The sequence below is a fragment of the Amphiura filiformis genome, chromosome 19 (genome assembly GCF_039555335.1).
Source record: "Amphiura filiformis chromosome 19, Afil_fr2py, whole genome shotgun sequence".
In the NCBI taxonomy this organism is placed as follows: Eukaryota; Metazoa; Echinodermata; class Ophiuroidea; order Amphilepidida; family Amphiuridae; genus Amphiura; species Amphiura filiformis.
Genome location: NC_092646.1, coordinates 5,735,798 through 5,871,331, shown reverse-complemented (window position 1 = coordinate 5,871,331; position 135,534 = coordinate 5,735,798). Strand labels below are relative to the sequence as shown.

Here is a 135,534-nt window from a genome sequence, read left to right as displayed (position 1 = left end):
ATTATTCAGTGCCATTTCACATTGCATTTTAATGAAGATTAAGTGTCACATTAGGTGAGACAATTTATTGTACAAATATAACCCATGAATAGATGGTCATGTGAAAGACCCCTAGATGACATTTGATTTTCAACTTACAATGAGAGGCCAATGTATTTACAAAACCAGGAAGAAATTTAATTATTGGCTATATTATCTATTCATGTTGGTTTCAGTAACAAATCTATTTAATGCCCAATCAGATTTTGACATTTCATCGATTTAATTTATTGTGTTTTTTTCCCTAAAATTTTTCATCAAATTGATTAAAAAAATGTAGACCCAAGATTTTACCAAAATCGGATCGGGCAATAAGGGTAAAACAATATTTTTTGTTTGCCTGATTGGTGGCATTGGCGCAAGTGAATAGGAGAAGTTGAACCACAGATCTGTAGTTGAATATACACTATTTAACAAAATTTTCTGTGTATTTTTTCCCTCTTTCTTTACAGTTGGGTAATCCAGTTTCATCATAATACCAGTCCATTAATGGAAGATCTCTCATTGCAGCACTACACAGTATAAGCAAAACTTTCTGGGAAGGAAAAAGAATTCATTCCATTGTAAGCACTGATATTAAATATATTTTTAAGATTGACAAAGCTATAAAATTTACCTCTTAAGAAGTCAATACAACATTAGGTCCTCAGTACTTGATTCTGAGTATCCCCGTCACATTTTCAGGAAAAATTGATTAAAAATATTAATAATGCTTGTTAATGCGGGCATTATTTTCAAAGATTGGTGGGCGATGGGAAACTCATAATTAAGTTTAAATTACCTTTTAAGTTTTGCCAGGTTTGTGGGAACAGGTCACAAATGGGCAGTTCCGTAGTTGTGGACGTACATTCAGAAGACTTTGAGGACCCAGAACAGTATCTCTGATAGAAGAATCATATTGGTTTGTTCTGGGACTGATTATTAGTACTAATTTTGCCCCAAGTTTTTGAAGCAAGTAGAAAAGTAGAAAATATACCAAAAAGTAAAAATGTACCAAATTTTTTAAATAATTTTTAATAAAATTAGTCTTATATTCAAGAACTGTGCAGGTCTGGCATTGCGTACATACATTTCACAGACTTTGAGGACCCAGATCTTCTAACCTATGGAGGCATATGGATTTTGAACAATTGTTTTAGAAGTATCTCTGATAAAAATATAAAACCTGCAAATTTAATTCCAATCCCAGTCTCAGTTGGCATGACAGGTCACAAAAACACATCTGTTGCTGACATATTCACAGAAAGTGAACTTTTCGAGTTGCGTTTCAGTTCCCGTACAATTGCTCTGTAGTGTTCAGAACTTTGATGGAAACAGATACAGTTTTGTTTGCAAGAGGGACAAAGCTAAAGAAAACAAGCAAATAAAAAATAAAAATGAGTTTCAAATTTTGACCATTTGTGTGACATAATTACGGAACTGCCTAAATGTGAATTCTGAGGCAACTTACCATACAGCCCTATATGGACTATGTAAAATATTCATACCTGCTAATCATGGGAAGTAAATGTGGTCATGTTAGGTAGGACTGCAGAGGTGTCAATTTACCTCGGATACTAGAGTTCTTTTTGCCGTAGCTCTGCAACCGATTAAATAGTAATTGACAGATATGAGACCCAGTCAATCCCAATGAGCATTTGGCTTTATTGTAACATCAATACACCTTGCATACATAAGGTCTTTTTGCCGTACCTGCAGTACACAATTAAAAAGTGCTTGTTGTCTACTAAGCCAATATGCACCATTCATACCTGCTAATCATGAGAAGTAAATGTGGTCATGTTAGGTAGGACTGCAGCGGTGTCAATCTACCTCGGATACTAGAGTTCTTTTTGCCGTAGCTCTGCAACCGATTAAATAGTAATTGACAGATATGAGACCCAGTCAATCCCAATGAGCATTTGGCTTTATTGTAACATCAATACACCTTGCATACATAAGGTCTTTTTGCCGTACCTGCAGTACACAATTAAAAAGTGCTTGTTGTCTACTAAGCCAATATGCACCATTCATACCTGCTAATCATGAGAAGTAAATGTGGTCATGTTAGGTAGGACTGCAGCGGTGTCAATTTACCTCGGATACTAGAGTTCTTTTTGCCGTAGCTCTGCAACCGATTAAATAGTAATTGACAGATATGAGACCCAGTCAATCCCAATGAGCATTTGGCTTTACTGTAACATCAATACACCTTGCATACATAAGGTCTTTTTGTCGTACCTGCAGTATCATATCTGCTAATCATGTGAAGTAAATGTTAGCTAGGACTTCAGCGGTGTCAATCTACCTTGAAAACTAAAGTCTTTTTTTTTTGCCGATTATCCTTCCTTGTCTTCTGGTATTGTCCCTTATGCTCTCAAACATGTCTCTGTCATCCCACTGCTGAAAAACCAGGTTTTGACACTGACATCTTTTTGAAGTAGTGTAAAATCTTCCTTTCTTGGAAAGGTATTTGAAAAAGTTGCTGTCACCAGAAACAACTTTATGTTCAAAAGCAGTCCACATTCCTCTCTGATGGTGCCATAGTAAGGACTGCTGCTGGTGGAGAACGACATTATAATTGCTCATGTCATACACAGATACAGATAGGTGTTGTTGCTGCTTGATTTCAGTCCAGCATTTGACACTGTAAACCATAAGCTACAATGAACTACATCAATATTGGAGGTCACTTGCCAGTCTTGTATCAAGGAGTGCATCAAGATCTGCTTGAAGGATGTTCAGATCTTCCGGTGTTGATTTAACAGCAGATACATCATCTGCAAAACGTCTGGTCTCTGTACCCTCAAAATTTTCTTTTTCTTTCGGCGGCATTCTCATAAGTCATGTATTAGTTTTAGGTTAATAACTTTGCATCAGTTATTTGGAGGGCATTGTGAGAAATCTAAACATTTTGCCTTTGGAACTGAGAGATATTCCGAGGTCCAAAGCAAAATGTTTAGATTTTTCACAATGCCCGACATATAACTGATGCAAAGTTATCTACTGAATTCATAACCGTCATTTTTAACTCATCACTCAAACCAAATCTCAAAATTTTATTATCTGAAATTTGTTGAAATATACAATTTTTATCTTCAAAAAGTTGGAAAAGATTAAAACGGTCTTACCAATTATTACAGCAACTAGGCGGTTACCCGTATCTCGCGGTTTTCGGCTATCATGGTTATTGGCTTTTGCAGATCGCAAAATCAGGGTGTGTCCTTTTGCTGGGATCACTTTCCTCACAGCTGAGCTCAATTGCAGCATTTTACAATTTGACCTTGCATTCGCCCTCAATTTGAAATTTGACCTGACCTTTGACCATGGATGACCTAACAAACGCAAACCTGAGCTTCTTTGGCGAAAGTTACACGCACTCACAAAGTTTGAGCTCCATTATATGAGCAATTTGAAATTTTTATGTTTTGTGACCTATGACTTCTTAACCGTAGGTCTGACAAAAAGGTCACCGTGAAAACTTTTGTTTGTTAGTCCAAGGTCCACTCACCCACCAAGTTTGAGCTCCATAGAGGCAATTTGAAATTTCTACCTTTTTTGACCTATGACCTCTTAACCGTAGCTCTGATGAAAAGGTCACCGTGGAAACTTTTGTTTGTTAGTCCAAGTTCCACCCACCCACCAAGTTTGAGCTCCATATGGGCAATTTGAAATTTCTACCTTTTTTGACCTATGACCTCTTAATCGTAGGTCTGATGAAAAGGTCACCGTGGAAACTTTTGTTTGTTAGTCCAAGGTCAACACACCCACGAAGTTTGAGCTCCATAGGGGCAATTTGAAATTTCTACCTTTTTTTTTTTTTTTTTTCTTAACCGTAGGTCTGACAAAAAAGGTCACCGTGGAAACTTTTGTTTGTTAGTCCAAGATCCACCCACCTACCAAGTTTGAGCTCCATAGGGGCAATTTGAAATTTTTACCTTTCTTGACCTATGACCTCTTAACCGTAGGTCTGACGAAAAGGTCACCGTGGAAACTTTTATTTGTTAGTCCAAGGTCAACACACCCACCAAGTTTGAGCTGCATAGGAGCAATTTAAAATTAGACTTCAATTGGACTTGACCCGGTCATTGACCTTTGACCTTAAAAATATAAACTGGTTCTTTCTCATACAAGCTGCACCCACCCACCAAGTTTGAGGAACGTGCGACCCCTAGTCTCTGAGAAAAGCTTCGGACAAACACAGACAGACAGACAGAGATCCGGTGAATTATAGTAAGATTATAGTAAGATTATAGTAAGATGCACAATCATGCCATGTGCAAATATGGTAGTTGTGTGCACATGAAGTGTTCAGACGCAAAGCACACACAGAGGTTCACCTCAGTGAACAATAGCCTATGAGGAGAGACACAGGTCAAGAACTTAAGGCACCTAAGCCCAATATTGACCCCTGTAGAACTGATGCATTGATGGAGGAAGTACTTGATGACTGGCCAGATAAGACAAATTTGATGGAACGATGTGTCAGGTAGCTCCTAATCCATGTGAGCAGCTAGCTTGATATTCCTTTTGCCATGAGTATTGAGCCATTGTGCCAGACCTTGTAAAATGCTCCTTTGATGTCCAGGGCAATCAGACACACTTTGTTGCCTCTGTCCAGGGAGTTGGACCATTGATTAGGCATAAATTCAAGTAGCTGAAGGAAACTTTTTTTGAGATCCAACCTTAAAGCTTCAAAAGCGTGTCATTGCTAACAATTGAAGTAGCTAGTGAATACCCAGCCATATGCCCTTTAATTAACTCCATTGAAAAATAATAATTATTACTGGGTACATAACAAGTCACAAATAATACTTGTTGCAAATTTGTTATATTTGTATTTTTCCTGAAAAAAGACTTATATTCTTTAAAAAAGCATTCATTTTCATTATCCTCATAATATTAGAGCCCGGATGTCGCCCTAGACTATTTTGAGGTTTTGGCATACTTGCAAAGGCCATACCATAAGCTTTAAAAACACTTCAACCAGCTTCATAGCATATCTAGAAGTAAAGTTATGGTCGTTCAAAGGTGTCACGGTTTCAAAACGCGAAACCGAGAAAACACAGTTTAAAGTCAGGGGTTTCAAAATTTGCCAATTTTTAAATGATTTATAACTTTTGACCATAGCAACCATTACCTTCCATACATGCTATTACCACCAAACTTTCCGGCAATACCAAACATGGCGGCACTCGAACGAGATAATTTTTTGTAGCAGTGGACAAATTTCACGATTATTTCGACGCTCTAAAAAACTTTTTACTCAATTTTAGGAATATTTTTAGAACGACAAACTTCATAAAATGAGCGTTTTTTACTTGTTTCTACTCTATATTTTGCAATGAAACTTGGACTAGTGTAAGAAAACATATTAATCATGTCAAATCTTTAAAAATCTCATTTTTCATTGGAATGACCTTTCAAGCCAATTTTCACTGTAGCGCAAAATCAAGTTTAGCGACATCCGGGCTCAGTTGTGGCGAAGGGTCACATATGAAACCATATGTTGTCCAAGCAAACCTTTCCTTGTAAGTGCAGCATAGTGGTTCTGAAATGGACATTTAGTGAGATAAAAAATTAAATGACTTTGTAAGCTAATTGATATAATATGACGCATCTCTTTCATAGCACAACATTAAAAATGGTTTACATGTGACTTACTTTGAGATATTTTCTATTTTTTCTTTTTGTACTACGCAAAGTTTTGTTAAAAAATTTGACTGTATAATGGATTCGTGTTCTTATAAAAAGGTCAAAAAAATTGTCTAGTGTTTCTTGGCAGAGTTTTTTGGAAGCATCATATGTTGCCGTCTCCTTAACAATTCTTCTGATGATTCTTGCTCCAAGTCCCTCATTATGATACGATTGGTTGAATTGCATTACAAAAACATCTTCGCATTTGTTCATGAATTCGATCATCCTGTTGGTGGGAATCTTCAGGTACCCAAAATCGCGGTTCTCCACTTCGCATGCTTTGAAGTAGGTGAACAGCAATCTTGGGTCACTGAGATCTGGGTGTGAATTAATCATGCAGGAAAAGCAAGCCTTACAGTGATGCTTAGCCAGAAGTTTGTATGCCAACCACCCACAAACATATACCATTAAATTCTCCTCAGGCAGGGAACGTTGATTTGGCAAGGACGCAGACATGCTCTCTGTATTTTCAACAGTACTCTCGTGGTGTTGCTGTTCCCTTGTCCGTGTTTTGTGATTCTTAGTAATTATCATATATTCTGCGAGAATTTGATCTAAATCATCAATGCAATTACGCCCCTTTGGTTTAAGTATGGTGTCTATAGTGGCTGCTTTTAAACAATACCTAAATTGATCGCATTGGGGTGTGTCATTACAGCCACCCTTCTGCCTAACCACAGCAAATAAATTCTCGATTGGATCTTGATTAAGTCTTGATGTTAGGAGGTATGAAAAACCGAATCGGGTACCAAGCTCCTCCCAGAGAAGAATGGTTGACGCCATTGTTAATATCCATCCTTTTACACATTGTATTTTGTTGGAATCAATTTTCCACGATTTCAGCCATTCCATTTGTTCTCTCCAATATTGGACATGATTACTTCTGTTTGTGCACGCATTCATCCATTTCTTGTCTAGTGGGGCATGTTTTTTTCTTGAGTTGAAAGAATTGAAAAGCTGGTCCATTTGGTCACAGAACTCAGCAGTGTATGTAGCTTCTGCAGGAAGCTCCCCATTGCAACTTGAGCTTGAATTCCAGCAGCCACAGAGTGGCTTAATACTTGCGCTGCTCGTTTTACGCTCATTTTTGTGAAAGCTGGCAAATAAATGTGCTTGTCCGTTAATTTGTAGCATCCCCTGTACCCGGTGTTACCCCTAGATTTCTCCTGTTCATAAAAATTTTCTATGTGTTTCCATTTTATTGTCTTTGATCCAATTTGGATATCATGATTCTTTAAATTATTTCTGATATTTTTTAGCAGATGTGGTGGGTCGTACATAAAATATACATTTTCATGCTCGTCTTCACTTATTGGTAGTCTATAAAATGGCTGCTCTGTTGTTATATTGAGTTGTTGAAATACGCCTCTGTTATTTGTGCCTTGATCACAAAGGCAGACTTTGACTACTAATCCTATTTCATGCAATTTCCACAAACATTCTTTAACCAGTGTTGTTAAGGTATCACTTGGTGTGGAGTCTCTGCAAAGAAAGTAACATAAAGGTTGTTTCCAGTTTGTGAAGAGGCCCCGCACCATGAAAACAAGACCCGAATTAGCAATTCTTTTTGTTGACCCCAAGGAACCAAAGTCCTCCAAACCCTCTATCTTATCTTGCTTACGATTATAACTCAATCCTTCTTTCAAACTTACCTCGTCAAGTAATAGTGAGCAAACCTTATCCTTCTCGGACATTTTGGATACACGTTTTTCTAATGCGTTTAAGATGTCTTGGCTGAAACCTGGATTAAACTCAACCTCCTCTAGCCACCTACTAATCGACCGCTTGCTTGGAAGAATAAAAACTTTCTCTAAAAATCTGTACGCTTTGGGGGATTGATAATAAAGAGATATGGAAAAAACTCTATCTTCTGTTGAATATCTACGACCTTTCTTACGTTTCTTTGCTTGGCTAATTTGTAATTGAAAGAACGTAAGATTAGCTCCTTTCAGATGGGCCTTACATTGTTTTACTAACTCTTCTGGCGTTAATTTTTCAGCTATCCTTTCGACAGCTTTCGCCAAACTTCTGACTTTCTCCTTGTACTTGTTTTCTCTGGATCGGAAACGGCGTTGTTGTTGCGTTAACTTCTTTTTCAGCTTCCTATTTGTCATCTTTAGACTCTTCACCTGTTCCTTGAGCTGTTGTTTGGAAGGTGACTTCTTAGTTGATCTATATCCTGTGAAACACATAATAATGCTATTTAGGTTAATAAAGTAGCTTGCCACTAATATCAGATTTAAGGTTTTAAGTTTAGGTTTTGGTTAGGTTATGAAGATCATAAAAATAGGCAAGCAGTTACTATATAAACACAGCCAACAAAGAAAGTCTCCAGTAGTTCCATCCCCATTTAATCAGAGTCTGATGAGTTTATGACAAAATAATTTATATAATAGTTTTCTATACACTTTCTTTCAAGCGTTGATACCAAATTTGATATAAAAGTTTAATCATCATGAGCATAGGAGCCGTTGTTTGGAAATTCGTGCAATTTTAAAAATGACAAATTACGAATTGACCACGCAAAATCCAATGCATGGTATCAGCTTATTATGTGGCCTGAAGCAACCCGTACAGGAATCATTGCACACTTGCCTGCGCACAATTGAAAGAGCGGGTATTTGATTTGCATTTTGACATGCATGGGTAAACCTTTAACCTGCCGGTCTATTCAGGCGGCGTAATTCTTGGCACTCACGCTAGCTCTGCTACGTGATACAATTCCCTATGTCATTTTTAAAATTGCGCGAATTTCCAAACAACGGTTTCTATGCTCACGATGATTAAACTTTTTATATCAAATTTGGTATCAACCTTTGAAGGAAAGTGTATAGAAAACTATTATATAAATTATTTTTCCATAAACTCATCAGACTCTGATTAAATGGGGATGGAACTACTGGAGACTTTCTTTTTTGGCTGTGTTTATATTAGATACAGAAGGCCCTGAATAATTTTTCAAAGTGTTTTTAAAACACGGATTTAAGATTCGTTTTCAAACGTTCTGTTCTCCTGATTGACCTTGAAACCCAAAGTCAAACAGGCCTATGCCTACTGTGATCTACCATCTGGGCACAGGCCTGTCAAAAATGTCGATATTTGAAATCGACATAGCGAGCACCTGTTTATGAAAGACTGAAAGTATGGACGGATCCAGGACTGCCCCCCCGTTGTGCTTTTAAAAAATGTAAATGTAAAAAATGGGCACAGGGGGGTGTCTGAGGAGGGATGAGTCCCCCTCAGAATTAATAAACTTTTGCAAAATGAAGACCTAATTGAAGCGATGTGTTGGACCATTTTGTCACTTTTAGTGTGTAAAATTTTAGTTTGAAAAAGCCGAAAATTTGTGAAATGACGGGGCATGAAGCCTTTCATGGACAAGTTTTCCCTATTGTTGTAGGCCTATAAATTGTTTTGAACATAAATTGGCAGAATGGAAAATGGCTATTTGTTTATGCTTTACGCAGTGGGTGTCTGAGGGGGGATATCCCCCCCCCCCAGAAGTTTGACAATTTTGCAAAATGAAGACTTAATTGGTTACCCAGGAGTCATTGGAAGGTTGTTTTGGGGTCATCCAGGTGTAGTCAAATTCAGTCTCCTCTTTTAGGCTTGAAGCTTTGTATCAACTTGTGAGTGCCACATCACTCCCTTTGGTGGAGGTATCACGGTCGACGCTTATGCGTCGAAAACCCTGAAATCCGAGAACCGCGGTCCATCTATTTTTTTTTGCGATTCATACCCCAGGGTGCTGCAGCCACCAAAGCACCCCCCCTGATTTTGAGGCCAAGTCTTGACCGTTATCAACCAAATAAACACGTTCCCGTATATTCCCCAATCTCCCGTATGAATTTGGCGACATTTAGATCGAAACTGACGGAGCTTTTACGTAAAACCACATGCACGCAAAATTCGCCTATTTATAGTAAGATTAGTCATTCCCCCATGAGTTTTAACCTTTATTCATAACCTCCACGTATCACGTCATACACATGTGTGTCCTAGGGCCTAAATGGCATTTAATACCACGCCGAATAGCTATTTATACCTAAATACTGTACTAAATAGGCCTACTATAACCCTGTTACCCTGTACAAAATGTGTACCCCGTATTTCCTTTTTAGCTTGTTCGCTCTTTTCTTTCTTTCTTTCTTTCTTTCTTTCTTTCTTTCTTTTCTTTCTTTCTTTCTTTCTTTCTTTCTTTCTTTCTTTTTCTTTCTTTCTTTCTTTCTTTCTTTCTTTCTTTCTTTCTTTCTTTCTTTCTATCTATTTTTTCTTTCTTTCTTTCTTTCTTTCTTTCTTTCTTTCTTTTCTTTCTTTCTTTCTTTCTTATTTTTGCTTCCTTCCTTCCTCCTGTTAAGTACCCTTACGATATTTCATAGGCCTAATCCCATCCCCTATACCATAAACCGTACACACATCTTTTTCCCATACCAGGGGTATCTATTCTAACAGAAAATTGAAATTATTCCCTCACCCTACCGCACTGTGTCACATCCGTCCCCAGATTCTTCCCCAACTGAGATACCCCAAAATGGACCCAAAAGGGAAAATTTTATGCTGGTTGTTATCTACATATACCTTTCCTTATTTTCCCTGTTCCCTCCCTTCCCTGACTGAATGAAGGTGTGTTGTCAGACCCAGAAACTTCTTTAAACAAAGTTAGGCTAAGTTGTGAGTAGACTATGCCATAGTCAAATTTTATTAAAAATATGTTATTATTAATCATGATGAACCCATTTCGTTGAACTCAAAATTATACTGATGTTTATTAAAAGTATTAAAGTATTCAATAGTAAAATGGTCATAAAGAGTTAAAAATATCAGACGATTAGTGACATTAAAAGTAATTGAATGCAACATTATCGTGCATAATTATAACTGCTCACTTTAATACTGAACAATTCTGATTTTGGAATCTACCAGTTTATTGATAGCGAACCCCGAAAATTCGACTATGAACTTTGAATTGTAAGCAGAACTTTACCCCCTGGACTTTGCTCTCTAAAAACACACTGTCAAGCATACTTGTTTATCAGTCCATTAACCACAAGTACACGCTAGATGTTTGATGAGAGATTAACTTTCACACAACACAAAAGCGCCAAAATACCACAGACAGTTGTTTACGGTGTAGTTAATGGTAATGGCGCGACCAATCACAAGGCAGATCCATTTAAAGATGCATTACATCATGGCCAATTTTAGTTAGGCCAGAAATTGGCCTAACTCTCCATAGAGTCCCGTGTTAAAAATCTTAACCGCAAGGCAATGTCAGTAGTCCACTTGGGAAGCTAACAAACAGAGGGAGTAGGGTGACTGATCAGATGTGAAAATCTCTGTCTTCCCTAGATGTTACAGTCTGGACACTGAACCATTGCATCTAAGGACTAATGGTTCAAAGGGAAGACAGGCTGGCAAACACCTCTAGGCTCTTTATTATTTTCAGAGCTAGTTGTGATTTATTATTTTCAGGGGTGTGAGAGTTCAGTTTTTTATGCCTCCACCGGAGGCATTATGTTTCCTGGTTGTCCAGTACACTAGTCTTGCTCTGTACGAAAGTCAGAGATGTCACATTTCCGGATTTATCCGGATTTTTCTCAAATCTCAGAAAGTTTCCGGATCTTAAAAATGAAAATTCCTTAGAACCCTGACTGGATGACTCAGCTAGATTATGGTACTCATTTAACATGCATGTGGTCAAATTGTTATGTTAATTGAGACCACCTTTTCATGCCCAAAATTGATGAATTAGTCCATTATCGGACCTGCACGCTATACTGATTGTGTCGGGTTTTGCGTTCAAAAACTCATCTCTTTTTCCTCAATGACTATTACCCAAGTAAGAAGAATGTAATGTGTATTAATGAACGATGACGTTTGAGATTATGCTGGACTGATCGTATACATGTAGGCCTATAATGTATACTCTAATATCAAGTCTAGTCATGTTTAAGTTTAAATGGAAGCAAACTTGGGTCAACAGGTTTGATATGAACCTTTTAAGTTTTAGCTGTATCCTTTGGCTGTCGGGGTAGACTTGGGGTGGGGGAGGTTGGTGGGGGGGAGGTTGGTGGGGGGGTGAGTGTGTGTAAACCTATGTATTTCCCTTGGGATAGGCCTACTATTTTAGTCCCAATTTAAATTTCCTGTTCTTTCCTTCTTGCTTTCCCTCCCTTTCTTTCTTGCTTTCCCTCCCTTTCTTTCTTGCTTTCCCTCCCTTTCTTTCTTGCTTTCCCTCCCTTTCTTTCTTGCTTTCCCTCCCTTTCTTTCTTGCTTTCCCTCCCTTTCTTTCTTGCTTTCCCTCCCTTTCTTTCTTGCTTTCCCTCCCTTTCTTCCTTGCTTTCCCTCCCTTTCTTTCTTGCTTTCCCTCCCTTTCTTTCTTGCTTTCCCTCCCTTTCTTTCTTGCTTTCCCTCCCTTTCTTTCTTGCTTTCCCTCCCTTTCTTTCTTGCTTTCCTCCCTTTCTTTCTTGCTTTCCCTACCGAGATCTACACTCTTTCCCTCCCTTTCTTTCTTGCTTTCCCTCCCTTTCTTTCTTGCTTTCCTCCATTTCTTTCTTGCTTTCCTCCCTTTCTTTCTTGCTTTCCCTTTCTTGGTTGCTTTCGCCTTTCTTTCTTGGCGCATGTATGTGGGTTTCTTTCTTTCGTTCGTTCTTTCTTTTATGTGTTTCTGTTTCATCAAGTAGGTCTATAGCAACATTGGGTTTCAAGAAGGTTGAGTTACATAGGGCCTGGGCGTATATTCCGATGGTGGGGTGGGGGATACCCCCCCCCCATATTTTGATAAGGTCAATGCCATGGTCCGTATAATCACCCCAAGTTGACACATGTATAATAGATGTGGGTTTCTAACAAAATTAACCTCATTTTTGGCCAAACTAAAAAGTGCCAATTTTTGCGGCATTCGTGCGAATTTGTTCCACTTTTGCACAATATAATTCACCAGTAGGCCTAAATAGCTTGCCATAAATTATTCTGTCGCCAAGATGCTGGCTTCACTGTAGGCCTATTGCAAAAAATTGATTTAAACGGACCTATCCCCCTTGCCATGTCAAGAGAAATCGACGCCATTGTTAATGTTGCCAAAAGATGCCGGACGCCTACTTCAAGAAATGTTTTCATCCCTCCCCCAATGTCAAAAAGAAATCTACGCCACGGATATTTAGCGGTTGCGGTTTTATACCATGCTAATCTGCTAATAATGCCCCACACTCCCCATCGAATTTCATCACAACATGACAAACGAATAAACTCAAACTACTTTCCAATATATGCCTAGGCCTACCTTGAATTTAAAACATGAAGTTTCCGAAAGTCATAAACGAATGCAGTTGATTTATTATTATAGCGGTTACCATGCCGCATAATGCCCACTCTCCATCGAAAGTCACCACGAACGGATATAAGTCTAATATCACTTTCAAAATATTAGATCACTTAGACCATTTTTCGAAAATCATCTGTGTAGTTACAGTAGGCCTACCATTGCAAACGGTGATACAATTTTACAAAGTATACGAAATTGCGCCCTCGTATTGAACATGCGCGGATAGTATACGCGTAGCTTGTCCGTAGCAATGAAGCAACGAACCGTAGGCCTACAATAGCGGGGCCACCATTGGTTGATCTACCGAATAAATCCAAATAATTCTTTGTATTTATTAATTTATCTATCTATCTATGCATTTACCATTCATCTGGAAATGCTAGAACTTATTTATTTATCTGTTTATTAATTTATTTTTCATCTATAATCTCTGAGATGATACCGATGAATAGCTTGTCCGTAGCAACGAAGCAACGCAGCAACGAACCGTAGGCCTGCAATAGCGGGGCCACCATTGGTTGATCTACCGAATAAATCCAAATAATTATTTGTATTTATTAATTTATCTATCTATCTATCTATGCATTTACCATTCATCTGGAAATGCTAGAACTTATTTATTTATCTATTTATTAATTTATAATTTATCTATAATCTCCGAGATGATACCGATGAATCGATCAGTTCCTCTTCAAGTATCGATTATCGGCAAGTTCCTCTTTAATAGTATAGATGTTATGTACTTGCTTACTCCCCCTCCCCTTCCCTCCCCTCCCCCTCCTTCCCCTCCCCTGGGAACAATGTTGGAGCAGACATTGAGCGCAACCACTTTTTACTGTTTTTCATTTTTCAACGTTGTAAAAAGAGAGCAGGGGTGCGTGAAATAAACGAACTGTCCCAACCTTTTTGTGCAGGATTTCAGTCAACAAAGTAAATATTATTAGCCCTTTTGTATAAAACATGTTTTCTAAGGGGCTGTCTATAATTTTCGTCATTTTCACTTGCGTACAAAGCGTACATAACTGTTTAACCCCCTCAAGTTACTAGTACGTATACATAAAATGGCGAATGATTTCCATGAGTGAGTGCTACTAATAGAAAAATTTATATATTGGGTTGGGGTTCGGTTTAGGTTGGGTTAGGTTTAGGGCTGGGGTTAGGGTTAGTGCTCCAGGAGGATAGTTGGTTGGGCTCCAGGAGAGCAGCTGGTTGACAATCTCATATTTCCCATTTGCCTGATAAAAACATTGCCAGTCCTCATCTCATAGGCCTATTTCATATTTTTTGATTGCCGGTACTTAAACAAAATCGCCATTTTTCTTATGTACACAATCACACACCCAGGAAATATATGTGAAGTACATTGTAGTTCCATGACTAGAACCTTGTCAAATTATACTCTCTTGTAGTAAATTGTACGCAGAAAGTAATAAAGAGAAGTTGAACATACACTCGCTTTAAATATAAAGACACAACATGTCTCTATTGTCATATATTTCTTTATTATTACTGGATTGCAGGCCTTAATAGTAATATTCATGCTCTGTGGATCACGACTATACTTTGATCAATGTGACAAATTATCAGAAGCATCACAAATTATTCATTCAAGTCCCATACATCAAATTGTCTATGTAACGAGCACAATATATAACAGACAGGTCAACTACGACAATTATAGTGTGGGTCTTCTTTTCGGCATAGTGATAAAAGCCTAACAATTATCGCCTTATATTTATGATAGTTGGTGAGCATGTTTTAAACTCTGGTCTTGTTTTTTGTGAAATATTTGCTTGTGCAGGTACTTTCATTAGGCCAAGAAAAAATATTGTTTGCTTGCCCTCAAATGAATTTTAACAATTGGGTCGGTCGGTCGGGATTTCTTTTTTTTTCTTTTTTTTTTTTTAAATTACTAGCAAACTCAACTGTTTGTATTAATTAAGGCTCAAAATATGCAAAATCAGACACTTTTGGTGTCAAAATGAATCAACTAACATTACAAAACAACTAAAAATGTTGAAGAAATACATTTTTTTACATCGTCAGAATGCAAAAATTTGAAAAGCAAAAAAAAAAATTTTTCAGGAATTTCCAAAAATAGGGTCGGTATTCTTTTGTACAGTAAATAGAAAAAAAAACCACTTTTTTTCTGATTTCCAAAATTAGGGTCGGTTGGTTGAGGGCAAGCAAACATCTTTTTTTTCCCTTAGGAGAGATTTCTTTATCCAGTTCTTTGATAAGTGATAGATCAAACTTTGTCGTTTTGCATCTTACCCCAGCACTAGCCTCGGTTCAGTATGTATGTGAACTGATTTTGTTTGTTTATAAATAAGCAAAGTGAAGAAACACAGTTCAAGGAACTACTCACTAGGAAGTTCTTTTGTCAAGATTTATTTCAGATTTGGACATTTTAACAAGAAATAGTCTAGAAAATGTCCAAATCTGGAATAAATCTGAACAAATGAATTTCCTAGTCTGTGGTATTATTGGTATTATGCACTGCAGTGTCACAGTTATTTGCATAAGAATGGAATAGTTATGCATGTTATCATGTTATATTGTCTGGAAAACGCAAACTTGAAGCGGCGTATTAGCAACTTGCAGTGGCGTAGTTGGCAATTTACAGTGTGGCATTGGCATCGCTGGCAGTTTCACAGTGGTATTACTGACACACTTGCAGAGTCGCAATGGTATCACTGGCATTTTGCAGTGACGCAGGGGCGTTACTGGTAACTTGAAGAGTCGCAGTTGTGTTACTGGGAATTTACAGAGTCGCAGTGGGGTTTCTGGCATTTTACAGTGGACATTACTGGTATGTAGCAGAGTCGCAGTGGCGTTAATAGCAATTTGCAGATCAAGTTGCAGTGACATTACTTGCAGTGTCGCTGTGGCGTTACTGGTAACTTTCAAAGCTGCAGTGACATTACAGTGTCGCAAGGGCGTTACTGGTAACTTGCAGAATTGCATTGATCTGGAAATTTGCAGAATCGCAGTGGTGTTACTGTGAATTTGCAGAATTGCACTGATATTACTGGTATTTAAATAGTTGCAGTAGCATTACTGGCATTTTGCAGTGGCGTTATTGGTTACTTGCAGAGTCGCAGTGGTGTTACTGGCATTTTGCAGTGTCACAGTTTGCATTACCAGTAACTTGCATAGTTGCAGTGGTATTATTGGCATTATGCAGTGGTGTTATAGCTTGCAGATTCGCAGTGACGTTATTGACAAATTGAAGTAGTTGCAGTGGCATTACTGCCAACTTGCGGTGATGTAAATGGCAACTTGCAGTTGTTGAATGGAATTACTGGTGTTATGAAGTGTCGCAGTGGCGGTATTGGCAACTTGCAGAGTCGCATTGGAGTTACTTGCAATTTTTAGAGTCGCAGTGGCGTTAATGGGAATTTGCACTTTAGTGTCTCTTGAAATCATCTTTTGAACATTGCTTGTAACTACGCCTATTGCCATTTCAATATGGACAGTGAGAATGCTGTTACAGAGGATTCCTGCAATCTGCACCATCATCATCTGCACTATGATACAGAAGTAACAAAAAAGAGAAGTAAATATTTTGTAACACATGAAGAAAAAATTGAAATTAATTCTAACATTGTTTGTGATAATTTGAAATTACTAGGTCTTCAGTCTTAGATTCAATACTTCCCAAGATAAGTCCTTTTCAAAGGACTGAGCTTTTGGAACACTATCGAGTGCCATCTTCAGAGCGAAGATCTGAAAAGCCATCTCTTAAGTTCCGAAAGATCAGCCCTCGGAACATTTAGAGAAACATAAAATCCTAACCATTGTATGGGATATTATACAGAATTGCATGCATTCACAATTTTGTCAGCCACAAATGAGCCCTGCATCCCGGCATGATCCTGGTCTCTAAAATATACTAGAAGTACATTTTATGTCATTTTTTTGACAATAAATGTGTTAAAAAATAAAAGTAACAAAAGTCATGTAGCTTTGGATTTTCATGCCATGATTGTTTTTTATTTTGTTTTTGAAAAATGATGGGCAGTGCTTAATTGGCGACATGAAGGTCAATTTTTGAAGTTAGACAAGGATAATTCCCAGGCATAATGGCAGGACTCATGGATTGGTATTCAGAATCAGGCACTACTAGCTACTAATGAAATGATGGCTTACCTGGTAATTGGTCTTCGCAGCCATGAATATCACATACCGAAGGTGGTTGTGGAGGTTGTAGATGGTTGTCTGAAACAAATGCATGTTTAAATTATTATTTAAATTATTTGGATTCTTGTATTGGCCTTTAGTGAAAGGGTTGGATTTGGATGCACCCAACCATAAATGTTATTGTGAGGAATCTATAAATATTTTTTGATATTAGTTACATGCATAATATGTGTAGATTGTTCTGATCAGGAATATCAATATACATGTTTTTTAAATTTATCTATATAAATAAAAGGAAGTCGCTCAATCTTGTCCAATCTTGTCCAGAAGCAGGCTCCGAGATGCTTTCACTTTCAGCTCTGATTTATTCGTACATTGATCGGGTACATATTGCCATTAAACCATCTGACGTTCATTTTTGCAAAACTATTCAATCACTATGGAAATACCCAAAGAAATGGTCGGTTGCTAGGCCGTTGAGGTCAATAACCTTATGGATCAGGACATGACAGCAACCGCGTCAAATGCAAGCAGTGTCCAACACGCACGGTAAGTGGCGAGTCACGCACCTGCGCGCATACATGGCACCATGGTTTCACCCGCATTGCGGCGCATGGTATGGACGCACTTAATGTTGGCTTACCGCGCGTAGGGCTACGTATTATGTGTACATGACTGACTGCTTCTCTGAGACAGTGGCGGATCCAGGTATTTGGGAAGGGGGGGCACACTCAAAGTTTTTGCTGCCACCTTTTTGAATGGCCACGAAGCACCATAATGTTGTGTCGCGCGCTGTGCAGCCGGCTGTGTCCCCTCAGAATTGGAAACTTGGTCCAAGCAATATGATAAAATAACTGACAGGAAATTTCTTTAATTAGCATTCACAGCATTTCCTCCTGTAACTTACTTCTGTTTTCAGCTAGTAACCTCATGGCCGCACCATATGATGGTGGTGATCGGGCTGGGGGCTGTAGACATGATAGAGGTGCTTCTTGATGTTGAATATTGTCATCTGCTGGAAAATAGAAAGTAGATTTTATCATGAAATTACTGTGTTAAAAAAAAGCACGAGGTTCAGAAAAAGGTCTATGGATCAGATTTGTGTGAAAATTACAAGTTTTTTTATTTTTTGTTTTTATTGTGGACATGCAACACAATGAAGGGAAATTATCTGTCATATTTTTGGCCCCACTTGGCCCCCACATATATGTGGGTCTTATGTTATCATCCAGATGAAAAGGCACATCATTAGATATGCTAGATGGTTTACCTGGTAATTGGTCCTCACATCCATGAACCAACATAGGTGAAGTACTATCTTGGGTGATTGTAGAAGGGGCCTCTTGATACTCTGGCATGGATTCTGCAGGAAAATAGGAAGTTCAATTTTAACAATTGTACCATGAAATTACATAATCACCTGATTATATAGACTCAACAACACTGGGGTGCGATTTTTGGCATAGTTTGCAAAAGCTAGAAAGCGAGGTAACAACAGTAGAAATATGCATGCTTCCAAGAGAGTATGCCGGCTGTGTCCCCTCAGAATTGGAAACTTGGTCCAAGCAATATGATAAAATAACTGACAGGAAATTTCTTTAATTAGCATTCACAGCATTTCCTCCTGTAACTTACTTCTGTTTTCAGCTAGTAACCTCATGGCCGCACCATATGATGGTGGTGATCGGGCTGGGGGCTGTAGACATGGTAGAGGTGCTTCTTGATGTTGAATATTGTCATCTGCTGGAAAATAGAAAGTAGATTTTATCATGAAATTACTGTGTTAAAAAAAAGCACGAGGTTCAGAAAAAGGTCTATGGATCAGATTTGTGTGAAAATTACAAGTTTTTTATTTTTGTTTTTATTGTGGACATGCAACACAATGAAGGGAAATTATCTGTCATATTTTTGGCCCCACTTGGCCCCCACATATATGTGGGTCTTATGTTATCATCCAGATGAATAGGCACATCATTAGATATGCTAGATGGTTTACCTGGTAATTGGTCCTCACATCCATGAACCAACTTAGGTGAAGTACTATCTTGGGTGATTGTAGAAGGGGCCTCTTGATACTCTGGCATGGATTCTGCAGGAAAATAGGAAGTTCCAATTTTAACACTTGTACCATGAAATTACATAATCACCTATTTTTGTATTACTATTATACAACAGATAACATGATGAACTTACTTGTCATATTGATGAGATGCAAGAGAGGATTTGCTTGTGGTTTTGCACTGAGAGATGGAGATGGTGGCTGCAGGTAACATCCATTTGTCAAATCGTCTGAAGCTACAGGTACAATAAATTTGAAAGTATAACTTGATATAAAATAACAAATTAGCTTAATAAATAGCCCAAATAGTTTTCAATTGGGATATTTCTCTACTATTTTTCTTCATTTCATTCATGTTTTTAAAACAGTGTTGAAAGGAAAAAAAATTCTGGAATTTCCAAAATTAGGGTCGGTATTAATATGCATGGTGATATGTACAGTAAAACAAAACAAAAATCCAGATTAGGGTTGTTCAGTGAAGGACAAGCAAACAATCTTTTTTTTTTGGCCTTATTGTGGACATGCAGCACAAGGAGATTATCTGTCAATTTTTATAAGTTGACCAAGAATCAGCCCCCCTCCCAAAAAAATTGTTTGTTTGTCCATAGATCACTTTCAGAAGTTGGGTTGGTTGATTGGTCGAGAAAAGTTTGTTGAGTTGGCATGTGTGAGATTTTAAAAGTTGACTGATGATCAATTCCAGGCAATAGAGGGTAGGATTTGGTTCTATGAATGAAAAGGCACATAATTAGATATGCTAGATGGTTTACCTGGTAATTGGTCCTCACATCCATGAACCAACATAGGTGAAGTACTATCTTGGGTGATTGTAGAAGGGGCCTCTTGATACTCTGGCATGGATTCTGCAGAAAAATAGGAAGTTCAATTTTAACACTTGTACCATGAAATTACATAATCACCTATTTTTGTATTACTATTATACAACAGATAACATGATGAACTTACTTGTCATATTGATGAGATGCAAGAGAGGATTTGCTTGTGGTTTTGCACTGAGAGATGGAGATGGTGGCTGCAGGTAACATCCATTTGTCAAATCGTCTGAAGCTACAGGTATACAATAAATTTGAAAGTATAACTTGATATAAAATAACAAATTAGCTTAATAAATAGCCCAAATAGTTTTGAATTGGGATATTTCTCTACTATTTTTCTTCACATTCATGTTTTTAAAACAGTGTTGAAAGGGAAAAAATTCTGGAATTTCCAAAATTAGGGTCGTTCATTGGAGGACAAGCAAACAATCTTTTTCTTTTTGGCCTTAGTGTGGACATGCAGCACAATGAAAGGAAATTATCTGTCAATTTTTATAAGTTAACAAAGGATCAGCCCCCCCCCCCCCAAAAAAAATTGTTTGTTTGTCCATACATCACTTTCAGATGCTGGGTCGGTCTAGAAAAGTTTGTTGAGTTGGCATGGACTCTGTGTGAGTTTTTTGAAGTTGACTGATGATCAATTCCAGGCAATAGGGGGTGGATTTGGTTCTATGAATGAAAAGGCACATAATTAGATATGCTAGATGGTTTACCTGGTAATTGGTCCTCACATCCATGAACCAACATAGGTGAAGTACTATCTTGGGTGATTGTAGAAGGGGCCTCTTGATACTCTGGCATGGATTCTGCAGGAAAATAGGAAGTTCAATTTTAACACTTGTACCATGAAATTACATAATCACCTGATTATATAGACTCAACAACACTGGGGTGCGATTTTTGGCATAGTTTGCAAAAGCTAGAAAGCGAGGTAACAACAGTAGAAATATGCATGCTTCCAAGAGAGTATGTACAAGAAGCCCCACAGATGAATTACAGAAACTGTTTTAGTCGTGTAGGTTAGTTACAGATAAGCAACTTTAGTTGAGTTACGGATAATCCAGCAAGTCTCATAGGCAAGTTTCAGATAGGCTAACAAACAATTTAGGTATATTCGTCTCAGAATTAATTGGTTTCAAAAAACAAACAAAAACAATTACGGAACCTTGTGGATGATAGGGCTATGTATATTGAATAGATTTACATTGCTATTAAGTATCCAGCTTATTCTAATCATATTTTAACCACCATTTGTTTGTATTTCTTGACAGATTACACAATGACCATACCTGTCGTGTTAATGAGATGCAAGAGAGGGTTGGCTTCTTCACTGCAAGATGATGATGATGGCTGCATGTGTGTCAACTCATTGGAAGCTGAATGTATCCATCAAATTGGAAAGATAACAAATATATTACTTTAATCTGTTCTATTAACCACACCAGGGTGCAAATTTCTGACCAGTTAAGAAAAATTGTGTTTTGCAACAGTGAGTTCAAAATGAGTAACCCATGCAGAGATTTAAATGAATACTTGCTATCACAATGAAGGGCTGATGAACAAAAAAGTCACTTGGTACCCCCTGGAATCAAACAGTGGTAGTCCAACAGGAGATTTAGGGTGCAGGCTGATAGCATAATTATTAATAGGCTGCAAATACTGAAACAATTGATCTTTGTGGATGTCAGTTCAAATTAAAGCACTAGTTTATTTTTGAGTTTTTGTTATCATACTTACTATCTAAGAGTATTCATACTGTTTAGAAGGTAATTGCCCTCACAGAGCTTCAAATTTATTAAATCTTCTTTGGGACCAACATAAAAATCGAAATCGCCTACGTTATTATAGGACTTAACTTTTAACTTTGAAGAACTCTGCAAGGGTTAACTCGCTTTCGGCAAACTCACTAATTCACACTAATTTCAACACAAGTGAGAAATCATCCTTGAGAGGGGAGAGTTAACAAGGTTAGTTTTTTAAAGTGAAAGGCAAAGGGGCTATCTTATATTGTCTATCAAGAATTTTGCAGCAGCATGTTATGAAATTGTTCAAAGGCCTGCATTACTAAATTAAATCTGGTTTCCTGCAAAATATGGGGATTTAAGATATGTAAACACTGAATGATGGTTGAAAACATTCATTGGAATCAGCTTTTTATGAGACTGTAATTGGAATCATGGGCTAAGTATATAGAGCACGTAGTGCGATGGACTTGAAACTCCATTCGTCATGAAAGTGTTTTTTTAGAAAGTGAAAGATGCCTGATGCCTAAACCATCTTATTAGAAGGATAAGACATTTTATTTTATAAACCAGAACCTGTACTCACTGAGTGGTAGAAATTCAGATGGAACTGCTGATGGCTTAAGCCGCTTGCCTCCTTTTGTAAAATACCCATCTCTAAAGTGGATGCTGCATACATGTGTATATTGAGGAATTGAATGAAGCTCGTCATTCCTTCCAATGGCATTTAGCCAATTAGACCGTCTGAAAAAGAATTTCATTATATTATTTTGGCATACTTTCTATGTATCTCAAGTCGGTCAGTCTGTCCAATGTCTGATGGCGATAGCTTAGCTTTATTATTTGTTATGTCCGGTGCCATGCTAATATTAGTTTTATTTTTAGTTGGAACAGCTTATGTCTAGTTTATCACTTGCAGAAAGAAAATCAAAAGAAGAAAGAAACAACAAAAAGAAAGAAGAAACACAGGCCTCTTTTATCAATATATCAAGATTAGTGTAGAACAAACTGTAAATCTGAGCCGAGTTATATCTTGTACTCCTTGTACACTCTTAAATAGTGAGAACCAATCAGAGCAAACATAAGTAAAATACTAGCCGTGCATAAATATTGTACTATTGCACAGGCATGTAGTACGCGAAGTGCTTTCAAATGCATTCAGGCCTACCACCCAGCCTTGTCGAATGGAACATTTCAGTCCATATTTCACCTCATGAAAATATTCTTACCATTTAACTCATAAACATTCAATATTTGTATATTATATAACTCATACAAGTTTAGAGAGTTTGGATTTTAGTTTGACAAAACCAAGTGAATATTTAGTACTCGCTACAATATTTCATCCTACTCATCGGAGGACTTCATCAGGTATGACTGATCTGATCCACTTTCCCGGGAAACAAGTTTGAGCGGTCTCCGGAGTTGCTTGACTCCTTTTTAGCTTGTTCGCTCTTTCTTTCTTTCTTTATTATTATTTTTGGCTGATTTTGTCTGTTCTATTTTTGATGTTCTGCATTCTGAGCGAGTGTACTTTTTCTCATTCGCCTTTTTCACTTCTGCTTGATGTTCAGCAAGTCTGGTACCGAACATCTGTGAGGTTTCACCGACTTAGGAAAGGTCACGATTTTTTGATTCCGATTTTATATAATTGCCGGTTTTACCTTTTTCACGTTTGTCTTTTTGGTGGACTAAGATTTGTCTGCGAGTGCAGTGGTGTTTCATTGCTATGTCAACTTTATGTTTTTTGAATAGTCTTTGAATGCACTCCGAAAGGCCCGCTGACATAAGGAATGACCACCATGCCTTTGCTCTTTTCTCGGCGGTCTTGCTTTTCTTTGATCTCACTTTTTCAGCATCTTTGATTTTGTTTTGCATTTGATTTTTTACTTTGTCCATAGCCCAATCTGGGTAGCCACAATTTTTTTAAGGCTGCACGCACTAGCTCTTCTTCTTGTGTTCTGTCTTCCGTTTCTGTTACGACGGAATTCATGCGATCAAATAGTGTTCTGATCACACCCATTTTTTGGTGGAGAAGGTGTTCTGATTTGAAATTGAGATACTGGTCAGTATGCATAGGTTTACGGTACACTAAAAGCTTGATTGATCCGTCTGATTATTTCACAATGAGGGTATCTAGAAATGGGATTTGACCATTTTTTTCTTCAAATTTTATGCTTTAAGTTTTGTCGATTGTGTTCAAATGGTCTGTTAGGTTTTGCACTTGACCCTCTTTTACGATCTCTAGCACGTCGTCGACATAACCACGTTATAGACTGGGAAGAATCAAAGATCCTTGGGCGGGAGCATGACAGAAGATCTAGAGAAGTTCGGGAAGCAATGGAGACAGGGCACCAGGTTCCTAAACGGGGAGGGGTGCGTGCCTCTTGGGTCACATCTGCGAACCACTCTAACTTGTTTCCCAGGAAAGTGGATCAGATGACCATATCAGTCATACCTGATGAAGTCCTCCGATGAGTAGGATGAAATATTGTAGCGAGCACCAAATATTCACTTGGTTTTGTCAAACTAAAATTTCTTGTCATTTGATTGCCTAAATACTATTAGTTATTTCTGCTATTTTTAGCGACCAGCTACAAAAGGTGAGGGGTGGTAGGCCTGAAGCCAGTACCTCGGGGAAAAATAGTTTCCCCTGTTTCACTTCAAACCATGCAGTATTTGTATCTGCAATGTCTGGTTTGTATGTTACACAACAAAGACTTAAAAGGTCAATAGGAATCAATCAATCATATATCGTTAGAAACTTCACACCGCAGATAGTGCAAACTATTATTTTCATGAATCCTTTGAACCTAATGAACAATATGTCTCAATTTTTCACTGAGTTGAAACTGACCGGGTTGTTTGGTATTATTCGGGGAATTCCATGATTGTGGTTGAAAAAATCTTACCCGATAAGGCTTTATTTCCAACTACTTAAGTACATTCACTCATTTGATACCATTAATGGGAGGCGTGGGGTGCATGGTGATTTTTTTGCAGGGTGCGGGGCAGGTTATTCTAAAAAGGTGTGTTACTTTTGTGGGGTTAGTTACCTGTGGTATGCGGGTGAGTTACTTGTGGAATGCGCAGTATGTTACTTGCGGGGTGCACAGTAAGTTACATGAGGGGTGCTGAGTCACAAGTTACTCACCCCACAATTATTTGCAGAGTGTGGGGTGAGTTACTTGCAAGGTGCAGGGCGAGTTACTTGCAAGGTGCAGGGCGAGTTGCAGTGGCATAGCCAAAGAGGGCAGCTGCTCCCCTGTGAGGAGTCTTGGCCACCCTGATATTTAAGATTGTATGCCTTTTTAGGTTGTTGGAAGTAAAATACCTTATGGCATCATGAGTTATGTGTGCGGCGGGGTGTCAGTGTGCAGGGTTGTAGCTAGGATAGTTTTAGTGGTGGGTGGCCTTTAATGAAAATCTTGTATATTTGGCAATTTTTTGCCCAAATGGACCAAATTCTTGACTAATGCAATAAAATTGTGCAATTTAGGCCTCTGAGTGGAGGGCTCCAGTACTAAAATTGCAACTGAATGGTGGGCTCCAAAACTGAGTGGTGGGCTCTGCCGCCCACCACCGCCCACTGTAGCTACATCCCTGTCAGTGTGTCTGTCCATCTGAGTTAAAATCCTATTGCAACACTAAAACTTGGGTCATAGCTGCACTATGGGAACCATCATGGTGGTGTTCAAGTTCATATACTGAGGTCAAAGGTCATTTGAGGTTAATAGTTGGAGCCCCAAGCCTAAAAAATTGAGGTAGGTTACCTTGAAAGACCTTTTTGTAAGACCAGTGGATATTGATAGTCTGGAACCTCGAGATTATGAATTTAGAGGTTTTTTTTTTTTGCCAGGATTGCAAAAAATAGATATTGCATGATAAATGTTTATATTGCAATAGGCAAATAACAAAAATTATGAATTTTAATTTTTTATCACCAAAAATTTGATGATGTCACCATTATTGCGCAATATCTATTTTTTGCAATCCTGGCAAAAAAAGACCTGAATTCATAATCCTGAGGTTTCAGGCTATCAATATCAATTGGTTCTTTCAAGGTAACCTAATCCAGTTTTAGAGCCTTTTTTAAGGAATGGGGCTCTGAATACAAGCAACTTGTATTCAAAAGTTGTACATGAATATTTAATTTGCGTGGTGTTAACTACTCGTATCTGGGACCGACAACGCTATTGTTTTAAATTTGTCTCCCATTGAAAGTTGCCTTGACCGAATCTTAGTATGCCCGCTGAGAAAGTGGGTTGCAGGATATATGGATTATGTTTAAGCAAGTACAATTTTTTCAGTGCAGGTGCTTTATTTTGCAGAATGCTTTCTACAGCCAGTTTTCTAAATGTATTTGCAAATGAGCAGTGCTCAACTTTCTTAGCCCAGGAGGCAACTCAACTACAGGCATTAAAAAGTATCTATAGTAATACTACCCAACGCTTCAGATGAAGCGAGATGGACAATAATGGTTGTGCACATGCAAATTGCTTTTGTTAGGCAGGCCTGATTAATCAGATTTTTCTACTAAAAAAAAAAAAAAAAAAATTTAAATTTAAATTTACATTTCCGGAAGTGGATGATGATATTTCAGCATAAAAAGAGCAAGAAAATTTTTGTTAGTGGGGAAATTAAGGAAGTGTTAATTAAACTTTTTAGGGGTTGCATGCATTAAAAATAAAAAACAATTGCGAAGTGTTATGTGTAATCCGATTATCACTATGTCAACTGGATCACGCTTTTTGGTTTTGCACCACGATCGAAATGATCGCAACACAGGCTATGGCGTGTACTACCAATACCAAAAGGTGTGTGATCCAGTTACCAGGGAGTTACGTTTCAACCACTCCGCTGGCAAATTCTTTCTTGTATCGTTGAACTTGGGAGTCTTATATTTTGGTGATATGGGCCTAAGAAGGCTGAAGAAAGCACCTTGCAAAAAATGCACCTTGCAAAAAATGCACCTGCACTGAAAATTAGTTCTTTCTTACTGGTTGAATACTGAACTGTTATGTTACAATTACAGACATTTCAGAATGTTGTGTTGAATTTTCTAGTTTGTCTGTACATGAAATTGTTGTGACCTTGACAAGTGAAATGATTTCTAATGGTTACATTTTGTGCCTCTGAATGTTTTGATTTCAAGAGAGCCCAAAATAAAAGGGGGGAGGTTGGTCGGAAAGCTTTTTTTTTTAATTAGGGGAAAAGCTGTAATAAATTAGGCCCCCCAAAAAAGAGTTTGTCTCAAAGCTCACGAGCGGTTTGAAAACAAATGCGAAATGCGATTTTTTTTTTATATATAATTCACGACTTGGTATTTAAGGAAAAAAAATCTGATTTTCGCCGAGTTTTTCCGGAAGATACTAAAAAAAAAAAAAAAAAATTGGAAATAGAAAAATTTTCTGCATTTCTTTTTCTTCAAATTGCACGATTTTACAAACGTGCGTGCAAGCTTTGGCCTTATGTGTGATTTTTTGGCATTGAAAAGCAACAAATAGAAATTAAAATTACAGTATTCATTCCAAAAAGCGCCCAGGGTGCTTAACAAAGTCATTTTGGGTGGGCTCTAAATTATAGACAAATTTATGTATGTTCTAGTAGTTTTTCTGATGTAGAAAATGTATTGCAAGTTTACACAGGATGTATAGTCCTCCAGCTACTTCCCTGTATCAATGTCTATCTGTCACTTCAACATTAATTTAACAAATTGAAAATACCCTGGGTGGGCGCTTATTGGGGCATGGGCGCTTATTGGAATGAATACGGTACCATTATTTTTTTTATAACTGAAAAAAAGTGATTGTGTGCGGCTATGCGAAAAATCCAATTTCACGTTCCAATGCATGCGGGTCTCTGAGAGAAACCTTTTCTTTCGGCTAATAGTAATTTGGAATATATGTATACAGGAATTCTATCATTGTATAAGTAATTAAAGGAGTATTTAGTGATCCTATTTTGATGACATCTTTAAATAGATCTACACTAAAAAAAGCTTATAAAAAGAAAAGTGTTTCATACATACACGCTATATGACAGCAATGATTGGTCGAGAGCCGGGCATAAACAGTGTTTATGCCCGGTGTCCCGGATGTGAGATCGCCTGGTAGGGAAAATGAAGGAAAATCATGTTTATTAATAATGTTACTTGTAAGTTGTAATTTTTTGTTATTATTTTCATGAAATAAGAATCACAAAATATCCTGGTATGTATTAACAGGGTTCATTCATGTATTTTCATGACTGAACGGTTGCTTATGCCATGGCCCCTCGGACATAAAGAACCGTTTAGTCGTGAAAATAATATATGAATGAACCCCTAAATCAGGAAATGCTCTTTAAAGGAGTAAAGGTTAAGGGTTTTAATATTTTGATGTAAAATTTGTCATATCTTATGAATTTGAATGTTACAGGACATGAAAATAAATAAGTTGAATATAAAAATGTGATGTGTTGTGCTTTTTGTTTTCATAATGTCTTACATTAATTGTTAAAACTAAAAGCTCTCCCTTAATATCCATGCCTCACTCAGGTCTTGTATAAAATATCCAGGAGTGTTACAAATCGCACTCATCAAGACATTTGGAATGCTAAAAGTCACACTCCAACACATAAACACAATTTTACGAGTGCATTCAATCGCACTGCTTGTGGTCATTTAAGGAGTGCAAAGGGGTGCGATTGCACTTCACTCAAAAGACAAGACCTTTATCACTGTATAAATTGATGATCAATACACCCTATTGACCATACTATTCGTAACTTGTGAACGATTGGTTTATACTCGAGACCTAATGTCAGGAAGCTACAAAGCATAGTTTATTGAAATTACTTTACGAAGCTTTATAACTGACGTCATATTTTAAATCCATTTTGCTGAAATGATTTATGATCATCCCCTTTGTTCGGATTTGTTATCGGGATTTACCCCGGGGACTTACTACAGGAACCCCAGATGTAACTCGGATATAAAGCTGCAAACCCCGGACAGGAACTCTTCGTAAAGTTGCTAGTAAAAGGTTATTTCCAACTTGCAAATGATTATGAAGTGTTAAGATTTCATTGAAGGACCCTTCATGTATTATAGGCTACAGTCACTCAGGCTTAGCCTGCATGTTACAGATTCATATGTGTGTAATCCCCGAAAGAAGTTATGATGAATTCCTGGGACAAGTCCACGATTCTTGCTCACTTTGAAATAATTTCTTGTAAAATTGTAGAATAAACATGTTTGGGTTATTTATTTTGATACCAGCTGTGCATTGGCAAGCAATGCAGTCGGTGCGACCGGCGAATACCCGACCGGCCACCGGGCGAGCAGCACAGCAAGCATCTTAGTTTTAGTAAAAATACCTTTCCTTCTCCGCTGGTAGCCTGAAAAACCCCAGAGTAGGATTCTCATGGCTGTTAAATTTGCAAGGCTGAACGAAACATCTCCGAAGCCCCGGAAGCTTCTTGTTTCTCGGGTTGTTATTATTTTGGTCATCCATGTTGTCGTCTGCTACGAAAACAAATCATTAGACTTGATTCAAGGCTGCATAATTTGGTAAATGTGTGGCTATGTATAAATGCACAACTTTGTTGTTAAGATTAAGACTTGTCTCAGTCTAATTCCGTTTGCTGGATTTTAAACTCATGAATATTAATAAGTGTGGACTTGATGGATAGATCACGCCAGAATAGCGGGTGGTTAGACTTGGATCAAAAATGCGTGCCGTAGTGATATAAAATTGCCTTTACTATCCTTATATTATCCAAACAATTCAACAAAGTAGTCTAATTTGCGTCTAAATTTTGACATACACGCATGGGATTAAGCTGGAATGGTATTCCTTTCTTTAATTTTGGTCAATGGCGAGATTTGATTGCTTTACAATCGTTATCTAAAGCGCAGATCTGGAACTAAGACTAATTTGCGCACTGAAATGCACAAGAACTGTCAATCATGACGAAAGCTGTCAATGCAATACAGGGCAAGTTCCTTTGGCCGTACGCAAATGAAATACGTGCACAAGTACGTAAGTTTTAGGCTGCGCACTGGATTGCATAGCAACCGGCATAGCAACGTCAATCAATGTCAATCAAACTGCCGGCGAAGTGACTTCACTTTTTATACAGGGATTGAATATTCCCACACATATAGGCTTTCTGACGCTGGTTTATTAACCGCTTTATGGATTCAGTCAGCCAGGGTTTGTCATCCTCCCTGTGTTTGACACATTTCTCAGGAAAATGAGTATGGAATTTTTCCAACAAGAGTTCTTCCAAAACAGATGCTTTCTCATCAGCGCTTTCAACAGCGTAAATCGCTTCCCATTTTTCAAGAGTTATCCACTGCCCAAAGCTGCGAATTGAAGAGTCAGTTAAAGGACGCACATACGAACGATCAGCTTTAGGTTTGCGAACTTGTTTGTTTGGGTGTAAAGCAATACAACAATAATCGCTCTTACCAATGGCAGGAAGTTTAACTGGGTCTTGATAAAACGAATGGATATCAGTGACAATTTTATCAAGGGTGGCATCTTTCCTTGTTGGGAAGGTAACAAGCTGGCTCATGTTGGCATGACATTCCACAAGAGATGTATCAAATTCATTAAAATCACCCAAAATAATGATTTTCTGTATCATCTGGTTGGAGAGGGAATCATTTTTAATGGTTGTCATTTCAATCCGCAAACAATGCTAGACAGGCGGTATAGGACATGTGATGTACAAGGCTGATAAAACTACAAGACTGACAGCCCATTCAAAATTAATGGTTAGCAGTTACAAATTGAAAAACAACATATTTAAATTTGGGCCTTTGTCATGCCCCAAGGGTTTTAGAATTACATATTAAGAATTATTTGTGAAGCTTTCATGTTAATCCAATGTTGACGTCAAAATGGCGATATCACACCTGACCCCAATTATGTAAGAAAGTAAGCAAACAAACAACTATAAAACTTACCTGAGAGCAGAATATGTGCCAAGGTTTAGAAATTGATAGTCTGGATCGTAAAATAAATAAACCGATGACACACAATGGGGCAGAAGGTCAATCACACCGACGGCAATGAGTTTACCATCTAACCAGTATTGCTGATGAAAGGAGCCATAACCACACTCGGGAGCATCTTCTGTATCATCTGGTTGGAGAGGGGAATCAACCAGGAACCTTGTGAACTGTAGAGACAAAGAAATGTTGCATGGTTGAAAATCAATCAAATCTTTAATGAAATCGTAATTGATAATGGAATACTTAGTACTTGTGGCTACATGTTATGATCACTAATTATTATTCTCCCATGAGATTGGCCAAGAACCTCAATTAGAATTAAAATCCAAGACCTTTTGAGACTCTTTTTATGTCAAGACATACCAAGGCATTAACAGCTTCATCATAATGGTAAAGCTGACAAATTTGCACCTTGGTACTATCTATAGGCAAAATAACTAATTCTGGATCATGAGAGGATGTACCTTCTGCGTCAGCATACTTTTCAAACAATAACAAGATCACGCGACCTACATGACCAAACATTGACCTTGCCTAGCAACGACCTTGTGATTGGTCAATTCTCAAAAGCTGTCTTTGCACCATAAGCACCGGTCTTTGCGGAGTACGCTCGACGCAAATACCTGTTTGTACCCAAGTAGGCTCTCATGATCGAGCATTAGATATTTTGCCTATAGGTGCAAACTTGTCAGCTAACATAGTTGTTAACACCTTTTTTCAAACTGGCCCTTTTCACAATTCCTGTGATGTTAGGCAGGAGTACATTTCATGTACGGGCTGTAGATAGAATGAAGGACCGTTTATGACTAACAAGATTAGATAATCTACAAATTACATAGATCTTATGTTGCATTTTGATGTGGTACTCAAAATCACTAGAAACTAATGGACACAAATCATTCTGATACAGGTTGTATATAGCTCTATGTTGTGTACACATTCTACCGTTGCGACAATACAGAGCAAACTTGGTCACAGCAACAACACATCTGAAGAAGGACAAAAACCCTTGCAAGCTAATGATCATTGGAATAGAAATCCCAGAGAACTGACTAGGGACTATTCCGTTTAAAATCCACACACCTTTTGTGCAAGATCTCCATTTCAGCCGGAACAATTTGCTACTTTTGTGTGAAATTCCAGTTAAAACTTGTTGAAATTTATAAAAACAAGTATAATTTTGCACAATTTGGCCAAAAATTAATCAATTCCAAAAACTTCCACATCTATTCCACTTTTTAGGGATGAAAATTGATCTGAACTAAGGCCCCCCAAAAAAAGTTTGTTTGTCCATAGAGGATACAGATATTGCACTTGAAACTGACAATTTGAAAACTGGTAAATAAGTCAAAACACACAGCACTATACTGGTTTAACTCTTGAGATGGTTCTGCATGTTATACTGTTCATTTTATTTACATTTTCTTTCTTTAAATTTATACTAACCACTGTTTTACTAGCACATTCAACGCAAATTAAAAAAAAAAAAAAAGACACGGTCGGGACCAGGTCGGACGTGGACAAACAAACAATTATTTTTTTTGGCCTAATTGTTTGTGGTTGCAATTCCAAAGTCTTGCTCAGTGGAGTGTGAATTTCAAATGTAATAGCCCAATCATAGTGTATAACCAAAATTGCAGCAGAAAACTCAAAATAGTCCCAAACAAAATGTTTGGTAGACTCATAACCGGTGCGATCTTACCTTTCCGATGTTGATTAAGATACTTCTTGCATCGATCCGAGATGCGGAAAAAACCAATAGTCATTTTGTCCCACATAAATGAATAAATAACAAAAACCCCGATCCCCGGTGGACTCACCCAAAGGTGACGTCACACCATATGATCGCCCTTATCCGACTTGGGATCCCCTACTCGGACCAAACTTGTAGGGGTGGCGGGGTCGGGATAATCAACATCGGAAGGTAAGATCGCACCGGTTATGAGTCTACCAAACATTTTTGTTTGGGACTAGACTCAGTACACGGTCGATCTTACCGTTCGATGTTGATTAAGATACTTCTTGCATCAACATCTGAAAGATCGATCTAGCAAGTAACCGGCGGATGGAGGTACAAGATTGGTCAGCATCTGATCAGGGATCGGGGGCGGGTAACGATGGTTTTCGCGAGGTCAGAAAATATTTTCCCCAACGGTCGGGAAACAAAAAGACCACGCGATCACAGACATAAACCTCCTTACTTAATATGTTTGGTGGTTAAGAATAGCGACACTGGTTCTTACCATGCTGAGTATTCTGTATAGTCTGAAAACCTGGTACCCGTACACCACCGTATTATGATCGCCGAACAATGTCGGTAAACCTCCGCCCGTCTCTGATTACTAACGTAAGCGGAAGTATCGTAGAGAAGGCGAAGGTGGTTTCGGGACACCGCCTACTAGATCTCCTCAAGGGACAACCGAACGGTATACCCAAGATGATGAGATAGCTTCGTGTCGAGTGGGTCGTGGGGCGCTTGAAACCTTCGCGATCCCCGGACCCCACCAACACCTGGACCAACCGAAAGGCTCTGTAAGGGTGATGAATGCGGTCGTGAGTCCCTCGCAAGGCTTGTGTTCGGAAGAAATAGTGCTGCAGCGCCTTATCGGACACCCCAGCCTATCTTTGGCTTCAGCCGAACCTTGCCCAACCCTGGGGATTGGAGAGGGACGAATGTCGGTATGCACAGCGCCCGTTCGTAGTCACGAGAACAGAGCGCCGAAACAGTGTCGCTCCAGTGTTTGTGAACACGGAAGCTAACCTCGAGACCGTGTGCAACTCAGCACCGCCGTCCCGAAGCCAACGCCAAACCGAAAGCCATCTTGAGAGTTACGTATTTAAGCGTGCGCTTTTGGCGGAAGGTCAAAAGGGTGACCCTTAAGGTAATCTAAGACTGTGTTGGGATCCCTTAGGAGGATCACTTTCCTTTTTAGTAGACACTTTCGTTGAACATACCGTCGGGCGTAGACTAATAAGGTAACCATCGGCTATGATAGGCGACCCGTCTCGAAACCTCGGTGAATGGAGAGGACAGCTGACTTATAGCTGGCCCCAGTGGCCCTTCTGAAGTCTTGCTTGGAACTTTTCTGTCAGAAACTCCGGAACTAGCAGCACAGAGGCTCTAAGCGGAGAGCTATTTGTCTCATTGCACCAAGCGTAGTATGGAGCCAGACTCTGGCTATACGTGCGGAGGGTAGACTTCCGTCTAGCCCCGGCGATGAGAAAAACAGCTTCTGATGAAAAGTATCCCTCCGCTGCGTGTTCCCTGGTAAGGGCCATGCAGCTAACTGCAGGTGCTCTAGTGCTAGACTGGTACCTCCGCTCCGGGCATCCGGAGTAGATCTGGTACCTCGCGGAGTCCCAGCGGCCTTGCCGCTAGCAGAATGACAATGCAGTCTTCCCACCCGACCTTGGCCACCACCCTCATGAGTAGTGAGATCGGAGGGACTGCATAAGCTGTCATCCCTCCCAGTCTATGGACAGAGCGTCCACGGTGAATGCTTGGGGTCCGCGACCCTTGAGCAGTACACCGGCAGTGGATGATTGCGATGAGATGCGAACAGATCTTTCGAGGTGTGGTACATCCCCTTGAAGATCGACTGAGCGACCAGCGGAGCAAGCGACCATTCTGCTGGTCCCGACACCCTTCCTCGTGACAGATTGTGCGCGAGGATGCTGGTGACGCCCGCGATGTGTATCGCTCTCATCGTAATCTGCCTGAACTTGCACCACCCTATCAGGTGTCGTGCATGCAGGCTCAATCGTGGTGGCCCGGAGTCCCCTTGTCTGTTGGGGTAGGCTACCACGGTTGTGCTATCCGTCAGGACAACGGTATGTGATTCCACGATCACCTCCTCGTAAGCGAGGGAGGTTGATGTGAAACTCTGTCTCTATGGCCCCCATAGGCCCGAGACGGAGTCTCCGTGGATGTGGACCCCCAGCCCCGTTTTGGCGCTATGGTTGTCACTACGTGACATACCGGGGGTGCAGGAAACCTGACACCCTGGGTCAAATTGGGCTGATGGGTCCACCACCAGAGCTCCTCTCGCGCGATCTCCGACAACGGAACCGCGAGGGATAGTGGTGACGACTGGGCCTGCAAGCAGGCTAGAAGGTGTAGTTGGGTAAGCCTAACGTAGAAACGGCAGTACAGTACGAGGTCTACCATACTGGCCATTAGGCCTACCACCTTCATCCATGCCACAGCGGGTTTTGCCCGAGACTCGGCCAAGAGTCAGGCACACCGCACCATGTTGCGTCACCCGCTCGGGTGAGAGCACCGAACCCCTCCGTGAGGGTGATCCGGGCCCCTACAAATAGTGGTGTCTGCGTCGGGACCACGCTGGACTTTTTGAGCTGATCAAAAATCCAGGGTCCCGCACCCTCGGACTATCAACCCCATGAGACCCGTAGTCTTCAGTGGAGTGCGTCCGTATATGAGCCAAACGTCCAGGTAGCAACTGATGTTGACACCCCTGTGCTTCAGGTACGCTGCCACCGCTCTGACCAAGAGTGTTAAACACCCTGGGAGAGATGGACAGGCGGATGGCGGTATCAAAACTGGTAATTTTGATCCTGTACCTAGAAGCGCAGATGCCTCCGATCTTGAGAGGCGATTGGCATATGCAGATAGGTGTCCGAGAGATCTAGCGATGCTGTTCCCATGCCCCTGATGGGGCAGGCTAGCACCGGCGAGAGTCCCCATTCTGAACCTTTTGGGCCTGAAGAACGTGTTCAACAGCCTGCGGTTCCGGATGGGGCTCCCGGCGCCGGTCTTCCTTGGAGCCAATGGCTCCAAGATCACCCGTAGAACGGGGGGTAGACCGGGACAATCGCCCGCTTCGTGAGAAGCTGTGTGATCCCTGTCAGTAGTGCCCGACGCTGGGGGCCGTCTGACGGTACTACTGTGGACCTCTGAAATGTGCAGACGAATGTGGGGAGACTGGGTTGCCAGTCTGTAACCCCCCACTCACCACTGACCATACCCAGGCGCTCAGAGAGATGGTTTCCCACCTCTGGGTGAAAGCCATAAAGCGGTCGTCCACTGGGAGATCCCCTGTGGAAAACCGCTGAGCCCCCAGGAATGCTCTGCCTAGCTTCCCTTGGAAGAGCGCTTGCTCTTCTTCGGGGCTTGCCAGCTGATCCTGTGCTACCCTTGCGCCTCCCAGAAATGGGTGCTGCAGAGGTAGTGGGCTCGGGTACTGTTGGTGGTGCACGGCCTGCTGAAGTCGGAGCTCCTACCCATGGTAAGGGCAGTTTCCGACCTCTTCAGAGTGCTCCGTTGGTAGCTTATTTGCACGGTCCTCCACCGTGGCGCAGAAGCATCCAAAGAGAAAAAGGACCCTGCCTTTCCATCGCGTTGAGCGATTGGAGTGGCAGGCCCCTCCCCGGCGCTGAGTGGACACCCTATGGGCTAGGCCCATGGAGCTCTCGTTGAGGCTAGCTGTTAGCACCGCTAATAGGCTCACCTCGCGGAAGAGCTCAGATGTTGTCTGAGCGTGATACGCTTGACGACATCTGGGTCCCTCTCGGATCCCCTCAGGTAGGTCCCGTGGTCCTCCCGCGTTCCACGCACAGGAAGCGTGCAAGCACGCGGCGTCAGAGCTCTACTGAGCTCGACAGCCCTACGATATCTACCCGTGAGGTTTGCCGGGAATGAGAGTGCAGGCGTCCCCAGTGAGGAAGCAGCAGCTGAGCATCCTACTGAAAGGATCCCCTGGTCCTCCTCCATGGACTCCCCCTTAGGGGGTGTCCGGAGGAAGATCAGTGCTGTTGCTCCCCTCGGCGGGGCAGCGGGGAAGGAGACTGTAGTGATGTCACTACCGGACTCAGCTTCCGACTCCTTTCCTCGCCCACAGTATCCGTGATCATGCTCCGATGATGACGGTAACCGAGGACGGGCATCTGAAAGCGGGTAAGAAGGCATAACCACTGTGTGGCTCGCCGACTACCTGCCAGCAGAAGAGGGAGTACTCCCGCAAGACCCTGAGGTATCCGCCATGGCACCACTGGGTCCGCATGCTCTCGCAGCCGTCGTCCTAGCGCTAGCAGCACGGGGCCTACCCTGATCAAGATCTGGGTTAGCTCCATGCCGGCTGGCCTGGTCAACAGCTGATGTTGGTACTGCGTGGCCATCGCTAGGCGACACTTGCCACGGTGCTAGGCCGTGGAAGAAACACCCTGCGGCGGGTACCACGGGCATACCCAGCCGGCAGCTGACCCTGAAAGGATCCGCCACCAGGGTAACCCCATGGTACTGCAGTACCAGCACCGCCTCCCCTTGTTGCCACAGAGACTGTGGCGACTAAAGCGGTGCTGCGGTACCGGTGCGGTATCAGCGTCGGTCCCCGTGAGGGTTCCCAACTGTGGACCGCTGTACCCTCGCCACACTGCGTTCCCTGTTTGGGGGATCAAGCTGTGTGCTGGCGTGGTACCGGCGCGGTACTAGCGTAGGTGCCCGTGAGGGCTCCCGGCTGTGTACCACTGTACCCATGCCTCACTGCGTTCCCCGCAAGGATCAAGCCCGATGTGTATGGGTACCCCGCTATACCGGCTGTCCCTTGGCTAGAGGGAGCGTGCCTAGTACCACGGGTAGCTGAGCGTGCATACCCCGATCAATCACCTCGCCACCTGAATAGGCAGCGTCAATCAATGGAGCTATGCCCTGTTGATTTGACAGTGATCGATCAAGAGAGGGTAAGTGACCCAGTGACGGTAATGGATCACCCACGCTCCGCTGGCTCTCGAGGACATAAGTGGGTTGTTGATCAGCTAGGCTGTTCAAGCTACTTACTGTACCCTCTAGAGCTTCGCCCAAGGTCGCTGTGTGTGGCGGACCACTCACGGCAGCTATGGGCGGGTGCATAGCGGCTACCACTGAAGTCAAGCCGTGCTTCGTCTTTGTAGCTGCCACGAATGCACCTGGGTCGCTGTCCCGTGAGAGACTGCGAGCCCAACCCCTGAATAATCGCCAGCCAGTCCCTGTGGACAGCCAGCAGCTATTCTAGGGCCCAGGGTATCACTCGGCGGTCCCGCCATGGAACGCTGCCGTGTGACAACCCCAGTTGGTTCTGCTAAGACTACACCCACAGCGTTAGCCGCGGTATCGTCTCTGCTGAACCCATGCATGCTATAGGGTTCAACCCAGGCAAGCCCGGGTACCCTTGCATGCTGCCCGTCGCTGGCGACTACTGTGGCTGTTTGAGCCTGTAGATATGCCTGCAACAGCCGGGTGTCCTCCTGCTAAAAACCCGTGAGGATTTTCGCTAGAGGACTGGTATCCTCCTGCTACAAACCCGCTAGGGTTTTCGCTGGTGGTTACCGCGCTGCTGCATGCTACTTTGCTCCGGCGTATAGTCAGTGCTTTCGCTGGCTGCTGAGCCTTTGGACGCGCTTAGCAGTCCCGAAGGAACCGCCTGCTTGTCCGGGGACCGGAGCCCCTTAAGCAGACCTGCCATGACCCATAGGGGCTGTCACAGCAGAATCTACCGTGTCGACTGGTATCCTCCTGCTGCAAAACCCGCTAGGGTTTTTTCGCTGGTGGTTACCGCTCTGCTGCCTGCTACTTTGCTCCGGCGTATAGTCAGTGCTTTAGCTGGCTGCTGAGCCTTTGGACGCGCTTAGCAGTCCCGAAGGAACCGCCTGCTTGTCCGGGGACCGGAGCCCCTTAAGCAGACCTGCCATGACCCATAGGGGCTGTCACAGCAGAATCCACCGTGTCGACCTTACCAGTGCCCTTGGTAGATTTCTTCTTCGTCTTATGGCGATGACGGAGCCTATCCAAATCGTCAAGCTGGAACTCGGAGAGTCCTAAGCAAAAGAAAGACATCTAGAAGATCGTGAGCACTCCCTGTGGGTGAAACAGAGCGGGTGTGGGTCCCGCTCCGTCACCAGGGAAGGGCAAGCCCGACAGGGCCGAGGCGAAGCGAGGAGAAAGGGAGGGGGGGCACTACCCCCCAACACGCGACTCAAGCCCAGTAAGCAAACCTGAGCACGGAGGCTGGTCGCTAACGTTAGTGGTAAAGTAAGGACTGGCTAACTTTATTACTAAAATGTCTGACGGGTCCCTACCAATCCCCACCGTATGAATATCTGATTAACTCGTCTTTATTGGACGGTAATGAAGACATAACGATAGAGTAATCACCCTAACATAGCAACAATAACCTACCGTACATGAAATACAATGTGTATGTACAAACATCTATTGTAACTTACAGGCTGCAATGGTTGTTTACGTGGGAAACAAAATGCATGGCGTCAACGAGCGGCCATTTTGAATTGCTCGTGTGTCCCGTATACAAACGGATGCACGATATGTAGCTAAGTTTTGCATCGTTTTTTGTCACTTTTTCGTCAGAAAATGCCGTCAAAACTATCCTCAGCCGAACAATACCGGTTTGGTTTTACCTAAGGTGTGAAACTACAACCGTATATCTCTCGCCTTGGTCGAGAAATTGATACACAGTGCTATGAACAATCGATAGGCACGTCTGTGTCAGTCGGAGACCAAGGAGGATAAGGCGATCATATGGTGTGGCGTCACCTTTTGGGTGAGTCCACCGGGGATCGGGGGTTTTTGTTATTTATTCATTTATGTGGGACAAAATGACTATTGGTTTTTCCGCATCTCGGGATCGATGCAAGAAGTATCTTAATCAACATCGGAAGCGGTAAGATCGACCGGTGTACTGAGTCTCTCACGTTTGTTGCAATGGAAAAATGCATGCAAAATGTGGGACTACCCTTATGTGACCCGTTCTGACAAAACCAGGAACAAATCGCATTTTTTGACATTTCACGATTTGAATAAAAATGTAAGCACTCAGACAATAAACTTTAACATGATACCAAAATTGTATAAATAGCACCAATACTTTTCAAGATATGGATAATTTTGTAAACGATACCTTGATATTTTTGCCAAATTGCTATTCAGAGTAATGGCCCAATTAGTTTCCTGCCTTACATAGGATTGAATAGGGATTATCATCGTTCAACTTATTTATTGATAAAATAAACCTCTATTTAATAAATACTTTCAACGATTTGAAAGTCCACTTAGTCCCACAGTCAAATATCATGAAACTAAGAATTCCAAAATTTCATTTCTTTATGGGAATGTCATCTATAAAGGCCTATAACTAAAAAACATGCCTGGCGACTTGTTCCGGGTTTTATTGGAGCTGGTCACAAATGTGGGACTATATACCTGCCAATATTAGAAACTTACACTGAGTGTATCACATTCCTCAGGTGGATCTTTATGAATGGCCATTTGGTATTTGGCAAACAGTGCCTGTGACTCCTTGAATGTTCTCTCAAATTCCTCACTCCTTGGATAACTTCTTACTAATCTAACCTACACTCACAATGTACACACATACACACCCACATAATCACATGCGTTTGAAGAAAAAAAAGAAAGAAAGGAAACCACACTTGTTAATTTCAATCAAACCAGACAGTGCTTAAAGATTCAGTTTTCCTGTCACGAGAATAGGTATAAGTAGCCAGCCATCTGCAACTGCTGTATTAAATGTGTTCCACAGGGTTCGATGCTGGGTCCAATTTGGGGATTGTATATTTGTCCCTGGATTGTAGCAAGTGTAACCTTGTTGGGATCATGGTGTTGATAATTTATTTCTACTGTTTAGATTATGTATATTTTTGCATGTGAGATTGTGAATGTACAATGGAGTTCATCCGAGACTGCTTGGCAAATCACATTGTGTACTTGTTTAATCATAGAACATTTGGTGTGCAGTTTGATCAATTTGGATGTTTTCTTCCTAATAATTTGGATAGTGACTGAAGCTGCCTTCTGATCAAATACTAATTTAATACTACTGTTTGCAATCATCATACTTGTCTCTCCCTATTCATAGATACTTGGTCATAAAATCAGACTTTCTATAAGCAGTGCAGTTTGACAACTAATATTGTGATATGGATACCACCACCACATGCTTCATGTGTGAACCTAAAGGGTTAACACCGAATGCACCATCAACATTATTTTTAGGAGCATTTTGCCATTTGAAGATTACTACAGTTTGACAATTTGAGCCTTGAACACATCTTATAAAATGCTACATGTGGCAAATGCAGGGTCACACCAATGCAAAACTGTGAACTTTTGTAATGATTAGATCCATTTCTTTCAGCACCAATTTTTTAATGAAGACTGCCCCTTGCTTAGATATTGGCTCTGAAATATTGTAGGACAAGAAAGAGATCAAAGTAAACTACCCGTTGTCTAGAGAGGATTCTGAAAAGACTTCTACAACGTACATGGCCTGAAATAAATGGTGGCGCTGAAAAGAGCCATTGATGGCTACATGTAACTTAAGAATAGAAGCGTCTAGAAAGTTGTTACAAAAAAGCTTCCTGCTGAAAATGTTATCATCAATAGCTCAGAATGGCAAAGTGTAAATGAGTTGTCAATGAATCCAATAACGCCCCTTGTGATTGAAATGATACAACAAGTTTTCCTTTCTTTTCTTTTTCCTCACACACAGTAAGTTTCACACAACTTACCTTGACTGTACACAGTTCAATTTCCATATAAACTTTTGACCCAAATACCACTTTTTTTGCAACTTCACGATTGCAAATACCCTATCATTTACCCAACATAGTATCTAAAAAGGGCATGGTGGTTGATGTAGACCCGTTTGCAAAAGGTTTTGGGTTATACCAGATAGATTATCCCATCCCTCAACCCCACAAAAACACACATTCTGACATAAATTACTTCCACACCTGTTTTTAACAAAGAAATTGATTTTCATTCACATTTTTGTCAAATTAAGCTATAAATACCAACCACAAAACTTGGCCCTGAATTGGCCTTGTGGGAAATCTTACACGGTAGAGGGGGTAGGGTAAAAAAATCTGTAATTAACATCAGTAAATCTAAAACAGACCAAGCTTTTAAACTTTTGAAATCTTTTAAATGACCAGAAGGCAGTTCCATCAACTAACATCCCACCCCTATTTGTTTTGCTGAATAGATTTGTGAAATGCTTAAAATGCTACATGAATGTTACACACATTCCAACACTAAATTCTAAACAACGACATTCATTAATGGAATCATAGATCTGCATTATTGTTGTTTCCAAAGTGAGAAAAATATGTGTAACAATCATGACCCATTTAAGACAAATTTAATTTGACAATTGCTTGTCTTTTTTTAAAAGCAAGTTTTTTAAAAAAAAAACTGCAATATACACATATGCTCCAAGCAGTCATAATGATCTATCCAGTTCCCTTACACCCCCCTGTAATCAGTGTGTACCTGTCTTTCAGTGGGTTTAGTAGGTGGGTCTTTGTGTATAGTAATTTGGTATTTCTTGTAGAGTGCATATTCGGCTGCAAAGGTGTCTTGGAATTCTGGGCTCCGTGGGCTGGATCTGACAAGACGAATCTGGTCAAAGGAAAAATGGAATTGTGTAACACAGATGTTAAATGTGCATTCATAGATTTTGTGAGGTTGGTCAATGGCAATGTTTACAATGTTCTTATCTTGACTTTATGATGTGGTATGTTCATACTTTTCCCATAAACAATTAAATGATATTTGCAACAACATATTTGACAAAACAGCCCATTTTATGAAATTTATCGGATCCAATAATTTCATCAGTTCTTACACACTACAGTATTCAAACATGTAGGTGTGTTGGTCTCTAATGGGTTTTGGGCTATTTCATGTAAACATTGTCTTGAATTGGATTGGAGTCATTCCAGTTGAAATCCATACACATGACCTTAATCTTACTGTTCTTACATACAGGAATTGTGAATTTCAAATGGGGTTACTTGAATAGGTGACTCCATTTGAAATCTTCACTCCTGTGTGGAAGATTAAGATTATAATTTCCATAGGTGTGATGGATTTCAACTGGAATAGCCCAATGGATCCATAAATAATATCAAATAGAATCCCCCAGCAATAAATAAAATAAATATCCAGGAAACGATTCCATTGCATGTGCTCTATATCACTGAATCTGTCTGTGGGGAAAAAAGGGTACGAATTTATATTTTCAGTGTGTTATGTAATATTTTCTAAAATCTACAATCAATTTAATCTGTTTGATGATCATCATGGTACTAAAATATAAAAATGTGACAACACAATTCAATTCTTTATTTACTAATTCACAGACACATCATGTTTATTTGAGAATGTGTGTGCATTACTCAAATGTATGAAGTTTTAAACTATGCACGACTCCTCTAGAAAACCAATCATTCAATGCAATGTTGCTACTAAGCAGTCGGTCTTAACATAACAGCAGCAACATACACCCAAATAAGATATCTTACCCTTCCCAGAATCCTTTACAACATGATGCATCACCTCATTACATCAAATCGTGCTCCTATTACTTTGCTTTCATGTTGAGAATAGACTGGCTAAACATGGGTCGATAGTCAAGATATAAACATGTTTTGAAGATCTGGATGTGCTCTGCTCATGGAGGTACATTTGTCACTATCGATCCATGTTGCGCTGGATAGCAAATCAGTACTGCATTGTGGGAAGTGTAAGATATCTTCTTTGACATACACCTGTCTGAGAACTAAATAGAGGAACAGTAGCCTGGCTTCTTTGTCACTATACAAAGCGGGCGATGAAGAAGCTTTAAACTGTTTGCAGTCAAAACTACAACCAGAAAAAGTCCTTAGAAATAGAATCTATATAGATGAATCCAATTTCACATGTCCTATGTACACTTCAATGGCAGCAACAGTTGGGTCCCATCCCACCTGCAATGTGAAATGATACATCCTTGGCGGGGGTTGTAAACCACATTTCATCACCCAAGTTACAGGTAGACAACAGAATGATGATAGTTTACAACACAACACAATAAGATTGATTTTTTATGCGGCATTGATCCACTTAATTGGGTAGTTTGGTGCGGAGGGGACTCAGTAATGGCCAAAAGAATTCTGACTGTCATCACTTGGCTAATTGGATTTGTCTATAGGCATTTACTATAGACTGCTCTGGGCCAGCTCTAACTGCATTGCCAAGATTTGCCTTTCTAGAAGTACACAATCTCACCTCTAGTTTATGTTTAGGCTCTTGTCCTGGTAGTGAATCTACTATGAGTTCTTCTATACACTTAGGTGCACTGGTTTCCCTTTTAGTTGCTTTTGAAGTCTCTGTGGCATTGGTGGTCTCTTGTCGTTGGGCAAGCCTCTGTTGTTTCCTTTCTAATCGTAGCTGTTTGGCTTTCTTGCAAGCTGGCTTGCTTGGATCTGAGCCTAGACCTAAAAATAATAATAATATTTAGAATGGTGTAGTGTTAGAAATGTGCTTCAAAATGTTTGGTTGCTGCAGTATTTGAATTGTAAGCAAAAATACAACCAACGTTTTGAGCAAAAACTGCCCTTCCTCTGGAAAAAACAAACACATAATAGCAAATTATTTAAGTTAGGTAGCAAGCACCAAAAATATGTTACAGCAAATAATTTAACCTACATGAAACTAGTTTAAAGTCTGAGATTACCAATTTGCACTCGACAATTTCGGCACCCAGGAATTTTGAATATCGCGTGTTGAGAGACCGATGTTTTTATTTGTTTTTAGAGTCACTATGAGTTTGTTTTAAATAAAACCATGTGATTTGTGCTTGATAATTATTTTTCTTACATAATAAGGCATAATGTTGTGATTGCCAGAGACTTACTTTAAGTCTATGTTCACTGGAAGGGCATGCAAACTGGCACTACAGCTGTGTTATATTGACTTTTCAAAACAACAATGTTAATTACAATTCGCCAGCGAAGTGTTACATGTAATCTGATTATCAGTATGCCAACTGGATCACACTTTTGAGTTCTGCACCACGATCAGAATGATGGCAACACAAAGTCTATGGCATGTACTACAAATGTCAAATGGTGTGTGAACCAGTTGCCAAGGAGTTATGTAACCACTTCGCTGGCGAATATACATCCACATGAGGTGTCACTGGAGATGGAATAGATAATAACCAATCACAGGCTGTGGGGGTTTATCATAAAGACTCAAACTAGTATTTTTATCTCTGGCTCCGATTCTAACAAACCAAGTCCTTTTTCATACCTGGTTTGGGCTGCTTCTTTTCAACATGGAATAGATAATAACCAATCACAGGCTGTGGGGGGGGTTATCATAAAGACTCAAACTAGTATTTTTATCTCTGGCTCGATTCTAACAAACCAAGTCCTTTTTCATACCTGGTTTGGGCTGCTTCTTTTCAACATGGAATAGATAATAACCAATCACAGGCTGTGGGGGGGGGGGTTATCATAAAGACTCAAACTAGTATTTTTTATCTCTGGCTCGATTCTAGCAAACCAAGTCCTTTTTCATACCTGGTTTGGGCTGCTTCTTTTCAACATGGAATAGATAATAACCAATCACAGGCTGTGGGGGGGGGGGGGTTATCATAAAGACTCAAACTAGTATTTTTATCTCTGGCTCCGATTCTAACAAACCAAGTCCTTTTTCATACCTGGTTTGGGCTGCTTCTTTCACCATGGAATAGATAATAACCAATCACAGGCTGGGGGGGTTATCATAAAGACTCAAACTAGTATTTTTATCTCTGGCTCGATTCTAACAAACCAAGTCCTTTTTCATACCTGGTTTGGGCTGCTTCTTTTCAACATGGAATAGATAATAACCAATCACAGGCTGGGGGGGTTATCATAAAAACTCAAACTAGTATTTTTATCTCTGGCTCCGATTCTAGCAAGCCAAGTCCTTTTTCATACCTGGTTTGGGCTGCTTCTTTTCAACATGGAATAGATAATAACCAATCACAGGCTGTGGGGGGGGTTATCATAAAGACTCAAACTAGTATTTTATCTCTGGCTCGATTCTAACAAACCAAGTCCTTTTTCATACCTGGTTTGGGCTGCTTCTTTTCAACATGGAATAGATAATAACCAATCACAGGCTGTGGGGGGGTTATCATAAAGACTCAAACTAGTATTTTTATCTCTGGCTCGATTCTAACAAACCAAGTCCTTTTTCATACCTGGTTTGGGCTGCTTCTTTTCAACATGGAATAGATAATAACCAATCACAGGCTGTGGGGGGGGTTATCATAAAGACTCAAACTAGTATTTTTATCTCTGGCTCCGATTCTAGCCAGCCAAGTCCTTTTCATACCTGGTTTGGGCTGCTTCTTTTCAACATGGAATAGATAATAACCAATCACAGGCTGTGGGGGGGGGGGTTATCATAAAGACTCAAACTAGTATTTTTATCTCTGGCTCCGATTCTAGCAAGCCAAGTCCTTTTTCATACCTGGTTTGGGCTGCTTCTTTTCCACATGAACCTTGTCTGGTTGTTGTGTCTTGCTACTTCCCTCTCCCTTTGTCTCTCCTGATTGTGATGTCTCTGTTCTCTTCTCTTTTGTCTTGTCATTGATAATAGCAGAGGCATCTATGGCACTGGAATCTAACCCTTTGACATCACGGTCAGCAAGTTGCCTTTCTGAATTCTGAATAGATTGAAGACATACAACATTTATTAACGTTAATAGAGAAATAGACCATTTACCAACAGGCAAAATCCATGTGCTTTGCATTCTGAGAATTCTTTTATATTCAAGAGGGTCAATCGTCCAATCGTGCGTGTCTACCAAATCAGGTCTGCTCTGTGTGCCTTTGCGCTACACAAGAGGGGGTGTGTGTCTTTGAGTTTATGTGAGAGACCGTAATAATATGTGGTATGTGCACAGCAGTTTTGTATGTCGCACTCTTTGGAGTGATTGGCCCTCATCAATAGATGATGCTGGAACTTTGGCAGTTGGGGAATGGTCTATAGTTAATAAAGGTATTGTTTTTAGCCGCTGGAGTGCATCTATCGTCTCATATAACACGGGCGACATCACTATTTTAAGTAAAACAAAGCAAAGCCGAGTTGTTTTACGCCGAAAATAATGATGCAGCGTGTTATATGAGATGATAGATGCACTGCATACGCAACTAAAAAACAATACTTTTATTCCCATTCTTAAACACTTCAATTCAAATAAATATATTAATCATAAATATACCAAATTGTAATCAAATTAAATCCTACATTTTACAAGGAATTACCTAGGGCTTAGAATAGATCAGTCCGGTTGTTGTTATGCACCTCCGATTGGTTCAAATAGTGCGTAAGAGTATCGCGTCGACACACCGCAGCTAAAGTGTGTGATATTGTGTCATATCAAGCGGGTAAGAACCAATAAGATTGCAAAAACATTCTTAAGTGTTTAAGAATTTATGGTTGACTATCAGCATTGTCAAAAAACAAGTCGATTATTAAAATGTAAACATGCATAAAAAACTTTAAATGCCCAACTTTACATTCTTTTGGAGACTTTACACTTGTGTAACTTAAACCATCAAAACAAATGCCTGTGTCACTGTTATGGGGACACATAGCCCAGGAGTACAGTGGCTAAACAACAATTTATGAGAAATACCAGAAAATATCACAATTGAAGGTTACACCTATCATGGTCAATAGGCATCATCAGAATGATGTTTGTTTATCCTGCCTTAGAGTTGGATGCACATCCCGCCTATAGAGGTGTATTTAAGGAGAGGATCATATACATGTAACTTAGGAAGTGGATCCCCCTTTTAACAGTGGGAATTTTTGGCCCTTCTCTCCATATCTGTCTCCAACATGCTGACCCCATCAAACATCAATTGTATTGCACAAGTATAGGGCTAATCCATTTTAAGTCCACCCTCCCCCTGTGCAAGATTTGGGAAATATCTTCAACAGGGGAGTATGAATTTCAAATGGAATAAGTACATTAACCAACTCTAATTAAAACCCTCCCTCTCTGGAAGATTCAGATTGAATAATTTTCAGAGGATGTATGAAATTCAAATGGAGCTGCCTTATGTGCTCATTCCATTTGAAATTCATTACTCCCCCTATGGAAGATATTTCTAAATCTTTCACAAGGGTAGTGTGGATTTTAAATGGAACAGTTCATATTACGTATCGGTACCGTACCTGTGATGGTGAAGCAACCTCATCTGATATATCTTTGTCATCACTGCACTGTTTCCCCTCAGCTCCACCTCCTGCTCTGGGTTTTTCATCGTACATAAGATACCTAGTGAATCTCTTGAGGATCTTCTTCTGTGATTTGGTAGCTTTAAACCTGAGAGCTTCACATCTGATGGTATAACTAGGGCAACACATCCTGTTCATGGTTGGTTTGTAGACATACTTGCCACTCCTGCATAGGGGGGAAAGGTATAGAGTCAGCAGCATATCGAGCTAGGGGGGAAGGAGGGGGTGAGTAAACTTGAGAGCTTCACATCTGATGGTATAATTAGGGCAACACATCCTATTCATGGTTGGTTTGTATACATACTTGCTACTCCTGCATAAGGGAAAGGTATATACAGTCAGTAGCATCGACCTAGGGGAAGAGGGAGGAGGTGTGCAAACTTGAGAGCTCCACATCTGATGGTGTCACTTGGCAACATATCTTGTTCATGACTTGTTTGTATACATACTTGCCACTCCTGCATAATAAGTGAAATTCTACACTACAGTTAGCATATATCGACCTAGGAGAAGGGAAGGGGGAGGAGCAGTCGCTTCACATATATGCAATAAAAATTTTGTTTTGCTTTTGCCCCATCTTTTGTTTGTTTGTTTTATTTCTTCTTTAACCTGGGACACTCAATCAGTTGAAAACACAATTAATCATCTGTTCTTCCTTGAGGCCCAGGGAAAAGGATGAATGGGCACTTCTGTATTTGGACTTTAAGCACATTCACTTATCCAGAATGACTTGCTTTTGTCATGTGTAAGTAATTCAAATAGATATTATTATTATCCAGTTGTTATAGTGCTGTGGTTAAGAAATAGAATGACAAAAGGTCATGTTTTGGTAAAAACAGGAGGTATATATACTTTATGATGGGGTAATATTTTGAATAAGCACCACAGCAACACAATTTAATGACAGGGTTGCCCAGGCCTTAGTGCTGAGTGGGGGGGGGGGGGGGCTAGGCAATAGGCATATACATACCTCCTCCATCCTCTATCAATGAGGTCTTGATAATCCTCACATGTCATTGAGTGTGCCCACATGCCTGCAAATGAGAACAGAAAACACTTTGTAAGTGCCATTGCTGCATTGAGTGTATGGGATAATGGACATCGATTGTAACAGGTAAATGAGTATACATTACTGTTGGTGACTTTTTAACTTTGGTACCAAGTAACAAGCGTTGTTTCAGAGGTTGTTTGTGGTCATCTGTGAGTAAGAACTCGCACTCGCATTAATAAAAAACCGTTATTACAAAGGCTACCGATGTTCATTTTCAGTGGCTGGAACTTGCTATGGACGTTAACACACCATGTTGATATCGGGATAACACTTTTCACCTACCCTTTCACTTCACTGGCAACTATGTCATCCTTGTAGGCAATGAATACCGGTACGCCTCCACCATACATATCATGGTCTTTACGCTGAACCTTAAATGTATCAGGGAACACCTCAGAGCTATTGATTGTACTAGGGAGATGATATTCTGTACCCAACACTATGTCAGGTTGTTCCATGTCAATTAAGGAAGCCAATTCATGCTGTTTCTTCTTTCCCTTCAACCCATCACAATTCACTGTCATGATTTTGAGTTTATGTCTTATTTGTTTACGGGTAGTCTTATTTTCACTTCTGTCACTATACACTACGTGCTGTAGATGCAGGGATGCAAACCTTGCAACTCAAGAAACTGTACTCACAGACCCCAAAAACTGTATTTTGCCATACAAAACTGTATTTTAGGGAGTGAAGTGACCGTAGCATCGCGTCATGCAGCGTCATGGGCGATTAAGGCCCCTGGTGGGTCCAGGGGCAATGGCACGGTGGGGGTCGAGGGGGCGAAGCCCCTGGGCCCCAAAGCTAGAGTGTTTCTACACTGTAAAAACCATTTTAAGCCCCATACAGAAGATAAATTTGATAGTTAAAATGCAATTTTCAAAGAGGCTCCATTTTGGAGTTATAGCACTTTTTAATGTACACTATCCTAACCATGTACAAGGCTTTTTTGAAACTGCTGCACTGGCTTTATTACATGATTTGCATGGCTGGCCTTCATATATGATGCACTATTACAAACTCATAATTCATTGATTCAAGTGGACCATTCAACCAGAAGTCAAACACCCACCTCCCCCCACCCCCACCCGGGGCAACTGGTGATTACTATTTTTCACAGCAAAGACAAGGTTATGTACCTATCAACAAGAAATTAAAATGTAAAATTCAAAGAGGCTCCATTTTCGAGTTAAAAGCACTTTTTAATGTCCACTTTCCTATACTTAACCATGTACAAGGCATTTTTGAAATTGCTGCACTGGCTTTATTTACATGATTTGCATGGCTGGCCTTCATATATGATGCACTATAACAAACTCATAATTCATTGATTCACGTGGACCATTCCACCAGAAGTCAAACAGTTAGGAAACCATCTTGTAGGCCTTTTCTTTTGCACCAATAAATAGTTGACTAAATACTTTCAGAAGACATTGCATATGTAATAATATTAATGTGCATGAACCATCTGAAAGTCAAGAACAAATTATTTGGAAACCATGTTGTAGGCCTATTTAAACATGTTTTTAAACAATATTTTTTAATGTGCATGCATCATCCGAAAGTCGGCAGAAAAACGCTGTAGGAATCCAACAACAAATCTCTCAACAAAGGCGGGCGGTTCAAACTCTCAGGAGTCTACGAGTCATTGATTCAAGTGGACCATTCCACCAGAACTCAAACACCCACCTCCCCCACCCCCACTCCAGGGGGGGGGAGGGTCACCTGTGTGGCCTACCTCACATCATAGATACATGCTTGAAACGCTGAAGCATATTTGAAAAAATATTAATGTGTGCCTTTTTTAATGTGCATGCATCATCCGAAAATCGGCAGTTAGGAAACCATCTTGTAGGCCTTTTCTTTTGCACCAATAAATAGTTGACTAAATACTTTCAGAAGACATTGCATATGTATGTAATAACATTAATGTGCATGAACCATCTGAAAGTCAAGAACAAATTATTTGGAAACCATATTGTAGGCCTATTTAAACATGTTTTTAAACAATATTTTTTAATGTGCATGCATCATCCGAAAGTCGGCAGAAAAACGCTGTAGGAATCCAACAACAAAGCTCTCAACAAAGACGGGCCGGTTCAAACTCTCAGGAGTCTACGAGTCTGTTATCAGGTCAAAGGTCAAAAAGATCACAACCTGATACAGTCACTCACTCGCTGATGAAAGATGGAGTACCATCTGAAAATTGCGAGGTAGGAATTAATTCCTTGTGTTTGGATCAAAAGTTTAAATCAAAATCATGATTTATACCAACACAGATGTAGGTATGCTAGGTGAATTCAAATTTGCCATCAAACTGCATCATTTTATATATCAAATTAAAGCCCTTGAGTAAACAAAGCCAAAACTGAAAACCTTTTTTTTATTGCACTTTCCGTAGCAAAGTTACATCTTGTCAAAAATTGACTTTCATCAAAAAGATTCAGCTAGCAAAATTCCCCAAAATGGCATCTAGGGGTGTTTCTAGATCTTAGTCTCATTATGATAGCAGCTTTTTTTGGAACTGAGCCTCAAAATCCCTCTAAAATTGTCTTATCACCATAAAAAATCATATATTTGGGTCAAGTGAAGTATAGAAAACTTGTTAAATGTAGGTTTCCTTCTTCGGCCAGTTGTTTTAAATTTCTATGTAAATATACATTGACATTGTCGGTTAATTTGGCTGACTAGCAAATGTGTGAACTAAGGTTTGCCTGGCATACCTAACATATGAACTTTCATGGTTCACGTAAATCCCTGTTGTTTGCATATATTGTAAACTCTTTGTAAAGTTTCCTCTCAAAGGCTCCAGAAGAGCTACATCCCAGGCAAACCTTAGTTAACACATTTGCTAGTCAGCGAAATTCGCTGAAACCAGGGCCCAAACACAATGCATATTTACATAGAAATTAGAATTTTTTTCAAGAATAGGTCGGTGAAGGAAATCTACATAAATATGATTTCTATACTTCACTTGACCCAAATATATGATTTTTATGGTGATAATCAAGTCGCACATGGAATTTTAGAGGATTTTGATAGCAGTTCCATTAAAAAAAAGCTGCTATCGCCATGAGACTAAGATCTAGAAACACCCCTGAAATGCCGTTTTGTGGAATTTTGCTAGCTGAATCTTTTTGATGTAAGTCAATCTTTGACAAGATTTAACTTTGTTACGCGGATTACGGAAAGTGCTATGACAAAAATGTTTTCAGTTTTGGCTTTCTTTGCTCAAGGGCTTTAATTTGATATGTAAAATGATGCAGTTTGATGGCAAATTTGAATTCACCTAGCATACCTACATATTGAAAAATGTTGAGCCTCTGCAAATCAATGCAGGTAATTTTTATCAACCTTTTAATCTTTCGTGCAAGCGCCCTATCATTATTTTACTGGCAAGCGAGTGTAGCCAAGGTATGTCTGGTTCCATACAGCAATACGCAGTATTGCTGTCTGGTTAGCAGGTACTGAATAATTCAGCGTGAATTGAGGCGTCGGAGCCGGTCAAACAGAGGACCAGCCTACATTGCGTATCCTACTATCACTCAAACAAGCAAATCTCTTCACAAATTCACTCACCTTATGATTCCTATCATCAGTTGAAACAAACATTTTAGTTTTCAAAAACAACTTTGTCATTCCTCAAAACTACAAGTAACTTCATTAATAAAAAATTGAAATCCTACTATATATTTACTCAAGGTATCAGTTCCAATAATCGAAACTCCCGGCTCCGACCGGGAGTTCCAACAGGTGCTGTGTATGTGTTTGTATGTGTTTAATGTGCATTCACATACACACTTAGCCGTCGGTTCGAAGAAATCATTGCTCCAAAAATGATTGCAAATTACACATTTGTAATCATTTTTCACCACAAAATATGATATGAAAACACAGGTGAGCAATGTATGAATATATGGAGAGGTGAAACAGGTTATTAATTATTGTCAATATTAATATTTTGCGACATTTATAATGAAAATAATTATTACACTCCAGCCACCCTATGGCACCTTCTACAACTTGAAAACAAGTCCTCAAGCGTTAAATTTGTAGTTACTACAACTGTCAGGGTATCGGCCATAGCCGGTTTGCCTTTTTTTTATACCATTTTCATTTCTAAGTCTGATTCTGATACTGATACTGCCCAACACTCCTTTCGTTGCTCAGCAACTGGTAGAGTAATGCGGACAGGATTGTGAGTGCGCATAAAAAATTTGTTATTCTCTTAGGTGCTTATGTCTTGAAAGATGTTGGTTTCTCTGTAGAGATGATGTCGTATGGCAAATTGTTCCAATCAACCACTGTGCGTGGGAAGAACGAATATTTATAACAATCTTTCCTGGTCTGAATTCTCTGAAATGTAATTTGTCTGTATGCCCTTCAAGCATTCCGGTGTTGAAGGTTTCTGGGCACTCTCTGCTGGTCTAATCTACAATATATCACATTCCATTTGAAATCACTTTTACTTTCACTTTGCGCGGGCGCCGGTCCATAGGACGATATGTATACAAATGTATATCTAGGAGGAAGTGAACAGGATAGAGAACAGAGTTGTCAAATTAGGGTCAGTCGAAAAATCTCGTTCCAGCGATACCCGTATCTTGTCATCACGTCAAAACAAGACCAGTCTAATCTTCAGAACCTTAGCATTTGATTACACTTACCACGAGAGAAATTCGTGTCCTTAGAGCCACAATAACCGCATTTGTAGCCGTCATGGTCAGCGAGATATTCCACTATACTGTAAGCAGACATCTTGGTTTGTTAGTTGATTGATTAGTATTTCCTCCAGTAAGTAATGATGGTTTCATACTACCCTGTCGCTTGTCGCTGAGCGGCGTGGCGCACGCGCATTGCAGACAAACGGACACAATCAAGGCTTGTCATTGGTTGAAACGCCCTGCCGCTTGCCGCTGCGGCAAGCGGCAGGAAATTATGCGGGGGCTTAAGTATACGGTGTACCATCTAGACCACTGAGTCTGTGCGTCTAGGAGTTTACTACAGTAACACCCCTGCCCAATGTTGTGCCTATTTTTGCATTTTTCTCAAAAATTATAGCCCATTGGAGACAAGTAAGATATGTATATTATGGGCAAGGACTAGAACTACTGCACTGAAAATTCAGCAACTCGAGTCAAGGCAAGTATTAGTAAGTGAAATAATTTTGTTGCACTGCCACTGCTATCATTATTTTATAACCAATGATATTAACAGACAAACATGACAGATGTGGAAGTTTTAGAAATTAACTGAAACATCCGTTACTGAAACACATGTTACCAGTATTTGTACGGCCATGATTAAATTTAAGAAAATCACATCTGCATGCAGTGTCCGAAATAAGGAAAATATGGAGGTTGTCCCGAGGACAACTAAAGCATGAATTCTGAAAATTCAAAATTAAAAATATTTTGGTTGTCCCCCAAATATAAATGTCATGTTTTTGAGTACAAAGAATCCAAATAGTGGTTGTCCAGGGGATATAAAGTACATAGCTCAATATGGTTGTCCCCAGTGATTTTTGGACAAGAGGACAAGAGGATAAGCACTTATTTCGAACACTGTCTGCATGTTATTTTTAGCAACTTACAACATTTTTAGTTTTTTGAGTTCTATGAGTATGTAAACGATTTGTAACATAAGACTACAGTGACACAATACAGTAGTTTTGACCCTAAGGGCGTGTTCACATAATACACAATGTGGGTTCGTACCTAGGTAGTGATTAGTGAAGTGGTGTCAATCCACATCGAATCCACATTGAGTTCGCGTTCACACTACCAAGCTAATCTGCATCGAAAGTCGGTTATGACGTAAGTGGAGCGAATCCACATACGGTCGCATGTCATGAATTGGTCATCTTTTGTGTAACATGATGTAAAATGAGTAAAATATCACCAATTTTAATTCAATTCAACACAACTTTTAATGAATACATTTTAGACCATTATAAGTATATATTTCTGGAAAGCTTATATTACAAGGATGCCAAATCAACAAAGTATAACGTCATAATACAGGGTGGGTAAGAAATATACAGGGTGGGACAACAACAAAATTAACATTTTTCTTGTCATGGCGAACCCCAAATTTTCCTTTTCTGAAAGCTATGTAGCTCAAAATAAATATGGATTCAGAAAGACATTGCATGGGTCCTTCAAACAAATTAGGAAGAAAAAGTTTGGTATCCCTTGCGTTAAACATACAGGGTGGTCAAAAATTGTAAAATAATTTGTCGATTTTTATGACATTTATCAATCAAAACTTTTTTCTTCCATTTCTGGCACTAAAACTAATAGCATAATTGAATTCCTCATCAAATTTCCATAAAAATAGGTGTACTTTTGAATAAGCAGGGTGACTCGGGCAAGAGATAGTCCATTTAGAAATGTCGGAGCATAATATGCACATTTTGCACAGTAACATATAGGGAAAACTGTCTTAATTAGCATTTAATTAGGTAATTAATTAGTTACATCTTTTGTTACAGTTGATCTACTATGAAGTAGATCTACAATCCAGGATGATATATGTGCAATTTGAGGTCCATGCTAGTTGTACTTTTTAAGATACAAAGGTTTGAAGTTTGTCATATTTTCAGAATTTTGTGTACAATCCTATGGGGCTCCCCCGACCCGGCTCCCCGACCCGGCTGCTCCATTGACACATCTTTACATATTGAGGTATAAATCTCAAAGTTGTTGTTCAATTGACTTGGGAGTTTTTGTATTTGAAAAAGAACATAATTATCTACAAAATGACACCAAACTTTCTACAATAGGTATTATACTTTTAGAATAGACCTGACTTGAAGTGTGACAAAAGTGTTTTCATGGTACGGCTGCTCCATTTTTGGGTGACCTATTTGTGACATGCGACCATACCTGGATGTTTACGACCCGGAAGTAAAGCGCCGCGACCACGCAGGATACTAGCAGGGATCGATACAAAGGATGGGCATCTTAGTATTACGTAACAAACCGGAAGATGTAGTTTAAGTCTAGACAATGAGCGGATTAAGCGGCCATTTTGTCTTGACATGATTTTATTCACGTGTCCTTATACTTTAGTACACAAATATGTATAAAGTTAACATGTTTACAATATTAAAATTATATTTTGAATAATCAATTATATTCTGTAGTAAATCGATCAAATGACGGTGATTGTTTAGGATGTATATGCTTGATAAAATTAAACTGTCTCCAGCTCTCCTCCGCTGTCAGTGTGATTCCAGACATTCCATGTACCATGTTGAGAAGGTGGAGGAGACTAAAGCTGTATTAACGAACACACATGCGTTAAAAATGATGTAGTTTAAGTTGAACAATAGAGTGACGTAGTTTCCGGCATTGTTCCTATGCACTTTCACCCTCCTGATACTAGGCTGGGATAGGTCAATGTCAGTTAAGTACAAGGATAATTTTAATAATTCTGAAATTGAACATTTAGCTACAGTAATCGACAATTTTGATTGTGATAGAGTTGACGTGGATAATTTGACTAACGCAATTTGTCAAACGTATATCAAACCTGCCATTGATGCGGGGCTTGCTACAAATCTGAAGAGGACTAAAAGTCACATTGGACATGATGGATCAGCAGGAGGGTGAAAGTGCATATAGGAACGATGCCGGAAACTACGTCACGCTATTGTTCGACCTTGGCTACATATTTTGTAACGCATGCGTGTTTGTCAATACAGCTTTTAGTCTCCTCCACCTTCGCAACACGGTACGTCGTGGAGTGTCTGGAATCACACTGACGGCGGAGGAGAATACTAGCTGGTCAGACAGTTTAATTTTATCAAGCATTTAATACCTGAACAATCACCGTCGTTTGATCGATTTACTACAGAATATATTGCATATTCAAAATATAATTTTAATTATTGTAAACCTGTTAACTTATATATTTGTGTACAAAAGTATAAGGACATGTGAATAAAATCATGTCGAAGACAAAATGGCCGCTAATCCGCCTATTGTCTAGACCTAGGATACATATTTCAACAGAGGGCAGCAGTCTAGGATGCCTATCCCTTTGTCTATTATTCCTGATACTAGTCCCAGAGAAGTGACTAGCGGTAACATTGTGGTGGCTAAAACGCCGAATATACAGAACCATAAGCCATTTATTTGGGATTGCCCGTAACACGGCCTGTCTGATCATAAAACAAGTAATTTATGTAAGCTTATGTTGACCATGCTGTGGACTGAAATATTTTTTAGCATGTAAATGTCATGAAGTCAATTCCCAGTGAATACAGTTCGTTTTGTTCCATTGACGTTCACCATTTAGGCCCGTACGACCACGGCCACTTCCGGTATATCACTCATTCTACAAAATCCGGTGCCAATAGCCTTTTTTCCGTTCTTTGGTCCACAAACACTTTGTCGAGCATTTAGGGCATCAAATATGTTGTTTTTCTGGTAGAACTCAACGAGATCTACACGGACATATATAGTTTTCCATACTTTAAATGCTTTCTTCAGCCTGATTAACCCTTGCAAAGGCTCAAAAATCACTAAAAATGCGTTTCCACTGCTCAAGTGTCACATCTAACCCTGAATATTTTCTTTGAGTAAATGCGATTTCTTTACATATTTGTTTTTTTTTTTAAATTAGATAACGCACCATCATATTGTTTATCAACATTATTTTTCAGTGACTAAAACATCTTTGTGTAATTCTAAAATGAATTGCACTTTCCACCAAAACGCTGTGATCTACGTTACCCCTTTTTAACACATGTTATTGGAAAGAAGTAAAACAGAGAGAGGTATCAATGTAATTTGCGGTTTTTGAAAGAAAACACTCATAGGTTTTTAAAAATCACAGTACAAATCGTGATGCTGTAGCATATTTTTGGCATAGAAATGTTGTAAACATTGAAATTTCGACCGACCATGTTAAGATTGGTGAGCTACGTTACCAGGATTCTATAGTATGCACGTACTTGTATTAGATCCTAATAATATGTGAAAGCTTCCAGTGGTCGAACCCCATATATATTAGAATTAACCGATATAACGTTCTAACGTTCGCAAATCACATTAAAACCATTAAAAACCAGTGAACTACGTTACTGTGAGCTACGTTACACACTCATTTATGCATCTTCAAAACTTCTATGAAATGGTGAAATCTGTTTTACATTTCACTCAAGTGATCTTTAGATTGCTTTTTATGACCTTGGATTGAGTAAAACCAGCCCATTTTGTAGTCAGTAACGTAGCTCACATTACATTGACTGTTAGGGCGTGATCACATCAGGCACTTTTGATGTAGGGACGTGGAGTCGACCCTACATCGAAACCACTTCCCAGTGTAGTGTGAACACAAAGTAAGTGGATTCGACCCTACATCAACAATGTGGATCGAAACTACCTGGTTGAGGTAGTTTCGACCCTAGGAGGTGGGTTAAATTTCGTAATGTGAACACGATAATGTGGAGTCGATCCACATATACCGAAGTGGCTGTGGTCGTGAAATGGCGAAATGGTGAGCGTCAAAGACGTCACCAATCAATCGATATTGGGGTCCAGCATTCGAGTCATCCGCACCCAAAGCGCAATTACCGCGCCGGTAGCGCGATCAACTTTGCGCCACGTCCTGCGCGAATTGCCAGCTCGCAGTACGCGTGTAGTTCTTCACGGTGTAAAAAGTAAACAAAATTGTGAAACAAAATAAAGATTGAATTTTAAATAGCATCGCTGTTTTTCCGTATATATCTTTTGTATTTTATGGCATCAAAACAAACTGGAACAAAGGTACCGGTAACTAGTATACAGTTCCCGTTTAAACAATTATTTTATGGAAGCTAAAGTGAAATATGACAAAACAGAGGAGAAAATACGCTGTATTTGGTATTTTTACACCGTGAACACGTGAGAAACGCACATGCTGTTTGTCTACATCTCAGACTCCAATATCGATAGGTGACATCATCAGAAAAAGGTCTATAAATCGCTTCTGAGGTGATGGCTTTACGAAATTTGGTATCTATGCTGCGTGGTACTACATGTGAGTCGTTCTACATGTAACATCCGGGTATGTGGATTCGCTCCACTTACGTCATAACCCACTTTCGATGTAGATTAGCTTGCTAGTGTGAACGCGAACTCAATGTGGATTCGATGTGGATCGACACCACTTCACTACCTAGGTACGAACCCACATTGTGTAATGTGAACACGCCCTTAGTATTAAAAAGCATCATGACTTCCTGAAAGAAAAATATGCAAGTGGTGTTGGCAATTTTTTACATCTGAAAGTAGTGATACATAAATTTACTCTTAATAAACAAAAAAGCAGGTATTTTTGAACAACTTTTATTTTTTCAATTTTTATAGTGGATTGGCACCGGATTTTGTAGAATTAGCGTTATGTGTAGTCGATCTGGATCGACTCCACATTATCGCGTTCACATTCTGAAATTTAACCCACCTCCTAGGGGCTGAAACTACCTCAACCAGGTAGTTTCGATCCACATTGTTGATGTAGGGTCGAATCCACTTACTTTGTGTTCACACTACACAGGGAAGTGGTTTCATGTAGGGTCGACTCACGTCCCTATATCAAAAGTGCCTGATGTGATCATGCCCTAAAAGGCTTCAGGAAAATGGTACGCGAAACTCATATGCATATTTGTGTAGCATAAATGTTCACCAAATTTGGGAGCGAATGCTTATGAATGGTTCAAAATTGCTACACATTCCAAAATTGTGTAGCAAATAATAAAAATTGTGTAACATTTTGCTACTGCTACGCACTTATTATTGCAACACTGTTAATATATGCAAATTTATCTAGACCATAGGCTATACAAGACTTGCAAATTGGGATTCCAGAAATTTGGCATGTGCAAGGGGGGGGGGGGCAAAGATTTTCTTGGCAGGCTGAGGGGGGGCAGTTCAGATATTTTAATTATTCCACAGCCCATATCCTGAAGTGCTTTATTAGGCATGTTCATAAAATATGGAAATTTAATAAATTCACCTAAAATTGCTTTCATTAAAAAGAGAATCATTTAACTTAAAAAATGAGGGGTCAATCATGTCTGCAGGCCCACTACAATTGGCAATGTTATGAGGAAAAGTATGCTCACCTGAATGTCCCACATTTTGTAGTTTTTATTATGTCGGGCATATCTAGGCATTAACTGCTGAAATGTAGGAGGTAACGCTGATGAAACGTCGGCCAGGCACAAGTGACCTGGTGAACGGAGGGGGTCACTGTAGATAGCTGGTCGTTTTTTATGCCTCCACCGGAGGTATTATGTTTCCTGGTTGTCCGTCCATCTGTCCGTCCGTCCGTCCGTCCGAGCTTGCGGGTGCAATATCTCGGAACTGATAAGATGTAAAGTGATGCAATTTGGTGGAGGGATGGTCATTGGCGGTCTTCAAATTCCAGTAGGTTTGGTTAGTGGGTCAAGGTCACCCAAGGTCATCTAGGGGTCATCTGAGGTCAAATTAGCAAAAACCGTCAGTATGGGCATGAATCTTGGGGGTACTGTAAACATTTTAGAACCAAATTTTTTGAGGGTCATTTTGGGGTCATCCGGGGTCACCCAGCCTGGGTCATCTGAGGTCAAATAACTTAAAACTGCCGTATGGGCATGAACCTTGGAGGGTACTGTAAACATTTAGAGCCAAATTTTTGGACGGTCTTTTGGGGGTCATCCGGGGTCACCCAGGGGTCATCTGAGGTCAAATAACTTAAAACTGTCATATGGGCATGAAACTTGGTGGGTACAGTCAACATTTAGAGTCAAATTTTTGGACGGTCTTTTTTGGGTCATCAGGGGTCACCCAGGGGTCATCTGAGGTCAAATTAGCAAAAACCGTTGTATGGGCATCAACCTTGGGGGGTACTGTAAACATTTTAGAACCAAATTTTTTGAGGGTCATTTTGGGGTCATCCGGAGTCACCCAGCCTGGGTCATCTGAGGTCAAATAACTTAAAACTGTCGTATGGGCATGAAACTGGGTGGATACAGTCAACATTTAGAGTCAAATTTTGGACGGTCATTTTGGGGTCATCCAGGGGTCATCATCTGAGGTCAAATAACTTAAAACTGTCGTATGGGCATGAAACTTGGTGGGTACAGTCAACATATAAAGTTAAATTTTTTGGAAGGTCATTTTTGGCCTTACATTCCACTCGGATAGTATCAAAATACTTCCTTGCTTCTGGTACCCAAATCAAACCATTTTGATGAAGACAAAATGGGTCAAGGATCTTTCATTTGTTACACTTTTTCTAAAAACCTACACTGTCATCTAGAAATGGCCAGTTCCTAGTGAAATTGCACCAGTTAAAATGATACGCGTCAAGGTGGAGGCATTGCGGCCGACGCTTTGCGTCGAGAACCGCGCAAGTCGAGAACCGCTCTAGTTTTTACAGGACAGGCAAGTGTAGCCGATAATCCTGTGTTACCCTGTTACCCATTAATATATATTATTTGTTCCAAATTCGGTGACCCTTCATTGGAATTGGAACTGTCGATGGGTTGTAAGAGGGGATCTAGGCTTTAATTTGCTTGATACAAAATTTTTAACATGAAAATCGTTGGATATGGCCAGGTCAAATTATAATACAGTGGAAACTTGTTATAATACAAGCTCTGATAATACAAAAAACCTGAGAAGACAAGCTTGATTTTCAGGTCCCTGACAATGAACCCCTATGTAATATGTGATGGATAAGGCAAAATCCTCATAAGACAAATTAAATTTTGTGGCCCCACAAATTTTGTATTCAAGAGTTTCCACTGTATTTCTAAACATTAACCCTAACACCCAAAATTCTTACAAAATCTTACGATGAAAAAATCTGCATGCATGAATCCCAGGGTCTCGATGACGCAATCACCCTAAGTGTTATATGCGCACGGAATTGCTGGCTGGGCAGCAATAACCCGTGTAGCTATAGGTCCGTGATTGTGTGCTTGGCATGCGAGGGGTCAAAGGTTCGAATCCCTGGGGTGCCAAGTCAAAAATTCTTCTTCTCCTTGACTTTTTCGGATCTTCTTTGACTTCCGATCCCAAAAAGCAGGGTCCAGTGTTAGGGTTAACTAAGATGTATTTTTCCAGATTAGAGCCTACCCTAACCCTAACACCCAAAAATCTTACAAAATCTTACGATGAAAAAATCTGTGCATGCATGAATCCCAGGGTCTGCGATGATGCAATCACCCTAAGTGTTATATCGCATGGAATTGCTGGCGGGCAGCAATAACCCGTGTAGCTACCGGTCCATGATCGTGTGCTTGGCATGCGAGGGGTCAAAGGTTCGAATCCCGGGGGTGCCAAGTCAAAAATTCTTCTTCTCCTTGACTTTTTCGGATCTTCTTTGACTTCCGATCCCAAAAAGCAGGGTCCAGTGTTAGGAATTTGGAATTCTATCCACTATAAGGAAGATATAAAACACCAGGTGGTCTGAATATAATTAACATTAAATTTAATCAATGTTGTAACCTTTCAGGTATTTTAATCCACTGCAGTTGGAAACTAGTGAGAAGAACCAGGACAAAAGCCAGTGAGGATTGTGGTCTTGTATTGCATGCGGGCTGCTTCACTCAGGGACATCTTTACTAGTCTACAATTGACTTCCATGGTATGTTTCCGGTGCACACAGTAACTTAATCTAAATCGTTGAATGTTGTTGGGTTCTTCTGAAGATGGCAACAAAACTTTTCCAACCATTTTCTTGTGCATTTTGCAATCTCAAACATTATTCTTTGGACAAACTCAAAACCCACATTAACAGACATCTGATTAAATATGTGCGGGCTCGGCTGTCAAAAAATGGAGAGCTAAAAAGACATTTAAATAGTCACAGGCAGCTAGGGTACCAATGCAATTACTTCTTGAACATTGAAGAGAAAACCTATCAGTGCCAGTACTGTCAGAAATGTTTTGCTCTTAAAATTGGCCTAGTGAAGCACACCAGAATTCACACCGAGAAATATCAATGTGAATATTGTCAGAAGTGTTTCGCTGGAAGGAGTAGCCTCACACAACACATCAGAACTCATACCAAAGAGAAACCCTACCAGTGTGAGTATTGCCAGAAATGTTTTACACAGAATAGTGTATTGACAAGACACATCAAAACGCATACCAAAGAGAAACCCTACAAGTGTGAGTATTGCCAGATACACTTTACACAGAATAGCACCCTTACAAGACACATCAGAACTCATACCAAAGAGAAACCCTATCAGTGTGAGTATTGCCAGAAATGTTTTACACGGAATAGTATTCTGGCAAAACACATCAGGACTCACACTAAAGAAAAACTCTACCAGTGTGAGTATTGCCAAAAATGTTTTACACAGAATAGTAATCTGACGGCTCATACCAAAATGAAACACTATCAGTGTGAGTATTGCCAGAAATGTTTTCCACATAATTGTCTTCTGACAGTACACATCAGAACTCATACCAAAGAGAAACCCTATCAATGTGAGCATTGCCAGAAATGCTTTCCACAGAAAAGCACACTAACACGACACATCAGAACTCATACCAAAGAGAAACCGTATGAGTGTGAGTATTGCCAAAAATGTTTTACACAGAATAGTACTCTGAGATGTCACATTAGAACTCATACGAAAGAGAAACCCTATCAGTGTGAGTATTGCCAAAAATATTTTGCTCATAATATTGATATGACAAGACACATCAGAACTCATACCAAAGAGAAACCTTATCAGTGCAAGTATTGCCAGAAATGTTTTCCACAGAATAATCATCTGACAGTACACATGAGAACTCATACCAAAGAGAACCCCTACCAGTGTGAGTATTGCCAGAAATGTTTTTCACAGAATAGTAACCTGACAAGACACCTCAGAACTCATACCAAAGACAAACCTTAGGCTGGACAAAATAATATGTGTTTTGGGTCACCCAACTGACCCCCTGCTCATCCATGCCAACCCTAAATATATTTGGAGTGCTGGAACAAAAATATTTATCTAGTGTTCAGTCTCCAACCGAATGAAATAGATCTGACTTAAAACCTTGAGCGTCTGTGACATAAAAAAACTTTGCCATAATTATGAGGGGGGAAGCAATTTTGGCATGTCGGGGGGGGGGGGCAAGTAATTTTGGCTTGCATCATATTATTATGACCATTAACAAAAAGGCTTTACCATCCAAGACCTAATTAGCACCCCATCAGGTGTGTTGGAGGGGAGCATGAACTAACAGTGTTTGCACTATTATAACACATGCAAGAGGAATGTGTTTAAAGGGGTATCATTCCTCCCCATGTCACATGATTTTTTCTCGCGAGGGTGGAAAATGCACATAAGTTTCATTTTCAGTATATAAGAGGGATGTCATTTTCTTTTGAAGGGGGTCATGTATATGTTGTTGACCGGTGTCAATTGTTTATGACCCCCATATAGCGAGCTAAATTTTTATGACCCCTTCCGCCTGCACAGACTCAAGACAAGTAAGTATTCTTTTTGCTGAGGATGCCAAAATTGCACGGAGTGTATTAAAATTTGGATTGTAAATGTGGACTGAATGCACATTTTAACTGTAAGTTCTATAACCACCCTAATTTTGGTGTATAAAATTTTGGTCTGAAAATTCTTTGACACTCCCCCGTATATTCATGACCCCATTCAGAAGAAAAAAACGACAGCCCCGAACTCAAGAACTGAAAGACCTATGGAAATGGAAATGCAACATGAACGCTTAGTTTCGTAAACAGGAAGTCCTGTCTGGCCAGTTCTCCACAGAAGAACTGACAATACTTTGATGACAGACAGAACAGAATTTACATGGATAAATTTTAACCTTCACTTACTCCCCAAGGAACTTGAACCAAAGGTGGGGCTTTCACTTTAACCTCATTTGCCACTGCAAATTGAATTTATTTCTAAACATTAAACACATGTATTTCTATCCACTCCATCGAAAAGATATCATTATGTGGTTTGAATGTAATTACTTTAGAATACAATTAACATTGATGAATGTAACTTTTCAGGTTTTTTGATCCACTGCACGGAAGCCAGTGAGGATTGTGGTCATATATTGCGTGCTGCTTCACTCAAGGACATCTTTACTAGAATTAACGGAATTGACTTCCATGGGTTTCAGGTACACAGTAACTTGATCAACATCTTTGAATATTGATGGTTTCCTCTCAGGATGGCAATTACACTTTTCAAACCATTTTCTTGTGCATTTTGCAAACTCAAGCATTATTCTTTGGACAAATTCAAAACCCATGTTAACAGACATCTGATTAAATATGTACGGGCTCGTTTGTCAAAAATGGAGATCTGGAAAGACATTTGAATAACTACAGGCAGCTAGGGTACCAATGTAACCACTTCTTGAACATTAAAAAGAAAACCTATCAGTGTCAGTACTGTCAGAAATGTTTTGCTCTAAACATTAGCCTAGTGAACCATGCCAGAAATGACACTAAGAAATATCAATGTGAATATCGTCAGCAGTGTTTCGCTGGAAGTAGTAGCCTCACACGCCACACCAGAACTCATACCAAAGAGAAGCCCTATCAGTGCGAGTATTGCCAGAAATGTTTTACACAGAATAGTAATCTGACAACACACATCAGAACTCATACCAAAGAGAAACCCTATCACTGCAAGTACTGTCAGAAATATTTTGCCCAAAAAACCAGCCGAGAAAACCACATCAGGATTCACACTGAGAAGTCATATCAATGTGAATATTGTCAGAAGTGTTTCGCTGGAAGCAGTAGCCTCACACACCACATCAGAACTCATACCAAAGAGAAGCCCTATCAGTGTGAGTATTGCCAGAAATGTTTTACACAGAATAGTAATCTGACAACACACATCAGAACTCATACCAAAGAGAAACCCTATCAGTGCAAGTATTGCCAGAAATGTTTTACACAGAATAGTGTATTGACAAGACACATCAGAACTCATACCAAAGAGAAACCGTATCAGTGTGAGTATTGCCAGAAATGTTTTACACATAAAGGTAATCTGAGAATGCACATCAGAACTCATACCAAAGAGAAATCCTATCAGTGTGAGTATTGCCAGATGTGTTTTATACAGAATAGTCATCTGACAGCACACATCAGAACTCATACCAAAGAGAAACCCTATCGGTGCAAGTATTGCCAGAAATGTTTTGCAGAGAGTAGTGCTCTGATAAGACACATCAGAACTCATACCAAAGAAAAGCCATATCAGTGCGACTATTGCCAAAAATGTTTTGCACATAAAGGTAATCTGAGAATGCACATCAGAACTCATACCAAAGAGAAACCCTATCAGTGTGAGTATTGCCAGATGTGTTTTGCACATAATAGTGATCTGACAAGACACATCAGAACTCATACCAAAGAGAAACCCTATCGGTGCAAGTATTGCCAGAAATGTTTTGCAGAGAGTAGTGTTCTGATAAGACACATCAGAACTCATACCAAAGAAAAACCATATCAGTGCGACTATTGCCAAAAATGTTTTTCAGTGAATAGTAATCTGACATTGCACATCAGAACTCACACCAAAAAGAACCCATACCAGTGCGAGTATTGCCAGAAATGTTTTACACGGAATGATAATCTGACAAAACATATAAGAACTCACACCAAAGAGAAACCCTACCAGTGTAAGCATTGCCAGAAATGTTTTACACAGAAAAGTAGTCTAACAAGACACATCAGAACTCATACCAAAGAGAAACCTTAACAGTGCAAGTATTGCAAGATATGTTTTACACGGAATGGTAATCTGACAAAGCATGAGAACGCACACCAAAGAGAAACCGTACCAGTGAAAGCATTGCCAGAAATGTTTTACACAGAACAATCTGGCAAGACACAAGATATCTCATACCAAAGAGAATCCTTAGTTTGGACAAAATTGATGTTTTTGCGGTCACCCACCCAACCCCCTTCTCATCCCTGCCAACCTAAATATATTTTGAGTTTTGGAAAAAAATTGTATTTCAGTTTACTTTTTCAACAGACTTGACTCAAAACATTAAACCTCTGTAACATGTTAAAACTTGCTGCAGGAGAATTGTTCTAGTTCCAACATTTGATTGTTTACCTGTAAACATTTTGTTTACGTAAGGCTGGTCTTAATCCTGCAATTATGGAAACCTCTGGGCCTCATAACTGCTAAATTTGTTGGTCTAAAAGTATATAAAAGTATACATATAAAATGACAAAGACTTGAATCATCTGTGAAGTCAAATTTGGACCAAAAGTGCTTGTTTTTGGAGAAAATCCCCAAAAACAATTTCTTTTTGCCGAAAAATTTCTTGAGAAAAAAAAATTGTATCAATTTTAAAGATTAGATATAAATATCTAGGACCCGTTGTTTATTTATTTTTTAAAAATTTTGATCAACGTCACCAAAAATATTAAAAATGTGGGCCAAAGTCACGCTTTTTTAGAATATTTTTGCAAATTGAAAATTTTCAACCATTTTTGGTGCAAATTGCTCAAAGTTGGTCAAAAAATAAATAATAAAAAATGGGGCCCTGGATATTTTTATCTAGTTTTTTAAAATTAATTAAAAAACTTGGGCCAAAAACCTGGTTTTTACGTTCCTTTTTGCCCAAATTTGACATCACAGATGAATTCATCAAGTCTGCACCATTCTAAATATGTATTCTGTTACATGTATATACTTCTGACCAATAATTTAGCAGTTTTGAGGCCCAAAACATGCCATAATTCCAGGGTTAGGACCACCCTTAATCTTCCTTTATAATTATTTTGAATAAAAACTTGGAAATTATCCATTATACGTTCCGGTATTGTGATTGCTACACCAGAGCATAATACATGTAGCACCTAAGTTAATTCATAGTATCACTCCCAAATTACATCTGGCCCGGAGTTCAGAGGTCACAGATGACACAGATGCTGCCCAGTACAAAGGTATCTTAAAGGAGTATTTCGTGATCCTAGCATCCTCTTTTTATTACATTTTTCAGTACATATCCACGAAAAAAGCATATTCCCAAAATTTCAGTTGATTCCGATTTTGTGTTTGCGAGTTATGCATGATTATGTGTATTACACTGCTCCATAGGCAATACCTTGTAATTCGTTCTGGTGCACCAGAACGAAATTCAAATTTCAGCGATATCTTTGCTAAGCGAATCAATCTGCAAGAAATATTTTGTACATAAACATTATGTAGCCAGAGTATTCCAGTGATGATAAAAATCTCAACTTTTTTTGAGAAAAGTGGGGGGTTGAGGCTGTTGATCACGAAATGCCCCTTTAATTGTAAGGTATTTTTAATGTAATAATATTTTCATAAACATGCTAATTCATTACAATCCCTGGGAAGAGTAAATTGAATAGTGTCTGATTTTAATTGATAATTACTACCATTAAAAGACAACATAAAGAGAAATGTTTTGCTTGTGGTAATTTGAAAAGAACTGCCCAACTTACAATGTATCTCAAATCTGAAGAGAAGGGGTACATGGTGCAATATTTGTGTGCACCCTTGGTGCTGAATTGAAGGGGGGGTGGGCCGGCACAGCCAAGGTGGGGAGGAGGAGCAATGTTTGGCTGACATTTTGATACCACCACCCCAGGGGCAGACATAATTATTACAAAGCCCCTAAATACCATGACCTTCATAGTAGCACCCTGCTCTAATTGGTGCCCCCTGTAGACTACAGGAGACTATATACAGGTGTGTGAAAGACGTAGACCAGATTCTAATCTGTTTCCAGATATTTTTCTTTTTAAACTTCCAGATTTTTTTCTACACTTGTTGTGTACAAAGGTATGTATGGTTTAAATAATTCCAGGGAGGAGGAGCAATGTTTGGATGACATTTTGATACCACCACCCCAGGGGCAGACATAATTATTACAAAGCCCCTAAGTACCATGACCTTAATAGTAGCACACTGCTCTAATTGGTGCCCCCTGTAGACTATACAGGAGACTATATACAGGTGTGTGAAAGACGTAGACCAGATTCTAATCTGTTTACAGATATTTTTCTTTTTACACTTCCAGATTTTTTTCTACACTTGTTGTGTACAAAGGTATTGTATGGTTTAAATAATTCCAGGGGGGAGGAGCAATGTTTAGCTGACATTTTGATACCACCACCCCTGGGGCAGACATAATTATTACAAAGCCCCTAAGTACCATGACCTTAATAGTAGCACTCTGCTCTAATTGGTGCCCCCTGTAGACTATACAGGAGACTATATACAGGTGTGTGAAAGACGTAGACCAGATTCTAATCTGTTTACAGATATTTTTTTTTCGCCAGCCCATTCGGGCTGGTACCTGTTCAGGTTTGGGGTCAGTTTACTCAAGAGATTATATTTTAGTGGTATTGGAATGATTTTTTTTTTTACTTTTTTGTGGTTAAATTTTTTTTTTTAAATATTTTAATTCGATTTGTTAAGAAAAGTAAGTATGTTTTGCCGTTTCAACGAGCGAAAACGCAGTGAGTATTACCAAAGTTATGTTTGAACTAATTAATTATGACTTTAAAAGTTTAAAGGCCTAAATGTAACAATAATAGTTAATATATATAGCATCATATGGTCAGCAGAAGAAAATCTGACATCACCTATGATGTCATATCAGTGTCCTTGACCGGGGTTCCTTACTCCTTGACCACTGAACAGCGTGATATCATGTTGATAACAGATCTATAGAATCAAAATCTTCATCATATCCCGGATCATATCACAGATTCTCAACAATCTGTGATCATATGGACCATATTGATGTGAAAGTAGTTATCTATCATATCCTGTGTCGTTTTATGGATAAAAATGACTCAAAATGTTATTGATGAAATGGTTGCTATCATAAACATCAGTTTTGTCTTTTCAACGGAAAAATCCGATGCAAAATAAAGTTTTTAGGGCCTAGCTATAATATGGGCATAATTTATGCATATAGTATTGAACAATGTACCCCATTTGACATGCACTTATAGATAAATAAATTGTCTTACTTTATTAATTTAATAACTTCTTTATTATAAATAAAATGACACATAACTATTTGATTCATAAAATTACATTCAACAAAATGATTGAAGAGAAAACACACAAGGCACTAGGCAGACTGTTATAGAATGGAGTATGTAAGATGCCATGTCCATAGCTTCATGCAGGAGTTTCCGACTAGCAATCAACATGATCAGCACATTCAGAAAAACACAGTTTAAGAGTGAAGATTGTAGTGAGTAACCAGTCCTTTATAAATGTGCTGGCCACTATCTATTATAATATAGTAGGCTTAAACTATACATTGCGAATTAATTAAGTTATTTTAAAATAAAATGTACATGTAAGTTAACTCAAACCGGCAGTGTATATATAAAAGCAGTGAAATCGGACATTCCTAAGCGAAGATATTGAGTTAAGTAAGTTCTGGTATTACAAAATTGGAAATTGAGATATCGTGGGTAAAAAGCTGAAAAGACAAAAAACCCAACGACAACAACAACAACAACAACAACAAAACAAACAGACCAGAACAATTTGGAGTACATGTAATGAATTAAAAGAGTTGACATGAGATTAGGAATTAATGTTTTCTGCTGTTTCAGTGTGCATGTTCTCATCGTTGATGGTTTGGTGGACTGTCATGTAGATGTAAGCGTGATCCTAAAAATGCCTTTCACATTGACCAAAACTAATTACAAGACCTCTTCTACATTGAGGCTGGCTTTCCCTTTTAAAGGGAATTTTATTACACTTCCAGATTTTTTCTACACTTGTTGTGTACAAAGGTATTGTATGGTTTAAATAATTCCAGGGGAGGAGCAATGTTTAGCTGACATTTTGATACCACCACCCCTGGGGCAGACATAATTATTACAAAGCCCCTAAGTACCATGACCTTAATAGTAGCACTCTGCTCTAATTGGTGCCCCCTGTAGACTATACAGGAGACTATACAGAAATTCCAGATTTTTTAGCTGTACCAGATCCTCAGTTCACTAAAAACAGATATTTTTTTTTTCAAAGACAGACCCTCAGTTAGGCCTGACTATAGTAACCTTGCTCTTAAACTGACCCCTTCTATTGTACTTGTGGGGGACTACTTGTACATGAATGATCAAGGAAGAGTATCAATAATATTGTCCGTTATATATTTTCACCATGTTTACAGCCGGGTTACAGCCCGATGACCCCTTTTTAAAAGTCATACATGATGACCCCCCTTTTTTCTACAATAGCATCAAAATGCCACAAAAATGCCAAAAATAATGGGGTCTTTTAATGCGCACATGGTGTATGTCAATATATGGGAGTGCCCCCCCCCCCGGAATCTCGCACATAAATAACCTGCGTTAAGGGATCTAGAATGAGCGTTTATTGAGTTTCGACAGTATTTTTTGTGGAACATGAGAGCACCTCAGACCTATCGAATTGCATTCTGAATACGAAGCATGTCTTTCTAATATCAAATAATTTTCATTTTTTGAAAATCACAATATACAAATTTTATGACAAATTATAAAATTTGATATTTTCATATATAACAGTCCTCAAGTAAATTATATAAATCTAATGATATATTCTTAAAGTGTATGTAGCTGGGAGGAAAAGCCGACGGTCAATTGAAAATTTTGACCTTTCATATTGAAGATATGGATTTTTTCCCAAAAGACCTTTTTATGTGTGTGTTTTTGGAAACAAAATCCATATATTCAATACGAAAGGTCAAAATTTTCAATTGATCGTCGGCTTTTCATCCCAGCTACATATACTTTAAGTATAAATCATCAGATTTATAAAGTTTACTTTAGTACTGTTAAATATCAAAATATCAATTTTAATGATTTGCCATAAAATGTGTATTAAATTGCAATTTCAAAAATGAAAATTATTTGATATCAGAAGGACATGCTTCGTATTCAGAATGCAATTCGATATGTCTGATGTGCTCTAATGTCCCACAATAAATACTGCCCAAACGTTCATACCCCAGCCCTTAAATTTGTTAGTAAATTCACATTGAAATAGTGAACGGAAGATACATTCAATAGTACAACAAACAAACTAACTTTGCACCATCAATGCATCAGTTTTATCAGTCAGCTACCTGCACAACCGATTCTTTTGTTCTGCAAGGCTCACTCAGTCATTTAATGAGGCAATACAAACGATCGAAATTGGTGTTGAAATGAGCAAAATTTTGAGTTACACCTTTTCAGTGTAAAAATTTTTTCTCAGCCAAATGAAAAGCAATAATTTTAATTTTTTCAGTAAATGGCTGGAAAAACTATAATGCTTGATACTGATTTTTTTTTTTAATCCTGGTGTTAAACTTAGGCCTGAAATTCAGTCATTTAGTGTAAGATATTCGATTTTTATAGGCTTCAGCTCGGCCATGAGCTTTTTCTTGGATCAACCTTTTAGCTTTTCAAAGTAATATAGTTCGCTAATGAAGGATTTTCCCCAACTTTCTAAAGCACATCACCGTGAGCTATATATCATAGTTTTGTCAGAATTTCCGTTTGATTTCACCATCTTTCACTGTCGGCTGAAAAAATTTCTAAATCAACACGTGAAATCTAAAGGCTAGTACTAGCATTGTGGATCGATATCCCTGGGTTTAATAGGAATACCGGCATGGCTATAGTGTTGCCAGAACTTCAATATAGCAAAGAAATTCCCAGACCTATAGCGCTCCTACTGATCATGTTTAACCAGAACACCCAATTGGGGATTTAATCGCTGGTCGGGCAATTTGCTTTCAATGAAAAATTGACCTGGATAACAACAAAGGAAATATCGACTATTTCTGCTGGTTGCTCTCGAGATAAAAGTACTCACCATTGCCTACTTTTACTTAGTTTGACATTTTCTGAGCATGAATGGAAAAAGGGTAAAACAAAAACGGAAATCATCTGACAAAACTATAACATATAGACCCACACGATGTGCTTTACAGAGGTGGGAAATATCTTCTTTAGCAAACTATGTTAGTTTGAGACGCTAAAACATGAATTCCGTAAAAAGCTCGCAGGCGAATTCAAGGCCTATAAAAATCAAAAATATCACACTAAAAGACACAATTTGATTCTTAATTTTAACACCAGGATTTAAAAAAATGTATATCCAAGCACCAAGTTTTTAACTGACATTACTGAAGAAAAAAAAAATGGTTTATATTTGACCGAGAAAATTAATTTCATAGCAAAAAGGTGTATCTCTGAATTGTGCTGATTTTTACATGTATCGATCGACTTTTAGCGCGACTAAGCATTTCTAAAGAATTGGTTGTCCAGGCGGCAGACTGTTATGGTCATTGTATGAAATCGTCAGGATTTTTGCTTGGGAGCTAATAGAGGTTATCCACTTCACTCATGTGTGACTTCTAACAAAAGGCGCCGATTCCTGTAGTATTCCTTATTCAAAACAAATCAATTCATGACCTCGGAGTTACCTGCATGACTCTTGGCGGGCCATTGTGAAACAGTCATGGTTGCACATGCAGTCAGTTCTTTTGAAAGTTGTAAACAAGGTATAGCAGTCGTTGATAGGATATGCAGCTTACACGGATAACCTCTATGCTCCCACGGAAAAATTACCTCAGCCCAAAACTAACCCCTCTGATTTAGCACAGTTATTGTTGTCTCAATAGTGCCTGCTTAATATGAATGACTAAAATGTACTATCTTACTAGGCGGTTACCCGTATTTGGCGGTTCTCCGCTATCGCGATTACCTGACTTGTGGTGACTACCCACCATGTTTCATGCCCATACAACAGTTTTTACTATTTGACTTCAGATGAGGGGCTGTGCAATAATTATGAGCCCCCGAAATGAGGGGGTAAAATTTCCAAACGGCTCGCCAAAAATCGCTTGCCCCCCCTCTCGGCCCCCCTTTTGGTTCGCCAAAAATTTCTTGCCCCCCATTTTACCCCTCCCCCCAGGCTCATAATTATTGCACAGCCCCTGACCCCTGGTGATCCCAAAATGACCTTCCCAAAATTTGGCTCCAAATGGTGACTGTACCCACCAAGTGTCATTGTCCATACGACAGTTTTTACTAATTTGACCTTAGCTAGATGACCCCGAAATTACCTCCCAAAAAGTTGGCTCTAAATCGAGAATGCACTCGTGAATGTTCCATGCCCATATGAGTTTTTACTAATTTGACCTCAGATGACTCCTGGTGACCCCAAATGACCTTCCAAAAATTTGGCTCCGAATGTTGACTATACCCACATGCCCATATCACAGTTTTTACTAATTTGACCTCGGATCAAGATGCACCCACCCACCAACGTACAACCTGTCCTCTTGCCTCCGTGAAAAACAGTTTTAACTAATTTGACCTCAGATGCCCTTGGGCGATCTTGACTCACTAATCAATACAAACTGTCTCTGGTCAAGATGTACTCACCCACCAAGTTTGAGGAACGTGTGGCCCCTAGTCTCCGAGTAATATAGTTTTTACTAACTGACCTCAGATGACCCCTGGATGACCTTGACCCACTAATCAATACAAATTTGTTTAATATGTCACCTTAAGTTTCATGCCCATATGACAGTTTTTACTAATATGACCTCGGATGACCCCTGGACCTTTACCCATTAGCCAGCAAACTTGTTCTAAGGTCAACATGCACCCACTAAGTTTGAGGACCATGTGACCCCTAGTCTCCTAGAAAAACAGTTTGTACTAATTTGACCTCAGATGACCCCTGAATGACGTTTGGTGACCTTGACCCACTAAACAACTTTGAGGAACCCACCAAGGGGCTGTGCAATAATTATGAGCCCTGTGGGGAGGATTTGACGAGCCGAAATGGGTGGGGTGGAGCAATTGTTGGCAAAGGGGGTGGGGGGGGGGAAGCGATTTTTGGCACTATTGGTTACTATTATTAGGAAATGGTATATCATGTTGGGGGGACGGATTGTTATGGTAGTAGTATTTTATTCAGAATATAGGTTTGCATATTTAATTCTTATGGATTGTTTTCCAAACCGGGGTATTTATTTCTTATGATTGACTGCATTGGAAAAGAAGAAGTGTTATGGAGTGATTTAAAAAAATAACCAATACTGAAAGACAGAAAGTGATATGAATATTAACATTAAATGCTTTATACAAGACATTATGAGGGCGCACCACCAAATCACTCCACGATTTATGTAACAGTGAAATTCGGCTAAAATAGTCCACCGCTTATTTATTACTATTATTAGGAAATGGTATATCATGTGGGAGGGGGATTGTTGGAATAGAATTATTTTATTCAGAATATAGGTTTGCATATTTAATTCTTATGGATTGTTTTCCAAACCGGGGTATAAATTACGTGGCTGCTACTTAAATACTAGTATATATTACCAGCAACAAGCCAAACGCAGTAGGACCCGACTTTATTTTTTTAAATTTGGCCAACTATGAGAAATTTGCACCAAAAATGGTCAAAAAATGCAACATTTTCAAAAAAATCATAAAAAAGCCTGATTTTTGCCCAAATTTCAAATATTTTTGGTGAAGTTGGTCAAAATTCAAAAAAATGAAAAAACGGTCCCTAGATATTTTTATCTAGTTTTTAAAAATTAATACAAACAATTTTTTTTGGGATTTTCTCCAAAAATGAGCATTTTGGCCCAAATTGGACCTCACAGATGAATTCATCAAGTCATTTCCATTCTAAAAATGTATACCTTTATATTCTTTAGACTAATAATTTAGCAGTTATGAGGCCCGAAAGTTTTCATAATTCCAGGGTTCAGACCAACCTTAAGGTAATACACTATTTTAAAGTGTTGCGATTTGGTAGTTCACAACATCTTGCGAATGGTAATGAGCTTTGGCAAAATTTGCATTGCTCATTTCCTTGCGAGCGTGTAGAAGAATTCAAATATCACAGAAATAATTTTATAGGTCCTGTGGTTCTTGAGTTATGTTGTAAAGAGGGCTGAAACAACAACACTTTTGTAAAATGTACATAACTCATTAACAACAATAAATTAAGCAAGTTTTCAAATTATATAATTTGTAGAATGAACTTTTGCAAAACATCAAGGTGTTATTTGTCAATAATTTATTGATCTAGAGAATGAAAATCGATTTTTTTTTGTTGCTTCGACCAACAACACCTCGTCTCCCCTTAAGGTACCTTTTGCTGTAACCATGGTAACGGGTCACATATTAGCATTGCAAAATGATCATCGAATAAACCTATGATCTTTATTATATTACAATAGAGTCACGGATCATCTCCATGTTTGCCTTTGGTGAATAATAAGCCTATTATTACTTTATTAGAATGTTTGAATCTCACGCGTATGTGTATTATATACAGCACGAAATGAGAAAAAAAAGTGGAAATTTAGCAAAACAAATGCCCTAGCACCCCCCGCCCACTCCCCCCCCCCCCCACACACACACACATTTTCTGAGCATTCTATAAATATATTCAGGTATTTTAGATCGGTGTTTTAGTAATAGAGCATGCAAATGTTATCATTCACAAATGTTTAAATTGAGCGTTAATTCCCGCTGACTACTTTAGGCCTACTTGTACCCATGCACATTAGTAAACAGTAATTTGCATTTTTGCAACTACAAGCCAATAAAGGGCGCCGCTGTAGCGGGCGCCCAAAAAAGGAAGAGGTGCTCCTACACAAAAGGAGGAATTTCCAACTCAACAATACAAAAATGGCAGCCTCCGTGGATGATTACAACGCCGTGTGAAAGGTACGAAAACACGAACGAAATTTCAAATATCTTCTTAATTATGAATCAGGGGAAACTCAAACTTTGGAATATGTTTATATTACATATAAATAAATGCTCCTGTTTTGAGCAATAATGTTCCAAAATTTTGTTACGGACGTTACAAAAGGCACTTTTGGCATGGAATTGGCCAGTAACGTATAGGAAAAGCCTAGAACCCTAGTGCCGTACTATTACGCTGACTTTCGTATTCGGCGAGGAGGACGATTTCGACCTCCTGGTTTGTTTACAAACAGAGAGGTAGACAAAAAACCGTTCCGCGTGTCCAAACACTGAAGTATCAGAAGGACGGTCCACAATAGCGTGATTCACGTAACCTGAATAGGGATTAAAAAGCTGTCACATAGAACCATGTCTGACCATGTGCTTAAGTTCTATTGTCCAATTTGCCATCAAGATTTCATATGGAAACAGTTCAGACCCAGTACAAGATCATGTCAGAAATTAATATTTTGTTCTGGGTCTGATTATTCGGACTACTAGAACCCATGACACAGAATGCAGCACATTAACAACAAATTAAACCAAATTAAAATTGGTCAAGTTACCTACTAGACATAAATACCAAAACAATGGTACATAATCCATCCTAATACCTTGCTGGGTTAGGCCAAGTAAAAAATAAAACATGTTTCACGTCCGGGTTTTCGAAAAAAGGAGGAAGAGGGGGCTTTTTATTTTCTATTTTTATCGCAAAATTGGTGTAAATACCCTTACTTAAAGCTATTTTAGCGTATACAATAATGCCTGGAAAAAGGAGGAGGCCCTTTTTTATTTGTTGTTCTGAGAGTTACACCCCCTCTAATGATCACAAAACCTTCCTAAAGTGTTTCTTGTATCTTAACAAGGCTATAGAATGCATCCCAACTTCCTAGACATATTTTTTGAAAAGTTATAACTTCATTTCAAAAATAAAAATATATTTGAGGAAACCTCAAAAAAGGAAGCGGGAGGGGACGTGAAACATGTTTATTTTTTTATTTGGCCTTATGAAGTTCCAGTAAAAAATAAATTTGAGAGGCACTGAAAATCAATATTCCCTATACTTTAACACACGCCTCAACCGTAGGCACCTCAACCGTAGGCACCACCACCCCTGACTTTGCATCGTTTGAATTGCAATATCTCAAAAAGTAAATACAGTGTTAAGTTTTTACTTTCCACAGTTTTAGGTAGATAAATTAGCAACAAAATTAGACCATTTCTAGTTCAGTAGCCCTCTACATTCTTGAGATCTGGGCCAAAACGTCCTGAATTTTTTTTTTAAATGTAACACCACCACCTTTTCCTATACCCCAATTCATGACGCACGACCTTTTGGTCACTTTTTGTTCAATTTGAATTTCAGATTTGTGCCTAATAAACATGATAAAGTATCCATAATTATAGTAACGTGGGGGGGGGGGGCACAGTGTCCTCGCCCCGATATCTTTATGGCAGGAATCGCCATGATGGTAGATCGAATCCACTTGTTCTTCAATCAGCAGGGGATGTCAGACATTAGGCTAAAAAAAAAAAATTGTTTGTTTGTCCTCCACAACCATTTGAAAATTGGTGCGGTAGGCGGATTTTTTTTTTTTTTTTTTTTTTTTTTGAAATGCACATATCTGAACTGCAAATCGGCAATGGTAGCCACTGTTTCAGTAGGAGAAACAGTACTCCACGGTCCATTTCTTTTCTCCCCCACCGCTATCTCCAGGCCGGTAAATTGATCATCAGCAGTAGCCGGAACATCTGACATTACATTATTAAATAATTCCCGTAAATTTAGGGATATAGGGGCACTTACAAGGCGATCTACAATCACTTTCCTTTCACAAAAAACACATACGCAAAACCGCGTGAGGTCGCCATGTTTGGACTGCATCACTTGAACGTTGTTATGCAGACAATATAAATCACCACGTGAAAATATTTAAAAATCAAAAAACTATTACATATATCATTCAAATATGTATTTCAAATGTATGAAAAATATTTTAATACAATGTATTTAGTACATTTTTGTAACTTGTGAGAAAAATCGGTATATTTACACATTTTCACCCTGCGTTTTGTCCACAAACAACGCTAGCTATACGATATAAATTCAGTTCTTTTAATAGTACGATCGCCGAGTACAAAGTTCACAACGAAATATAGATTTGTATAGTGAGTTTGGACATGCGGCCACACGTATGATATGGTCTGCGTAAAATGCCTAAATCAAGACGTAAAAGTCGTAGAAAGGTAGAAAATCCAACAAAATCGATGTTTTTAACTTACAGTTTTGGGGAAAATGTTTAAAAAAAAAAAATAGAAAAAAAAAAAAAAAAGTTGTAGGCGCCAGCGTAAAAATAGGTGCGGGCGGTCGAGGACAAACAAACAATTTTTTTTTTTTAGCCTTTTGAGAGTTCCATCTCAATTTTCAGATAATTGACTTTTTTATGAAAATAATAAAAGTTTTGGTCAAATTGAAATGGTGATGCGGGCGGGTGACGGGAAACTATTATGGTTTTTGGACGGGGGGGGGGTTTGGTTCTGAAAATTAATATTTTTGACAATAATCATTATTTCTAAGGCCAAAAAAAAAAATATTGTTGTGTTGCCCTCATGTGGGAAAATTGGAAAGTTGGCTCGGACGATCAGATTTTTTTTTTTTTTTTTTTCAAACCTTCAGTTTTGTAAAAATCCCCTCAAATATTAAATAATACTTCTTCAATTAGGAAACATTTGTCAATTTTGACTTCTGTATACCTGTTAGACATCAATTAAAGACTAGTCTTTCAATAAAATATTAATTTGAAGTGAAAAAGATTGATTTTTTGAACAAATCTGTAAAAATCATCATTAAAAAAAAATGCTGACCCTGATTTTTCAGGATTTAGGGTCGGGCAGTTGAGGGCAACACAACAATTTTTTTTTGGCCTAATTCTGTTTAAGTTGGTGCTGATTTGTGTATAATTGATGTCATGAATTGCATTTACGAAAGTTGCATAAAAATTGGAGTTGTTGTTTTCTTAAAATGGCTGTTTTACGTCCAAATATGGATGTGAGGGCTGAGAGCGCTTTGCATAAAACACGCACACATTCTTTTCACAAGAAATGTTAATGATGCCAGTTTGAAGATAATCACATGTGGCATATCCTCAAGAAATTTGGGCATTATATTGCTTTTCGCTTGACCGTGGCCCCATTTTTCAGTATTCTCAGGAAGCCTTCCATTCAATCGTACACGTTTTAAAGTGCATTGACCCCTGTACAGTTATGCTGCCAAAATCAAACTGTACTATGTAAACCGCTCAAATTTCTTGAGCAGGTACTAACTATGATTATCTTCATACATACATCATTGAAATTTCCGTTTGAAAGATCATTTGCATATTTTATGCAAAGCGCCCTCACATCCATATTTGGACGTAAAACAGAAATTTTAAGAAAACGACAACTCCAATTTTTATGCAACTTTCATATATGGATCAATTACATATACATTGTAAATCAGCACCAACTTTAACAGATTTAACCATATAATAATGATTATTGTCAAAAATATTGATTTTCAGATCCCCCACAGTTTTTCCCGGCACCAACTCATTTTTTGGCCGATTTGGATGAAAATGGTGTCAAAATGCTCAGGAGATCATACTGCATCAAATAAGCCTGTTCCCTAAGGGCGCGTTCTCACTATGCCTGTTTGATACCAGGACGTGGACTCGATCCTACATCGAGTCCACTTCCAAGCATAGTGAGAACACGAAATAAGCGGTCTCGATCCTACATCCAGGATGTAGCATCGAGACCACCTCATTGAGGTATTCTCGTACCTAGGACGTGGTATCAAACAGCATAGTGAGAACGCGTTTACAAGTGGACTCGATCCACTTATACCGGAAATGCACAACCTTGAGGGCCGTCGTTGTACCATGGTAGGTATTATAGAAGGAGGTTCCACAGAAAAATCCTAATCCACTCAATTGGGTTAAGCCGATTACGCTATTCAACGCGAGTCATCACTTGAATGGATTTAATCAGTGTAGTCCCTCAAACACAGCCTTTGATATGATCGTTATGCGACAATATCGATCATCTATCTTAAAACTTAATTTAAACAGACCCCCCCAGGTGACCCCTACTGGAAATGGATGATATTTGTGCCCTTTTGCATCGGTCACATGATCTTCGATTGCGTCATTGTGTTTCCGAGTTCAAGTTGATTTACTACCGAAAACCTGATCGAATTCCCTCATTTCCTTCCCAAGTTACGGTGAATCTTATGTATTTTTTCTGATCATGATTAGTAATACTGGCGGGTGTCTGCGGGACTTTTAAACCAGTGGAAATGATTTTGAAATGTTTTCCAAGACTGGCAATGTTGTTTCTATGATCCGCCAAGCTTGCCCATAAGAAATATTGGCGTTATAAAATTACCAGAAGTAAATTGTTTTCCTTTGTTTATGGTGACGGTGCTTTGTGGGTAAAAATGATGTCATTCTGCTTAGAAGTCGCGATAACGGTGGTTCATAACCGGTCAAGCTCAATAGATAAGAAGCTTAGCAAATCGATAGTGCACCATTCATACCTGATTGCTCAGTATCGACTCATAACGATCATAGTACAAAGGGAACTGGGTTCGTGAATTCTCCTTCTATAATACCTACCATGGTTGTACTATAGGCCTATCCATGTCTACATTATAATTTTCCATGATAAAATTTAAACATATGCATTTTCAACTTAAAAATTCATAGCTGGTATTATAGAACAAATTTATACAGGCTTTATTTCATGTAATTTACAACATTTATTTTTTATGCGGAAAGTCGAGGGGAAAATACACGGTGTTCGTTCGAGATGATTGCCATAGTTTGATGAGCAGCATGCTTCTCGTGCAGTGTGAAAACAACGGCATAGCGGCAAGATACATATTTTATCCAGTTTCAGAATTAAACAAAACGACATTGGGCTTTACTGGATGGTACAAAAGGATATTCAGGTTTAATATGAATCGTTTTTGAGGTGCACATTTTGCTAGACTGAGTTAATTTACCATTTTGATGGTAAAATACAGGCAAAATAGAGGTTGTGTTGCGTGTGAATCGGCGTGCTTGACCAAAATCAGAAATATTAAACAAACCGATGTATTTCTCTCATTTTACATGTATAGGCCCAATATAAAATTTTTAGAGCTGTTTATTTCAGATCTTTCCAAAATACATATAACAAAATACCATATCCATAGATTGAAGAAATATATCACGGGCCTGTAAATAAAACATGATCTTTCAAAATTAGCTAAAATTGATAGTCTACTATCGTAAAGTTTGATTTGTGCTGTGAGTTCGGCTCAAAACGTGCATTGCAACAGAATTTGTGACGTCATGGCCATGCCTCAAGTGCTTGATATTATAACATCCGGTAAGTGGAGTCGATCCTACATCAGCATTTTGGTGTTAGTGAGAACGCAAAATCAATGTGGACCGAGGCCACTTGTACAATGTATGTGGACTCGGACCTAGGTACGAGACCCCATGTCTGTAGTGAGAACACGTCCTAAGAAATATGAAACATCACCCTTTTTATAAGGCTGTTTAACCTACCCCTAATCATAACCTATGAGCTGATGAAAAAAAATAACATCTTTTCCTGTTTGTGGTATTAAGCTAAGTAAAAACTGGAAGTATATTTAAAAGTCATTTCATACAGATGGTCCTCAATCAGATACTCATTCTCATTAAAACCATTATAACCATACTCATGAAAACCATAAAAACCATAGCAGTGTAAATTTGATGTTGGGATAAGTTTTTTTTAAACGTTTTACTGGTTATCTTTATGGTTGGTTACACATTTGATGTTGTTTCAGTTATAATCTGCTAGCATAATCATAACACTTGCATATCTAGCTAATCTCGTAAGAGGGATACACAAGTATTTTCATTTCAATTTTTTGGTTCTGAGGTCATCTACTAAAATATGTAAAAGATCAACATAATAATTTGCAACAAAGTGTAGACAGGGGTGTAGATGACATTCCAATGTATAATTATGCCAAGTTTAAAGAAGCCACCATTAATCAATGTGGTAACTTTTCAGATATTTCGATCCGCTGCAGTTGGAAACTAGTAAGAGAAGAACCAGGGCTAAAACAGAAGCCAGTGAGGATTGTGGTCTTGTATTGCTTGCTGCTTCTCTTAAAGACGTCTTCGCTAAGGATTCTTCTTAAGATGGCGTCAAAACTTTTCAAACCATTTTCTTGTGCATTTTGCAATCTCAAACATTATTCTTTGGACAAATTCAAAACCCACGTTAACAGACATCTGATTAAATATGTGCGGGCTTGTTTGTCAAAAAATGGAGATCTGGAAAGACATTTGAATAATCACAGGCAGTTAGGGTACCAATGTAACCACTTCTTGAACATTAAAGAGAATACCTATCAGTGCCAGTACTGTCAGAAATCTTTTGCTCTAAAAATTAGCCTAGTGAACCACACCAGAATTCACACTGAGAAATATCAATGTGAATATTGTCAGAAGTGTTTCCCTGGAAGGAGTAGCCTCACACACCACATCAGAACTCATACCAAAGAGAAACCCTACCAGTGTGAGTATTGCCAGAAATGTTTTATACTGAATACTAGTCTGACCACACACATCAGAACTCATACCAAAGAGAAACCATATGAGTGTGAGTATTGCCAGAAATGTTTTACACAGACTAATAATCTGACAGCACACATCAGAACTCATACCAAAGAGAAACCCTATCAGTGTGAGTATTGCCAGAAATGTTTTTCACAGAAAAGTAATCTGACCGCACACATCAGAATTCACACCAAAGAGAAACCCTTCCAGTGTGAGCATTGCCAGAAATGTTTTACACATAATAGTAATCTGACAGCACACATCGGAACTCATACCAAAGAGAAACCCTACCAGTGTAAATATTGCAAGAAATATTTTGCACAGAATAGTAAACTGACAAAACACATCATAACTCATACCAAAGAGAAACCATTCCAGTGTAAATATTGCCAGAAATATTTTGCACGGAATAATGAACTGACAAGACACATCAGAACTCATACCAAAGAGAAACCCTATCAGTGTGAGTATTGCCAGAAATGTTTTACTCAGAATAGTACTCTGACATCACACATCGGAACACATACCAAAGAGAAACCCTACCAGTGTAAATATTGCCAGAAATATTTCACACTGAATAGTATGCTGACAGCACATATCAGAACTCATACCAAAGAGAAACCCTATCAGTGCGAGTATTGCCAGAAATGTTTTGCACAGAATAGTAAACTGACAAGACACATCAGAACTCATACCAAAGAGAAACCATATCAGTGTGAGCATTGCCAGAAATGTTTTACACATAATAGTAATCTGACAGCACACATCGGAACTCATACCAAAGAGAAACCATACCAGTGTAAATATTGCAAGAAATATTTTGCACAGAATAGTAAACTGACAAAACACATAATAACTCATACCAAAGAGAAACCATTCCAGTGTAACTATTGCCAGAAATATTTTGCACGGAATAATGAACTGACAAGACACATCAGAACTCATACCAAAGAGAAACCCTATCAGTGTGAGTATTGCCAGAAATGTTTTACTCAGAATAGTAATCTGACATCGCACATCAGAACTCATACCAAAGAGAAACCCTATCAGTGTGAGTATTGCCAGAAATGTTTTGCACATAATAATACTTGGACGGCACACATCAGAACTCATACCAAAGAGAAACTCTACCAGTGTGATTATTGCCAGAAATATTTTGCACAGTGTAGCAATCTGATAGCACACGTCAAAACTCATGCCCAGGGGTCGCGTTAACGCAATATTTTGTGTGAATCACGCACCAAAACCAATTTGTAAAAATATTCATGCTCGGATTTGCGTCTGCGGCTAGTAGTACGGTGGTGAGTTTTTACGCACGGAAAATGAGAGACAAGGTAGAAAATTATGAAAACAAACAAGCAATGACACTATAAAGGCTTAAAAGTGCTGCCCCAAATTGCATTATGGACATCATTTTCGAAGCAACTGAACTCTTACAATGATGAATTATGGATTAATTTACTTCAATGATTAATATAATGCACAGTAAATCTCACATCCACCATATTGTTTGTGACTGGTGATAGAGGGCAAAATAAAATTAAATATCTTTTTTTTCTATATATCCGTTTTTCCGTCTCCCAGGGAATTGACTTGAAAACACTATGAGGATTACAAAGATAATTTTTGAGGACAAAAATCATGAAATTGGTGGTGTACAGGACTTTTTTATGGCCAATTATTAAGCCAAAAAAATTTTTTTTTGACCGAAAATGTGAGGAAATTTCGACCCTTTCTCTCTTATCTGATGAATTTTCAACTTCTTTTTGACATATGTGCTAGATATGACTTTGGTGTTTATATTCCCTGAAGTAATATTGTTGCAATTTTGCTTAGTTTTATAAAAAGAAGTGATTTTCTGCATGGAGTCGTTTTGGCATTCAGCTTTGTTTACATTTCAAAACCAACACTTCAGCAAGCTGAACTTCCCGGCTCGCGCATGCGCTGTGCGTTTGTTACTAGTTGACAAAAACATTATTCAATATTGGCCAGCGGGCACCGGTCGGTAGATACATGTTCCAGGCAATTAGATTGAAATAAAAATAATTTATAAATAAAAAATAAATTATAAAGTAAAAATAAAATAAAATACATTATAAAATAATATACATTATAAAATAAAATACATTATAAAATAAAAATAAAATGAAATGGGAAAAAAGAAAACAAAAAGTATTGAATCACACAAATAGATTGGCTGTGTGGAATCCTGGGCTGGGTTTTAAAATTACAAGGCAGAATACTTTTGTCACATAAGTAAATTTAAATGATATCAATTATAATTTATGTTTTAATCTGTGGAACGTATATATGGTCACTACATTGCTTATTTTTCCCGCTGGTATTTTCATTTTCGCCCCCCATTTTTAGATTTTCTGTGAGGGTGAAAAATGACCCCTGACTGTCAGACCTTAATGCTACCCCTGCTCATGCCAAAGAGAAACCGTAAGGTGGACAAAGTTATTGATGTCTTTGCAGTCACCCTGGGGGCAGTCACCCAACTGACCCCTTCTCAATCCTGCCAAACCAGACTGAAGACATTAAAACTCCGTATTAACATGTTAAAACTTGCTGAATGCTGCTGGAGAAATGTTCTAGTTCCAACATTGATTGTATGAGTATTTTGTAACTTAATCTTCCTTCATAATTATTTTGAATTTTGAATGCCACATGTACACCAGAGCCACATCAGACCTTAGTTAGTATCTTGTATCATTCCTACATTTATACATCTGGGTTTCCGATGATTTCCTGGATGAAGCACAGAGGTTACAGACCACACATATGCTGCCCAGTAATAACTTGGGGGCAGTGCAATAATTATGAGCCCTGGAGGGAGGGTAAAATTAGGAGGGGGGCAAGAAACTTTTGGCGAGCCGAAAGGGGGAGAGGAAGCAATTTTTGGCAAGCCGAGAGGGGGGGGCAAGCGACTTTTGCACACATTCACAGGCGCCTTTTTAATAAAACGCTCTAAAATGGCATAGGAAAACAGTACGGAAACGCTTAAATATGCAAATTTTCCTGATCGCTGCGCTCGCAACATACATATAGACAATTTAAAGTTTGCAAATTGGGATCCCAAAAATTTGGCATGTTCAAAGGGGGGGGGGGGGGGGGCAAAGACTTTTTGGCGGGTTGAGAGGGGGGGGGGACAAGCGATTTTTAGCGGGCCGAGAGGTGGGGGGCAAGCAATTTTTGGTGAGCCGTTTGAAAATTTTACCTGGGGGGCTCATCATTATTGCACAGACCCTTAAAGGTAGCTTAATTAATGGTCCATAACCCGATTAACATCATCTTCCGCTTCTCAACCCCCCCATTTTGATCTTGCCAGAACTATGTTAAGGGCCAGACTTGGTAATTATTTTGGTGTGTATGTGTGTCCAGGGGTGTGTGTTCGGAAAAAAGCTTGTAAACACGTTATCTTGAGACCCGTACGTGCTATGATGATGAAGCTTCATAGTTGGTAGCATGACCAGAGGGTCTCGACTGAATTAGAGTGCAAAATATGGTAATTAAGTACCTAATTGGCATAATTTATTCATAATAAGCAAAAGTCCTTGTGAACAGATTATCTGGAGATCCGTTTGGGTACAGTGACCAGATGCTTATAAAAGTAATAATAAAATAATCAAATTTAACCCCAGACAGAACATGTTTACATTGGTTAGTGGGTCAAGGTCATCCAGGGGTCATTTGAGGTCAAATTAGCAAAAACTGTCGTATGGGCATGAAACTGGGTGGGTACAGTCACCATTTAGAGCCAACTTTTTGGAAGGTCATCTGGGGTCACCCAGGGGTCATTTGAGGTCATACTAAAAACTGTTGTGTGGGCATGAAACTTGGTGGGTACAGTCAACATTTGGAGTCAAAGTTTTGGAAGGTCATTTTGGGGTCATCCGGGACCACACAGAGGTCATCTGAGGTCAAATGACTTAAAACTCGTATGGGCGAGAAACTTAGTAGGTACAGTCAACATTTAGAGCCAAATTTTGGAAGGTCATATTAGGGTCGTCCAAGGTCACCCAGGGGTCATCTGAGGTCAGATTACTATTGTATGGACATGCAACTTGTTGAGTACAATCAACATTTATAGACAAATTTTTGGAAGGTCATTTTGGTTTCATCCATAGTCACACAGGGGTTAACTGAGGTCAAGTTACTAACAACTCGTATGGGCATGAAACTTGGTGGGTAATGTCATCATTTAAAACCAATTTTTGGAAGGTCATTTTGGGGTCATTCAAGGTCATCCAGGGGTCAGCTGAGGTCAAATTACTCAAAGCTTTTGTATGGTTATGAAACTTGGTGGGCACAGTCACCATCAGCCAGGTAATCGTGCCCAGCCAAGAACCGCCAAATTCATTTACCTCTACCAAAAGTATTCGTAAAAGCAGGCGGTCGCGAAAGTAGGCAAGACTCGCGGTTAGAGAACCGCTTTGTTCTTATTGTTGATGAGTTTTTGATGTGTCGATTCGACTTGCCACAGATATAGATTGTCCCCTCTTACCTGGCAAAAATGCTATAATTTATCACCTGTGGTGTACACATAATTGCATGAATATATGAATACAAAATCCACACAAGTCCATACCTTGGCCAAATTGAGTTAATCATGCGAAATGGTTGCTTATACATAGGCCTATCATATGTATAAAAGTTGAACCCAAATGCATTGTCCATGTGCCACACCGTCATCATCCCTATATCTTCGTGTTAAAAATTGCCGTGATAGTACGATGAATCCTCACGTTTTTCAACAACTACGCATAATGATTTTGTTCGAGATAGGCCGTGCGACTCAGGCTAAGCATACAATTTGAGATTTTGAGAGCCTGCCACACTGTTTCTATTCTATGTTTTACGATTTTCGCATGATCAATATATGGCTGGCAGTAACCGCCACAACGTGGAGCTGCTACGCTGTAGCTTACTTTTTTGCCATGGAGCTAAATTGACCAATCATGTTAGATCTTTTCATTACGCTGGAGCCAGTGGATGCATCCTCGTCAGAGAGAGAAAACTCTTGCCAAAATTAATGTTTACTATGGGGATTTTAAATGAATCAATTGTAAATGAACCACGACCAGTTGTACAGGATCAATACCATTGTTTGATGTGTTTGATTAGTGTATAGTCAATGTTATCTTGCATGCATGTGTCATGTGTATGGCGTGTTTGTTTGTTTGTTTGTCTACTGTGTCAGGCCAGGATCACTGACACCCACGGTACTGATACTCTCATACTATCACGGTGATCATATTGTTGAATGTTGTTGACTTTAAAATAATCATGATGCAGTCATGTCTACAGTAGAACTCACCGCGACCTTTGAAGGACTTAAACCCTATTAAAAGCTATTAAACCAAGATAACACTCAATGAAAACAGCTCAACTATGTTACATCAGATCTTCTCTGGTTTAAATACACACTGCACTTGTGTCTGTTTTACCTGTGCAATGAGCAATGAGCTGGTATTATAGTTTCAGTTGGGTGAACGATTATAAAGCGAACGCAAGGTAACAATACTGTGGGCTTTTGTTTACGAAATGAGACAATAGTCTGCTAATTGTTAACCAGCATTCTTGAAAATGAGAAGCTTAATGACTTAACACGGTTTAGAAATAATTTCTTCATATTTTTGCTGAACCATGAAATGGTATCAGCCTATAAGGGCGAATGTTACTAGCTTACTTACTAGCTTACTTACTAGCTTACTGACTAACCATTTGGTCTGAAATGGACATATCTTTAAATGTTACGAAGGTATGACCCCATGAGTGGTGTCATATGAAAGAGGAAAACATAAAGAATATAATAGAAATATTTTCAAACGTCGGAGGTCATCCAGAGGTCACAGGGGTCAAAAAAGGTCATTTTAACCGAAAATGCTCCGATTGAGCTTAAACTTAAATGCAATGATCCTTATGACATTCTAAACATGTTTAAAACATTAAAAAATTTATTTAAGGTCATTAAGGGGTCATAAAGGGGTCAAAGGTCAAGGTTCTCAAAATGCTCCAATTGAGCTGAAATTTAAATGCAATGATCCTTATGACATTCTAAACATTTAAAAAATATTTTAAGATTCATTTCAGGTCATTAAGGGGTCATAAAGGGGTCAAAGGTCAAGTTTTCCAAAATGCTCCAATTGAGCTGAAATTTGAACGCAATGATCCTTATGACATACTAAACATGTTGAAAATATTTTAAAATTCATTTAAGGTCATTAAGGGGCACTAAAGGGGTCAAAGGTCAAGTTTTCAAAATGCTTCAATTGAGCTGAAATTTAAATGCAATGATCCTTGAGACATTACAGTGGTATAGGCCTACCACAATATACTGCCGAAGCCACATGGTTCAGCTATGGTGCGGTTATCGCTCTAGTTTGGTGTTATCTGTCGTTTACATATCCTTCCTCAAACACTAAAGTACCAATATTTCCACACACCTAAATTAGCTAAAAATTTAGGACATCTTACAAAACTATATTTTCTAGAATTTCAGAGAATACTAAAAATATTGGCCGGTTATTTTTTACACAGTGACGTCAACTAGGCAATGGCCTATACTTCTAACATACACTATTTGTAGATGTCACGCGTCAATGGTGAGCGCACTGAGTATTGTGTATAGGAAAACGGACAGTAACTACAGTATGTATGGCCTACTACTAGTATATAAAGTAAATCCGAACTGGTTTGCAGTTTGCTGAAGGTCGAATTCGCAGGGACACCGCAAGTTATACAAATTAGCTCCGGCGATACACTGCAGATCGCAGAACTGTGTGCATAGTTTACCACCACTCTGCCTAGCTATATAGTTATGTACAATACTGTATGAGTTTCTTATGAGTGCATGTCCATCTTAATAATAAGTCAGTTCGTACTTTTCATAAACTACTTTTTTATTCTTATCTTTCGTGACCGAGGATATTTTGCAACTACGTGACTCTCGTCTGGCAAATTCTTAATGAATAAATTCGCTTTCACGTAATGAGTAAGTCGTACTTAATTAGTCAGTTTTACCTCCGAGTAATGAAAAACTCTAACATGATCATGATTGGTCAATTTGGCTCCACGGAGCAAAAAGTCAGCTACGCAGTAGCAGCTCCACGCTAATGGCGGTTGCGCCTACCATATCAGTATCCCATGTGATATTTCTATTGCAAGAAAATTTTATTTGTTGTCAGGTTTTATCTTAAATACACTAACTGGAAATTAAATACACTAATTAGTGAGGACCGGTATTTTGCTGTGGATGTTTAACTGCAATTTGCGGGTAAAAATTTGAAATCCTGAGTAAAAATTTTGATCATATTCAACTCTTTGAGAAAAAATTTATATAAAAGAATGCATGTAAAATCCAGCTGCAATACAATGTACATTATTGACACACTATCACTCTCTTTATCTACGGCAATAATAGAATATCGATTTCAATCGAATTGAACACATTGCTCAGTTTTGAGTTTGTAGTTGACTACTAAGCGATCGATTGCTAGCCAATCAGATAGAACTCCTTTTCTTGCGCTCGGTGAAATACTAGTCGGCTGTCGCTCACCAACGGAGTATTAAATTTATATTTATCGTATAGGAAGTCGACACTGTGTGTGCCTCTATTGAGCATGTGAATTCCAACATGGCCTATACCCAGCATGTTTGATACCCATTTGTTTGTTTTTTAGTTTGCTCAAAATCACTTTCGATGGACTTGGGTGGGTTTTGTATTCAGGTATTCACCTTTTTGAATGACCCTCCTATATCCCATCAAACAAAAAGGGCTTACCATCCAAAATCTAATAAGCACTCCTTAAAGTGGGTTGGAGGAGATTTAAGCAGTGTTTGCACTATTACGATCGAAACACAAAATTATGGGTTTTATGAAGAAGATCAAAAAGGTTAGGGGTATGAACAAAACTTTTTATTTTTTCAAACATTATTTGCCTTAACTCAAGAACTGCAAGACATGGAAATGTTCCACATGAATTATTGGTTGCTTAAACCTCATTCGCATATTTTTATACATGTGGATTTTATCCAATTCTTTTAAGATATAAAACAACATGTGGTTTGAAAGTAAACTTTCAGAATATAATTAACATTAATCAATGTTGTAACTTTTCAGATATTTTGATCCGCTGCAGTTGGAAACTTGTAAAAGTAGAACCAGGGCTAAAACAGACGCCAGTGAGGATTGTGGTCTTGTATTGCTTGCTACTTCTCTTAAAGACGTCTTCGCTAGTCTTCAATCTCATTCCGTGGTATGTTTTAGGAACACAGAGAAACTTGATCTAAATATTCGAATGTTGTTGGGTTCTTCTTAAGATGGCGTCAAAACTTTTCAAACCATTTTCTTGTACATTTTGCGGACTCGAGTATTATTCTTTGGACAAATTCAAAACTCATGTTAACAGACATCTGATTAAATATGTGCGGGCTCGTTTGTCAAAAAATGGGGAGCAAAGACATTTGAATAATAACAGGCGGCTATGGTACCAATGTAATAACTTCATGAACATTAAAGAGAAAACACATCGGTGTGAGTGTTGTCAGAAATATTTTGCTCTAAAAATTTGCCTAGTGAACCACACCAGAATTCACACTGAGAAATATCAATGTGAATATTGTCAGCAGTGTTTCGCTGGAAGGAGTACTCTCACACAGCACAGAACTCATACCATAGAGAAACCCTATCAGTGTGGGTATTGTCAGAAATGTTTTCCAGAGAATAGTACGCTGACAGCACACATCAGAACTCATACCAAAGAGAAACCCTATCAGTGTGAGTATTGCCAGAAATGTTTTGCACGGAATAGTTCTCTGACAATACACATCAGAACTCATACCAAAGAGAAACCCTATCAGTGTGAGTATTGCCAGAAACGTTTTACACGGAATAGTGATCTGACAGGACACATCAGAACTCATACCAAAGAGAAACCCTATCAGTGTGAGTATTGCCAGAAATGTTTTACACGGAGTTGTGATTTGACAAGACACATCAGAACTCATAGCAAAGAGAAACCTTACCAGTGTGAGTATTGCCAGAAATGTTTTGCTCTGAAAAGTAATCTGATAGTGCACATCAGAACTCATACCAAAGAGAAACCCTATGAGTGTGAGTATTGCCAGAAATGTTTTGCACAGAATAGTAAACTGACAAGACACATCAGATCTCATACCAAAGAGAAACCCTATCAGTGCGAATTTTGCCAGAAATGTTTTACACAGATTTGTCATCTCAGAACACACATCAGAACTCATGCCAAAGAGAAACCCTATCAGTGTGAGTATTGCCAGAAACGTTTTACACGGAATGGTGATCTGACAGGACACATCAGAACTCATACCAAAGAGAAACCCTATCAGTGTGAGTATTGCCAGAAATGTTTTACACGGAATAGCGATCTGACAGCACACATCAGAACTCATACCAAAGAGAAACCCTATCAGTGTGAGTATTGCCAGAAATATTTTGCACAGAATAGTACGCTGACAGCACACATCAGAACTCATACCAAAGAGAAACCCTATCAGTGTGAGTATTGCCAGAAATGTTTTACACAGAGTAGTTATCGGACAAGACACATCAGAACTCATAACAAAGAGAAACCCTACCAGTGTGAGTATTGCCTGAAATGTTTTGCTCTGAAAAGTAATCTGATAGTGCACATCAGAACTCATACCAAAGAGAAACCGTATCAGTGTGAGTATTGCCAGAAATGTTTTGCACATAGTAGTGATCTGACAAGACACATCAGAACTCATACCAAAGAGAAACCCTATCAGTATGAGTAATGCTAGAAATGTTTTACAGAGTTGTGATCTGACAAGACACATCAGAACTCATAAGAGAAAACTTACCAGTGTGAATATTGCCAGAAATGTTTTGCACAGAATTGTAAACTGACAATACACATCAGACCTCATACCAAAGAGAAACCCTATTAGTGCGAATATTGCCAGAAATATTTTACACAGATTTGTCATCTGATAACACACATCAAAACTCGCACCAAAGAGAAACCCTATCAGTTAGTATTGTCAGAAATGTTTTGCAGTAGATAATAAACTGACAAAACACATCAGAACTCACACCAAAGAGAAACCCTACCAGTGTGATTATTGACAAACATTTTGCACAGAATAGTACTCGGACAGCACACGTCAAATCTCATGAAAGAGAAACCTTAAGGGAAGTGGCATGAATGTTTGGACAGTATTTATTGTGGGACATTAGAGCACATCAGACATATCGAATTGCATTCTGAATATGAAGAATGTCCTTCTGATATCAAATAATTTTGACTTTTTGAAATTCGCAATGTAATACACATTTTATGGCAAATCATTAATTATTGATATTTTTGATATTTAACAGTACTTGAAGTAAACTTTATAAATCTGATGATTTATACTTAACGTGTATGTAGGTGGGATGAAAAGCCGATGATCAATTGAAAATTTTGACCTTTCGTATTGAAGATATGTATTTTTTTCCCAAAACACCCAAAAAAAATAGGTCTTTTTGGGAAAAAAATCTATAGCTTCAATATAAAAGGTCAAAATTTTCAATTGATCGTCGGCTTTTTCCTCCCAGCTACATACACTTTAAGAATATATCATTAGATTTATAAAATTTATTTCGAGGACTGTTATCTATCAAAATTTGAAAAATATCAAATTTTAATAATTTGTCATAAAATTTGTATTATATCGTGAATTTCAAAAATGAAAATTATTTGATATCAGAAAGACATGCTTCAGTATTCAGAATGCAATTCGATACGTCTGAGGTGCTCTCGTCCCACAAAAAATACTGTCGAAACGCAATAAACGCTCATTCTAGATCCCTTAAGGTGGACAAAATTATTGATGTGTTTGCGATCACCCAACTGACCCCCTTCTCAATCCTGCCAAACCAAAATATTTTGAGTGCTGGAATAACAGTATTTGCAGGATTCAGTCTTCTCCACTTAACTTTAATAGACCAGACTCAAGACATTAAAACTCTGTAACATATTAAAACCTGCTGCAGGAGATATGTTCAAGTTCCAACATTAATTGTATGAGCATTTTAAAACTTTAATCTTCCTTACTTTGAATAAAAACTTGTAAATGAACCATTAAAGGGCTGGATCGTTGCATGTGCGCCCCAAATGGAATGTGTGTCTGGTTTATGTAGTTACAATAACTAGCTGATGATACATATCCACCACAAAGTTGCTAACCCTTGACACTGCCTAATGGATATACATTAATCATTTCTATGGGTAGTATTTATCTCAAGGTGACCACAAAATATATTCAAACAAGTATCACTTGTCATCATGATGGTTCCATGGGCAGTCTAAACTTGATATTTTCCAGATTTTTACATGGCACTTTAAATGCATTATGTGATTGCTAGACCAGCAGAGCCACATCAGACTTAAAAGTGTCTTGTATCATTCCTAAACTACATCTGGCTTTCTGAAGATTTCCTGGACAAAGACCACACAGATGCTGCCCAGTAACAGCATAAAGGTAGCTGAAGTAAGGAAAGTTTACCCAGTATTTTTTGTGGGACATGAGAGCACATCAGACAAATAAAATTGCATTCTGAATGTACGAGGAATGCCCTGGTGATATCAAATAATGTAGATTTTTTGAAATTTGCGATTCAAACGGGGGGGGTGGCACTTCTAGTGTACTTGTGGGGGACTACTTGTACATGAATGATCAAGGAAGAGCATCAATTGTCTGTTATATATTTTCCCCATGTTTGCAGCCGGGGGGGGGGGGCACTTAACTTTAGAAGTGACATAACGTGCAAGTATAAAAGTCACACTTGATGACCCTGTGACGGGATTCGAAATATTAAATATTATTATTTAGTATCTTTTAATTTTATTATCCAAATTACGTAGTGCGCCTTTTTAAAGGCGAATTTAAACGAATTTAAAAATTCGTTTTGCATTACGTCATTATCAATCAATCAATTAACTGGTAATAAGCCTCGCTGATTGGCTGCTTACCACGCGGTCCCGCTGGAGTGGAAATTTCCCCACTCCGGTGCGGACCGTTCTAGGTAATTATATTTCTCTTGTTCTTCCGTTATTCTTTTATTATTTTTATCATTATAAATGGTTCTGGGAATTAAGTCATTCCAACTCAACTTAGATTATTATGTATAGAACACGCAGAGGTGATTTGGGAGTCGTGAAATTAATTTCAGGATGTGTTTTAAGCGATTTTCTGTGAGCAATTCGAGTGATGCTTCGTTGTTTTATTTTCCGTGTGCGTGTATACGGAAAGCATAGCATCTCTGCACATTTCTTATCGGTTTTGGCCACAATTAACCCCCAAAATCATGCTTTATCGTGTTCGTATTTCAAAATCATATGTTTTAAACAATATAATATTCTTTGCTGCTCATGTTGGTATATAACAGGACTTTCTAGGTAAAGCGGAAAGAGAGAAATGACTGATTTAGTTCGTCTATCTTAGATTTTTGTAATTAAATTTATTTGGTTTCCATTGTTGCGCGATGGCTGGCTTGGCTTACGTGCAAGATTATGCATATCAATGAGGTCAAGGTACACGTACCGCACAGCGCATTACTAGGTAGCACATATACATGTACATGCGCTAATTGCATTATTCGGGTTTTCCCGAATAGTATTTTGGATCTTAGATTTGATTAATTATTAGAGATGGCGAGTTGCGTATAATATTAATAGAGATTATTATATTTTCGCGTGGTATTATTTTCGTTTGGAAAATAATACTCTCACTCTCTTTCTCACTTTCCACAATTTATCATGTGTTTATTTATATTGTCTGACTTTTGACATTATTCATGATTATTATTAGTATGCAAACATTGTAGCCTCAGATAAAAGCAATTGTTTTACATTTTGTCTAATCATGGAGGTTTTAACATTTGGATCAGAGTATTTATGTGAAACTCACGCAAGTCACACCCAGATACTATTTTAAATTAATTAGGGTTTTATTACAAAACATGTCATGTACAGGGCCTATGATCTTATTTAGGCCCATAAATTGTGTGAAGTATATTCAAATGTTCATGTATTTTTATTTTCATATGTGAATATTAAGTGCTCACGGGAAGTTATTGGTAAGATGATATGGTATATTTTTATCATTATTATATGTGATTTCAACAGACATTGTGTTATGGTTCCGTGCACGTGTATGTTTGCTTTTCAGTGCTCCAGACAGGCCTGTGTGAGAGTGCGGATCTACGGAGTAGTGCACTGGGTGAGGAAATAACACCCCGTAGGAAATAACGCCGAGGCTGCGGAGGCGCCCGGAGTTATTTCTGAGCGGTAGTGCATCGACTAAGGGTGAGGACACCCGTAGGAAATAACGCCGAGGCTGCGGAGGCGCCTCGGGTTATTTCTGAGTGGTATATCAACTGAGTCAGCTGAGGAACCTGAAAGGAAAGAGAGAGGCAATGGATCAAAAGGTACTAGCACGGATCCATAAAGAGGAGAAGGTCCAAGGGGCCCATGCAGTAGCGTGGCGCAGCCCAGGACACATCATCGGGAATGTAGAGAGAGGAGGTCTGGGGCCTAATTACTGCGGAGAGTAATATTTGGCGAGTTAAAGGTAGTAGAGAGGAGGAACACGTCGGGTAGGACTGGTGTCCTGGTTCTACGTGGACTGGTGTCCTGGTTCTACGTGGACTGGTGTCCTGGTTCTACGTGGACTGGTGTCCTGGTTCTACGTGGACTGGTGTCCTGGTGCTACGTGGACTGGTGTCCTGGTGCTACGTGGGCTGGTGCCCTGGTACTGCGGGTATTTTGAGGAGAGTTAGACCAATCCGAGTTGAGTGGTAGAGGAGTTTGACTAATCCGAGTTTGGGTGATGGAGCTGGGGAGTTGATCAATCCGAGTTTTGAGTGATGGAGGGCTTGAGTTTTGAGTGGTGGAGGTAGTAGACTAATCCAGTTGTGAGTGATGGAGGGCCTGAGCTTTGAGTGATGGAAGTAGTTGACCAGTCCAAATACTGAGTGGTGGAGGTAGTGACAAGGCCTAATGGTATAGTAGGGCCTAGTGGTTTGTATAGTGCTATTGTTTATAACACATAGTCTGTTGAAATTTATATTGGGTTTTTTTATGTCGTAATTCTAAGAGTAATGATGCATAGGGATACATACGTCATGTATCGTAAAGATACATACATATGGCATCTTATGTATTGTTGAAAATCTGGTCGGCACCTAGAGGGAGGCCTCTATGTGCAAATTTCCAATTGCGTTCAAAAACTTGGATGTATTTGTCAAAATATTAATATGTGCCAATGCATACTAGTATGTCATTTGCATGTATTATACCTATTGGCATGCGCCGCGTGGGGCCATGCCGCCCAAATTTTCGTATGCCAATAGGTAGTCGTGTTTTATATCATATTTGTCAGATTTTATGATGATACCTTGCCACTACATGCTTGCATGTGTCGTCGATATTAGCATGGCGCTTCGCGGGGCCACTATGCCCAAATTTTCATTTTGTACTAGATAACTTAGAGATTTTTGTAGGCCTTACATGTTATATAATTATATTAACACATTTTTTTGTAGGCCTTACATGTTATATAATTATATTAACACATTTTTCTTAATCCATTCTGGCGTGGACCATTCTAGACTGTTGCCGTTGTGTAGCGTGTTATTGGTGGTACGGCAACTTGTGTTTACTGTTACCTGCTGCCCGGTTATTGTGACGAGTGAGACAGCCTGCTGGCCAGATTAAAAGCTGATGTTGATCAATATGTGAGATGGTATTACTTTGTGGAGATAAAGAGTATTTTGGAAGCCGTAGTATGTTATACAGATAAGACAAGTGTCATGAATAAATCAATAATACATTGTTGAAGTAAAACGAGATATCACTGCAGTTTTCTTTGAGGTCCATCACAGACTCCTCCAGTGCGTAGCCGGATTCTAGCTCCGGCAAACCCACCTATAAAACCACTTGCTAAGTACCTAGCCGCTCGGTCCCGTCACAACCCCCTTTTTTTAGTTGCGGCTACCCCAATGACCCCCCCATTTTTTTTTTTTTTTCTATAATAGCATCAAAATGCCACAAAATAATGCCGAAATTGTCAAATTCTCTTATTTCAACAAATTTGTATTGGAAATTTGGAAAATTTGAAACAAGAAAATGGAATTTTTGCTCCATTTTTTCAAAAAATTTCTACCCGATGACCCCTTTTTTGAAATCTTATACCCAATGACCCCCTTTTTCAAAGTATTATACCCAATGACCCTCTTTTTTATTTTGTTTGTACCCAATGACCCCACTTTTTTAAATAACGTTTTGTACCCGATAGGCCCCTACTTCGTGACTCCGGTAGGCACATTAATTGCCTCCACCCCGGTTTACAGTTCTTGTTTTCCAATTGCATCATTCTTTAAGTTTAACTTTCATGAAACATAGTTTTAAAAGTATAATAATATTCATAACTTCATACGCAATGTGTATGATCCAATCATATTGTAGGCTTATTATATGTAAATGCGTGGACACAAATGCAGGTTATTAAACAACACACAATTGACCGCAAAATGCATAATTCCAATCTCGCACATAAATAACCCGCGTTTGCATATCATTTCTTAATTTCGTTAGTAAATTTGCATTGAAACAGTGAACGGAAGATACATTTTCAATAGTTCAATAAACAATATTTTCATGTGACATAATGACTGAAAATAACTTTGCACCATCTGTTTTATGGTCATTGTGTGAAATCGTCAGGGTTTTTGCTTGGGAACCTCAGCCCAAAACTTAAGGGATCTAAAATGAGCATTTATTGCGTTTCGACAGTATTTTTTGTGGGACATTAGAGCACCTCAGACCTATCGAATTGCATTCTGAATACGAAGCATGTCTTTCTGATATCAAATATTTTTCATTTTTTGAAAATCACAATATAATACAAATTATATGACAAATTATAAAAATTTGATATTTTTCAAATTTTTGATATATAACAGTCCTCGAAGTAAATTATTTAAATCTAATGACATATTCTTAAAGTGTATGTAGCAGGGAGGAAAAGCCGACGGTCAATTGAAAATTCTGACCTTTCATATTGAAGATAATCAAGATATGGATTTTTTCCCAAAAGACCTAATTTTTTTTGGTGTTTTGGGAAAAAAATCCATATCTTCAATACGAAAGGTCAAAATTTTCAATTGATCGTCGGCTTTTCATCCCACCTACATACACTTTAAGTATAAATCATCAGATTTATAAAGTTTATTCAAGTACTGTTAAATATCAAAATATCAATTTTTAATGATTTGCCATAAAATGTGTATTAAATTGCAAATTTCAAAAATCAAAATTATTTGATATCAGAATGACATTCTTCGTATTCAGAATGCAATTCGATATGTCTGATGTGCTCTAATGTCCCACAATAAATACTGTCCAAACGTTCATACCCCAGCCCTTAAACCCCTCCGATTTAGCACAGTGATCTCAAAACAGTTATTTTGTTGTCTCAACAGTGCCTGTTAATATGAATTACTAAAATGTACAATCTTACTAGGCGGTTACCCGTATTTGGTGGTTCTCGGCTGTCGCGATTACCTGACATGTGGTGACTACCCACCAAGTTTCATGCCCATACAATTTTTTCACGGCAGTGAAATGATGCCACTTGCACCCACATCTCATATGCACAGTTTATCCCTTACATACCCTGTGTCTTGAATAGCTATATAGCCCACCAACCTTGTAGTTAAAGAGACTAGGAAATAATTCCTAATATCTCATACCTAAATTTGTATGCCTTTATCTAATCTTGCCCCACTGACAACTTACTATTTAGCCCTTGGCCGGGGAAGAGTCTGTTAAATGTAGGAATTTTTTAGCTTTTTTTATAAACATGTTTGTAATTGGCTTATAGCCATCACATGGTGACAATACACATAACTGATTGGTTACCATGTCATGGCCAGGCCTGATCACAAAATAAACATCATCTGTATAGAAAACTATGCAGTAGGCGATTTACTTCAGAAAATTACTACATTGCACAAAACTAAGTCCATTATCTATAGTTAATTGAATGTTTATTGACTCTGATAACCCATGTGTATAAACCTGTATAATATTGGTGTTCAGTTTTAAAAACAGGACCATGACCCTGACAAAAGCTAGCAAGAGCAAATGGCTGTGTAATCAGTGTTTACTTTAGTGATGAAGGCATCTTGCAATTTTCTTAGTATACTTATAGCCAAATTTGTTTCCTGTATAGGTAGCTTAATCAAAATTCCTTTAAAAAAGGAATGGGGCGCCCAATGTGAGCTTGGTCGTGATGTGGTGAATTTCATGGTGTTTAGATTTGGTATTATTATCTCTTGCAAACCCGGTGACACCTCATTATAGAAATCAGACCTGTCGATAGGTTGTAAGAGGGATAGCCTTTTCCAGGCACAAATTGCGCCATATAAAGAAAGTTTTGCTACTTTGCAACACAATAAAAACTTAAATGCAAAATGAGATCCTGTAGGTGACTCCCGAGGGGACTTAAAAAACTAAATGCAAAATGAGGTTTTTAAAAAATATTGTTTTCCAGAGTCAATACGCAGGTATCATTATTAAGCCTCATATCACCTATTTATTGTCGAATAACGGAATAAGTGCAGAGTAGGTTAGATATGAATATTAAATGTTAGAGACCAAAGTAGTTCAAAGTACATGTACAATACACCTGATCCGTGAACTTGTCTTTTTTAAAGACAAATTCTTGTAACTAATGACTTCAGATGACCCCTGGTGATTCCGAAATAACCTGACTAAAATCTGGCTCTAAATGGTGACTATACCCAACGGTCTGCAGGGTCTTTTGTTCTATTCCGATTAGAGCGCTGACATATTGGAAAATGTTGCCAATCAATATTCATGAGAGTGTACATTCAACGTCCAGTTTTCGAAATTGGGTGACTTGTGTTTGGCAGGTGTGAAATACATCTGACTGGGTGTTTTAATTACGTAACGCATAAAGGTTTTGGCATCATTGAATGGCTGCCTAGTGCTGTTATGTGCTTATTTTCTAATAATTATTTTCTTTATTCATCACTTTCTTTTCCTTTCTCTATTCTTTCTTATTCCTACACTTCAGCAGTGGCGCGCGAAAAATGTTACCATAGGCATATTGAAGCTAAACTGTTGAAATATGGGACAAGTGGAATAAATTCACGCGAAGCACTAAAAAAATTGGCATTTTGTGGCTAACATGGCCAAATGAGGTTGATTTCGACAGAATTCCACACACAGTCGTCAACATGGGGTGGGGGGGGTGATTGTATGGACAATCCCCTGGCAAAATATTGGGGATTTATCCCCCCGGATCTATACGCCATCGCTATCCGTCTCCCTCTCTCTCTCTCCTTCTCCCCCTCTTCCTTTCTTTTTCTTTTTGTGTGCTGATGGCGAACACTCAGTCACACCCTTGGGTTTAATCAGGACAATAAGTACCTCTCACTCAAGTGGGCGCTTTCACATCATGACATTCTTTTGATGAATTTGATCACTTATTGACAGTAGCCTGCCTGGTAAAGCGTTAATACGCTGTCAGGTTAGTTACCGATTTAATGGCGGAACTCTTTTGTCTTGAACAAAAGGTACCTACCTCTCGATGAATAGCTTGGCGGATTTTCAAATCAGCACAAAGTTACAATGCGTTATGTAATCTATTGTACGGTGTCTGATCTCCGCCAAACCCCCCCTTTTATAATTCATCTCCCCAAATTTTCAGTTTTCCCCCTTTTTCGAAATGCTTTCCCCCTTTTTCAACTATTTTCTTTTAACTTTCCCCCTTTTCAAATAGTTCCCCCTTTCGACTTTCCCCTTTTCAAATAGTTCCCCCTTTTCGACTTTCCCCTTTTCAAATAGTTCCCCTTTTCGAATTTCCCCTTTTCATATAGTTTCCCATTTTCGAATTTCCCCTTTTCATATAGTTTCCCCATTTTCGAATTCCCCTTTTCATATAGTTTCCCCTTTTCATATAGTTCCCCCGTTTCGAATTTTCCCCTTTTCATATAGTTTCCCCTTTTCGAATTTCCCCTTTTCATATAGTTTCCCCCTTTTCGAATTTCCCCCTTTTTTTCATATAGTATCCCCCCTTTTCGAATTTCCCCTTTTCATATAGTTTCCCCCTTTTCATATAGTTTCCCCCTTTTCGAATTTTCTTTTCACCTTTTACATAATACCATTTTACAGATTTTTCCCCCATTAAAATAGTTTCTCCCTTATTTTTTTATTCCCTTTTTTTTTACTCCCTTTTTTTTTATTCCCCTTTTCACGATGCGTAGGCTTTTCCACACGGACCATCTATAGTACCGTGCATTCACGTCCCATGTACTTCGATATTGAAATAGGTCCGGCCTACACGTTGAAAGCACGTGATTGTCTGATACAAATTCTTGAGCTAAATAAAATGAATAAAATGATACTTATTATGTAATTTATGAATACTATAGGATATAGATCAACATTTAAGAATTCGAATCAATTAGATTGGCTTATTAATCGTTATTATTTTGGACTTGTCTCGACTTTTAAACTAGAGCGGTTACCGCACCATAGCTGAACCATGGGGATTTGGCAGTATATTGTGATATATATATATCTTTATAACCCCTTAATGCCCTTAAATGAATATTAAAATATTTTAAACATGTTTAGAATGTCATAAAGATCATTGTATTTAAATATCAGCTCAATTGGAGCATTTTTGAAAACTTGACCTTTGACCCCTTTATGACCCCTGCCGCGGCCTGAATGATCTTAAATAAATATAGGAATATTTTAAACATGTTTAGAATGTCATAAAGATCATGGCATTTAAATATCAGCTCAATTGGAGCATTTTTGACAACTTGACCTTTGACCCCTTTATGACCCCTTAATGACCTTAAGTGAATATTAAAATATTTTTAACATGTTTAGAATGTCATAAGCATCATTGCATATAAATTTCAGCTCGATTGGAGCATTTTTGGTTAAAATGACCTTTTTTGACCCCTGTGACCCCTTGGATGACCTCTGATTTTAGGAAATATTTTTATTATATTCTTTACTTCTTTCTCTTTTATTTGACACCACTTGGGGGTTCATACCTTCGCGGCGTTTAAAGATATGTCCATTTTAGACCAAATGGTTGGTAAGTAAGTAAGTAAGTAAGTAAGTAAGTAAGTAAGTAAGTAAGTAAGTAAGTAAGTAAGTAAGTAAGTAAAGCAAGTAAGTAACATACACTCATATAGGCTGATACCATTTCATGGTTCAGCAAAAGACTAGGCTTAAGGGGGTACTACACCCTGTCCAATTTGCGCCTATTTTTGCAATTTTCTCAAAAATTATAGCACATTGGTGACAAGTAAGATATGTATATTATAGGGCAAGGACTACAACTACTGTACTGAAAATACAGCAACACAAAGCAAGTAGTTATTGATTTATTGATCAAATATTGGTTTTCCCTCATTTTTGACTGTAACTCCACAACTGTTGGCTGTGCTGAAATAAAATTTCCAGTGCAGTAGTTGTAGTCCTTGCCCCTATAATATACATATCTTCCTTGTCACTGGTCAATGAGCTATAATTTTTGAGAAAAATGCAAAAATAGGCACAAAATTGGGCAGGTGTAGTACCCTTAATTGCTACTTAATTCTTCATCTAACATATAGGGCCTACTAATTCTTTTTGGATTTTTGAGGCGTGCACCACTGACCGAAGTCCCTGGTTCATTTGTCTGGTCAATTGAATATACGCCATAGAGCCTTTGATTAGAAAGCACATTTTTATTGTTAACGGGATTGTTGACAAACAAAGAATAGCGAAAATTACTCGGAACTGGCTTAAAAATAAAGTTGCATAAAATCACACAGCCACACTTGTCATAAATATGCAATGCCCATTTTGTCCAGGCCCGTTTTATAAATGTATGCTTTTATTGCCATTTCACTGTTAAGACCGCTTGTTTTAAACTTTGGTGCTAACTTTAAAAAAACACTTTTGAATAATTATATAGCACAAACAATTCTTATTATCTAGGCTTCTGTAACAATGGCAGCCAGTTGTTTGTTGTCTCTGACATATCCCTGTTTATAGACAAGTTCTTCACAGGCTTTCAAACATTGCTATGAATTTGACCAGCATAAATATTTATGCATGCCATTTCACCCGTTTAACATTCTGAACATCATTTGGTTTATCAATCATATCGGATTTGCTCTTTGTACAGCCCCTCTATAAACGTGCATAAAAGTTGACGGATCCCTAACCCATTGAATTTAGCGGCGCTTGCACAACAGGCTATAAATCTACCTACGTTGGTATCCAAATTCATGTAGAACGCCTTTCCAATAATGGATGTAGCGAAATGAGCTCTAGTGAGTGCACGGTACTCTCCAGGGTCCAGGCTTACTGGTAAAGCCTACGCACGGAAAACGGGGAGTACCCAAACAAAAAGGGAGTATTAAAAACAAAAAGGAGTATTATTTAAAAGGGAGAAACTATTTAAAATGGGAACCTATTTGTGAAAAGCGGAGGAAAGTTAAAAGGGATTATTTGTAAAAAGGGGGAACTATTAATTTTACAAAATGGGTGAAAATAAAAAGGGGTATTATTTGTAAAGGGGGTAATTCGAAAACGGGGAAACTATTTGAAAAGGGAAATTAAAAAAGGGGGAAACTATTTGAAAAGGGGGGATTCGAAAAGGGGGAAACTATATGAAAAGGGGGAAAGTCGAAAAGGGGGAAACTATTTGAAAAGGGGGAAAGTCGAAAAGGGGGAAACTACAAAGTTTGAAAAGGGGGCAAGTCGAAAAGGGGAAACTATTTGAAAAGGGGGAAAGTCGAAAAGGGAGAAACTATTTGAAAAGGGGGCAAGTCGAAAAGGGGGAAACTATTTGAAAAGGGGGGAAAGTCGAAAAGGGGGAAACTATTTGAAAAGGGGGTAAGTCGAAAAGGGGGAAAGTCGAAAAACGGGGAAAGTTAAAAAGGGGGAAATATTTGAAAAAGGGGAAAGCATTTCGCAAAAGGGGAAAACTAAAATTTGGGGATATGAATTATAAAAGGGGGAGTTTGGCGGAGATCAGACACCGTACTATTGCGCCTCCACGAATATGATACATCCGTGACTATACCCACCAAGTGTCATTCCCATACGACAGTTTTTACTAATTTAACCTCAGCTAGATGATCCCGAAATGACCTCCCCAAAATTTGACCTCAGATGACTCCTGGTGACCCCAAAATGACCTTCCAAAAATGTTGGCTCCGAATGTTGACTATACCCACCAAGTTCCATGCCCATATCACAGTTTTTACTAATTTGACCTCGGATCACCCACCCACCAAATTTGAAGAACGTACAACCTGTCCTCTAGTCTTTGTGAAAAACAGTTTTTACTAATTTGACCTAGATGCCCTTGGGCGACCTTGATTCACTAGCCAATACAAACTTGTTCTGTCTCTGGTCAAGATGTACCCACCCACCAAGTTTGAGGAAAGTGTGACCTCTAGTCTCTGAGTAAAATTGTTGTTACTAATTGACCTCAGATGACAAGAATCTTAAGATTTGGTATATAAAACAAATATTGACTGCTTTTTATTCGGGGAATGGTTAAAATTATAGTCCCGCAGTGATCTCAAAACCACGACTATGCCCCTCGGCTACGCCTCGGGGCATAGTCATGGTTTTGATCACCTTGGGCCTATAATTTTAACCATGCCCCTCATAGCAGTCAATATTTGTATAATAGCCACTGATCATCTCCATTTTTGAGTCCACACCACCAAATCACACCACCAAGGTAAATGGCCGATAAAAAAAATCAGTGTTTTTATTGTGAGAACCACACCAGGGTTGATTTAATGGGAAAAAAAGTTAGAAAGAAGGCTGATGTGCCTATTTTTTTGTGATAGCTGTACTTTGTGGATGGTTTTCTTATTATCTAAGTATAAAAAGATTACATTTGTCACAATTCTGAAATTTGAGGCACGTTTTTTGTTCTTCTTCGCCAGATGACGTCACTACATAGAATCAGTGTGCTGTAAGATTGACAGGATGTACGTAGTTTTCGACGCGTCACTGCGAAAAATCAAGCCGCTTACCTACCCAATATTTGTTGGTTTTATGGTAGAAAATATCATAAACAATAGGTAAAATGGTGTTTTGAATGAACCAGGGAGGTTTAACAATGAGAAAACGACCAATTCCTCCATACCTTTTAACACATAAATGAATAGGAACTCTATTTGGTGGTGTGGAACCTTTTTGCCTTTGGTGAATAATAAGCTTTATTAGAATGTTTGAATCTCGCGCGTATGTGTATTATATACAGCAGGAAATGAGAAAAAAAGTGGAAATTTAGCAAACAAATGCCCTAGCACCAACAATTTTTGGATGGCAAAGTTTGTCCAAAGTCACCCCTGGGTTTGGACACTGTATTCAAGTGCATGTCCAAAAAGTCACCCCGACCTGAAGAGTAGAGCAAGAGGGTGTAAGGGGCTGTGCAATAATTATGAGCCCCCGGGGGTGAGGTAAAATTTCCAAACGGCTCGCCAAAAATCGCTTGCCCCCCTCTCGGCCCGCCAAAATCGCTTGCCCCCCCCTCGGCCCGCCAAAATTCTTTGCTCTCCCCCCCCTTGCACATGGCAAATTGTTGGATCCCAATTTGCAAACCTTAGGCCAATGGAACTCGATTATCAGTTTCCGATTGGATGTTTGAAAGAAAGGATGAGGTCGTTATTTCATTATTCATTATTCGGTCTCTTTTCATTATGTCAACAAAAACAATGATTTTATGAACAGCTTTCTACAAATTTAGGTACCCCACCAGTACCAAAGTATATATATTGTTGAAAGACCATCTCAAAACAGAGGCAATAATACTTATTTCATCTTTACAGACATTTTGCAACAGATTGAGAAAAGATTTAAATTTGTTTTTATTAAATTTAAAATGAAAAGAAATTGGCAATTTTTGTAATCACTAGAAACATGATGAGGTAATCCTTAAATTTCCATTATTTACTACATCCTCTACCCCTACAGCTAAGAAAAACTGCTGATTATGATCAGCAGGGGATGTCAGCCATTTTGAGAGTTTCAATTTTGATTATTTCCATCTCAATTTTGAGATAATTGACTTTTTAATAAAAATAATAAAAGTTTTGGTCAAATTGAAAAAGTGATGCCAGTCAGCGCGGAGGTCAACCCAAGGGGGTGACACTAAATTCACGGTTGTTCTATTAGCAACGCAAAATCTATGAAAAATTCAGCTGGTTTACTAGAGCAGTGAGGCCAGTTATCGATCCGTTATAGCTCGTTATGAATAATTCATGTTCGACCCTTGGATCATGTTAATTGAGTTTGGCAAATAACAACGTTGTTAGTTTTGCGAACTTTGCCTGTTCAATGAGAGTATAGCGCGCCCCCAATACATCTGGGCACAAAACAGGCGAAAACGATCCAGTTTAATGAAATGGCGGACGGGTATTCCCATCAGGCACCAGTGATATGTTTTTTCAAAGAAAGTCTACTAATTTGATATGAAATGACATTTTGCAATAGCAAAGTCAAAATTAGGACTTGCTGTCAATAATATGAAGGAAATATGTGACAGAGGCAAGGTGGGAAATACAAGTAGTATTTAAGTTATAATAACCTTTGATACCCGACCTGAACTTCCATCATGGCGCCTTATTCGTCTTTATGTATTTCTATTATGCTCTCAAGTAAAATAAAATACCAATCTGCTCTGAGCAGACAATGTTACTTGGCTCCCAGCATGAATTATTGATTTTATACGGAAGTAAAGAAATGCACAGTGTATGTGCATGATGTGCAAGCATACTCCAAATATTTACGGTAAATCTGAATAGTGGTCACATGTTAACATATCATGTGTTCGGGAAATCACGTGGCAACATTTTAAGATTTCAGGCTTGTTTACTAGTTAATTGTGCATGTTATTGAAAAATAAAATAAAAATACTTATAATTTTAAATAAAAGGGCAAATAAATAGGCTATATACATAATAATGATAATACTGAAACGTGTGTGACTAAAATCAGTGGTTTCAAGATAAATTAAAAATACAACTTGCAATTCAACATTTTTGCAATTACTCAACATTAATAGGGTGGTTCAAATAAGGGGATAGCATTTTCTTCGGAAGGGGGGGGGTCCCAAATATACAAAATGTCGGCATCAATAAAATTGTGACCCCCCTATTTCTGCAACAAAAATTTGATGACCCCTTCTACCGATACATCTTACCTCATTTTTTTTGAATAAAATAAACACACTATCTGTGGTCATCTTGTGACTCCCTACATTTTGGTCATCAAATATTTTATGACCCCCCCCCCCATTTTTCTTTTCAAAAATGTATGACCCCCCATATATATGGGAAACCCTTTTGAAGAAAATGATAGCCCCTAAGAATCTCAAAAGGATGCAAGCAATTAGTGACTGACAGTCCATGGTAGAGGGCAAGAGGGATTTCCCCCTTTTTATTCCCCCAGACAGCTGAATAATCACAGGAAATCCATTATTTTCGGCATTTTATGTAAATTTCACACCCTCATCGAGTCAAGAAAAAAATCCTAGCTCCGGCATTGCAGTCGATTATTGGCGGGCATAATAAATACTACTTAGGGACTGATCGTTATTTACGGCAGGGGGGGTAATGGGTGTTTTGGAAAAATATTGACAAAAAAATTTGCGTTCCCCCTCGCGTCCGCTCAAAATTTTCGGATTCCCCTTGTTTTCCCGAATTTCTCCACTCCCCCCTTTTGATTCAACAAAAAAATTTGTGTTCCCCCCTCAAGACCCCAAAAAAATGTCGGGTTCTCCCTCAAAATGCCCATTTCCCCCTTTATTGCATCGTAAATACCGATCGCTCCCTTAGGGACACACCATTTGTTTATCGGGGGGGCATGAGAGTTTGTGTCAGGCAGTATTTTTTTTCCACCAATTTTTTTCTTCAATTTGTTGGGGGGGGGGGGGATTTTTTAAAATCATCAGCGAAGCGAATTTTTTCCCGTTTTACTAGTGGGGGCGAAGTTTTTTCGTCTCACTAGTGGGCAAAGTTTTTTCCCGTCTTACTATCGGGCAAAGATTTTTGTTTAAAAAAAAACCTGTTCCCCACCTGGAAATCAAATGGTGGCCCCTTATGGATGATTGAATGGAAAAAAATCATGATACAACAAAACTGATGCACATGAATGTTCCAACTTGCTGTTATATTTCTCATTTTTATTTAGTAGTAGTAAAATAAAATAACTAAATTATTTAATCCAAAAAGAATCCATATCTTCAATGCGAAGGGTCGGAGATTTCAATTGATCGTCGGCTTTTCCTCCCACCTACATGCACTTTGGGTGTAGATCGTCAGATTTGTGAAGTTTGCTTCGGTTGGGTGTCAGAGGTATCAATTTTTAGTGATTTGCCATGAAATGTGTATTACATTGCGAATTTCAAAAAATTCAAAATTATTTGATATCAGAAGGACAAAAAAAAAAAAAAAACCTGGAACACTTCGGCCTGCGGCCTCATTGTGAGTGTCCGTGCCACGGACACGTAGCGTGCCTACGCTGGCTTAAGGGGTACTACACCCATTGATTTTTTTTGCATTTTTTGCATTTTGTGAAGAAATTACAAAAAAAATTGGACAAAGTGGTATGCAAAATGAAGGGGCAAATCTTCTCGTTTTATTGGTGGTATCGGTATCAATGTAGCTTACATGCTTTTACAGATAGAAGCCAAAAGGAGGTACATCACTGATGATTTAAATTCACTTCATTTTGGAAAGCTTACTATCAACGGATTTCGTTAAAATTTTGGATATGTGTTGCTAACACATTAGGGAAATAAAGTTGATATGTAAAATGGGAATAAGTGGTTCCTGATTTCTTTTATGACTTCATGAACTTGGTGCTCCACAACTATCAAAAAGGAACTGGTTAAAATGCTTCTATTTTCAATGTTGAGCAATATTTGTATTTTTAACTTGCGACATTATTGCACTGAAACTTAATTAAGCCATAGGTAACAGGTTACAACAACCATACTACAGCAATGATGAAAAAAATTGTATTTCTTGTCACCTATACAACCATATTGGGTAGTTTTCCGTAAGCTTTACTTTTGTGATTTTGGTAACTATTTTATATTTATTTGTGAAATCCGTCTCAACTAGGCATTCTAAATTGTACTCACCATTTACATCCCAAGGTATATTAGTATATCCACCATGCACTTCTCGATATATATCCAGTTAAAGACAGAAAATCAAAATTATGCCTCATATGATATCATAGACTCTCACATGTGTATTCAAAATTGATGCTTAAATTTGACCTGAACCAATTGACCTATAACCTGACATACGGTGACCTAATAGCCTTTTCTTCTCCTAACAACTAATGATTATGCATCCATTGTATAAGTGTTTATTTAATTTATTCAGTGTTATATCATGGTAGGTATTTTGCATGCGCCACTATAGATTTTATATAGAGAGTATAACAAAGGATTTAATGTATTCTATTCATGTACCCTACTTGAACATTTTGAAAAGAATAAATTATGGTTTGTTATGAAACACAGATCTGAGTTACTAGGTTACAGTAAACAAAAAATATATAGGGCTAAAATGACTTACTAAAATGGTTGAAAGTCACTTTATATGTAGATATATTTTATAAGTTCAGGACATGAGGTGATAAACATATATATGTACTTAATAAATTTGCAAGAAAAAAAAGAAGAGGGGTACTGATGAAAATCGGGGTATTATATCGCCTTAAGACATAGTGACATTCAAACATAGTATTTATTCGTCAAACCTGGTCAAAACAGACGAAACACTACGTCCTCAGAGTTGGTAAATACGTCATCTGCTTAATTATTCATAGCCCGGGGGAGGCACTATATATCTGAAATGGCAGGGATGTGCCTCGGCCATGTTAAAAATAGGGGGCATTCAGGTCAAATGTACAATTACAAAAATATGGGGTCATTCAGTACACAACCTGAATAAAAATGGGGTCATTCGGTATAAAACATTGAAAAAGGATGATCATTGGGGTAACAAAAAGTAAAATGGGAGTCATTGAGTACAGGATTGCCAAAAGAGTATCATTAAGTACACATAAATAAGTGCCAAACTGCGTAAAAACAACTTGGCCACCTTGGAAATGTGAAAAATCTCATTATTTCTGGAGGAGAACACAAATACCACCTAAATTTGGGAATTAAAAGGGGGGGGTCATTGGGTATAGCAGGAAATAAAAAAAGGGGGTCATTGAGTACATGAATTTTTTTAAAGGGGGTCATTGGGTAATAGGTAGGACCATAACACAAAAAAAGGGGTCATTGGGTACAAGCCGGTTTGAAAAAGGGGGTCTATCCGATCCCGAGGCACATGATGCATATCTGTCATGGAAGTGCCCCCCCCGGGATTCATAGGTACCTTGAACGGCTGGAATACATGGAATACCGAATCAAAAACAATCATGGGGATAACGTAATTTCGGCCTGGTGGGTTCAGTCTTCACTGACAATGGGCTGTTCCAGATAATAATCAATCCCCCCCTATAGAGGGCACTGGAATTCCATACTCTTTTTGTATGTACTCTTGTCTGGAATTCCAGACTTTTTTCACCCAAACTCCTTCGCAATCATATAATCCAAACCTATAGAGGGCATCGGAATTCCAGGCTTTTTTACCCCAGCGCGTCGGAATTCCAGACTTTTATTCCCCCAGCGCATCAGAATTCCAGACATTTTTTACTCCTTTTTTCCCCCCAACGCGTCGGAATTCCAGACTTTTTTACTCTTTATTTATGGAATTCAAGACTTTTTCCCCAAAACTCATTCAAAATCATGTACTCCAAACTATAGAGGGCATCGGAATTCCAGACTTTTTTCCCCGAACGACGCATTGAATTCCAGACTTCCCCAATATCGCACTCTTAATAACTGCACTTCCAGACTGTCTTCCCCATGAAACGCCTTCAAACCCATATATTGAGAGCGTCGTACTGCCACCCACCCCTCATTTGCTCGTTTATCTGGGCAACCCCCCTCCAGCCTGCCAAGAAACCTTTGCCTCCTCCCTTGACACATGCCATGTTTTTGGGATCCCAATTTACAATATGGCCAAGTCAAGAGAGGAGGGGGTATGAAAATTTGCCAATTTAAGCATTTCCGTACGTGTTTTTAGAGCGATTTATTTAAAAGGTGGCCTATGTGTGCAAAAATCGCCCCCTCTCTTGGTTAGCCAAAAATTTATTGCCCCCCCCTCCTCTTCAGCTGCTGCTCCCCCCATTTTACCCTCCCCAGGGCTTGTGATTTAATACTGCATAAGAGCCATTCCACGTCAACTCCAGGGATGTGCACCGCAGCACCTCTTCAATTTTTTTTCTGTGTGGTGGTAGATATTGATGAGAAAGTAAAATCCTGAAAATTTGAGCTTCGTGCTCCATTTCGTTTTCCCGTGGCATCAATTTGAAATTTAGGGGGGTCAGCGTAAACAATGTGTCGCAACGCGAAAGACGATGTTTGGAGGTCCATAAATGTATAAAGAGAACCCACTATAACTTTGAAAAGTATTTATCCTGGGGTGCTTTTTGTGTAGAATTCAAATCTGGCATCAAAAACTTGTAACTTTACTTTAAAAGATATAGGGCCCTCAAAATGCAACTTCGACCATCCAGAACCAACTTAGGGGGGGTCAGAACTCCAAAAGTAAAAATAATTTTATTGTCCATTTTTTGCCAGTCAGAGCCCTTTGGTAGGACATTACTCTTATCCCATATTGAGCCTATTAGAATACTTTTAGTTGAGATATTGCCCATGCAAAACTCCAATTGTACAATTTTTGTACATTTTTACCCCCCTGAATTGAAAACCAATGTCAGACATTTTGTCCGACCATCAACTTCAGGTATGTTGAAAATATGTTCATGGAAAACATTTCTGAGAGATAGTGGCTTGGGGACTTGATGACTTTGCTTTAAAAACATCAGTTAGGTTTGTCTACTCCATACTTCATACATATGAGTCATTCCATGTCATATCAAAAAATGAGTTTGCTGGTCAGTGGTCATCCCCTCATCAGATTTTGCTGAAAATCATTTCTAGCATACCTCTATGGGCATAATGAATACATGGAAAAAATAAATGCTCAACTCCAAGCGGTTTTGGAGATATGGCTTGTCAAAATTTGACGCAGATCCCCACTTTTTGCTCTCTCGAGTCGCGTCGTTGAATTAGTCATGTTTTGGGACACTCATTGGGCTATTCCATTTAAAATCCACATTCCCCCTGTGGAAGATTTAGCTCAAGTCTTCCACAGAGGGAGTAGAAGTTTTGAATAGAATAGACAATTGGGCAACTTCCATTTGAAAAAATACTCACTCCAGTTGTGGAAGATATAGGTAAAGCCATAATACAGGGGGAGTATGTGTTGCAAAATGGTTAACTCTGACCAATTACATTTAAAAACATACTCCCCCTGTTGAAGATATTTCCAAAATCTTCCACAGGGGTAGTGTGGATTTTAAATGGAATAGCCCATTTTGACTTTGCGAAAAAGATATAAGCTGAAAAGTATCACCTAGGGTGACTTTTACCCATAAAAGCAGAATCTTGCCTCAGAAATATTGTATCTTATCTACTGAAGAAGTTATGGGTCTCTCAAAACCTCTTTTCGTTTCGTTTTTGACAAATTAAAAATTTTGACAAAACGAAGCAAGGTTTTGAGAGACCCATACTTCTTGTAGATAAGATACACTGTTTCTGAGGCCAGATTCTGTTTTTCTGGGTAAAAATCACCCCAGTTAGTACTTTTTAGCATAATATCTTTTTTCAAAGTAAAAATATGAGTGTCCCAAAATGCTACTAATTCAACGACGCGACTCGAGAGAGCAAAAAGTGGGGGTCTGGGCCAAATTTTGACATGCCATATCTTCAAACCGCTTGGAGTTGAGCATTAATTTTTTTCCATGTGTTCATTATGCTCATAGAGGTATGCTAGAAATGATTTGAGGGGATGACCACTGACCAACCAACCCATTTTGTTGATGTGGCTGGAATGACTCATATGTACGGAAGTAACTAAGGGCCACGTGAGTTCGCTTTGTACGCAAGAAGTCAGGATCTTGTGATCACAAATCCCGACTTCTTGTGTTCCTGACTTAGCCAGTTTGAAATAAAGAGATAGTAAAGATATCAAAATAAAGAAATAGTTAAGACAACTCAGGATCTCAAGAACTCATGAAATCAGATCAATTTTCAAGGCGTTAGTAATTGTAAGCCCATCCACTTTAGTTATCTCGAGATCCTATTTTCTTGACTTAAAGTCAAGAACTCGTGAACTCAAGCCACGATTGAGTTCCTGACTTCCTGACTTCAAGTCAGGAACACAGGATCACGAGATCCTGACTTCATGACTTTAAAGTCAGGAACTCGTGAATTCAAGCCGCGCTTGTGTTCTTGAGTTCATGACTTCATGACTTTAAAGTCAGGAACTCGTGAACACAAGCCGCGCTTGAGATCCTGACTTCACGACTTTAAAGTCAGGAACTCGTGAACACAAGCCGCGCTTGAGTTCACGACTTCCTGACTTTGAACTCAGGAACACAAGAACTCAAGCGCCGCTTGAGTTCACGACTTCCTGACTTTGAACTCAGGAACACAAGAACTCAAGCGCCGCTTGTGTTCACGACTTCCTGACTTTGCCTGGACTAGCCTGGACTAGCAGGTGGTATAGGTCACGCGACAAAGTCAGGAAGTCGCGAACACAAGCCGTGCTTGAGTTCTTGTGTTCGTGACTTCCTGAGTTCAAAGTCAGAAGTCGTGAACTCAAGCGGCGCTTGAGTTCTTGTGTTCCTGAGTTCAAAGTCAGGAAGTCGTGAACTCAAGCACGACTTGTGTTCACGAGTTCCTGACTTTAAAGTCGTGAAGTCAGGATCTCAAGCGCGGCTTGTGTTCACGAGTTCTGACTTTAAAGTCATGAAGTCAGAACTCAAGAACTCAAGCGCGGCTTGAGTTCACGAGTTCCTGACTTTAAAGTCATGAAGTCAGGATCTCGTGATCCTGTGTTCCTGACTTGAAGTCAGAAGTCAGAACTCAAGCGTGGCTTGAGTTCACGAGTTCCTGACTTTAAGTCAAGAAAATAGGATCTCGAGATAACTAACGTGGAATTGGCTTACAATTAAAATACCAACGCCGTAAAAATTGAACAGATTTCATGAGTTCTTGAGATCCTGAGTTGTCTTAACTATTTCTTTATTTTGATATCTTTACTTCCTCTTTATTTCAAACTGGCTAAGTCAGAACACAAGAAGTCGGGATTTGTGATCACAAGATACTGACTTCTTGCGTTACAAAGCAACCTGCATGGCCCTTAGTTACTTCCGTACATATGTGAGTAGGCAAACCTAACTGATGTTTTTAAAGCAAAGTCATCAAGACCCCAAGCCACATGGGCGTTTTATCATCATTCGTGTTGGACACGCTGAGTTTAATATTATGAGAGTTTTAAATTTTTTTACACATTTCCACTTTGTAATTTTGAGAAATACTAGAAAGAAATCAAATTCAAGAATATTATTGAACATTTAGCCATAATGTACGATTTCTGTCAATTTTGTTATTCAAATTACCATGAAATTAGTAATACCTGTTAGGAAGGGTTTCAAGGATTTTGACCGTTTAAAGGTCTACTCAGCAGTGGCGTAGCTAGAGGTTATGGCGCCCAGGCCCAGGGCTAAGGATACTTGAAAAAAGTTACCCGGTACGAGATTATCTAGTCTATTTTTATCTTTTTGGAAGCTAAAATGACCATCAAATATCACTAAAAGCTTGAATATTTGGTCACTGAATTTAATGATTTTTTTGCAAACATATTTTGAAAATGTTCTGGTTTAGCAAAAAGTAAAAAATGGTAAAACAGGTTTTTTGGGTTTTTTTTGTTGTGGAGAAATCTAGGCCTATAGGCCTACAATTAATGGTAGATCAGCCCCATCCTCGATTTTAGTCATTTTTATCTGAAAACCATCAATATTTGTTATGTAAAAAGAGAAATTGTTTTACGTGGTATTATTTTATCATGTTTATAAAGAAATGAAAACAAAAATATTGCTGTAAGGCCAAAAAACAAACAAGTATAATTTTGTTTCCTATATCGCGCGCATTTCGTTTTTGATGGCTTATTTTGCGCATTGGAATTTTTTTCACAAAAACCCGGAAAAATTGCAAAAAAATAATTATAACACTACTGAAGTGAACATTTGCACATTACACAACAAACGAGCGTAGTGAAAAACTACTGGAGCTCATAAATATTCTTGAATATGAAGAAATATGATTTTGTGTGGGGTGTGGGGGTGTGTGGGGGTGAGGTGTGTTTACGTCGCCAGGCAAACGAGGACCTACATAAGGATACACACATAACAAATGTTAACACACACACAGCGACTGTTAGACGTCCTCGCGAGGACGTCCACAGTCGTCTATTGGATATAACCAGGACATCGCAAATAACGTAAACATTTATTTAAAACGGGTCCACCAATGGCGGTATAGGACGGGCCACGGTTGGAAAGTAAGTGGTCTGGTGCATTTGTAAATGCCTCCAAACGAGGACCTACATATGGATACACACCACAAAACGAGGACACACCTCCAAACGAGGACGTCCTCTGTTTGAAACTATGACCAGGATGAGGTAAATGATGCAAATATGTATATAAGATAGGTCCCTAACTAGCTAATCACTCTACTGTTGACAATAGGTTCTTCATAAAAACAGTCACCCTTTGAACACAGGCTAATGTTGACAAAATAGTTGAATAATTTAAATATGTTAATTACTTATGAGTTTCTCCTGTGTGATGTAATAGTTGATGCATCATGCAGTGACCGGAGTATGAAACAAAAAAGTAGTATGCTAGTGAAAAATATGACAACCTTATTTTAGTCCGAAAGGCCCTTTTAGTGCTTTTTAAACTAATTAACTTCAAATGAGCAAAATTTGATAAATCATGGAATTGGATAACTGGTAACTGCTCTCTTTATATAAAAACAACAGCTGAAACTAGAAGGATGGTGATAACAAAACATTTTTTGTCATGCCAAATGATCCCCTCTAAAATATGGACTTCTAAAATTTAATCGGTACTGGTTCTTATAAATGGCGACCTTATAGGTTAGTAGCAAAATACAAAAAGGAGAAAACAATCACTCAACATGGGTCTTTAGGGGCACACATCCTGGGGGGGGGCCACTCACATAAATGGTCTGTATGCATGCGTGACCAAAAAAAAGGAAAAGGGGTGTTTTTAGGCAAGGCAAGTTACGCGAGTGACGCGTTTAGGGTCTAAAAAACAGTGATTTTCAAGAATAAGGGTAGTTTTCTGAGACTGAACAACCTGTTTAGGGTACCTTTTCAAATTTTTGGTAAATTACGAGTCCAAAAAGGGTACATTTTTTAATTTTCACTAGCCAAAAAACTCATTAGGGGGTCAATTTTATATTAAACTAGATTTCGCGGTTCTCGGGTTGGGTGGTTCTCATTATAGGCCTATCTCTAATTACCAAACACCCGTTACCCATATACCCGCTCTGACCTTTTAAACTACTATGATATAGGCCTGCGTCTCTTAATAGTGATCAATATAATGGGCTATGCCTTACCTGGTTCTGGTCCGATGAGATGCACCTGTAAATTAGTCACATGCACACTGTAATCTGCGATACCCGCATTGCGCCCTCGGAACTCCGCGCACACGCCCGTTGATAATCCGCGTACGCGCTCGCGATAGCGCGCGGACAGACGGACAAACTCTCTATAATTAGTATTAAGATTACCTTGTTAAGGGCCTAAATTTGCTGTTAGTGTAAAACTTGTTTAGGGGGTGTTTAAAGAAAATTTGGTCACGCATGCGTACACTATCATACTTGAGTGTCCCCCCCCGGGCACACATTACACTAAAATGTTTACTCCAAAACATCTTCGATTTCTTTAAATACTTACAAGTTATTATGTATATTAAGTGAATCCTCACGGCCCTCTACACTGTACGCAACACATTAGGTAGGCCTACCCTTAACCTTTCTTTGTAAAATACAACCCAGTGGGCACACGGGTCAGTTTCTGACGTTGTATCGACGTTGTATCAACGTCCGATTTCGACGTTGAAATAAGGTTGAAATCACGTTGTATTTGCAAATGGGCATCAACCTTGATACAACGTTGTATCGACGTTGTATCAACGTCGAAATTCAACCTGATTTCAACCTGATTTCAACCCGATTTCAACCCGATTTCAACCTGATTATAACCCGGTTTTAACCCGATTTTGTAAATTATCATTCAAAAATAGGGCCTAATAACTAAATAATAGTAATAAATTGATACTTACCCGTGTAGAGTTTCACAATCGGCCGGCTGGTGTATTACATCATGATTATAGGCCTGGTATCGCCCTGGGGAATTGCCACGGGTAGGCCCTATACACGAATCCGACGGGAGCTGTTTCTACTCCTCAACCGTGGGTGGCGCTGTTGCGTCCGCCATTGCCGGGGGCCATTTCGCGCTTGATTCAAGTTCACGTGCACGCTTTTAAGCTATTTTAATCAGGTTTGTACTATAAATATTTTCATGATTAGGTCTACCTTATTTTGAGGTGCTGTGGTCCCGGGCTGTGGTATGAACATTTTTGAGCATTTAGACCTACAATTATATTGATACTCGACTTTAGGCCTAACATGCTAGGCCTTGGGCCTGACTAGTCATTTATTTTTAGTTGGTAGGCCTACTCGGCATTGACACGGGTAGCCAACCCTAGCACAACTCGCCGGCTCTCACAACCGATATTGGCATGTTGGTAGTGTTATTTTAGACCAGGTTTAACTTCAAGTGAGGGATCTGGAGGTGGGATTCATTCATGATTTATCAAATAAACGATCGAAGCATATACTCGGGCCCCATGGGCCTACAATGAACAACGTAACACGTTTTGTGAGAGCAAAGCAGGGTTCGTACGGGTCATGGAAAACCAGGAAAGTCATGGAATGTTGCTTTTTCATTTTTTAGGCCTGCAAAGTCATGGAATTAAGAAAATCTCTTGAAAGTCATGGAATTGAAAGTCATGGAATTTTACAATTTGCTCCCCAAAAAGGTATCTCTGATTAATACTATATTTATTATGGTAATTAAATTGGCTTTTTCATTACCCTTTTCCGTGTTTTTAAAATCCGTTCCGATTGTTAGGCCTACTTTCTAAATCGGAAAGTTAAATCACTTCAGCGGCCAGCACCTGCTGCTGATAGGGTAAATTTGCCCACTATTCCGTCGGCTGAAGGTATTTAGTTAACTATTTAGCTATTTTGGTGCAAAATAATAGGCCTACAAGGTGATTTCCGACATCGTTTTCGTTCCGACTTTTTAAAATTTAATATACCTAAAAGATGATTTCCAAAATAATTTACTTCTGACTTTCAGATGGTTCATGCACATTAATATTTTTTATTAACTAGGCCTAACTACCCAGCAAACACAAAAACGTTTTTATTTTGGGTTTTGGTTTAGGTAAAAACGTTTTTAATAACATTAAAATGTCGGGTTATATAAAGGTCATGAAATCGTTTTAAACGTTTTGTATGAAAACACACTACAACAATATTTTTAAAATGTTTTCGAAATGTCATTGTAAACTATTTTTGCAAACATTTTTGGCCAAATATTTTGTCAACACTTATGTAACATTATGTTAAAATATTTGCACCCAACAAACACAGAAATGTTCTTAAATGTTTTTTATAAAACATTTTAATAACATTTAAATGTCGGGTTATATAAAGGTCGTGAAAACATTTTAAAACGTTATTGTAAATATTTTGGGCAAACATTTTTGCAAAATATTTTTCAACCCCAAAATAACATTCTGTTTAGAATGATTTGTACCAAGTTTTCAAAATGTTTTTGAATGTTATTAAAACATTTTTATACCCTTTATATAACCCGACATTTAAATGTTTTCTGTAAAACATAATGGTTTGCTGTGCAGTAAATTACCAACAAATGTTTTTTAATGTTAGCCTATATGAAAACATTTTTATACCCTTTATATAACCCGACATTTAAACGTTTTCTGACAACCTTTTATAACCTTTTGTGAATGATGTCGAAAACTTTTCGTGTTTGTGGGTATAGGGCCTAACTGCTACACATGCTATGTCGTCTGAAGGTATTTAGTTAACTAAATTTATTTAGCTCTATTGGTGCAAAATAATAGGCCTACAAGATGATTTCCGACATCGTTTTCGGTCCGACTTTCGGATCATGAATGCACATTATTATTTTTTTATTTAATAGACCTATATTATGATGATCACCGATATAGTTTACTTCCGACTTTCAGATGGTTCATGCACATGTATTTTATTAACTAGGGGCCTATCTAACTACTAGGGCCTACACATGCTTTGTCGTCTGAAGGTATTTAGTTAACTATTAGCTCTATTGGTGCAAAATAATAGGCCTACAAGATGATTTCCGACATCGTTTTCGTTCCGACTTTCAGATCATGCACGCACTTGGTTTTTTTTAAATTTAACATGTTTAATAGACCTACAAGATGATTTCCGAAATAATTTACTTCTGACTTTCAAATGGTTCATGCACATTAATACTTTTTATTAACTATCTAACTGCTACACATGCTTTGCCGTCTAAAGGTAATAAGTTAGCTTTATATTGGTGCAAAGTATAGGCCATGCATAGACAACTGCTATACATACCCAGTACAGAGTCTTCTATAAATTAACATTAGCACTAAACTGGTTTTATTTTATTTTTTTAGAAAACATGCCTGAGCCCTAGCAGCCAGCAGCCGATATACGATAATGAAAACGAGGAGGCCCCTAATATTATTTGTTATTTCCCCAAAGCCCTAGGCCTACCCGTAGCTTAAAGAGAGTGTTTGCAATACATGTTAGGCCTATAAATGGTATAGCTAATGGTAAGCAAGAACTTCTAAACATGTCTTTTCATTGCAACATTTTAGAAACAAAGTAAGGGAGCTAAGAAGAAAAATTATAAAAATATTTGAAAATCTTCAAAAATCGGGCGGGGACGTTATTTATTTTAATTGGCCTTATCGGGAAGTAGGCCTACCGCATTGGACTTTCAATTCGTCGCCGAAGAAAATCGTCAGTCAAAGACCGAAATTTTTTTTGTTCTTTTGTACCTTCTTAATTAAAAGCATCACCATTTGCATTTTTTTTTAAGTTTAAAACTCTACTTCTGATGAAAATTTTGCGATATTTTATACTACTTAAAAAAAATATTTTCAATACACCTGTATCCGGTTCTTTAAGCCAGAGCTGAACGACCGATGCTTTTTAACACTTTTCATATGGACGAAAAAAAAGCTTATGTTTACAATATTTAGGCCTACGCTACGGCGAAAAAAGATGCATAAATTCACTTTTTTGACAAGTAGGCCCCCTAAATTACATTGAAATTCTAGTTTTGGCCAGTCTCGAACATCATCTGCATCTCGAACATCCATGGCAATTTGATGATGGTGACAGTGAAGTGAACTTAGTGAAGCATATCCAAGGTATTGTTATTGTTTGCTTATGCTATGCTGCACAAATGGCCCCCGAAATGGCCCCCCGTAATGGCGGCGATGTAAGAGGGCGCCCTTTCGAGAGTGCGCGGTCGGATTCGTCTATATCGCCCGCATAGTAGTCGGTGCAGAATGCGCAGTTGGCACTCATACGCGGGAGCCCGCGCGGGAGACAACCCGGTGTGGAGTTGGTAGGTCGTGCGCAGCGGTCATGCGTTGTGGTCGGTGCAGAGGGCCCCGTGCAGTAGACATCCATACGCGGCAGGCAACTGGGTGTGGAGTGCCGTGTGCAGCGGTCGCATTTTTGACCAAAAATCACATTTTTGACTAAAAATCACATTTTTGACCAAAAATCTAATTTTTGACCAAAAATCTGATCTTTGACCAAAAATCTGATCTTTGACCAAAAATCTCATTTTGGACGAAAATTCACAATTTTGACCAAAAATCTCATTTTTGACCAAAAATCACATTTTGTCCAAAAATCAAATTTTTGACCAATTTGTTTTTTCAAGATGGCCACCACTGAGTAAACCTGCAACCTTGTGCTAATTTCTCACCTTTTCATATCAGTTTACCGTAATAAGCCTCAATTTGATGATTGGACCTACTTTTAACCTTCAAATCCTAAATGGCCGCCAAATTTATCAGCGCACATAGGCTCTAATTAAAGCACTGATCATGCTGAATTGAGGGTGCAAAATACACGATACCCAGTTAAATTGCACTACTGTACATGCAAGCATTAGATATTGATTAAAGTATTTGAACAAAAAGACAGCAATTTAATTATTTTCAGAAACAAATCTGTAATGACTTCCACTGATGTAGGCCACCTTTTAAATCAAACTTGCCTTTTTTCAGACCGTTTCCGGCGCACCAAATCTGTATTCGCTTCAACAAACACATCTTAAAAACCAAACATTACATTTAATAACTTTTATTTTGTAGCCAAGATGTAAGGGTATAATCATCCCAGCAAACACAAAAACGTTTTAAAAACGTTTTAGATCAGTTATATTATGGCTTTTGGCTTTGGTAAAAACGTATTTATAACATTAAAATGTCGGGTTATATAAAGGTCATGAAAACGTTTTAAAACGTTTTGTATAAAAACACACTACAACAATATTTTAACAATGTTTTCAAAATGCTATTGTAAACTAGCATCAATGCAAACATTTTTGCCAAATATTTTGTCAACACTTAAATAACTAATTATGTTAAAATATTTGCATCCAGCAAACACAGAAATGTTCTTAAAATGTTTTTTTTTTTTTTTTTTAATAACATTTAAATGTCGGTTATATAAATGTCATGAAAACGTTTTTAAAACGTTATTGCAAATATTTTAGGCAAACATTTTTCGCAAAATATTTTTTCAACAAAATAACATTCTGTTCAGAATGTTTTGTATCAAGTTTTCAAAAATGTTTTTGGAATGTTATTAAAACGTTTTTATACCCGACATATGTTATACCCGACATTTAAACGTTTCTGTAACACATTTTGTGTTTGCTGGACAGAAGATTATCAAAAAAATTTTTTTAATGTTATGAAAACGTTTTATACCCTTAATATAACCTTTATATAACCCGACATTTAAACGTTTTCTGACAACCTTTTATAACCTTTTGCGAATGATCTCGAAAACATTTTGTGTTTGCTGATGTTTAATTTCAATTGCCTGACACGTAAGATAGAGAGGTGACGATGGAGAGGGAGGTAGAACTTTTTGAATGAACCTCGTATTTAATGTTAATATTCCTGCGCATTTGGAATATCCATTCAATATTAACTTGAAGAAAACGCGTAAAAATCTTCTTTTCACGTTACAACTTACTTAAAACTTCTGATACCATGCAAGGTATCTTTAACATATGGTTTCTCAGTCTTGACTTTTGATACGCTAACTAAACTGGAAATTGTTGACAGATTATACAACTAAATACTTTTATTTTTCTCATGGAAGAACTTCACACTAACTTTCTTAGACTGATGATCAGATCATACAGAGAATGTGATCAATAGTTTTGGAACTGTTCTGCGCTTGCACTCCACCCTTCAACACATGTTCAAAGGATCCTTGTCGTGCTCAGTTTTAGCTGAAGGAGATAAGCATTGAAAACGTCAACCCTATCAGTAGGCTTATTTCGCATTGATGATGTCATCACTACCAATATCAAGAAAATCTAGACCAGAATCTGTATTGCTTGCTTAGTTGTTCAACTTCTTTCTTTGTATGTTAAGACACATATCAAGGCAATAACAGCTGTTATCATTAAGCTGATGGGTTGGCGCCTAGATAGATGTTAACCTCCGTTTTGACTGAAGCTGGTCCGTTTCACAATTCCTGGAATTTGAGGCGGGAGTACATTCCATCTGCGGGATATAGATGGAATGAAGGACCCTTGGCCCTTCATGACTAACAAGTAACAAGGTTAGAACTTGAACTGATGAGTAGTACGTGGCACTAACTGCTCTACGATGGACCCAAAGGCAGAATTTGCAGGAAGAAGGAGGGTTGATCTAGGAGTTGCTCCATGCCATTCTTTTAAAATTATGGCTCTCTCAAGTGGCCAGTTCATCCGAAATCTTTGGCTGCATCTAACCTTTCTAATGTTAAGTCAATTTTCTTGATGCTTTATACATTGTACATTGTCATGGACTATAGTCTGTCTATTGCATGGCCAATCTTCACTGATCTTGTTTTGATTCCTTTATCATGTGGCGCAACGACACGTCAGCTGTAACGACAAAAATAACAATTTAGGGATTATCATTTAAAATAAAAACACAACTATTTCCATAATTTACACAGAAACATTATATTTGGCATAGATATGCAGTATGATTAAATATGCGTAATGTAAGATAGCAAATTATTAAAAATTGCAACTTTTGACATTTAACAGTCCTCAAAGTAAACTTAATAAATTGAATGACATATACTTAAAAGGGCATTTCGTGATCCAAAGCCTCATCCGGTCATTTCCCCACTTTTCTCCGAAAAAAGTTAATAAAAGTTAAGTTTTTATACCACTGGAAACCTCTGGCTACACTGTTTATGTACCAAAATTTTCTTGCAGATTAATTTGTTTAGCAAAAATATCGTCAAATTTAAATTTCGTTCTGGTATGTCCAGAACGAAATTACAACAATGGCCTAGATAGACCAGTAGGGCCTATAATACACATAAATGATATCATGCATAACACGCAAAATCGGAATCAACTGAAATTTTGGGAATACGCTTTTTTCGTGGATTATTAACTATTGATAAATATCATAAAAGAGGATGATAGGATCACGAAATCCTAATTTAAGTGCATGTACCTGGGATGGATGAAAAGCCGACCCTCAATTAAAAGTTTTGACCTTTCATATTGAAGATATAGATTTTCCCCACATTTCATTAGATTTATACAATTTACTTCGAGGACTGTTTCAAAAATATCAATTTTTAATGATAATCATTTGCCATAAAATATTATACATTAAAAAAATAGTATATCGAATTTCACAAAATAAAAATGATTTGATATTAGAAGGACATTCCTCGTATTCAAAATGCAATTAGATGTCTGATGTGCTCTCAGGTCCCACACAAAATAGGGGGCCTATATACGTGAAAACGTCGCTATCCGAGCCCAAAGCCCTATTTATTTGAAAAGAACTTTATTCAACAAATTCCACTAGCCTAGCCCTATAAACATTACTGACTAAATATTACTGGTACTACTAATACGCCTAGCCATATTTATAGGCCCCTGGGCCCTGTATCTTTTTCTTCATAAATCATTGTTATTGACATTGATATTTATGTTAAATCATCAAAAAACTTGACGGAGTTACAACCTAGACTCCCCTACCGGTAACGTAATGTCTAAATATAAAATCATTTAGTACACGACCCAGCACATCATGCACATGACATGATCGAACATGACTAACACGTATTCTAGGGCCTAGGGTTCACCTATCTATGCTCCCAGCAGTACCATGCAAGACCTTTTACTGTACGATATGACTAGGGCTAGGGGCCTAGCATGCCTAGTTTGTTAATTACATTTGCATTGCCCCAGCAAATATTCCAAACTGACCGAGTCTTCTACAAAGTACAAGTCGAGGCACTGTCATGACTGTATCGTGTCTGTCTAATGGTGCATTCATCGTATATACAGCATGCAGCAGGCATGTTGCTCGAAAAACACTAGCAACGAATTTGCTCATGAACAACAGGCATGTATTTTAACTGCTTAGTAAGCTTAACTATTTTAACATATCCTGATGATACAAAATGGAAAAACAAGTTGAAATATACATGCTGCAATATGTCCAAAATTCAAGTAGACTTTTAAAGAAAATTTAAGTGTTTACTAACCTGTTTTATTTGCAAATTTAGGCCTCAAGTTCATGTACGTCACTCGTACGTGTGTAACTCCATTAATTTACTTTCACTGCTGTACATTGGGCAATATCCCATAGTGTTGGGCGAAAGCGATACGTACTTGCAAACACCTGCGCACGCACGTGCGTACCCGAAATAACTTTTGAACGCAGGTGCGTATCCATAAACACTTGCACATGTGCGTGCGTACCCATAAACACTTGCGCACACGCTTGCGTACTTGCAAACACTTGCGAACGTGCATGCGTACGCATAAACACTTGCGAACGACTGTGTACATGCAAACACTTGCGCACACGTGTGCGTACTTTCAAATACTTGCGAACGTGTTTGCGTACTCGCAAACACTTGCGAATGGGCATGCGCACATGCAAATAACCTGCGCACGCACGCGAGTACTCATAAACACTTGCGAACGCACATGCAAACACGAAAACACTTGCGAACTCGCATGCCAAATGCGTGCCCATAAACACTTGCGAACGTACGTTTGTACTTGCAAGTACTTGTGTACGCGCGTGCGTACCCGCAATAACTCGCGAACGCATGTGCGTACCCATAACACTTGAGCATGTGCATGCGTACCCATAAACCCCAATATCATATAACCACTTGAGATGCTCATGTGTACTTGCAAACACTTGTGAACGTGTGTGCATACCGGCAATGTTCGCAAGCGTACAAATGAAAACTTGCAAACGTGAGTGCATACTCGCAAACATTTGCGAACCCGCGTGCGTACTCACCAACACTTGCGAACGCGTGTGTGTAGGGCCTACCGGCAATGTGCGCGAGCGTACGCACCCACCTAAAATAGCTTGCCAAACGTGCGTGTATAGGTCTACCTATAAACACTTGCCGTCCCATGAAAAAAATTGAGAGAGTGCGTTTCCCCTCCCCTGTATTTCGCCGACTATGATCGACAACATATAGAGGCCTCCCCCGCGTATGGGTGCCGACGTACCTCTGCAACTCTGACGCCGGCTACGCCGGCGGCGATACCCGGGGCATTACCCCGTGGCGATATCACGTGTTAGTAAAATGATTAAAAGATTATGCGAAATAACAATAGGCCTATTAGGGACCGTTCAAAACACTTGTTAGGGGGTCTAATGCAAAAAAAAATTATCAGTTCTCAAATAGTTCAGGGTCCCTTTTGACATAAAAATTATGGGTCAATCCCATCGAAAATCATGTAAACTCAATTATTTTCACAGGAAAATTTTTAGTTTCTGTTTTTTCAAGGCCACCCCCCCTAGAAGGGTCAAAACTTTTAAGCACCCCCCTCCCTTTTTTGCATCCCCAACAAGTGTTTGTCGCACCAGCTTCCACCAAGTTGTAGGAATTCCCATATCAACATCAGCCCGCCAATTGAGCGGCGACGGGGGCGTATAGCATACCCCGTACCACCCGGTGTTTTCGCGTAAGTCATTACATGCTTGTTGGAGGTAGTGAACACCGCGGCGGGCCACTTTTGAAGAAGAGAAACGGAAGTACGGTATAAATCGGGAGATCATGCGGCATGGATATAATTTACTTTAATCATGTTAATATACTAAGCATAGGCCTATTTCATTCTAATAATATTTTATGTATTAAAAAGGCCATTAAGTTTGCGTTGAAACATTGGTTGAAATCAGGTTGAAATTTCAACGTTGTATCAACGTTGAAGTTCAACCTGATTTCAACCTTCTTAATTTTTTGCATTGAAAGTTGGTTGAAATCAGGTTGAAATTTCAACGTTGTATCGACGTTGAAATTTCAACCTGATTTCAACCAATCTTTAGGTTGAAATCAGGTTGAAATCTGGTTAGGTTAGATTTCGACGTTGTATAAACGTTGATACAACGTCGAAATCCTAACCTGTGCCCACTGGGTTAATGTACATGATGCTTTTGATATATAAAAGAAAATACATGAAGTTGCATTCTTCTTTCGTGTAAAAGAGTGCTCAAAAAGAAATGACTATATTTATGTACAAAATCAAAATGCTATAGGTACCACGTTCAATTGATGGACTTTTCTGAATTGAACAAAATCACAAAAATAATGCATTTTACCCCAAAGTTTACATCAAGATATAAACATGCAATATTTTTTCATATTATTTTTTAAATGCATGTGACGTAATCTCTGCAGCAAATTTGAATTCTGAACTCGGCTTGCTTTTAAATTTTTAGCCATTTTAATATTTACTTAGTTTTTAGTAAAATTTGTGTAAAATCACAAGATCTATTTTTCAACCCCCAGTCCCAACTCACATCTGTTTTCACCTTTCAGAAAGAATGTTTTGGCCCTAATTAAAAAAATATTGGCCAAATATTAAAATTGAACTTTTATTGTCAGATAAGTCCAGGTAAAGGATTATTATTTAAGTCCCGGTAAAGGATTATTATGTCTTAAATTAATTTTTTTCAATATTTGACAATGCGACAATATTTAAGTGAAAAATCAGGATTTGAAATAAAATACTTCTAATATTGGTAGACCCAACAAGTTTTCAATTTCCACTTGAAGAAGTAAAAAACACTAAATTCTTTACAAATTAGATCGCTTACCGCCATTATTTTCTAAAAAGCTGTAGATTGTCGGGTACCATGATTTTTTTAGATCGTTCCATCCATTTTATTTAGTATAATGGGCACGGGAGGGTGGCAATGGCAACCCCAATAACAGAAAATTTTCACAGAAAAAATGGGGACGGCAAAGAGTAAAGTGTCATTAAAATGACTAAAAATGGGACAAAAATGGAAAATTCAGGGGACAAAAATTTGGCTTCGCCCCTCCACAGTAACTATAAGACTGCGCCCCTGATTGAAGGCGTCGCTGTGGTGCAAATCACACATTAAGTTTAAATTCTTATCTTTGGGCCTTCGTCAAGTCTGTACAGGCGGAAGCGACAACACCCCAGTGACGTAACCAAGGGGGCCCCGGTGCCACCCTTAGGGGAGCGCCAAATTGACAGATTCAGCATCGAATGAAAGTCAAAATTTTCGAGCGCTTCGCACGCATTTCAGCACAAAATCAATTGAAAGAACATTTTAAGACCGATATTCAACTTCTAGTAACCAAAATTAATTAGTGGTAGGCCTTATTTGTCCACGCGTGAACTCCGCGGGCAATTGTTTCAAGAATTGGGGAGGGGCATTATGTATCCTTAGCCCTGGGTGCCACAACCCCTATAGCTACGCCACTGCCCGCGTAGTAGGGGCACTAATTTTATTTTTTGCCCAGGACGCTACCAACCCTAGTTACGCCACTGCCCACAAAAAAAAAAGGTCCAGTTTTTGCTATTTTTCCAATAAAAGGTCCAGAAGTGGGAGAACAAATTTGGGGATAAGGCATTTACACAGAGTAGGGCAATTTGTAGAGGGATTTGGGTGCACAAATCTGCCCAAGTACAGTTATCATTTGAAAGTCCGCTTTTTGAAATTCCTGCACCCCCCCCCGCCCCCCCCCCCCCAAAAAAAATCTGCGTATGTATGGGCAACTTCAGTTCAATTACACAATATTATGGTTATTTTTGTTTGTTTGTTGGAAAATGAACCAAATTTTCAGGGGCTATCTATTCAGGCCATTTAGAAGGTCTAGAAGCTTTGAAAATTATTTTTTCTAACAAATACTATGCACCCTAGCAAACACAAAAACGTTTTAAAAACGTTTTAAATAAGTTATATTTTGGCTTTTGGTTTAGGTAAAACGTTTTAATAACATTAAAATGTCGGGTTATATAAAGGTCATGATAACGTTTTAAAACGTTTTGTATGAAAACACAATACAACAATATTTTTAAATGTTTTCAAAAAATGTTATTGCAAACTATTTTTGCAAACATTTTTGCCAAATATTGTGTCAATACTTAAATAACATTATGTTAAAATATTTGAATCCAGGAAACACAGAAATGTTCTTAAAATATTTTTTTCAAAACCTTTTAATAACATTTAAATGTCGGGTTATATAAAGGTCATGAAAACGTTTTTAAACGTTATTAAAAATATTTTGGGCAAACATTTTTCGCAAAATATTTTTTCAACCCCAAAATAACATTCTGTTTACAATGTTTTGTATCAAGTTTTCATGAATGTTTTTGGAATGTTATTAAAATGTTTTTATACCCTTTATATAACCCGACATTTAAACATTTTCTGTAAAACATTTTTGTTTGCTGAACAGTAGATTATCAAAAAATGTTTTTTAAGGTTATGAAAACGTTTTATACTCTTAATATACCCTTTATATAACCCGACATTTAAACGTTTTCTGACAACCTTTTTGTCCTTTTATAATCTTTTGCGAATGATATCGAAAATGTTTTGTGTTTACTGGGACATGATTTTTCCATAATCTGATTGCATATCTTTGTCTTCCATGATATCTAAATGTTAACATTATCATGACAGCTCATGCTGGTATTTAACTTTGTTACTTTTGAAGAGATGGTGATTAATATTAATTCAAAAACTGCCCAAATAAAGTGATCCTTCCTGCATTCTGTTAAATACTAAATAATTCTATTGAGATAAATATTAAACATGTAGGCCTAGTTTGTCGCCGTAAAAATTGAGTCTGAAATGCATTATATCCTAATTTGAATATGTCTGCAAATAAGTAAAGTTAATATAGGCCACCTTATAGGCCTAATACCAAGATTACCAAAAACAAAACAGGAAGTCATTCACAACACAACAACAACACTATTAAGTATTAAATTTAAAACATTAACAATTTTCATTAAAAGCAACTCATTACTCATACTTTCATGTGCTGCTAAAAGTGTTATATTTTAATATACACAACTATTTTTTTTATAATGATGTGCGTAACTACTTTCTTAGGCTTGGGTCTAATATTTTAGAAGTACATGCATGTTTTTCTAATTCACTGAGTGTACCATAATTTTTTATATATCACTATGTTCTTTGTAGATTTGTATATTACTATTAATTACAATTCCTAATTATTTCATTTATAAAATATGAGTATTTGTTATGACACTTTTATTCATGTTCAAGTTTATTTAAAATATTCTATTCAATAAATACGTATTTGATAGACTTTGGTGCATATACTGTGTCACAGTATAAGCTAGTATTAATAGCAGAGCACTGCACTGGGAAGTAGAGATATTCAAATCTACCACTAAATATTACAAAGGTCAAATAGGGCGAGCTATAAGGGCAAGAGGCTAACATGCTTAATGGCTTTTACAGAATTCTTGTACTACCATTAAAGGCGCACTGGCCTGGTTGGAGTATACTAGTATTATTAAACACACTCTATAGTGTTTTTGAAAAGATAATAGCAGTGGATAATGTGAGTTTTAAATATATTGGCCTTCTGTATGTACAATGTATTTAAATTATTTACATGATTAAAATACTAGAGTAGTTTTTAATACTAAATAAATGCAACAAGTGGCAAAATCAATCATTCGCTTACCAAAAAATCAGCCATCTATTTAAACATGTTAAGGTTATTAATTATTTTAAACTGTTGTGATTTGGTAGTTCACAGCATCTTACGAATGGTAGTGAGCTTTGGCAAAAATTGCATTGCTCAATTCATAGCGAGCGTGTAGAAGAATTATAATTATATGTGCTGCGGTTCTTGAGTTACGTTGTGAAGAGGGCTGAAACAACAACACTTTTGTAAAATGTACATAACTAATTAACAGCAATAAATTATGCAAGTTTGCAGAGTATACGATTTGTAGAATGAACTTTTGCAAAACATCAAGGTGATAATTTTCAATAATATATTGATCTAGATAATGAAAATCGATTTTTAGGTTGCTTCGATCAACAATACCTCGTCTACCCTTAAACATCTTTTAGTTTTATATTGTTAATATAATTATTCAATATTTATAATATCTAGGTAGCTCTAGGTGTAATGACACAATGTGCATGTATACAATTTTCCATAAAACAGTGAAAATCCTGCTCGTTTTATAAAAGTTGATAAGACACATTTTCAAATAGTATGTTTGATGTAAATCTCTGGTTCAGGAAATGTGTCAATTTGAACATAAACTATTTCTTATTTGTAAATGTGTTTGTCTCGCATGAAAATTGTAGGCCTATAACTTCCCTAATGTGTATTAAAAGGTCCAACCGTGGGACTTAATGCCTTTTTTGCACAACGCATCTTTTCGATTTTGTTTGTTTGTTTATTTGTTTCTTGTGCAATAAACATATTAAAAAAAAATTAAAACAAATTACTTTAAAAATGAATTTGGAATTCCAGACTTTTTCCCCCCAAAAAAGTTTGCCCTCTATAGGGGTTCTGGTGGAATATGCCTGGAATTCCAGATATTTTTTCCAAAACGAATTTGGAATTCCAGACTTTTTTTCAAAAAAACAGTTTGCCCTCTATAGGGTTTTGGTGGAAAGTGCCGGGAATTCCATACTTTTTGCGGAGATTGGGTCTGGAATTCCATACTTTTTTTCAAAAAAATAATTTGCCCTCTATAGGGTTTTGGTGGAATGTGCCGGGAATTCCATACTTTTTGCGGAGATTTGGTCTGGAATTCCAGATATTTTTTCCAAAACAAATTTGGAATTCCAGATTTTTCTTCAAAAAAACCATTTGCCCTCTATAAGGGGGGGTCTTTTATTATCTGGAATAGCCCAATGTGTAGGCCTACGCATGATGGTTCCAATTAGGGGTAGGCCTACTTTTCAAGAAATGTCCGCGGAATTTTCGTGGACAAAATTGTTCGCGATTGTCCAAATTAGGGGTGTTTTGGAGCAAAATTGTCCTTGAAATGGAAAATAGGGTAGGCCTATATTTCTAGGACTTTCGTCCGCGTTTTACCCCGGGCGTTTTACCGCTACAGTTTTCGTTATTGACCTCATTTCCCCGTGAAATAGGGGGAAATTCAAAAGCGTCCTTGAAATGGTAAAAATAAGGGTATTTAATTCGGAAAAATGTCCTCGATTCCTCGTAATAAGGGGGTGAAATGAAAATGCGAATGATAAAAATAGGGAGGTAGGCCTATTTGGGGCAAATTTTCCTTGATTTCGCGTAAAATAGGGGTAAAATTGCTGCAAATGTCCTTGATTCCCCGTGAAATAGGGGTCATTTTCCGAAATCTGGAACGGTCATACGTCCTACTTTTAAATACAAACTGAACCCACCGGGAATTTCGGATGATTATTTCACTGATTTTGACTGATTTGCAGTAGCGTAGCCAGCGGGGGGGCAGGTGGGGCAGAGTGCCCCCCCTGACAAAAAAAAAAAAAAATGAAAGAAAAAGTGCCCCTCTGACAAAAAATGAGAGAGAAAATCAGGAGGGCAAAGGAAAAGAAAAGGGCAAGGAGCCCCTTTTCTAGCAAAATTCAGGGCCAAAATAGTGTAAAATACAAAATTTTCCGCGCTACGCGCGCAAATTGTAACAATAAAGCCCTTTTTAGCCGGATAATGGGCGAAAATAGTGTAAAATACCATTTTTTTCGCGCTACGCGCGCACATCATCCCAATAAGGCCCTTTTCGGGAAGCTCGAAGACATACAGTCTCTATGTATTGTATGATGCAACTGCAATTTTTTTCGTCTGTGCCCCCAAAATTTTATTTTGCCCCCCCCCTGACCAAGAAAGCTGGCTACGCCCCTGCTGATTTGTGCTGATTATGGAGGATGATTTGAAATATAACCGGCAGCTATGATTACTACAAGAACTGCTGCTGCAACTGTGATCCAATGATGAATGAATAGGCCTACATCAGCTACATGGTGATTTTTACGGAGATTTTCGATGCAGAATGTCAGTGTGTTGTTTTGATATTGGAAACCTGATTGCAAAGATACAGCTGCGTCACAGTATGGTGAGTTTGGGTTCTTCGTTCTGCCAAGCGACAGTGCATTGGGACATTGTGTGATGGGTCATCGTATTCGACGATCATGATCTTGTGTAGGCCTACAGCATAATAGACTCGTCGCATTTACAGCATAGTGACCTATGTCAAAAAACAGTGTTTCTTGAAATTCAGTGTTTTTAAAAATATTAACCTTGTGTAAAAATTGTTCCTACTCAGTCAGTTAATGCCTTTGATTAATAACATCAATCATACAGTTGACTGATGTTTAAAGATTATATCAATTATAAAATTGAATTAATTCAAACATATTAATTATTTAAATTTAACGGTTAAAGTTATATGCCGGTATGTCCTAGACTTATTTTGACAGTTATGACATAGGTCACCTTTGACATAGACCGCATTTTCTATTTGTTATAGGCCTATTGTGTGCTAAGTTGAGTTTTGCAATAAAACGTCCACGACATAGTGGCATATCTCAGGTCCTATGGCATATCATAGGTCACTATGTGGTATTGACCAATATTTTGTAGGTTATTATTTTCACAGTATTTAAATTGTGGAATAACATTAATTAAACAATTGCTTGTTGATCTCATCATGTGTACAATAAAAGCGAATGGTTCATAGATTATGAATTTCAACGTAACTCATTTTGTGAAAAAATGCTCATAGGTCACTATGCCGTAAATGCGACGGACTGTATGATGCAGGTTCGCAGATATGTATGAAAATGACTCATTCATATTGTTCAGCGCTGACATAAAATATTGTGCACTTTTCAGACATTTACAAATGGCCATAAATTAATACACCCGGGTTTACACACACATTTTTATCTACCACTGCATTTTATGACTGTGTTTTGGTTCCTTGTGTATATTTTTTTTATGTTTTATTATGTGACTCAGAGACTTAATTTTATTGACTAAATCGTTTTGCTGGAACCAATATTTTGCTCCTGCTGGTACGTGATGCGTAACTGTTTTGGTGCACATAATAATATGAAACCAGGATTTGACTTTTGAGATCAATCGTGCCGTGTATTTTATTCATGTTTTCAAGTTGATATAAGATGATTTCCAAGGTGTAAGCAAAATGAGTCCTGTGTGATTTTCGTGTATTTAAGTAAGCGCCCTCTTATCGCGTTTGCTTCCGGCGCGCCGGGCCGGCGCGTCCCATGTTTCTTGTGTCAATTTTCAAATTAATCGCCAAATTGCGTTCCTGTGTGATTTCATGTATTTAAATAAACACCCTTTTATCGCG

General features: G+C 38.5%; 3 protein-coding genes and 1 long non-coding RNA gene across 4 annotated transcripts in view; 3 read left to right on the top strand and 1 right to left on the bottom strand.

The window, feature by feature from the left end:
- Window positions 1–602, top strand: part of LOC140140258 (uncharacterized) — a 7,845-nt gene extending 7,243 nt beyond the window's left edge. The window contains exon 4 of the long non-coding RNA XR_011857231.1: window positions 492–602. This is a non-coding gene — a long non-coding RNA (uncharacterized lncRNA). The remainder of the gene's footprint in view (window positions 1–491) is intronic.
- A 30,169-nt stretch (window positions 603–30,771) lies between these two features.
- LOC140141698 (arginyl-tRNA--protein transferase 1-like) lies at window positions 30,772–53,825 on the bottom strand. The gene is made up of 7 exons (XM_072163610.1): window positions 53,637–53,825; window positions 48,892–48,955; window positions 47,859–48,087; window positions 46,143–46,338; window positions 43,905–44,113; window positions 42,126–42,254; window positions 30,772–30,990 (listed from the first exon to the last, which is right to left on the bottom strand). The coding sequence occupies exons 1-7, from the start codon at window positions 53,725–53,727 to the stop codon at window positions 30,772–30,774; spliced, it is 1,137 nt and encodes a 378-aa protein (XP_072019711.1). The 5' UTR covers window positions 53,728–53,825.
- A 99-nt stretch (window positions 53,826–53,924) lies between these two features.
- On the top strand, window positions 53,925–84,876 carry LOC140141697 (uncharacterized). Its single transcript, XM_072163609.1, has 5 exons — window positions 53,925–54,115; window positions 62,461–63,857; window positions 64,984–65,096; window positions 65,273–66,692; window positions 82,801–84,876. Exons 2-5 carry the CDS (start codon window positions 62,657–62,659, stop codon window positions 84,564–84,566), a joined length of 4,500 nt encoding a protein of 1,499 aa, XP_072019710.1. The 5' UTR covers window positions 53,925–54,115; window positions 62,461–62,656; the 3' UTR covers window positions 84,567–84,876.
- A 6,604-nt stretch (window positions 84,877–91,480) lies between these two features.
- Window positions 91,481–93,764, top strand: LOC140140857 (uncharacterized). Its single transcript, XM_072162601.1, has one exon. It carries the CDS (start codon window positions 91,677–91,679, stop codon window positions 93,147–93,149), a length of 1,473 nt encoding a protein of 490 aa, XP_072018702.1. The 5' UTR covers window positions 91,481–91,676; the 3' UTR covers window positions 93,150–93,764.
- Window positions 93,765–135,534: the final 41,770 nt, after the last annotated feature.

Coding starts and splice junctions, on each gene's coding strand:
- LOC140141697 (XM_072163609.1), top strand. CDS start 62,657: ATGGCAACAAAACTTTTCCAACCATTTTCTTGTGCATTTTGCAATCTC. Junction 65,097..65,272: donor TTGACTTCCATGGGTTTCAG/GTACACAGTAAC, acceptor TCGTTTGTCAAA/AATGGAGATCTGGAAAGACA. Junction 66,693..82,800: donor TCATACCAAAGAGAAACCTT/AACAGTGCAAGT, acceptor GTAACTTTTCAG/ATATTTCGATCCGCTGCAGT.
- LOC140140857 (XM_072162601.1), top strand. CDS start 91,677: ATGGCGTCAAAACTTTTCAAACCATTTTCTTGTACATTTTGCGGACTC.
- LOC140141698 (XM_072163610.1), bottom strand. CDS start 53,727: ATGTCTGCTTACAGTATAGTGGAATATCTCGCTGACCATGACGGCTAC. Junction 48,956..53,636: donor GGACACGAATTTCTCTCGTG/GTAAGTGTAATC, acceptor TCTCATTTGCAG/GCATGTGGGCACACTCAATG. Junction 30,991..42,125: donor CTAAACCCACTGAAAGACAG/GTACACACTGAT, acceptor TTGTCTCTACAG/TTCACAAGGTTCCTGGTTGA.